At 38.6% G+C, this 144,179-nt stretch overlaps 3 protein-coding genes and 1 long non-coding RNA gene across 7 annotated transcripts; 2 read left to right on the forward strand and 2 right to left on the reverse strand.

The window, feature by feature from the left end:
- Positions 1-1,479: 1,479 nt before the first annotated feature.
- On the reverse strand, positions 1,480-26,436 carry LOC104003354 (putative olfactory receptor 10J6). Of its 2 annotated transcripts, none has more exons than XM_063796219.1 (2): positions 21,605-26,436; positions 1,480-15,078 (listed from the first exon to the last, which is right to left on the reverse strand). In XM_063796219.1, exon 2 carries the CDS (start codon positions 9,283-9,285, stop codon positions 7,930-7,932), a length of 1,356 nt encoding a protein of 451 aa, XP_063652289.1. In that variant the 5' UTR covers positions 9,286-15,078; positions 21,605-26,436; the 3' UTR covers positions 1,480-7,929. The 2 variants fall into 2 exon arrangements, with proteins under 2 accessions (XP_063652289.1, XP_009433625.1); XM_009435350.5 differs by having other exon boundaries at positions 13,005-17,150.
- A 108-nt stretch (positions 26,437-26,544) lies between these two features.
- APCS (amyloid P component, serum) lies at positions 26,545-27,601 on the reverse strand. Its single transcript, XM_513916.9, has 2 exons — positions 27,425-27,601; positions 26,545-27,309 (listed from the first exon to the last, which is right to left on the reverse strand). The coding sequence occupies exons 1-2, from the start codon at positions 27,486-27,488 to the stop codon at positions 26,702-26,704; spliced, it is 672 nt and encodes a 223-aa protein (XP_513916.2). The 5' UTR covers positions 27,489-27,601; the 3' UTR covers positions 26,545-26,701.
- A 6,267-nt stretch (positions 27,602-33,868) lies between these two features.
- On the forward strand, positions 33,869-115,179 carry LOC104003352 (uncharacterized). 3 transcript variants are annotated; one of them, XR_675913.3, is made up of 3 exons: positions 33,869-34,564; positions 38,774-38,875; positions 113,568-115,179. It is a non-coding gene; the product is annotated as an uncharacterized LOC104003352 (long non-coding RNA). The 3 variants fall into 3 exon arrangements; XR_001710415.2 differs by having other exon boundaries at positions 113,571-115,179; XR_001710414.2 differs by having other exon boundaries at positions 113,656-115,179.
- Positions 81,115-86,468, forward strand: OR10J5 (olfactory receptor family 10 subfamily J member 5). The gene has a single exon (XM_016930105.3). The coding sequence runs from the start codon at positions 81,399-81,401 to the stop codon at positions 82,326-82,328; it is 930 nt and encodes a 309-aa protein (XP_016785594.1). The 5' UTR covers positions 81,115-81,398; the 3' UTR covers positions 82,329-86,468.
- Positions 115,180-144,179: the final 29,000 nt, after the last annotated feature.

Consider the following 144,179-nt stretch of genomic DNA (forward strand, 5'->3'; position numbering starts at 1 on the left):
TAGGTTCTCAAAGGTTTTTCAGAGGTATGAGGGTTGTGGTTGTTACTAGATGTCTGAAGGTACCTGAGAGGGCTTGGGGATGGATGAAGGGCACAATTAAGATAATGGGAAGGGTATGCCAGATAAGAAACATGGGTAAGTGATTTATTTTTCTCCTAGGCACGTAGGTATCTGAAAAGGAACACGACTAAATAATCAGAGGAATCTAATGTTTTCTTCTTGCACCCTTTTCCTACAAACCTGGTTGAGGAAGTCTTTTCCGCCTAAATTAGAGCAAAGTCTTCTTGCATACATAGCAAAGCTTTGTTTTAGGCCAGTTGAAACCCAGGCCTCATTCATAGCATGCCCCTATGCTTTGTAGCCAAGGCCTAACCTCATCATTACAGTTCTGCTAATTCCACAAACGTTTATCGAATGCCTGTTAAATGGCAAGTATACTCCCCTGCATACACACCTAATACAATTTCTAATTGTGTACAGAGGTCTTACTTCTGAAGGTTGAATAAAATTCTTACATGTTACCAGATGGGCTCCGTTGAGATCTAAACAATTTTACAAAATCCTATTTATATGTAAGCAGTTTATTGATCACTTACACAGTTGGATGAATATAAACAATTTGTTTTTTTGGTTCAGCTTCTGTTTCCAACCATGCTCTGTAAAATTTCTATTTTCTGCCTCTTACTGCCATTTTGGGCAGATCCCATAATGTTTCCTTCTCTTTCAATTATTACAAGTTGAGATTTCCCTCTCCTAACTCTCTCTGCTGGCCTTGTAAATGGCTAGATTTGTAGCTTGCAGGAGAGGAAAACCAGTGGGAATAATGGCTTGTTCTTTTGATTTTCTTCCTATGCCAGCTATTTGTACTGAGGGCAGGGATGAGAAAGGTGGGGTCTACTATTTATCTGTCTTCCTTTCCTACTTAAGCAGCTTTTGAAAGTGGGATTGAGGGAAGTGCTAGACTGGCTTTGAAATTTCTCCACTGCATCGTGACATACTTCCTGGGGGTGTTGAGGTGAGTAAGGAGATGGACAGAGAAAACTGTCTGTTGATTCAATTAACAACCTTGTTTGCAGTCTCCTAGAAGTGGTTACCATGGCTTCTCTGGCTGTCATTGACAGGTTTCTGTGTGGGGCAGACCTAAATGTCAGCTCTGGCACATGCATGGGTTTTGTGGAGGGCCCCACAAAGGCCTCCCAGAGAGCCCCTTGACATGGGCATGTAGAGTTGCCTGCCCGTGTCCCCTTCTACTACCCCACCTCCAGGAGACACATGCAATCTCTTGCTGCTAGACCCCCTTGCAGGCTGCCCTTGGGTGGACAACCTGCAAGTTATCTCAAGCCAACACACTTAGCAGAGTCCATTCGATCCCAAGAAACTCATATGTTCTGATCACCACCTCTTCACCTTGTTGGTGAAAGAAATATCCTAACCCTTGATAGTACAAGATGGCCAAACATAACATTTGGCACTGGGCAGATGAGACTTCCAGTTTATTAGTCATACAGATTCACAACCTGGGGAAGAAGAACATCACATGTCCTGCAGGACCACATGGAATTGTACCCAGGAACAGAGTGAACCAGAAGGGGCTATGGGAGGAAGGCTTTGTATTTGCAAGGGGGTGAGGTGACTGTTGGTTCCCATAGGAAGATAGATTGCCCTGTCTGAATAATTTTAAACCTGGCAGAAGATTTAAGTTGAGGGCTGTGGAGGGGTGCAGCCAGCCCAGCTAATAGACGAACAAGCTGGATGGAGAACCTTTCCTGCTGGGTGGGAGATGTATCTGGCAAGAGCCAGGGGACTCAGGGTTGAGCCTTTGAAGCTTGTGAGGCTCAAAGACATCAAGACATCACGTGGAATTTCAGGCCCTAAAGTACACCCGGATGTCTTTCCCTGACTCCCTCTCTACTTGCCTTTTGGGTCCAGGATAAGATCATTGAGTTTGCTGCCCAGGAAGACATCTAACAAGGAAGTGAGATGCCAGTAAGCTTTTTGCAGCATTGCCCCCTTTTTGTAAATGATGTTTCTTTTTAGGGAAATGAAAGGATGGGGTGGGTGGAAATCTCCTATGACCACAAAATTGTACTCCAAGGCTGCTTCCAGCATCCTCTAATTTCACCTCTTATTTCACTGGGGGGAGGGACTAGAAGGAAGATGATATGGTTTGGCAGTGTCACCACCCAAATCTCACCTTGAATTATAGCTCCCATAATTCCCATGTATTGTGGGAGGGACTGGTGGGAGGTAATTGAATCAAAGGGGCAGTTTCCCTCATACTGTTCTCATGGTAGTGAATAAGTCTCACGAGATCTGATGGTTTTATAAGGGATTTCCCCTTTTGCTTGGCTCTCATTCTCTCTTACCTGCTGCCATGTGTACGATGTGCCTTTTGCCTTCCACCATGATTGTGAGGCCTCCCCAGCCACGTGGAACTGTGAGTCCATTAAATCTCTTTTTCTTTATAAATTACTCGGTCTCAGGTATGTCTTTATCAGCAGTGTGAAAATGGACTAATACAGAAAACAAGGCTGTGGTTTTGATTGAGAGTAGTAATAAGGCTGGCTCTGGTGTCCTTTAACAAAGTCTGAAGGTGGTGTCAGGCCCTAAATGTTAGTGACCATCTTTAAAGTGTGTCTTCTTTTCAGATAGGGCTTTAATTCTAAGATAACAAGAAGAACCCAACTGAGCATTCTGTCACACGTGTTCCTTGAAGGTCTGGCCTCCTTCTGGCAAGACACCTCCAAAGGCAACTGGGCCCAGGATGGGAGGGGCCTCTGGTCCTGGGCAGCCTCCAAGCTTCCTTTGTCATCTTAAGGATTAAGAAATCACTGCTTTTTCATACCCTCTTAACCACATTCCAGCCTATTCACAGGGATGGGAATAGGAGTTTAGAAAAATTCATGTTTAAATTTCTGTGCTGAAACATCCAAGATACTGTGACAGGACTGTGAGGATAGTATTTTAATTTCCTGGCCACAGCATAATGGGATGAATAGGGTCTGCCATCTGCTCCCGCCCCATGAATGTTGACATGAGGCTTTCTGCCTGGCAGCTTACCTAGAGCATCCTGCTGTTCTTCTGTTCCCTTTCATTTGTGTCTTCCACTTTGGAGGGAACAAGCACCGTGAAGATAGTGGTGGTGGTTGTGGTGGTGGTGGTGTGAGACGAGGCTGGACTCCCACTTATGCACTTGGACAGTACATGTCTGATGGACAGAGACCTCTAGCTACATTGACCTGACTTCTGTGTGGCCCCATGGTATGAAAAAGATGGAGGAAGAGGGTTGGAAGAAGAGTGGACTATTTTTGTCTTCTGCACAATAGTTGCTGGATCCCAGATCCAACTCAAGGTAAATCTGAGAGTCTTAATTGTCCCCTGCCCCCACTCCTATATTCCAATGGACATTAGAGATTATCAGTCATTGAAGACCTTGGAACCTGTTGCAGAGAATTCTCCTCCTCCCCACACCTTGCTTTCCTGACAGTTTTTTTCATTGTCAGGGCTACCCTCACATTCCTGTGCAGTATTCCATCTCATCAGCCACTCCTCAGCATTAACCCTAGGTGGACTTCTCTCCTTCTCCACATCCTCCCTGGGTGAACCCATTCATTCTCATTTCAAAAGTGACCATCTGTATTCTTCTGATTCCTACAGCTACGTCTCTAGCTCAGACCACTCTCCTGAATTCTAGGTCCATGTATCTAGCTGCTTCCTGGATATCTCCACTTGAATTCCTCACAGATATCTTAACCTCAAAAGTCCAAAAATTAAATTCATTGTCTTTTTTTTACACTCTGACTTGCTTCTCTTCCAGTGTTCCTTGTATTAGTTGAGGACACTGCCGTTCACCCCATTGCCTAAGCCAGAAATAATCAGGATCATCTTTGGCTCCATTACCTCTCACACTGAATCCATCACCAGGAAATGTCATCTTGCCGCCCACAGATTTCTTAAATCTGTCAATTTCTCTTCATCAGCACAGCTTCCACCTGGCCCAGCCTACCAACACCTATCTTTGTATTCCTACTGTAGATTCCCAATCAGTCTTCCAGCCAGTCTTGCCCCTTTATAATCCATTTCTCCCCTCTGTGAGCAGGGTGAGATTTCTGAACTACACATTAAATCCTACCATTGCTTTACTTAAAGTCACATAAATGTTCTTCATTATCTTTAGGGTACACTCTCTGTAGTATGGGTTTGAAGTTCTTTATCATGTGACTACTACTGTCTTTCTTCTTTGCTGTTCTATCAATACCCCATGAATGTTATACCCCAGCTCTATTAAACTTTTTGTAATTAATTTGTTTACATGCCTTTGCATTGCTAATTCTTCTGACTGGAATATACTTTTGATCTTTCTTTCCCAGACCCTTCTGCCAAGATTTCATCCAGCTGAAGATACCTACTGAATCTTCAGATTTTAAGCTTAAACTCTTACTTCCTCTGGTAGCTCTTCCTTGACCCCTTTATTTGGTTAGAACCCACCAATGTGTGTTCCCATAGCATTTCATATTTCTTCTATCATAGGATTTATCACACTTTATCATAACTAGTTGCTTAATTTTTGGCCTCCCCTTTTTCTTTATTAGCACATGAAGGCATAGCTTGTGATAGCTTAAGCATTACTCTAGCCCCAGTGTCTAGCACGGTGCCTGCATGCAATATAACTTTGATAAATGGGTTTATGATAGTATGTAGATTTTTGTATAGACCCAAATATTCATGTGGAGATTTATTATCTATCTGTTTTTGATGAGTCCTGTCAAATAGTGGGAGAGTGGAGTACAGAATTTGACATCAGGCAGACAGTTTTGCTACTTCAAACTACCTGGCAGTTTACTTAACTCTGCCAAACTCCATGTATAAGAATGGGAATAATGATACCTACCTTTTTAGGTGCTATCACTACCCCATTAAAAAATCTGGAAATAGATGCATAAAGAGGTTAGAACATCTAGTGAGTGGCAGAGGCAAAATTAGAAAATCTGATTGGAAATCCTTCATCTCTAGGCAGTGCTATACCCAAGGGTGCTACTTTACAGGCAATTGTATATACTGTTCATCTGCTTTTTCTCCTCTCTCACAATTTGGAAATAGCAGATAAGAAAGGATACCATGAGCTCTTCAAAGCAAGGGAAAACCCCATCATCCTGAGAACCTGGATGCCTCACAGCACTGGAGAACAATGGATGGTCATTGTCGGTATACTCAACCATCAAGAAGAAGCTACAGATGTGTACATTTCAATTTTGTACTTAAGTAACTTATGGAGGTGTATCTTATGCCAAGAACTGTCCTAGCATTGAGGATACAGAAAGCAGTTCTGTTGAGGGGTTGACTGTGTGGTGAGGGAGGAAGACTAGGAAATGAGCAATTTTGATACATGGCCAGGGAGGAGACAATCTTAGAATGGTATGGGTGCTTATGAAAGGAACATCTAATAAATTATTTAGGGAAGACTTTTTGGTGGAAATGATGTCCATGATGAGACCAGAGTGACTAAAAGTTGGGAAGCATATTCTTTTTTATTTTATTTTATTTTATTATTATTATACTTTAAGTTTTAGGGTACATGTGCACAATGTGCAGATTAGTTACATATGTATACTTGTGCCATGCTGGTGTGCTGCACCCATTAACTCGTCATTTAGCATTAGGTATATCTCCTAATGCTATCCCTCCACCCTCCCCCCACTCCATAACATTCCCCAGAGTGGGATGTTCCCCTTCCTGTGTCCGTGTGTTCTCATTGTTCAGTTCCCACCTATGAGTGAAAACATGCGGTGTTTGGTTTTTTGTCCTTGTGATAGTTTACTGAGAATGATGATTTCCAATTTCATCCATGTCCCTACAAAGGACATGAACTCATCATTTTTTATGGCTGCATAGTATTCCATGGTGTATATGTGCCACATTTTCTTAATCCAGTCTATCATTCTTGGACATTTAGGTTGGTTCCAAGTCTTTGCTATTGTGAGTAGTGCCCCAATAAACATACGTGTGCATGTGTCTTTATAGCAGCATGATTTATAGTCCTTTGGGTATATACCCAGTAATGGGATGGCTGGGTCAAATGGTATTTCTAGTTCTAGATCCCTGAGGAATCGCCACACTGACTTCCACAATGGTTGAACTAGTTTACAGTCCCACCAACAGTGTAAAAGTGTTCCTATTTCTCCACATCCTCTCCAGCACCTGTTGTTTCCTGACTTTTTAATGATCACCATTCTAACTGGTGTGAGATGGTATCTCATTGTGGTTTTAATTGCATTTCTCTGATGGTCAGTGATGGTGAGCATTTTTTCATGTGGTTTTTGGCTGCATAAATGTCTTCTTCTGAGAATTGTCTGTTCATGTCCTTCGCCCACTTTTTGATGGGGTTGTTTGTTTTTTTCTTGTAAATTTGTTTGAGTTCATTGTAGATTCTGGATATTAGCCCTTTGTCAGATGAGTAGGTTGCAAAAATTTTCTCCCATTTTGTAGGTTGCCTGTTCACTCTGATGGTAGTTTCTTTTGCTGTGCAGAAGCTCTTTAGTTTAATTAGATCCCATTTGTCAATTTTGTCTTTTGTTGCCATTGCTTTTAGTGTTTTAGACATGAAGTCCTTGCCCATGCCTGTGTCCTGAATGGTAATGCCTGGGTTTTCTTCTAGGGTTTTTATGGTTTTAGGTCTAACATCTAAGTCTTTAATCCATCTTGAATTAATTTTTGTATAAGGTATAAGGAAGGGATCCAGTTTCAGCTTTCCACATATGGCTAGCCAGTCTTCCCAGCACCATTTATTAAATAGGGAATCCTTTCCCCATTGCTTGTTTTTCTCAGGTTTGTCAAAGATCAGATAGTTGTAGATAAGTGGAGTTATTTCTGAGGGCTCTGTTCTGTTCCATTGATCTGTATCTCTGTTTTGGTACCAGTACCATGCTGTTTTGGTTACTGTGGCCTTGTAGTATAGTTTGAAGTCAGGTAGCGTGATGCCTCCAGCTTTGTTCTTTTGGCTTATGATTGACTTGGCGATGCGGGCTCTTTTTTGGTTCCATATGAACTTTAAAGTAGTTTTTTCCAATTCTGTGAAGAAAATCATTCGTAGCTTGATGGGGATGGCATTGAATACATAAATTACTTTGGGCAGTATGGCCATTTTTACGATATTAATTCTTCCTACCCATGAGCATGGAATGTTCTTCCATTTGTTTGTATCCTCTTTTATTTCCTTGAGCAGTGGTTTGTAGTTCTCCTTGAAGAGGTCCTTCACATCCCTTGTAAGCTGGATTCCTAAGTATTTTATTCTGTTTGAAGCAATTGTGAATGGGAGTTCACTCATGATTTGGCTCTCTGTTTGTCTGTTGTTGGTGTATAAGAATGCTTGTGATTTTTGTACATTGATTTTGTATCCTGAGACTTTGCTGAAGTTGCTTATCAGCTTAAGGGGATTTTGGGCTGAGACAATGGGGTTTTCTAGATATACAATCATGTCGTCTGCAAACAGGGACAATTTGACTTCCTCTTTTCCTAATTGAATACCCTTTATTTCCTTCTCCTGCCTAATTGCCCTGGCCAGAACTTCCAACACTATGTTGAATAGGAGTGGTGAGAGAGGGCATCCCTGTCTTGTGCCAGTTTTCAAAGGGAATGCTTCCAGTTTTTGCCCATTCAGTATGATATTGGCTGTGTGTTTGTCATAGATAGCTCTTATTATTTTGAGATACATCCCATCAATACCTAACTTATTGAGAGTTTTTAGCATGAAGCGTTGTTGAAATTTGTCAAACGCCTTTTCTGCATCTATTGAGACAATCATGTGGTTTTTGTCTTTGGTTCTGTTTATATGCTGGATTACATTTATTGATTTGCGTGTATTGAACCATCCCTTGCAGGGATGAAGCCCACTTGATCATGGTGGATAAGGTTTTTGATGTGCTGCTGGATTCAGTTTGCCAGTATTTTATTGAGGATTTTTGCATCAATGTTCATCAAGGATATTGGTCTAAAATTCTCTTTTTTGGTTGTGTCTCTGCCCGGTTTTGGTATCAGGATGATGCTGGCCTCATAAAATGAGTTAGGGAGGATTCTCTCTTTTTCTATTGATTGGAATATTTTCAGAAGGAATGGTACCAGTTCCTCCTTGTACCTCTGGTAGAATTTGGCTGTGAATCCATCTGGTCCTGGACTCTTTTTGGTTGGTAAGATATTGATTATTGCCACAATTTCAGAGCCTGCTATTGGTCTATTCAGAGATTCAACTTCTTCTTGGTTCAGTCTTGGGAGGGTGTATATGTCGAGGAATTTATCCATTTCTTCTAGATTTTCTAGTTTATTTTCGTAGAGATGTTTGCAGTATTCTCTGATGGTAGTTTGTATTTCTGTGGGATCGGTGGTGGTATCCCCTTTATCATTTTTTATTGTGTCTATTTGATTCTTCTCTCTTTTCTTCTTTATTAGTCTTGCTAGTAGTCTATCAATTTTGTTGATCCATTCAAAAAACCAGCTCCTGGATTCATTAATTTTTTGAAGGGTTTTTTGTGTCTCTATTTCCTTCAGTTCTGCTCTGATTTTAGTTATTTCTTGCCTTCTGCTAGCTTTCGAATGTGTTTGCTCTTGCTTTTCTAGTTCTTCTAATTGTGATGTTAGGGTGTCAATTGTCGATCTTTCCTGCTTTCTCTTGTGGGCATTTAGTGCTATAAATTTCCCTCTACACACCGCTTTGAATGTGTCCCAGAGATTCTGGTATGTTGTGTCTTTGTTCTCGCTGGTTTCAAAGAACATCTTTATTTCTGCCTTCATTTCGTTATGTACACAGTAGTCATTCAGGAGCAGGTTGTTCAGTTTCCATGTAGTTGAGCGGTTTCGAGGGAGATTCTTAATCCTGAGTTGTAGTTTGTTTGCACTGTGATCTGAGAGACAGTTTGTTATAGTTTCTGTTCTTTTACATTTGCTGAGGAGAGCTTTACTTCCAACTATGTGGTCAATTTTGTAATAGGTCTGGTGTGGTGCTGAAAAAAATGTATATTCTGTTGATTTGGGGTGGAGAGTTCTGTAGATGTCTATTAGGTCCGCTTGGTGTAGAGTTGAGTTCAATTCCTGGGTATCCTTGTTAACTTTCTGTCTCGTTGATCTGTCTAATGTTGACAGTGGGGTGTTAAAGTCCCCCATTATTATTGTGTGGGAGTCTAAGTCTCTTTGTAGGTCACTCAGGACTTGCTTTATGAATCTGGGTGCTCCCGTATTGGGTGCATATATATTTAGGATAGTTAGCTCTTCTTGTTGAATTGATCCCTTTACCATTATGTAATGGCCTTCTTTGTCTCTTTTGATCTTTGTTAGTTTAAAGTCTGTTTTATCAGAGACTAGGATTTCAATCCCTGACTTTTTTTGTTTTCCATTTGCTTGGTAGATCTTCCTCCATCCTTTTATTTTGAGCCTATGTGTGTCTCTGCACGTGAGATCCGTTTCCTGAATACAGCACACTGATGGGTCTTGACTCCATCCAATTTGCCAGTCTGCGTCTTTTACTTGGAGCACTTAGTCCATTTACATTTAAAGTTAATATAGTTATGTGTGAATTTGATCCTGTCATTATGATATTAGCTCGTTATTTTGCTCATTAGTTGATGCAGTTTCTTCCTAGCCTCGATGGTCTTTACAATTTGGCATGATTTTGCAGTGGCTGGTACCAGTTGTGCCTTTCCATGTTTAGTGCTTCCTTCGGGAGCTCTTTTAGGGCAGGCCTGGTGGTGACAAAATTTCTCAGCATTTGCTTGTCTGCAAAGTATTCTATTTCTTCTTCACTTATGAAGCTTAGTTTGGCTGGATATGAAATTCTGGGTTGAAAATTCTTTTCTTTAAGAATGTTGAATATTGACCCCCACTCTCTTCTGGCTTGTAGAGTTTCTGCCGAGAGATCCGCTGTTAGTCTGATGGGCTTCCCTTTGTGGGTAACTCATCCTTTCTCTCTGGCTGCCATTAACATTTTTTCCTTCATTTCAACTTTGGTGAATCTGACAATTATGTGTCTTGGAGTTGCTCTTCTCGAGGAGTATCTTTGTGGCGTTCTCTGTATTTCCTGAATCTGAATGTTGGCCTACCTTGTTAGATTGGGGAAGTTCTCCTGGATAATATCCTGCAGAGTGTTTTCCAACTTGGTTCCATTCTCCCCGTCACTTTCAGGTACACCAATCAGACATAGATTTGGTCTTTTCACATAGTCCCATATTTCTTGGAGGCTTTGTTTGTTTCTTTTAATTCTTTTTTCTCTAAACTTCCCTTCTTGCTTCATTTCATTCATTTCATCTTCCATTGCTGATACCCTTTCTTCCAGTTGATCGCATCGGCTCCTGAGGCTTCTGCATTCTTCATGTGGTTCTCAAGCGTTGGCTTTCAGCTCCATCAGCTCCTTTAAGCACTTCTCTGTATTGGTTATTCTAGTTATACATTCATCGAAATTTTTTTCAAAGTTTTCAACTTCTTTGCCTTTGGTTTGAATTTCCTCCTGTAGCTCAGAGTTGTCTGATTGTCTGAAGCCTTCTTCTCTCAACTCGTCAAAGTCATTCTCCATCCAGCTTTGTTCCGTTGCTGGTGAGGAACTGCGTTCCTTTGGAGGAGAGGCACTCTGCTTTTTGAGTTTCCAGTTTTTCTGCTCTGTTTTTTCCCCATCTTTGTGGTTTTTTCTATTTTTGGTCTTTGATGATGGTGATGTACAGATGGGTTTTTGGTGTGGATGTCCTTTCTGTTTGTTAGTTTTCCTTCTAACAGACAGGACCCTCAGCTGCAGGTCTGTTGGAGTTTGCTATAGGTCCACCCCAGACCCTGTTTGCCTGGGTATCAGCAGCGGTGGCTGCAGAACAGTCAATTTTCATGAACCACGAATGCTGCTGTCTGATCGTTCCTCTGGAACTTTTGTCTCAGAGGAGTACCCGGCTGTGTGAAGTGTAAGTCTGCCCCTACTGGGGGGTGCCTCCCAGTTAAGCTGCTCGGGGTTAAGGGTCAGGGACCCACTTAAGGGGGCAGTCTGCCTGTTCTCCGATCTCCAGCTGCGTGCTGGGAGAACCACTGATCTCTTCAAAGCTGTCAGACAGGGAGATTGAAGTCTGCAGAGGTTACTGCTATCTTTTTGTTTGTCTGTGCCCTGCCCCCAGAGGTGGAGCCCATAGAGGCAGGCAGGCCTCTTTGTGCTGTGGTGGGCTCCACCCAGTTCGAGCTTCCTGGCTGCTTTGTTTACCTAGGCAAGCCTGGGCAATGGTGGGCGCCCCTCCCTCAGTCTCGCTGCCACCTTGCAGTTTGATCTCAGACTGCTATGCTAGCAATCAGTGAGACTCTATGGGTGTAGGACCCTCCAAGCTATGTGTGGGATATAATCTCCTGGTGCACCATTTTTTAAGCCCATCTGAAAAGCGCAATATTAGGGTGGGAGTGACCCGATTTTTGAGGTGTCTGTCACCCCTTTCTTTGAGTAGAAAAGGGAACTCCCTGACCCCTTGCACTCCCCGAGTGAGGCAATGCCTCACCCTGCTTCAGTTCATGCATGGTGCACTGCACCCACTGTCCTGCGCCCACTGTCTGGCACTCCCTAGTGAGATGAACCCAGTACCTCAGATGGAAATGCAGAAATCACCCATCTTCTGCATCACTCACACTGGGAGCTGTAGACCGGGGCTGTTCCTATTCGGCCATCTTTGGGAAGCATATTCTATCTTTCAAAAAGATTAAAGATGAGAGATGGTGGTGACGTAGTGGAAAACACATACCTTTTGAAATTGGTTGGTGAATGTTGGTATCAGTTCTAGTTCTGTCAGTTAGCAATTGTGTGACTTGAAGCAAGTCAGGTAATGTTTCCACCATGAACCTAAAAAGTTAATGGTAGAAACAATGAACATTTTATAACAATGAAACAATAAAACAATAAAAATACATATTTCATAAGGTTACTATAAGGATCAAATAGGACATTATATTTGAAGACTCTTGTGAAGTGCCAAGTACTATAAAATTGAAGTTGTAAGTGAAATAACGTACACAACTACCATTTCACATGATATCTGCTCTGCAGTAAACCCTTAATAAGTGGTAATTGTCTTCTGCTTTATGTCACATTGCTTTACTGCTTTGGAATTCCTGTTTCCTTCAGAAATGAGTTTCTGAAAAGTGATATTCATCTGGTATCTACCCTCAGAGTCATCTCCTTGTTTCCTTCTCTCCTCTGTCATTTCCCAGAGCTAGTTGCTTCCCTCAGTAAGGCTTTTTATTGCAGGTGGTTGGTATTTTCGTGTCTGTTATCTCATCTAGTCACTGTCTTCATTGCAGAATAAATAGGAGTTGGGAAATTAGGAGGTCAGAAACTTGAGGATTTGGTCTCCAGCAACAAAGGAAGCTAAGCTTTTGTTCCATTATAATTCAAAATGTAAAACTGTGGGATGATTTTCTAGCCTCATAATAAATTTGTTTGTCATGTGCCAAAAGTATAATTAGAAGATGTCCTGATTCTTAATTGTATATGGCACATCACTCTCTGTTTAGAAACTTGTTTCTCTTTAAATACATTTCAAAGGTTACATCCTCGTATGAGTAAGAATGATTTTCTTGGTAACTCTACGCCCTTTTGTGAAAATCTTGACTGTTTCTGCTTCTGTGTTGCTAAGCGATTAATCAATGCAAATAACTAAGTTAACATTGGGGCTGAGAGAGGTCTTAAAGCAACTGACAATTGGCTCATAGAAAGGCCAGGGAAAGAGGAAGAACAGGCAGACCCAAGTGACTCTGCCACAGTGGACGAGCTTATGACTCTATGTTTGTATTTAGGGGAGGGCCCCCTGCAAAGGACACAGAAAAAGGATAGCAGGTGCTTTGGTTTGAATGTTTGTGTCCCCTCAAAAATTCATGTTGAAACTTAAACCCCAACGTGATATCATTAAGAAGTGGGACATTTAGGAGGTGATTAAGTCATGAAGGCAGAGCCCTTATGTATTAGTCTGTTCTTGCATTGCTATAAAGAAACACTGGAGACTGAGTAATTTATAAAGAAAAGATGTTTAATTAGCTCATGGTTCTGCACACTGTACAGGAAGCATAACACGGGCATCTATTTCTGGGTAGGCCTCAGGAAGCTTACAGTCATGGTGGGAGTTCACGGGGGAGCAGGCGTCTCACATGGTGGGAGCAGGAGCAAGACAGTGAGGCGGGAGGTGCCATACGCTTTTAAAGGACCAGATCTCGTGAGAACTCACTATCTCAAGGACAGTACCAAGAGGATGGTACTAAACCATTCATGAGAAACCCATCCCCATAATCCAGTCACCACCCACCAGGCCCCACCCCCAACACTGGGGATTACATTTCAATATGAGATTTGGGTGGGACTTCCAAACCATATAACTTTATAAATGGGTTAGTGACCTTATAAAAGGGCTGGGAGTAACTAGATAGGTCCATTTTTGCCCTTCCATCTCCCCATATGAGAAGCAGTGTTCATCCCCTCTGGAAAATGCAGCAACAAGGTGCCATCTTGGAAGTAGAGACTAGGCCCTCACCAAACACTGAACCTGTTAGTGCCTTGGTCATTAACCTCCCAGACCCCAGGACTGTAAGCTCGAAATTTCTGTTCTTTATAAATTACCCACTCTTTGGTCTTTTGTTAAAGCAGCTTGAACAAACAAAGACAGCAGATGTGTCTAGTTCAGCAAGACACGCCGAGAAGTCCAAGCATGGTGCTTGTACATAGTAGGTACTCAACCTCTAAGTGAGGATTTATTGAACACCTACTCTCCAGGTGCTGTTCCATGCAGGGGTATCATAATGAGGAAAGCAGTTCCTGATCCCAATATGCCTGTGATCCAGTGATAGAAACAAGCAAGAAAAGCACAATGAAAAAAATGTTAAACTCATGTAATTTCCCAAAAATAACTTTAGGAACACTTAAGAGAGAACAACTAACTGCTGGGTGGGAGTGAGGTAAATGATACTGCAGAAAACAATGTGAAGTAGGGTTTGTCACTGGATACCAGCCTGTGCAAAACAAATGGGTAAGGAGATTAAAAAATGCTTTTGATGACAAGCGAGGCAGAATTAAAAACATTATATTCATAAAAACGTTCTGATGGGTGCTGAGTGAGGAAGTGAACTCAGCACCCATCTGACTCTGGGACCTCTATTCTATCCACCATGTAAGACAACATCTTATTATCAAGAAGAAATTAGAAGCACACATGTTTATTTAAAAAAGCTGGACATATGATTGAACCACTGTGGGTAACAGAGTTAGAGACAAAGATATTTCACCTTCAAGGTTTATGACTCATATTTTCTGCCAGCTCTTTGTGGGCCCCGCTGTGACATTTAACTTTTGATTGTACGAGTGGCGTGTGGTATGTCTGCTGTTGCAGCATTTAGATGTAGAGAGAATACTGGAGAAAACTTTGTCTTTGATTCCTGAACTAATGAAGGAGAGTGGCTGTGTGCAGAAGTAGAAAGGAGAGTAATGGGCAGTGGGAGGTGGCCACTGCCACTGGAGCAGGATAGAACAGGTTTGATCACCACCCAACTTCCATCATTGTACTTTCCTGCTCAGAACATCCCTCTCTGTCTCATCTCTTCCCTTCTACACACAAAAAGACAGGTATGAGGATGTACAAGTAGTTGCTAGCCAGAGGGAATTGAGAAGGGCAGGTTATAATTAAGAGTTGGCAGTATAGGTGGCCTTGATGGCAGTGGGAGGGGTTCTTTCATATGGTCAGGAGAGACACTCTCATTCTGGAGGGAATCTGCCTCACTCTTGTTGGGCATAGAGGTTTAGATCTGTAGTGGGATGACCCTGAGAGTGCTGTCAAGAAAGACCTCATAGCATGTCCAAGACTCTTGGACCCAACCTTTGAGCCCCCAACAGCTTCTGTAGGAAGCCTTGTTTCTATGATGTAGAAATTGCAAAGACACAAGACAGGAATTAGAAAGAACTGGTCAGACCTTGAAAGAACAATGGTCTCCCCAATCTAGAATTCAGAAATCTGTAAAGATATTCTTTACCTGAGATGAGCTCCTTAGGATGTTATCAATTCTTTCTCAGTGGAGGGAAAAGAAAAAAATGACTGTCTTGAAAAAAAGAAAAATGGCATTAGGGGATGAGCAGAGAAGTATTCTTGACAAAAAATATTTTAGTAGAAGGAAGCACTCAACAAAAGTCTTAAACCCTCCCTACCATCACCCGTCACCCAAGATAACCACATAGAAGGTATGTATAGGCATGAAACCAAAAAAGTTCCCAGAAAGCCCTGGGAAAAAGGATATTTTTCTCAAAGGAGTCTACTAAGGAAAAATATTTTTTTTCTTGTTAGCCTTTTTTGGTGAATTGAGTGATTTAACAATTATACTTCTGAACTACTCCTGACTGCTGGGACTGTTTGTTTTGTTCTACTTTTGTTTCTTTATGCTACCAGGAGGTGCCATGGTATGTGCAAATGAGGAATGCTTTTATGGTTCTCATTCTAACAAGGCACAGATCTTCTTGACCAACTCAATTTTTCTTCATAATGATTAGAGAGAAGTTGATCCCATGGAGAGAACCAGCAGCCAGAAAGAATTCAATTAGGGAATTTAGATTAGAAAGGTGAGAGTTAAGTATGATCTGTGGCCATGGCCAGCATCTGAGGACTACACTGGATAAAAGCAAAGGCTTTAGCATAAATTGAATAATAAAGACTAAATTTTCAAGGACTAAGCCAGTGTTTTCCAACTTTCCTATTTTTTTTTAAATTTAATACGCTCATCTCACTTTTCCCTGACAATTCTGATACTACTTTCTTTCAAGGGAATCCATCATTATTGACTATCCTTACCTTGCTGCGATGATTTTGTAGTTTTATTTTCTGTAGATTGCATTACAAAAATGATACACATTGCTTTTTATTTTTTAAACACAATATAATCATATTTAATATACTTTTAAAAGTCCCTTTCTTCATCCTAGAAATTTGGATGTTCTTTCCTAAAAATCATGCCCATTCTCCTTGACTTCTCACATCCCTAGTTGAAAATGCCTGGACAAAACTTTGAAATATATGGAAACAAAGACTAAGATTTTGTAGTAAATATACCAAAGCAAGACATGCACATCCCATTGCAGCATAGACTGCATGGGACAGAGTCGTAAGGTTGTTTAATGTAAGTAAGGACACACATTTCTATGACTAAATGTATATTTATATAGAGGAATAATGCATTAAGAAAGGTTTCTGCCCATGGCCCTGCATAGGGCATCCTTGACCTCCTTGTTCCTTAGGCTGTAAACAACAGGGTTCAGCAGGGGAGTGATGATGGTTTAGGTCACTGAGAGAAGGAGGTCTTGTTCTATAGAGTTTTCTGACTTGGGCATGAGGTAGGCAATGGAAGCACAGCCATAATGGACAATGACCACAGTGAGGTGGAAGGCACAGGTGGCAAAGGTCTTCTTCCAACCCTCAGCTGAGGCAATCTTGAGGACAGTGGAGATGATGAGGACATAGGAGATGAAGACCAGAACCATGGGGACCAGGATGACAAATAACCTGACAACAAAATTGATTATCTCATTGACAGTGGTATTAATACAGGAGAGTTTCATGACAGGGAGGATGTCATAGAAGAAATGACCAACCACCATGTGACAAAAAGGTAAGGTAAATATGGATGTTACCTGGACAGCTGCCATGGCCAGGCCAATGCTAAAGGCTCCACACACCAGCTGGACACACACCCTTTTGCTTGTAATGACCCTGTATCTCAAGGGATTGCAGATCGCCATATAGTGGTCATAGCCCATCACTGTGAGCAAGAAGCAATTGTTGATGGCCAAGGTAACAAAGAAGAACGTTTGGGTGGTACAACCTGCTAGGGAGATTGGCTGGGTCTGGGTTACGAAGCTGGAGAGCATCTGTGGAATGATGACCAGTGTGTACACTGTCTTTGAGCTAGCCAGCATGCTCAGGAAGAAGTACATGGGGGTGTGGAGGTGACGGTCAATGCAGATGATGGTCATGATGATGGCATTGCCAGCCACAGTTAATGTGTACAGGATGAGAAAAACCACAAAGAGAGTGATCTGATGTTTGTGGAATCTGGAGAATCCCAGGAAAACAAACTCTGTTACCTCTGTGAGGTTCTTTCTTCGCATTCTTTAATTGCAATGTCTGAAAGCAATGCAGGAAGTCAACGTGAAGAAATTCTTATCATGACATGAATTCTAGAACAGGGATAGAGCAATGACTATAGAAAACACTAAGAAAAAAAGTCAATTTCTCTGCTTTGTAATCAGGAGCATTCTTGCTCATGTTATATAGCTACTTCTCCATCTTCTCCCTTTTCTGTTTTTGCTGTCTTCTTAATCTTCTGGCACTGCTGGCACTGTTAAGCCTCTGGCCAAGGAATTGTCAATATGTGACACCACAGCCAATATCTTTTCAAAGTGCCATCATAAATGTGCTGTTTTGTAGCGCATGGAGGGAGGCATTTTCCTTTACAATATGCATGGCACAGTGGTCCCATCCCATGCCATCCTGGGAAAGCCCACACAGCTGAGACAACAAAAGGGGGTGAGAGAGTTGGACTTACTGAATTAGAACCATAGGTGGATAGCTTCTGGTGACAGTGTAGGGGAGCAGAATCAAGGTCAGTGAGAGCTGACCTTCAGCAACACTTCAGTGGGAGTGAAGATGAGGTGTTCTGGGCCCAGCCTAGATGGTCTAGGGGAGGCAAACCGTTGGCAAAATTGATTTATTGTGAAAGTATTAACAGAGGCTTAAGGTTTGGAGACATGTAAACTAGAGAGAGAAGTGGAAGTCGCTGGAAAAAGAGAGAAGAGAATCAGCAACACAACAGAAAGTTGGGCCTTGAATTAAAAAAAAAGTAGCTGATTTCTTTTTTGGCAGAGGGAATTCTAAGAATAAAGAGGTGTACTATTTCATTTAAAATTGTTTGCTGAACTATACTGTAATGTAAACTCCCTTGAGAGCCTCAAGAGACTTTGTTTAAAGCTTTTATATGTATTATTTTCAGTTGGTGGTAGTTAGGAAGTAAAGAGAAGTGGATGATGGCACAGTGCAGAAAAAGGTATGTGCAAGGAGTAAACTCCAGACTGAGGAAGAAAAACCACTAGCTTGTAATGACTAGAAGAAATACAAGGCCTTCTCCTGCCCTCCCATCCCCCTTACAAGAACACACAATATTTGCTAGAAATTTGGTGAGTGAGTCTGGGATTTCCATCATCTATCAAATGATGATTTGAACCATTTTGCTTAAATAACAAGTAACACTAACAGGCTGGGGGATTTTGGCACACTTAGGGAACTGCCACTAGGAATCTAGGAAATATTGTGGGTGTTTTAGAAAATAGTCCATCATGGAAAATGAGGCAAATGTTTCGAGTAGAAATGAGTGTGTCACTAAAATTAAAGGAATTTGCCACTGAGATACCAGTTGGATAGGCAAAGATTAAAGAGAGTGACAGTGGAACTCCAAGCAGCTTTTTAGAAAGGATAGGATGGAGTTATGGCTGTATAAATTTAAATTAACTAAAATAAAAGAGAATTAAAAATTCACTTAGTCAATCATACTAGCCACATTTCAAGTGATAAAAAGCTACATGTGACTAGTGGCTACCATATTGGATAGCTCAGCTATCAAACATTTTCTTTTGTTGGTAAAAGTTATGCTGGACTGCACTGTTATGGTGTCCTACCATGAACAGATGTGTGGAATACATTAAATAACAACCACAAAATGAGCTATTTAGAGAACAATACTATGATATGCTGCCATATGGTTAGGAATATTTGCATGTATGTGTGTATGTGTGTGTGTGTGTGTGTTTGTGGATGTTCATAAATATTTGCATATGTGGGGGAAAAAAGCCTGAAAGAATATGAACTTGATATTATCATGAATTAACAGTTATATTGTGCTGGGGGTGCTATAGGGAACTTTAACTTTTATCATTTTGACAGTGATGATAATGGCTCATTTTAAAATATTTTAAGCATAAAATTATAACTCATAAATAACTTGGAGAAGTCAAGGAGGATGACAACTGAAAACATATATTCAATTGATTAAGAAGGAGGCTACCAATGACCTTATTGCCACAAATCTAGTAGAGTCTTGGGCTGGAAAGCCTGATTATGTGGAGAAAATAAAGAAGAATTTTGTTAATATGTTAGACGAGAAAAACAGATCTCATGTGCCTTTTCCCTTTCCTGATGAGCCTATTGCAATGAGTGACAAAATATGGTTAAGGCTATGTTGAGCCGGGAAAACTATAAACATATTTGGATTAGGGAAGGGAGGAAAGTACAAAACTGAATTAAATCAGGAGGAGGAAAAATCTTCTGGTATCTTTAATTTAGGAGCTGAAAAGTGCTGCTTTCACCCCAAATCAGCCACCAATTTGTTGTAAATATGTTTCATGTAAATATAAATTTACTTTCTTGGAATAAATTGTGAAGCTATAGACAAGATGGCTAAGGACCCACTAGATGCAGGGAAATTGGGTCAGGTACATAAGCCCAGGAAAAGAAGTTTATTACCTATGGTATACATTTGAATTGGATTGAATGGGCAACAAAATAATATCTTAATACAAGATATTAATAAAATTTGGGGCAACAGATGCAAAAATGAAAGGTCAGTGTAAGATGTGGGAGCAAGACTAGCCCCTTCAAAACCAATGTTCTTTCCGTATTGTTTAGTACTTATTTGGAGGAAAAGTGTGTGGTGTGTGAGGGAAAGGTAAAGCCCTGCCACAGGGGAAGCTATCATTTCTCCTGCATGTGGAGCTCAGCTACAAGGGATCTCCCAACACTAGGCTTAGCCCAAACAAACAAACAAGCCCTACAGTGATTGGGCTTTGTCCTGCACAGAGTGCACTTAGTGGCCATCCATACCTCCTAGAGCAGGTGCCATTGCTCGCCCTGATTTTTCTAAGTGTTCTTCCCAACCACATCACTCTCCATGGAAGAAGTTCTCTTATGTGTTTCACTTCATTTTGCTACCTATCCAGCGATGTTTTAGAGTCCCTTTGAGATTAAGGGCAATTGCCTTGTTGTCTCATTTTTTAACCTGTCACTTTCTGAGGTGCAGAAGCAATCTAAAATTATTACTGTTAGAAATTATGGTTCAAATGTCAAATACATAGCTGTTACTGTCCCTGGAAGTGAGGAAGGCCCTGGTGAGAGAGATAAGGAAGTCTGGGACACAGGAGGAAATCATATTGTTAGTTCTCCTCAGTCTTCTTAGAGCCTTACACACACAAAATCAGGGAGCAATGAGCACCAACGTTTAGCTTGGGAAGGGAGAAGAGGTCCCAGAGGGTACCATGGAGCCAAAGAAATGTATGGAATGGGTGGGTTGGTCTCACCTGCGGAGGTTTGCCAGGGTGAGTTCTCAGTGGTTAGAATGTGTCTCAGTGAACTTAAGGGCTATGTTAGCACCAGATGGCTACCTCTCTCTCTCTGTCTGTCTCTCTCTCTTTCTCTCTCTTTTTTTTCTACTGGTTGCTTTTTTTGAGTCTCCACCCAGCCAGAAGCAAGTGCAGCTGAGCACAGTAGCAGCAGCCCTTCTACCACCCAAATCTGGACCTTCTCTGGCAGAACCCTAAGGGTGTTTCTGTAGAGGAAACACGCCAGTGGATAATCTCAAAAGCACAGTATAGAACAGAAAGAAGCTTTCAAAATGATTTATACATTCCAGAAGGATAAAAACCCTGTGGGAGAGTAAAAATACTGAAATGTGCTCATGCATCAAAATGTTAGTCATGAAGTCAATATTCCTACCAGAGGAAAAAGAAAAATAAAGTGGAGGGGAAAACACAATTTGAAAGTGTAAAGGAAATGCCATTTGCAAGGGGAAGAAATTGTTACAACAGCCATGGATGCCCCCAAATATTTTGATCTTTATAAGCAAAATTTGTTGCTGGAAACAGAATCTGTGTTAAAAAAAATTAAAATATGCAGGTAGGCAAAACTTCTATAAATATATTTTGTGTGTAAAGGAATTGCACACTTAAAAAAAATAGTGACCTGCCTTTTTGGTAGAGTTTCCATCCCCTCCCTTCCTTTCCCTTATTTTCCTTCCCTTTCCTTTCTTTTTTAAACAAAATAGATCTAAGGAGCCAGGGAAGGAGTACTCAATGACTTAAGAAACTGATGATTATGAGAGCTATTTGAATAAATAAGAGAATAATAACGTTTCTTTTGCATGGAAGCCTTCTCAGACCCAAAAGTGTCCATCCACCTTCTGCAGTCTGTGGAATCTGTGTTCAGTTTTAGAATAATTGTGACTAATTTACAAAAGATCATTACAATTCTAGGAAATCTGATTATCGTTTGTCTGGAAAAATAATTGACAGACTCTTGATGTCTTTAAAAGTTTAGCCTTATTTGATTCTCAGCCTTATTAGATTATTGGGTCACTTACATTTCACTGGACTCTGGCTAAAGCACAGGGTGACATTCACAGAGTCCGTTTGGCCCTTTTTGCTTTGGCTCTAGAAGAGCTGCCCCCTTAAACTCTGTGATTAGGAAGAGACTCTCAGAGGAGAAGTTCTTCTGTCTAGCTCTAGTCACCTGCATCAATTTGTCAAGAGACTTACCATGTCTCCCTTGGGTCTGCACAGTCAGAATCCAGAAATGAGCCAGGGGATCTCATTACAAGCAGATCACACTAGGAATATTGAACAAGCTTCGGTCTCACATGGCCTGCTACTTATGTTTCTTCAGGGAAAAAAGTAGCTCAACTCAGTTGAAGACATGTTGTCACATGGCACCATCTTTTCTTCTTTTGAATCCCTGTTAGTGTTTGGTCCTTGGTTAGTTACTGTCAGTGAGAATACATTCGTGTAAAAGTCAGATATGGTGTCTCTCTTTGTATATAGAAAGAGCTTACATCATTTCTCCTGCTAGCAGAGGCCATGCATTGGTTTTGTTAGGTAAAAATTAGTTTTGGGGGTAGGAACTGAAAATGGAGCATGAGTGCTCATTTTGATTTGTCAGAATATAAAAAGAAGTTAGGGCAGGTGATTACATTTTAGATCATCATCCTCCTCATAATTACAGCTAACAATCACTGAGCACTTGCACTGTGCCAGAACAGGGACTGAGTAGGTGTTTTGTATGCATTGTCATACTGAATCCTCATAGGATCCCCATAAGGATACTGAGAGAAGCTGTTGCAACAGCTGGAGCTCTAGATGAAGTATTTGTCTTTGACATCTCACCCCAGGCACAGCTGTGTGAACCCCTCATAGATTATGGGCTTCAGTGAAATATGTCAATAACATTAGATTAGCTTTGCTTCTGGATCCTGTGGTTGAATGTGACATGATGCAGATGCCTTTACCAGTGCCCGAACTCGACTGTGGTCTCTTGAGGTATCTCCCATGTTAAACTCAGAAAAGTGGCCACAGCCAGCCAGATGAAAACGAGATAGAAAATTCTGGAATACAAATGGAGTTTAGTTTATATGATAATCAGCTATTTAGTCTTGACAAGATAAGGATTAAAGACAATTCAGGTCATGTTTCATTTTTTCTTCTGTCATTTGAATGGTCTTGGACACCTATTATTTCTAAACAATGCAAAGTCTCATGAATACCTAAAAAGTCTCCACATTGCATTCCAAATGTGACTATACATTGATCCTATCCAGTGCAGATAAAATTTTTTTTTAAATTTCCACTTCAACTCAAGTTTTAGCTAAGGCATATCCCAAGCTAAGGGGCCTCATTGCTTTAATCTCAGAGCTCCACCCAGAGTCTCCCACACAAAACTCACAGAAAACTACCTGCAAGCCTTCTCATCCAGGAAAATTATTTATGGACTTCTGTTAAAACCAGTCCTGAAGCTATGTGGCTAAATGCTCTTACCTGTTTTTCTGTAGTCAAAAATAAGAATCAGATCGTTACTTGTATAAGATAGAGACTCAAAAATTGCTTTTCTTATTAGAGATGACTCCTGGTTTTAGCAACTTATTGTACATCTTGTGTACTACTTGTCCCCTATTATCTAACAGCCTTAGTGGCAAGTATGGGAAAGGGGGTGATTATCTCTGTAATTATTAAATCACTACACAACTATGTTCCTGGGTTATTGCGCCTCCAAATCCTTCCATTTTCTTTATAGATTCTGAATTATTCAAGTAGTTTCCTCTGTGACTTTTGCTGATTTCTTTGTTGTGACAACAACTGTATCTGAGAAAAATGCCGAGATGACGTTACCAGAAATTCCATCTTTATTAGTCTGTTTTCATGCTGCTATAAAGACCTGCCCAAGAAAGGGTAATGTATGAAAGAAAGAGATTTAATTGACTCACAGTTCCACAGTGCTGGGGAGCCTTCAGGAAACTTACAACTATGGAGAAATGGAAGCAAACATGTCCTTCTTCACATGGTGGCAGGAAGGAGGATCGTGGAGCAAGGGGGGAAAGTCCCATATAAAGCCATCAGATCTTGTGAGAACTCACTCACTATCATGAGAACAGCACGAGGGTAACCGCCCCCATGATTCAATCACCTCCCACTGGGTCCCTCCCACGACACATGGGGAGTATGGGAACTACAATTTAAGATGAGATTTGGATCAGGACACAGCCAAACCATATCACCATCTCTATTATAAATGACGTTAAAATGGACTGTCTTCAGTTTTGAATGAGCCATCAATGATAGATATTAATGATAAAAATAATATACACAGATTCACTCAAATAAAGAATTCATGAAGGAAATGATTAAGAACCATCTCTACAACTCTTCTACCTTTTGGCTAGAACAAGGTGCCCAGAGAAGACAGAATGTGGAGATAGGAAGGAACTTCTCCAAAGAACTTCTTTGCAGAGAGCTGCTGTTTTGCTGTTGTTGCTGCTTTGAGGGAGTATTAGGTTATGCTATTCGTATCTTGAGAAGATTATTATTTTTTACTTCTTTACCCAACCTGAAGCCTAATGTGGGGGCTTCTGTGGAATCACTGCGGAAGCTTGAAATATCCCTCTTGCTATTGGGAGACTCAAAGGACTTGAGAAAGCTGCAATCACTGTGTAAATAGGAAAGAGTTGTCTATATTAAGACCATCTGAGACTTCTAGAATTTATAGGGACAAGAGATGTATAAGTGCTTCTTTTGGCTGAAATACAGACAACATAGAAGAAAGAGCTTACATGCAGTCATTTTGGATTCTGTTCAAAAGAGCCATTTTAAGAGGCAGAGGGTTCACAAGAACAAGAAACCTGTCACAAACACTGTATCCTGAGATCTATGCAAGTAGTTGCAAATGATCACCAAGAATAAATAATACCTTTAACTTAGGGGAAAGTGAGAGGTGGACTATGATATCAACCTGAGATAGAAGAAAGCTTAAACATGTGAGAGATGGATTACAGTACAGCCTGATTATTGTTAGGAGAAACCCACATGTAGTTAACACAGATTTATTAGAATGTAAATTCTAAAATAGCAAGCACCATGATTGTTTTATTCAATATTATATTTTCAGTACCTGGCATTGCCTGGCGTATTTTTGAGAAGTTGCTCAATAAATAGTTGAATGAATGGATTATATCACTTGGAAGTACACTGGTTTCATTTCTAAAATTGTTTTGGGTTCCTAGGCAAAGGGGTTGTTAAACCAAAACACTGTGTTAGTGAACATGATAGAAATATCTGTTATGCAAGAATAGATAGACATTTCTAGTACTCACAGTACAAGTTTATGGAAAGGTGGTTAATATTAAGAAAGCGTAAAGCAAGCCTTAACTCATGAGCTGTCAATCAGAAATTAATAATTTCTCATATTGCTAAAATTCCTGTTTACCTAACCAACTCAATGTTCTAAGTAAGTTCTACTTGTCTTAGTCCATTTTGTGGTGCTATAAAAGAATACCTGAGACTCAGTGATATATAAAGAAAAGAGGTTTATCTGGCTCATCATTCTGCAGGCTGAGAAGTTAAAGATCATGCCTCTGGCTTCTGGTGAGGGCTTTTGTGTTGTGTCAAAACATGGTGGAGAAATTCAAAGGGGAAGCGAACATGTGCGAAGAGAACAAAATCTAAGGGACATCCTGGCTTTATAACAGCTACATCTGGCAAGAACAAATCTGATCCCACAAGAGTTAATGCACTCTCATAAGAGTGAGAACTCACTCATTACCGTAAGAACAGCACCAAAACATTCACGAGGGACCCACCCCCATAGCCCAAATGCCTTTCACTAGGACTCACCTTCCAACAACACCATATTGGGAATAAAATTTCAAGGTGACGTGTGGTGGCGGCAACCAAACCATATCCAAACCATCATACCACCTCACCAGAAATGAGGTTGAAATGTTCTTATGAAGCCCCTGCTGCTCCATTTAAGTACTTCAGCAAATCTTCCCAGGTTCTGTCTGCTCTCCTCTGCTTCCACCCCATTGTCCCATTATGGAGTTTCCAGATTCTATCCTACTTCTTCATATCTGGTGACTGCCTCTGTTCATTCTGGCCAAATGGCCTCATGAGTTTGAAATCATGACATTGGTTACCATCCTGAAGCTTCTGGATGCTATCTTTCTGATTCCACTGACTACATGCTCTACTTATTATCAATGAGAAAAGCCTGTCTTATTTCCCATATATGTAGCTCAAACTCCCTCTGGGATCCTTGCTTCTCTGGGAATGCAACTCATATCTGTTGACGATGGGCCAGGCACTGTGTTCCATGCTTTTCATAACCATAAAAATAACTACTAGTAATAGCATCTGACAATTATTTTGCAGTGTGATAGTTAGGATGTCGCTTGCTCTGCTAAGAGATGTATCTGAAATGTACATGGAAAGTCCATTTCAGAGAGTATTCTGTGTATACTCTCTGTGTACATTTCAGAGAGAGTAACTGGGACCAGGTTATAGAGGGCAATGTCATATTTAGAGGTTTAAATCATGTCCTGTAAGAAGTGTGAATCCATGGAAGAATTTTAGACAGCATATTCATGTGAGCAATATTCAGAGTATAATATTTTTTGATGACATCAAGAGAACATTATGAAAATCAAGCATTGTACAGTCCTACTGAGGTTTTTGAGACATAAAGTTATGTTTGTCTTCATACAAAATGATCCCAGTCTCATACTTTTTTGGTTTTCATTCTGACTTCTTCTAGTTTTATTCTTCCTGTCTTATTACTTGCTGTCAGGTTCTCAACTATTGCTTACTTATATCATTATAGTTGTCTCCCTGATGCAACCTCAGACCCCTTTTTGATCGATTTGTAGCTGGAAAAACAAATAGGAGAATTGTGATTGCAATTCCACACATATTTTGAATCATCATTAAAATGATTGTTAGTAGCTTTTAAGTATTGCCACTGTTGTGCTCATTGAGTGCTCTGGCTTTGCGATATATCTTTCTAGTTACTTACAGGTTTTCCTCCCCGTACTTGGCAATTGGAGTTTTCAGGATAATGAAACACCAATTACCAATGAAACACCAATTAGTAGATAGATAAGTAGTAGACATAAGATAAAGATATGGGACTATGACAAGCACTAAACAAATGCAGGTAGCATAATACAATATATATTTTTTTAATTAGGCAGACATACAGATAGGAAATTCAAAGAAGAAAGAGCTGCAGATGTAAGATCTAGTATCCAGTTGCTTTGACCAGATCTCTTAGACAGTCATTTCATTTTCAAGTGCTCTCGTTGAGTCAAGACCTCAGACCCACACCAAGGGTTTGATGATGACATATCCTCTGATTTCATAGTTCAGAGCCCGCCAGTCCAGGATATTGGCAGGGAGAGGGGTACCCTGATAGGCAGACAGGATATTTTCTGGGGGCAGCACAGAGTCCCACATGTACAAATCCCCAATCTCTCCCACAAAGGACTGGCTCCTATCAAACTTGCCCCCATAGGAATCCTGTTCCTGCCCCAGGACAATCTTGGGCTGAGCTTCCACAAAGTAACCCTGTCGCAGACCCTTTTTCACCAAAGGTGTCCCATTGATCCAAAATTCAGCAATACCTGATGAGGACTCCCAGCTCACACAGATGTGCACTGGAGCCGGGAACTTTTCCATAACTTTGGATGTAGCTTTGTGTCTTCCAATGTATAGACTATACTCTCCAACTCTTTCTTTATAAACTAGTAGCTCATTATCCCTGCCTTGGGTATTGTAGGAGAAGAGGCTGTAGGCACGAGAGAGATCACTATAGGCTCGAAAACACAAGGTAAAGTTCTGTAGAGGCTTCTCCAGCGGTGTGATCAAGTTTACATGATCAGTAACAGATTCTCTAGGAAATACAAACACCTTCCCACTGAGGTCTGCGGGATAAAGAAAGAAAGATAATGACCTTCAGTATAAATGCAGGGAAAAGATATCTCAGCTTCAACCTATTTTCTCACTTTATGATTCTTGACCATTCCTTCACCTCCTTACCTGTGTGAGCAAAGGCTTCCAGGAGGCTTGTGAGGACAGAGATCCAAAGCAGCAGCTTGTTCATATTCCTGGCCTAGGGCTGTTGTAGCAGAAGCAGTGACCAGGATGAGGGTAGCAGACAACACAGTGGCTGTCCCCCTAGCGTCTGATATTCATGCCCTTAGACTTCAGGTTATTCAGGGTTTATATGCACCTTGGGTGAGGATGGGGGAGGAAGAGCACCAATAATATGTGAGTGATTTTCCAGGTCTGCCCCCTGGCGCTTACGGTGAAGGAGTGGTGAGCCCTGAGCTGGAAAATCAATGGGAGTTATTTATTAGAGACAAGTGATGGCTAGAGCTCCAACTCCTGTGACCCAGATTTTATTGCTGGGAAGAGAGTCATTGCAGGGCAGCAGGGTTATGGATGGGATGAGGCGCTGGGCTGGCCATGTCAGCAGAGCCTCTCTCTGCTCTCTGGGCCCCCTCTCTGATGGCTCTGTGCTCTGCCAGAAGCTCCTGAGCCACGCGGAGTGTATCGCCGAGCTCAGCCCTCTTGTGGGCTATGGGAACAAGGCCTTTTCTTTCTTTTATAGTTCTCAAGTTGTCTTGTATTTGTAGGATATTCTAGGATTCTGCTTTCTGCTGAAGACCCTAAAAAGTGCCTTCAACTTTGACTAATTCAACATCGAGTAATACATCCAGGCAAAGCTAAGGGGAAAGAGGGACTTGGAGAATAAACTTTCTGTCCCCATGAAGCTTAGTATTTTTCTGCTACTTCTACTCAGTGCTTTTTTTTTCGTTTGCATACCATGGTGCTTCCTTATCCTAGATCTTTCCATTTCTCATTACGACTTGTTTTCTGGTTACTTCATGCTACCTGCAGAGATGTCAGCATCTCCCCAAGTTTTTCTCTCCTCTTCTTTGAGTCCTTGGTCATTGAGTGTATATCTAATCCATCTTTGGTGATGACCCCACTAATACATTTATTCACTAGCTCTCAGTTACTACACTAGGTGCTGGGGATTCAGTGGTCTCTGACTCTCTCACAGCCCCAGAGATCTCCACCTTCATTCTTTCTATGTCTCCTTCATTCTCTCTCTGTACAGTTTATTAACCACCACTCAAACCTTCTCTGCCTCTGAGATATCAAACTGAAGTTCTTCTTTCTAGCCACATTATTTCTTTCTCTCTCATCCCTGAATTATATGGTGTCTTGTTTCTCATCCTACTGTTTAGCCTCTTGTTCACTCTCTCTTCTGTTAGCTCACCCCAGACCTAATCAGCCTTTTCAATGACACAATCACTGCCACCAAGAATACACTTTCTCTATCATTGTTCAAAGTATCCTTCCTATTCTCATCCCTGGGGAGTTTCCATTCTCTACTTTTTTTCTCTAAATGGAATCCCAGGTTGTGAAGCCTTATCTGGCTTGTTGCACAGTATAGGTTAGTGATAAAGTTGGGATTATGCATCCATTGACTCCTGAATTAAATACAGACCATTTGCTTGGAAGCCAATGCCATTTGCAATCTGGCTCTAACCTGGCTATTATCTCAGAATCTAATCCTATTCTCCAGTCAAACACCTCTAATTGTTGTTCTTTATACCTTCCTGGCTTTCTTGATTTCATTACTTCTATTCATTGCCTTCATACTGTCTTGAATTTCTCTCTTATTTTCTTTTCCTGTTTCTAGGAATTCCAGCCATTCTTCCACATTAATCTCAAGCTTATTTAGGTGATGGTTATACTAAAAGCCCAGACTTCACTATTATGTTATTGCTGTCTATGTAATAAAACTAAACTTGTATGCCTTGAATTTATACAAAAATATAAAAAATAAAAAACAATCTGCTTCATGAAGACTTTTCTAATATCCCAGCTATACATTATTTCCCCTCTTTCGTACTTCCCATAAGGTTAAGATCAAAGACTTTGGGATAGAATTCCAATGTTGCCATTTACTAGCGGCTGACTATTCTGCAAGTCACTAAACCCCTCTGAACCTTAGTTTCCTTCTCTGTGAAACAAAGATAAAACTATCTACCTCACAGTGTTTCTCTAAGGATAAATGAGATACTATGATATACATAAAGTACATGGAACAGTATCTGGATGGTTATTATTACCATCATTTTAGAGCCTTTATGGCTGTTACCACTATCTGTCTCATATTATAGATATTATTGTATTTATCTTGAATCCCTTCTAGACTGAATCTGGGTATTAGGACTTATTTATATTTAGATCATTGATTTCATCTAACAATTTTTCTTACACATGAAAAGAAACTGTTACATATTGTGGAATCAAAGGACTCAACTTTGTGTGAGGTTTTTTTTTTTACAAGAAACAGTTTATTAGCAACAAAAAGTAGAATACAATTGAATAATATGATAAGGTCATACTGGAAGTAGGAGCAGGAAGGTAACCTTTCTTGAGAACCCAGGGACTATGCAATTCCCTAACATTTCCAGATGTTAATTAATAAGTGCCATAAAATTCAGAGAACACAGGGCTCACCAGATGCTTCTAGTTTTCTTCATAAATAAATAAATAATCATTATCTTAACAAAAAATGGTTTGCAAATTAATGTCAAAGAGAGTCTTCTCTAATAGGAGATAAGCCTAGGGAACAGGTCTTGGGGATAAGTGACACAGCCTTAGACTCATGGTGGGAGAGCTTGGAGATAACGGCTTTAGATAGCTGTTGGGGCCAAGTGCAAGGGTTTGCAGCTGAATATGAAAATGTTGTGTTATACACTGTGAAAAGGAAACCTTGGTTGGAAGGTAGGGTCTACAGTATAATTGGAAAAGGGAGAAAAAGTGGAGACTGATTCTGTTGTCTAGTTTCCTTCCCCAGAATATGCTTCTCAGGCCTTGGAAGAGAACAGCCTGCACTTCAAGAGTTGTCAAAGAGGAAACTGAGAATTATTTTTATTGCAGAAAGGAAAAGTTCTGATGTCAGGATGTAGGAAAATGAATCCTGGGTCTTCAGAACTGGGTGCAATCCTCACAGTGAGCCAATCCTCACTGTTGCTGGATCCTCCTGGGTGCCTTCCTGCCAGTGAAAGTTCAGGTCAAGGTGGCGGCTCCTGTCTCGATGGCTATGGAAGAGTTGAGGGTGGGGGAAGAAAAGATACAGTATGCTGAAGAGAAACAGGTCCACCTGTGTGCCACAAACAGAGTTGTCTTGGCTACATTAATTGGCATGCAACAAAGTTTACCCTCAGAGAGCATAGTGGAAGAAGGCATCAGCAGTGGCAGAAAGAGGATCTGACTCGGAGCTTCAAAAAAGCAGAAGTATGAGATATAACTGGAGATCACCTGAGGGATTAAAGAATACCCTAAAGATGCTTTCTGAGACGTCGGGTGTTTGTAGAAGACATTAAGTCACAGTAACCAACGGGAAAGACTGGATAGGAAGAGACTGAGTAGGACAAGATTTGTGTTCAGTAAAGAATTACTTGCTATGTGTTCTGTCAGTTGTAAGGGAATTTGAGAGCATTTAGATGGAAAGAGTCAATGGAGGCATGCATCAAGAGTAATTGATTATCACTCTGATATGTGGTTGGATAAAACCAAAGATACACAACTTAGACTGATGGCAGGGTCTTCTTGTAAATGCAAAAAAGGACAAATATGAGAATTAAAAATATATATATAGAATATGGAACCATATTTCTTACTGCAAATCATGTGGAAAAAAAATACGGTGCTGCCAGTACAGATAGGACAATTGAGAGGATGTTCACTTGGAGGAGGTGGAGGGTAGGTGGTAACCTTCGTTCCTCAAATCCTAATTTTGAAATGATAGTATGACTTACGTGTAAGAAAGGTCTTGGAGAATTTGTAATATGTGATGGTCACTTGGAATTAGAAACACAGGTTTCAGAGGAATCAACATATAAATGATAATGAAACAAAAATGAATTTTGTCTTTCAGTGGAAGAGAGAAGAGAGGAAAGGTCAGGGAGACAACCACTGACTTGAGGAAACATTCACATTCATGGTGTTAGAGGCAAGATAAGAATGGCAGGTGGGGAGGGAGGTGGGAGACAAAAAATTATGTTTGGCAGAGAGGATAGTGTGTGGTGTCATGGAAACCAAGTCAGTGTAAGTGTCCAGGAAGCAGTATCCAGTGGTATTAAATGCATCAGAGAGATCTAAGTTGAATGCATGCTGGATTTAGCAATAAAAACTTCAGTCTTAACCTTTGAAAGAGCAATTTTCATAAAGTGAGCATGTCAGAAGCCAAGTTTCAGGGAATGATGGAGGGAGAAAGAGCAAGGGAGTTTGTTTCCTAAGGTTCAGTAATTCTGACAAAGAACAAAAGGAGAGAAACAAGATTCTCCACAGGAGACTTGGGATTCAATGCATATTTCCCACACAGTTTATAGATTGTCTCTTCTTGACAGAGTGGCTATCATGTCTTTGTTGCCCACCTAATAACATTTCAGCCAACAACAGAGAAAAATCAGTGTCCACCTGAGATTATGACTGACCTTTCTACCAAAGTAGCTCTTTCAGACTCTAAATGCCAGGCTCAGGCTGCTGTGAACTCCTAACTCCCCTTCACAATTCTGGCAGCTTCACAAATTTGTCAGTCACTTTCCAGGTCATGCTGATACACCAGAGTCTTTTCTTGATCTCATTTCTCTGTTCCTAATTTCAGGGTTCATTTATAAAAGAAAATCTCTGCTAAGTTTTTTTTTAATCTTCTACTTTTAGGTTTAGTGAGACACCTCAACCATATTACCTCACTGAAATCTCACTTTTAAGTTCAGAATTCACCTGAAACTGCTCTCTGGAATGTCACCATATCTGTATCTTAGTCTTTATCTTTCTTGACATCCCTTCACTCTTACACTTCTTTTTGAACAACCCATCTTTATAGTTTTATAAAATATAGATTTCATTGCTGAGATTAGTGTTTATTCATTTTTTAAATATAAATTTTTAAATAAAATTTACCATTCACTGACTCCCACTGGACACAACCATCTTCATGCTGTTCACAATCCCTTCATAATACCTGGGTCTTAAGGGAGGAGATGTGCAAAGAAGAAAAATATAACAGCAGGGACTCATTGTAACTCTGTATCTTGAGTATGTTTAAAAGTTCCCTTCTCTGTGTCTAGGAATATATTTTCCAGTCCACAGTGATAGAGAATACATGCATTGAAGATGCAGAAGCAGATTCCTTGCTTGTGCAGCTACAAGAGGTCTTGGCTAGAGCTGTCTTGCGCTACTCTTGTCATCTTGTCAACTATGCCATGTTTCTGCTCATGACAGAAACATGGCAGCACAAGAGTTTTCTTATGCCGATCTATTTTATTGTTATCCCTAAAACTTCAAAATACAAAGAAAGAACCTCACAGAAGCTGACAAAGTTCACCTTGCTGGTTGTCTCCAGCTTCTGTGAGTGATGTCATCCACATCTTAACTTCAGCAGGGAATGCCATCATCTTGAGTCTCACCCACATTGGTCATGTATGTTTTCCTGAGAGTGTTGGTTAGTTCAGTGACTTTATACACTCATCCTTATTCTACAATACTTTCTAGTCTCATAGCTCAGAACCAGGAGATTTTCTTGGTCTTTGTCATCTTTTTTTTAATTTCTGGATTCTTTCTTTCTTTTTTAAAAAAATTTATTTAAGATTTAAAACAATTTTTATGAGTATGTAGTAGGTGTATATATTTATGGGCATGCACTGTGAAATAAGCATATCATAGAGAATGGAGTATTCATCCCCTCAAGCATTTATCTTTTGAATTACAAATAATGATCTTTGCCATCTTGACCACCATTGACTGCTGTGTATTTGTCTGGGGATTCCTGGAGTGCACAGTCTTTGTGAATAAGAGGGCATGTGCCCAGCTGGTGTGTGGTGCCTTTTGCATTGGCCTGATCATGACAGTGGTCTAAATAACCACAGTGTCACAGAGGTACAAAAGGAGCACATATGCTATTTAGACTGCTTCTTGTTTGACACCCTTCTTGTCATGAAACTCTCCTGCATTGACAATACTACCTATGAAATAAACAGTATTTTATTCGCCACACATGTGTGCAGGTATCCATGGGTTTGTTTTGCATTTCCTATATTGACATCCGTGTTACCTCCATCATGCTTAGAATTTCCTAATCTGAGGTCTTTGCCACCTGTGTCCCCCAACCCCCACCTCATCATGGTCATTCTCTATATGTCTGTGCTTGTACTGCTTACCTCAAGCACAAGCCAATGAATTCAATAGAAAACAGGTCTTCTATAAGAGACCTACATTATCATCATTCATTCTGCCTCTGAACACTGTTGTTTACACTCTGAGGTACATGGAGGCCAAGGATACCATGTACAGAGCTGTGGACAGAAATATTTCTTAACAGATTGACTCATTTCATCAGGAGACCTTTAGTCCAGGGCAATGTTTTTCCTGCTCATAAACATTTTACATCTCATAAGAAGACCAAATAGAAAGTTCTGTTGTGAATTGGTTCAAACACTTAGACTGCTTTTCTACTTCTAGAAAGAAGGCAGAATCTAGGATTTCTGCTCAGGGTGCACATTACTGCAGAGGCGAGTGGCACTCCAGGAGCATTTTGATGACTTATTTTTATGTGTGAGCGAGTTGATTGAAAATCCTCCTAGCTCCCACTTTACCTGGCCATTTGGTGCTTGACTTTTGTCTTTGAGTGGAGCAGAACTACTGATGATAATGGCAGCAGTGACTTCAGTTAAAGAATCACAGGGACCACCTGAGACTTTCTGCAGCTCCGTGATTTCAGCTTTATGACCCTTAATTGACATTTCAAAAAGGCTTTCCTTACCATGTGCTGATTGAAAAATAAATAGTTTAGCAAAGAGAGGTCCTTCTTTCCACGAATTTGGCCCCACTGGCCACTTAAATAGTGTGTGTTTAGGTGAAGTACCTTTACTTCTGTGGGAGGAAACAAAGACTTTTTAAAACCACATTATTGCTTCAGCCCCAGAAGCTGAGAAGAAAGAGAACAGATGGGTGGCTCTTCTCAAAGAATGGTGCCTTCATCTGGATTTCCTCTTCTTAAACATTTATCTTCTTGTTCCTTGAAGGCTTTCAGGAATTGTTAATTCCACAGTGGCTGCATGGTAACTGTTGATTGGTGGTGGTTTATTTTGGGTAAGTGGATTTGGTTGTTCTTCTCTAAGCGTGGACCACAATTTTCAATCATTTAAAATTCCAAGTACTGATTTTCCCTTCTTCTGGGTGGGTGAGAGGTAGTGGGATAAGCGGCTTAAAGTTTATTTTTGTGTTTCCTAGTAGAATTTTTCTTCTGAATTGCTCTTCTCTGCTCATATCTTACACTTTTTCCTGGTGAGTAGTTACGTGTGTAATTAAGAAAATTGTCATGTATATCCACTGTGAGACAGAGCTACAAGGTACGTTCCCAAAGCCCAGGTATAGTGGTATCTATTTCATACACTACTATATTTCGGGAATAAGTGACTCATTATTAGTTCAGCCCAAGGTAAACTCTTTCCATTTTCTGTCTTATACTTTTGCTATATATATTTTTGTAACCACAGAAGCAGGCCTGAGGCACATTTTTGGTCACTTGTGATCTTCTCTCCCTCCAACAGACTGCTGGAGGTCGGCGGCCCCAGGTATAGTGGGTGCCCTTTTCTCTCATTTGGTGGAACTGTGTATGTTAATAGGTGAAATCAATGCCTCAGTGATAATCAGCACATTTTGTGCCTTCAGGGGTGATTCTGAAGCTGAAGTTCCTAGGTCCCTAGGGGGTTCTTGAATGAGTTTCAGTAGGTTTGTAAACTCTCTGAAATTGTGTGCAAAATATTGCAAATGTATTTTTTCACCAGATTTTCAAAGAAGTCTCTGATCTACCAAAGGTAAGAATCTATTGTTCTGGAATAGAGTTTTGCAAAACTGTTTTGACAAAAAATTACAGTAAGAGGTTTTGTATTGCAACAGTATATGTCTACATGAATACACATATAACTATATCTTAATCAAAATTATCATAAAACAACACAAAAGCTTATGTCAAATCCTGAACTGTTTGAGAAATGATAAGGAGTGCTGTGAGATAGAGGTGGGACTAGAGGAGAGAATGATAGAAAATGTATTTGAAGAGGCTAGGCTCCATCAGTGGTGATAATGGTAGGGGCCACCACCATCATCATAATCATCATCATTGGCTACTCTACTCTCTTCTCTTCTACTCCATCCAAACAAGATTGATTGCTTTTTCATCTCTTCTTTCATAGAACTTTGCAAATACCTTCAATATTTTAGTTTGTATTATGGTGTTATTTCCTGTTTTAAAAACACATCTTTTTTTCAATAGAAAATGTTGTCATATTTTCACTCAAAATATAAATGCCGAGTATTGATAAGGCATTTATATTTTGTCTAAGCCAGATAAAGCCTTTACCTTTAAGAAGCTCAGGGTCTCAAGAGAGCAACTAACATGTAAAAAAAAATGCAGATATTGGGGTAGGTGCACAACTAGGTAGGTGATGGTGGTAGAGTGGTAGGTGTTACAAGCCTTTCAGTCAATTTCCAGAGACTTTAAATGATTGCTTCGATAATTCTGATGAGTTGAAAAGATGTCTGTTCAAAAGAAGGTTTTTGCTGAGCTCCTCATGTTACTGTTCCCTGAGTTTTTGTGTTTTCATTTTGTGATTTCGCTAATATCCTTTTTATCATTATAATTTCTTTCAATAAATACATCTAGCCACTCTTGAAGTATCAAGTACTGGATCCAGCACTAAGGATGCAGAGATAAATCCTACTTAGTCGGTTTTGGGACGGTAACAATGTAATTACTCTCCCTCACATGGCAGCAAAATAGGAGCGGTAAAGGTTACATTACAGGGAGCTCCTTACAGTTAATGAAGGATCCTAACTATCACTATGGAGGTGGAGAGCTGCCTACAGGTGGGCTTTGTGCAGGAGGCAACATTTGATTGGGAGCTGAAAAGATAAGTGAAAGTCTGCTTTGTGACAAGGAAAAAAGGAGCACTGCAGAGAGTTGGAGAGTTCAGGAAGCCAATGTGCAAGCCAGTTGTGTTCAGGGCTGTTTAGAAAATGCAGAAATTATAGAATATTTTAAAGTATATGAACGCTTTGGATTTTATTCTTGTTGTTGTGAGCATATTTTTGAAGGGTTTTAGACAGAGGAGAGAAGTGATGAGAAGTACACATAAAATAAACGACTGTGACAGGAATAAGACAAGTCAAATGCACTAAATAAGAGGCTGTATTACAACTTACAAGATTTCAATCCACCCCAAATTATCTCATACATTCTTTGCTCAAGTGCCTGTTTCTAGGACATACCATGACCACTCACACCTTTGTACCCTTCACATTCCACTTTCTTTGTCAAAACCTGTAAGTGAAGGACAGAGATGGTAAATCTCAGGTTTCTGTTTTGGGCAACCATGTGATCAATAGGTGGTAAGAAACAGCCTCTCTGAAAAAGTGAAACTTAAGTTGAAATGTTTGTTAATAAAAATAGCAAGACATTTTAGATGATTTAAGAAGCAGAAGTTTCCTTAGGAGATAACCACCATGACTCTCTCAAAGGTGGAGTCTCATGGCAGAAGCTTAAGGAGATCTGGTAGTATGGGAAGAGGAAGAAAGGAAGAAGAGCAGTGCTTTCAAAGTACATGGCTTTTTTTTTTTTTTTTTTTTTTTTGTAATGAGCAGTTTTCATAGGTTTGTCCTACATTTCCATATGTTTCAGTTGAATATATCTTTAAATTAAAACAAAGATTTTAAAGAAGCAATAGGATTCAGAACTCCAAAAAAATCAATGTTATCTTAACACATTTATTGACCACCCACTTTGTGCAAAAAGTATCTGTTTTAGGCTTTTTTTTTTTTTTTTTTTTTGAGATGGAGTCTTGCTCTGTCACCCAGGCTGGAGTGCAGTGGTGCGATCTCGGCTCACTGCAAGCTCCGCCTCCCAGGTTCACGCCATTCTCCTGTCTCAGCCTCCCGAGTATCTGGGACTACAGGCGCCCACCACCACGCCCGGCTAATTTTTTGTATTTTTAGTAGAGACGGGGTTTCACTGTGTTAGCCAGGATGGTCTCAATCTCCTGACCTCGTGATCCACCCGCCTCAGCCTCCCAAAGTGCTGGGATTACAGGCGTGAGCCACCGCACCCGGCCTGTTTAAGGCATCTTTGAGTTTTGCTTTGCAAGAAGTAAAGAAAGAAGCAAGATTTAAAAAGTTGAGAACAGACAACACCCATATTAGGTAAGGGTAATACTTGCTGTGGTAACAGATTTACTACAAAATCTTATGGCTTAATATTAATTCTTAATATTAAGAATTAAGAAATAATATTTAATAATTAAGAAATAATACTTAAATAATTAAATATTAATTCTGGTTCATGTAAAATATAACTACATGCTCCTGATTGGCAAGAAGTTCTCCTCTAATTCTTAACTCAAGGACACTATATCATATGGCTCTGCTTTTCTTAGGGCTTCTAAGGAAAGAAGTCCTGTGATGGATGTTCTACCTCCAGGTGACAACGGGAGAAGTACAATGAAAAAACCTCACCTGCTTCTTTACCATGATGGTCTGGAAGTGGTACATGCCACTTTCGCATGCATTCCTTGGCAAGAACTTCTGCCATAGAATCCTATCTTTTTTAGAGTACAACTAAGTTTTCTGTACTGAGTTTTAAGTAGGTCCATAATGATTTTATTCTTAAAATTAATGTTTAGAGAAATTTTATTAAACACATCTACCATATGAAGTAAACTTTTCTTCCTTAGTTTTATTTTTTAAAACTTCTGTGGTTGTTACTGTCTCATTTGGAGGCACTTCTGGAAGCTAAAAATCATCTTGTTCCTAAATGTTTCTGCTGGTCATATGGGCAGATTAGTGTTTTTGTCAGGAGGAGGAACAGTTGTTCTTAGAAATGAGTGCGGTAGAGAGGGAGAGACAGAGCTTTTTCAGTAGAAGGAGAGAAGAGACATTGGAAACCCAACTTAGACAAATTGACCTTCTGGAAACTCAAAAGCAGATTGTCTGCCAAGATTGCTGAGTGATATGGAAGCTTGAAGATAAAGAAAATAGAAAGATTGAAGCAGATCTCTGGGTAACGTGATGGAGGGCTGGAGATGGGATAAATAGATAAAGGGATTGCTGCACAACCACACTTAAAATTAAACTGGCGTTTGGCACTGCTGTGGTCCACCCAGCTTGTGCCTCCCTCCTTTGGACATCCATCTGCATGGGCCCAGAGTTGTAGGAGTAAACATCCTAAGAATGTTGTTCTATGTTTACAGTTTGAGGATCCCATGTACTCTGTGTCCTCAGGACTGTGTCTTACGTGTGTTTCAGTGAGTGTGTCCAACAGAAGTACACAAAAGGAAGATTCTAACCCCAAGATGATGTAGCTCTTGAAGAAAGCAGGAGAGACTTCTGGGACTTATGATGATAAAGGTGGGTGTTGGTGGGGGGGAAATGGCATGGAACAAGTTTCAAGAGAGAAGAGTTTGTTTAGTAATGAGGCAAAAAATTGTTTCTGGACACAAGAGATTAAGTTTCATATTTGCAATCTAGGAAGTATAGTGTAGAGAGAAAGATCATGGACTCCTACCCCAGACGCTGGCTCCCTCCCAATCCTGTGTCTGCCTCTTTCTGAGAGAACTCTACGAGTTACCTCCCAGTGTCTTAGGTGCCCATCTGCGATAATGGGAATAATGACAATACCTACCTCACTGGGTTTCTGTGGTGTTTAAATATATTAATTTTGCATGAAGGATCTAGTACAGTGGCTAGCACATAGTAAATACTTTTATAATGTTAGTTATCTTTATTATTTATATTCCTGTCCTTTACCTATCAGTTTTGTTTAAAAAAAAGGCTGCTAAAAAAAGTATAAATAGAGAACAAATTTAAAAATTAATGGAAGGAAGAACTCTTAGTCTATGAGTTTTAAAACATGAATGAATGCTATTATTAAATGCCTTTAAAATCAGTTATATGATCATACATATTTTTTAAATGAATAGAATTTATTTCTTGGAACAGTTTTAGGTTTACAGATAAATTGAGTAGATAGTACAGAGTTCCCCTGTACAGTTTCCATTTCTTTTTTTTTTTTTTCTTTTTTTTCTTTTTTTTGAGATGGAGTCTCGCTGTGTCACTAGGTTAGAGTGCAGTGGCCAGATCTCAACTCACTGCAACCTCTGCCTCCCAGGTTCAAGTGATTCTCCTGCATCAGCCTCCCGAGTAGCTGGGACTACAGGTGCTCACCACCACGCCCAGCTAATTTTTGTATTTTTAGTAGAGACAGGGTTTCACCATGTTGGCCAGGTTGGTCTCAGTCTCTTGACTTTGTGACCTGCCCACCGAGGCCTCTAAAAATGCTGGGATTACAGGCGTGAGCCACTGCACCCAGCCACAGTTTCCCTTATTAATACCTTGCATTCATGTGGTGAATTCATTACAATTGATAAACCAATACCGATACATCATTATTCACAAAAGTGCATAACATTAGAGTTCACCCTTTGTGTTGTACATTTCTTTGGGTTTTGACAAATGAGTTTTATGTGTCTACCATTACAATGTCATACAAAACAGCTTCCCTACTTAAAAATCCCCTCTGCTTTACCTATTTATACTGCCTCCCCCTAGCAACCACTGATCTTTCTGTCTCTATAGTTTTGCCTTATCTACAATGTCATGTAGCTGAAATCATACAGTATGCAGTCTTTTAAGACTGGTTTCTTTTACATAGAAATATGCATTTGAGGTTTCTTCATGTCTCTTTATGGCTTGATAACTTATTTTCTTTTTATTACTGAGTAATATTCCATTGTATAGATGTACCACAGTTTGTTTATCCATTTACCTATTGAGAGATATCGCTCTGGCAGCCAAGATGGCCGAATAGGAACAGCTCCGGTCTACAGCTCCCAGCGTGAGCGACGCAGAAGACGGGTGATTTCTGCATTTCCATCTGAGGTACCAGGTTCATCTCACTAGGGAGTGCCAGATAGTGGGCGCAGGTCAGTGGGTGCCATGCACCGTGCATAAGCCGAAGCAGGGCGAGGCATTGCCTCACTTGGGAAGCACAAGGGGTCAGGGAGTTCCCTTTCCTAGTCAAAGAAAGGGGTGACAGATGGCACCTGGAAAATCGGGTCACTCCCACCCTAATACTGTGCTTTTCCGAAGGGCTTAAAAAACGGCGCACCAGGAGATTATATCCCACACCTGGCTCAGAGGGTCCTATGCACACAGAGTCTCACTGATTGCTAGCACAGCAGTATGAGATCAAACTGCAAGGAGGCCTGCCTGCCTCTGTAGGCTCCACCTCTGGGGGCAGGGCACAGACAAACAAAAAGACAGCAGTAACCTCTGCAGACTTAAATGTCCCTGTCTGACAGCTTTGAAGAGAGCAGTGGTTCTCCCAGCATGCAGCTGGAGATCTGAGAACGGGCAGACTGCCTTCTCAAGTGGGTCTCTGACCCCGGGCCCTGAGCAGCCTAACTGGGAGGCACCACCCAGTAGGGGCAGACTGAGACCTCACACAGCCGGGTACTCCTCTGAGACAAAACTTCCAGAGGAACAATCAGACAGCAGCATTTGTGGTTCACGAAAATCTGCTGTTCTGCAGCCACTGCTGCTGATACTCAGGCAAACAGGGTCTGGAGTGGACCTCTAGCAAACTCCAACAGACCTGCAGCTGAGGGTCCTGTCTGTTAGAAGGAAAACTAACAAACAGAAAGGACGTCCACACCAAAAGCCCATCTGTACATCACCATCATCAAAGACCAAAAGTAGAAAAAACCACAAAGATGGGGAAAAAACAGAGCAGAAAAACTGGAAACTCTAAAAAGCAGAGCGCCTCTCCTCCTCCAAAGGAACGCAGTTCCTCACCAGCAATGGAACAAAGCTGGACAGAGAATGACTTTGATGAGTTGAGAGAAGAAGGCTTAAGACGATCAAACTACTCCGAGCTACAGGAGGAAATTCAAACCGAAGGCAAAGAAGTTGAAAACTTTGAAAAAAATTTAGACGAATGTATAACTAGAATAACCAATACAGAGAAGTGCTTAAAGGAGCTGAGTTGCTGAAAGCCAAGGCTCGAGAACTACATGAAGAATGCAGAAGCCTCAGGAGCTGATGTGATCAACAGGAAGAAAGGGTATCAGTGATGGAAGATGAAATGAATGAAATGAAGCGAGAAGGGAAGTTTAGAGAAAAAAGAATAAAAAGAAATGAACAAAGCCTCCAAGAAATATGGGACTATGTGAAAAGACCAAATCTATGTCTGATCGGTGTACCTGAAAGTGACGGGGAGAATGGAACCAAGTTGGAAAACACTCTGCAGGATATTATCCAGGAGAACTTCCCCAATCTAGCAAGGCAGGCCAACATTCAGATTCAGGAAATACAGAGAATGCCACAAAGATACTCCTTGAGAAGAGCAACTCCAAGACACATAATTGTCAGATTCATCAAAGTTGAAATAAAGGAAAAAATGTTAAGGGCAGCCAGAGACAAAGGTCGGGTTACCCACAAAGGGAAGCCCATCAGACTAACAGTGGATCTCTCAGCAGAAACGCTACAAGCCAGAAGAGAGTGGGGGCCAATATTCAACATTCTTAAAGAAAAGAACTTTCAACCCAGAATTTCATATCCAGCCAAACTAAGCTTCATAAGTGAAGGAGAAATAAAATCCTTTACAGGCAAGCAAATGCTGAGAGATTTTGTCACCACCAGGCCTGCTGTAAAAGAGCTCCTAAAGGAAGCACTAAACATGAAAAGGAACAACCGGTACCAGCCACTGCAAAATCATGCCAAATTGTAAAGACCATCGAGGCTAGGAAGAAACTGCATCAACTAATGAGCAAAATAACCAGCCAACATCATAATGACAGGATCAAATTCACACATAACAATATTAACTTTAAATGTAAATGGGCTAAATGCTCCAATTAAAAGACACAGACTGGCAAATTGGATGGAGTCAAGACCCATCAGTGTGCTGTATTCAGGAAACGCATCTCACATGCAGAGACACACATAGGCTCAAAATAAAAGGATGGAGGAAGATCTACCAAGCAAATGGAAAACAAAAAAAAGGCAGGGGTTGCAATCCTAGTCTCTGATAAAACAGACTTTAAACTAACAAAGATCAAAAGAGACAAAGAAGGCCATTACATACTGGTAAAGGGATCAATTCAACAAGGAGAGCTAACTATCCTAAATATATATGCACCCAATACAGGAGCACCCAGATTCATAAAGCAAGTCCTGAGTGACCTACAAAGAGACTTAGACTCCCACACATTAATAATGGGAGACTTTAACACCCCACTGTCAACATTAGACAGATCAACGAGACAGAAAGTTAACAAAGATACCCAGGAATTGAACTCAACTCTACACCAAGTGGACCTAATAGACATCTACAGAACTCTCCACCCCAAATCAACAGATGATACATTTTTTTCAGCACCACACCAGACCTATTACAAAATTGACCACATACTTGGAAGTAAAGCTCTCCTCAGCAAATGTAAAAGAACAGAAATTATAACAAACTATCTCTCAGACCACAGTGCAATCAAACTAGAACTCAGGATTAAGAATCTCACTCAAAACCACTCAACTACATGGAAACTGAACAACCTGCTCCTGAATGACTACTGTGTACATAACGAAATGAAGGCAGAAATAAAGATGTTCTTTGAAACCAACGAGAACAAAGACACAACATACCAGAATCTCTGGGACACATTCAAAGCAGTGTGTAGAGGGAAATTTATAGCACTAAATGCCCACAAGAGAAAGCAGGAAAGATCCAAAATTGACACCCTAACATCACAATTAGAAGAACTAGAAAAGCAAGAGCAAACACATTCAAAAGCTAGCAGAAGGCAAGAAATAACTAAAATCAGAGCAGAACTGAAGGAAATAGAGACACAAAAAACCCTTCAAAATATTAATGAATCCAGGAGTTGGTTTTTTGAAAGGATCAACAAAATTGATAGACCACTAGCAAGACTAATAAGAAAAGAGAGAAGAATCAAATAGACGCAATAAAAAATGATAAAGGGGATATCACCACCAATCCCACAGAAATACAAACTACCATCAGAGAATACTACAAATACCTCTATGCAAATAAACTAGAAAATCTAGAAGAAATGGATAAATTCCTCAACACATACACCATCCCAAGACTAAACCAGGAATAAGTTGAACCTCTGAATAGACCAATAACAGGCTCTGAAATTGTGGCAATAATCAATAGCTTACCAACCAAAAGGAGTCCAGGACCAGATGGATTCACAGCCGAATTCTACCAGAGGTACAAGGAGGAACTGGTACCATTCCTTCTGAAAATATTCCAATCAATAGAAAAAGAGGGAATCCTGCCTAATTCATTTTATGAGGCCAGCATCATCCTGATACCAAAGCCGGGCAGAGACACAACCAAAAAAGAGAATTTTAGACCAATATCCTTGATAAACATTGATGCAAAAATCCTCAATAAAATACTGGCAAACCGAATCCAGCAGCACATCAAAAAGCTTATCCACCATGATCAAGTGGGCTTCATCCCTGGGATGCAAGGCTGGTTCAATATACGCAAATCAATAAATGTAATCCAGCACATAAACAGAACCAAAGACGAAAACCACATGATTATCTCAATAGATGCAGAAAAGGCCTTTGACAAAATTCAACAACCTTCATGCTAAAAACTCTCAATAAATTAGGTATTGATGGGACGTATTTCAAAATAATAAGAGCTATCTATGACAAACCCACAGCCAATATCATAGTGAATGGGCAAAAACTGGAAGCATTCCCTTTGAAAATTGGCACAAGACAGGGATGCCCTCTCTCACCACTCCTATTCAACATAGTGTTGGAAGTTCTGGCCAGGGCAATTAGGCAGGAGAAGGAAATAAAGGGTATTCAATTAGGAAAAGAGGAAGTCAAATTGTCTGTTTGCAGACGACATGATTGTATATCTAGAAAACCCCATTGTCTCAGCCCAAAATCTCCTTAAGCTGATAAGCAACTTCAGCAAAGTCTCAGGATACAAAATCAATGTGCAAAAATCACAAGCATTCTTATACACCAATAACAGACAAACAGAGAGCCAAATCATGAGTGAACTCCCATTCACAATTGCTTCAAAGAGAATAAAATACTTAGGAATCCAACTTACAAGAGATGTGAAGGACCTCTTCAAGGAGAACTACAAACCACTGCTCAATGAAACAAAAGAGGATACAAACAAATGGAAGAACATTCCATGCTCAAGGGTAGGAAGAATCGATATCATGAAAATGGCCATACTGCCCAAGGTAATTTATAGATTCAATGCCATCCCCATCAAGCTACCAATGACTTTCTTCACAGAATTGGAAAAAACTACTTTAAAGTTCATATGGAACTGAAAAAGAGCCTGCATCACCAAGTCAATCCTAAGCCAAAAGAACAAAGCTGGAGGCATCATGCTACCTGACTTCAAACTATACTACAAGGCTACAGTAACCAAAACAGCATGGTACTGGTACCAAAACACAGATATAGATCAGTGGAACAGAACAGAGCCCTCAGAAATAACACCACATATCTGCAACTATCTGATATTTGAGAAACCTGAGAAAAACAAGCAATGGGGAAAGGATTCCCTATTTAATAAATGGTGCTGGGAAAACTGGCTAGCCATAGGTAGAAAGCTGAAACTGGATCCCTTCCTTACACCTTAAACAAAAATTCATTCAAGATGGATTAAAGACTTAAATATCAGACCTAAAACCATAAAAACCCTAGAAGAAAACCTAGGCATTACCATTCAAGACATAGGCATGGGAAAGGACTTCATGTCTAAAACATCAAAAGCAATGGCAACAAAAGCCAAAATTGACAAATGGGATCTAATTAAACTAAAGAGCTTCTGCACAGCAAAAGAAACTACCATCAGAGTGAACAGGCAACCTACAAAATGGGAGAAAATTTTTGCAACCTACTCATCTGACAAAGGGCTAATATCCAGAATCGGCAATGAACTCAAACAAATTTACAAGAAAAAACAAACAACCCCGTGAAAAAGTGGGCGAAGGACATGAACAGACACTTCTCAAAAGAAGACATTTATGCAGCCAAAAAACACATGAAAAAATGCTCACCATCACTGGCCATCAGAGAAATGCAAATCAAAACCACAATGAGATACCATCTCACACTAGTTAGAATGGCAATCATTAAAAAGTCAGGAAACAACAGGTGCTGGAGAGGATGTGAAGAAATAGGAACACTATTACACTGTTGGTGGGACTGTAAACTAGTTCAACCATTGTGGAAGTCAGTGTGGCGATTCCTCAGGGATCTAGAACTAGAAATACCATTTGACCCAGCCATCCCATTACTGGGTATATACCCAAAGGACTATAAATCATGCTGCTATAAAGACACATGCACATGTATGTTTATTGCAGCACTGTTCACAATAGCAAAGACTTGGAACCAACCCAAATGTCCAAGAATGATAGACTGGAGTAAGAAAATGTGGCACATATACACCATGGAATACTATGCAGCCATAAAAAATGATGAGTTCATGTCCTTCGTAGGGACATGGATGAAATTGGAAATCATCATTCTCAGTAAACCATCACAAGGAGAAAAAAACCAAACACCGCATGTTCTCACTCATAGGTGGGAATTGAACAATGAGAACACATGGACACAGGAAGCGGAACATCACACTCTGGGGACTGTTGTGGGGTGGGGGGAGGTGGGAGGGATAGCATTAGGAGATATACCTAATGCTAAATGACGAGTTAATGGGTGCAGCACACCAGCATGGCACATGTATACATATGTAACTAACCAGCACATTGTGCACATGTACCCTAAAACTTAAAGTATAATAATAATAAAATAAAAAAAGAGAAATATCTTGGTTGCTTCTAGTTTTTCGAATTATAGATAGAGCTGCTGTACACATTTGTGTGCAGATATTTGTATAGATATAAATTTTCAATTCATTTGGGTAAACACCTGGTGTGATTGCTGGGTCCTATGGTAAGACTATGTTGTATTTTTTAATAAGCTATAAAAATGTATGCTAAAGTGGCTATACCACTTTGCGTTTCCACTTGCAATGACTGATCATTCCCGTTGCTTCTTCAACCCTTTCAGCATTTGGTATTGTCAGGTTTTTTATTTTAGCAATTTTAATAGGTGTGTAGTAGTATCTTATTGTTTTAATGTTCAATTCTCTAAGGAGACACATTGTTGAGTATCTTTTTTATATGCTTATTTGCCATGTGAATACTTCTTTGGTGAAGTGTTTATTCAGATCTTTTGCCCATTTTTAATTGGGTTTTTATTTTCTTATTGTTGAATTTTAAGAGTTCTTTGTATATTTTTAATAGAAGTCCTTTATGAGATATGTGTTTTGTAAATATTCTCTACCAGTCTGTGGCTTGTCTTTTCACTTACTCAACAAAGTATTTTACAGAGCAAATGTTTATAATTTTAATAGAGTCTAACATCAATTTTTTCTTGGATTATACTTTTGGTGTTTTATCTAAAAAGTCATTCTCAAACCCAAAGTCACCTAAACTTCTCCTTTATTATCGTCTATAAATTGTATGGTTTTGTGTTTTACATTTAGGTTTATAACTCATTTTAGTTAATTTTTTTGTGAAAGGTATGGGTTTTGTGTCTAGATCCATGTAGTCTTATGTAGTTAGCAAGTTGTTTTAGCTCCATATTTTGATGATCCTTTCTCCATTGACTTACCTGTGCCCCTTTGTTAAAGATCGGTTTATTTGTGTAGGTCTATTTCTGGACTCTTATTCCATTCCATTGATCCACTTGTCTGTTCTTTTTCTAGTACCACATCATTTTTTGTTAAAGTCTTGAATAGTGTTGACTCTACGATTTTCTTGTTCCCCTTCAGGATTGGGTTGGCTATTCAGGGTCTTCTTCTTTCTACATAAACTTCAAAATCAGTTTGTTAATATACACAAATAATTTGCTAAAATTTTGATTGTGATTGCCTTAAATCTATAGATCAAGTTGGGAAAACCAATACATCTCTGTTTATTAAGATCTTTGATTTTTAAAGTCAATTTTATAGTTTTCCTCATATAAATCTTGCATGTATTTTGTTAATTTATATCTAAGTATTTCATTTTTTTGATGCTAATTTAGATGATGTGTTTCTAATTTCAAATTCCAATTGTTCATTGCTGGTTTGCAGGAAAGCAACTGACTTTTGTAGATTAACCAACAGCACACTTTTGTTTATTATCTTGCAGACTTGCTATAATCGCTTATTAGTTCCAGGAAGGCTTTTTATTTTTTCTCAGTCAACAATAGATAATCATGTCATCTGCTAACAAATACAGTTTTGGTTCTTCTTTTACAATGTATATACCTTTTACTTCTTTGTTTTATTGCATTAAGACTTTTTCAATACAATGTTAAATAGGAATGATGAGAGGGGACATCTTCCCAGTCTTAGGAGAAAAGCATCTAGTTCCCTATCAAGTATGGTCATATCTGTGGACTTGGCAAAAGATGCTCTTTTTCAAGTTGGGTGTTCCCACTCCTATTTTCTGAAAGAGATTATGGATAATTAATATACTTTCTTCTTAAATATTTGTTTCTTAAATTCACCAGTGAAACCATCTGGCCCTGGTGTTTTTATTTTTGGAGGATTATTAATTATCAATTTAATTTCTTCAATAGATATTGAGCTATTCAGATGGTATATTTCTCTGTGTGTGAGTTTTGGTAAATTATGTCTTTCAAATAATTTTTCCATTTCTTCTAAGTAAGTAAGCAAATTTGAGAGCATGGAGACATTTATATTATATTCATTTATTATCCTTTTAATATCCATAGGATTGGTAGTAATTTCTGATATTAGCAGTTTGTGACTTCTTTCTTTTTTTTTTCTTGGTTAGCCTGGCTAGAGGCTTATCAATCTTATTAATTTTTTTCAAAGAACTGGCTTTTAATTTCAATAATTTTCTCTTTCAATTTTTTCCTGCTTTTAATTTCATTGATATGTTTTAATTTTTATTAGTTCTTTTCTTCTGTTTGCTTTAGGTTTGTACAGCTGTTTTTTCTCTAGCTTACAAAGGTGAAATTTTAGGTTATTGATTTTAAATGTTTCTTCTTTGCTAATATATGCATTCAATACTACAAATTTCCCTCTGAGCACTGCTTTTTCTGCATTTCACGAAGTTTGATAAGTTGCATTTCATTTAGTTCAAACATTTTAAAATGTCTTTTGAAATGTCTTCTGTGACCTACATTTTATTTAGAAATGTGTTGTTTAATCTGCATATTTTGGAACATTCCAGCTATCTTCTGTTTTTTTTTTCCAGTTTAATAGTATTTATTGGGGTCTGAGAGCATGCTTTGGGTGATGTTTATTATTTTGTTAAGTTGTGTTTCATGGCTCGGAATGTGATCTATCTTGGTAAAAGTTCCATGTGAGCTTGAGAAGAATGTGTATTCCACTGTTGTTGAACAGTGGATTCCATAAATGTCAATTAAATTAGGTTGCTATTCAGTTCAACTATATCTTCTCTAATTTTCTGCTGGCTGGATCTGTCAATTACTGATAGTGTGGCGTGTTGTTGAAGACTGTGATTATAATAGCGAGTTTGTCAATTTCTCCTATTTCTATCAGTTTTTGCCTTATATATTTTGGCCCTCTCTTGTTAGGCAATTCCCTCAAAACCAGCTACAAAATATGCTAGATGTTGTCATGGGAAAAATGGACAATATGCAGGAACAGACGAATAATGTAAGCAGAGCAAAGGAAACTAGAAAAGAACCAAAAGAAAATGTTAGAAATAAAAAAATTTGTAACAGAAATTAAGAATACCTTTGATGGATTTGTCAGTAGACTGGATATGGTCAAGGAAAGAATCCAGAAGCTTTTTTCATTAGAACTCTTAGCATATTAATCATAGTTATTTTAAATTCCCAGGATTCTAATCATTCCAAGATCTATGCTCTATCTGTATGTGGTTCTGATGCTTACTTGTCTCTTCCGACTTTTCCTCCTGCTTTTTGGGATGTCTTGTAATTTTTAATAATTTATACATGATGTATTAGGCAATAAGAACTGAGGTAAACAGGCTTTAGTGTGAGGTTTTAGATACATTTATCTGGCTAAGAAGAGTGAGGCTGTGTTTACTGTTTACTGTAGCTGTAGTTGTCAGGTTCCTCTAGTGTTCTCATTTTTGTCTGCCTATTTTCCTTGGGTGTTTCCAGAGACTCCTTCTTAAGTAGAATCCGTGTCTTGCTACTCTATCACTTGTAATCCACTGTTATGCTGGAGCTCTGTAGATGGGGTAGTAAGGTATTGGAGAGGATAAATGTCCAATCATCTTATGATTAAATCTCTGTTTTGCTTTTTTTTCTTCTTTGAGATGAAGTCTTGCTCTGCTGCCCAGGCTGGAGTGCAGTGGTGCATTCTCAGCTTACTGCAACCTCTGCCTCCTGGGTTCAAGCAATTATCCTGCTTTAGCCTCCTGAGCAGCTGGGATTACAGGTACACACCAACATGCCCAGCTAATTTTTGTATTTTTAGTGGAGACAGGGTTTTGCCATATTAGCCAAGCTGGAGCTTTTATTTTTTATTTTTGGTCTTTTCAAGTGGGCCAGAGTCCTTGGGCTGTGACCTTCAGAAGAGTTTTTTAGTTTTTTTTTTTCTCCTCCCCTTATACAAGGCAGGAAGGCCAGAGGGGGCTTAAATTGTCCAATTACCTTATCCTTCATTCTTTATATGCTTTCTTTCACAATCTGCGAAGTATTCTTTAAATAGGTGTCAAATATTTATTTAGAAGAAAACTTAGGTACTGTTGGGGAGGACAGAAGAGGGAACACCTTTCAATACTCTGAGTATTTCATCCTAAAATTGCATACTGAATTTAGCAAACACCATGTACTTAACCAGATCCACCTTCCTTCGGAGACCACAGTGGCTTTAAATGTCCACAAATTCTTTGATACTCTTCCCTTCAGGACATGGAGCTTCCCCTTCTATTTGAGTGTGAACTGGACTTAGTGAGTCACTTCTGATGAGTAGAAAGAAAAATGAAAATGTGATTTCAGAAATGGGGTCATAAAAAGCACTGCGGCTTCTTGCTTGCAATCTCACCTGCTCTTGGATCACTCAGATGAAGACACCCAGGTACTAGTGAGAAACTGAAGCTTTCTGCCAAGACCCAGTAGGAAATGTAGCTGTCTGTCATTAGCTGTCAGTGGGCTATCTTCAAGTGGATCCACTAGTGCTGGCCTTGAGATGACTGCATGCTGGCTGACATGTTTGCAACCTCACGAGATACCCTGGGCAGAACCACATAGCTAAGCTGCTCCTGGATTCTTGACTCTCAGACTCTCAGACACTGTGTGAGATAATAAATGTTTGTGTTTTAAACTACTATTTAATTCAGCTATTTAAAATATATCTATGATGACTTAAGTATAGTCCTTGGCAGTCTTACTCTACTACACATCACACCATCACATTACACAGACACACACACACACACACACACATATCCCTCTGTTGATTTCCAAAATATTTACTCAAATTTAATTTCTTAAATATTATAATTTTGCCCATCTCATTACATTTTAGTGCTACTTACCTGGTAGAGTTGGCAATCAGATCTATTTGACTGGGTAATCCATCCCTTAATGTGCCTCTCTTTGGGGTAGAAGAGTGATACAACACTATTTTAGCAGTGGGATTTAAGGCTTTTTCACCAAGGCTAGAGACTAGCCTTGGGAGTAGTGAACCCTAGAGTCAGCAAACGAGTCCCTAAGAGCCCTGGGGTAGGTCTCATGTTTTTTTCTTCAGTCCTTGTATTATTATTCAGAAGGAAGCCAGGGAATCTAGTACTTGATATACATTAAGTAAGAGGATGAAGAAAGGCAGCATAGAGACAGGGAAGTGAGGATAGCATCCTTTCCGATGACTTTGCCTTGGTGACTAAATGATGTTGGAGGCATAGTGAAGTGTGGACTCTGAGGTACCACTATATATCCTTTCATTCAACAGATATTTATTGAGCTCTCACTATGTGTCAGGCACTGTTCTAGGTGCTGAGCACATAGTGGTAAGTACACACATCCCCTCACTCTGGACAAGTTATATTCTGGTGGTTTTGAGGTTCATTCAGGTCAGGTCCTTGTCATGGCCCAGCTACAACTGACCCCAGTCAACTCACAGTTGCAGCAAAAATCTTTGTACAACTTTCCATCTCCACAAACTGTATTCGCTGAAGGTGACTCTGTGAGAGAAGAAATTCATTAATAAATTTCAAACAAGTTGTTCTTTAGAGAAAGAGCTTCCAAAAATGATTATACATTCTGGAGGGTGAATATCCCGTGATGTATTCATGTATCAGTATGTTAGTCCTAAGGTCATTTTATACAATAGAAAAAAAAAGAAAAATAAAGAGAACCGGAAACCAAAATCTGAGGATGCAAACGAAGTGTCATTTGTTCAAGAAAGAAATAATGTCAGAACCATGGACATTTACAAAGATTCAGGTCTTTGTGATTAAGACTGTGCCTGAAAGGTAAATATGTGTTCTCTTAGGGAGACTCTGGGAGGCTGAGGAAATTAGTTCTTGTTAGTTTCTTCTTGACAGGCCTGGGCAGAGGCTGAGGCCCTGCAGAGCCTGCTTTTCACTTCACTACCTGTGGCAAAACAGTAAGTAGGCTGGTGCATCAGAGTCCTGTTGCAGGAAGCAGAAACCATGCAAACTGTTTTAAACAGAAAGATGTTGAAACGATGTAATTAAGTGTTTACAAAGTCACGAAGGACTGTAGAATCAGGCTGTAAGCTGTGTCTTTAGGAATGACTCTCAGAACAAGATTATTGAGCTAGCCCACCAGGGGTGCTTCAGTCTGTGCAAAAGTCAGGAAGGTGAGGGATCAGGAGGTCACTCCCAGGCCTGCAGCATTCACAAACTCCCCACTGCAATAGTGACCCAGGGTTCAGAAAGCCACTGATGCTGAGGCCAATGCCTGTCTGCAGCAAGGTAGCTAGTGGCCAGACACTGGATCACAGATTTGTTTTGTTTTGTTTTGTTTTCCCGCCACTACTACCACAACTGCCTCTTGAAACCCATGAAGCTAGTCTCTAGATGCTGGAATGCTGCTTCAGAAAAACAACATTGCTACAACCTTGCTGGCAGTAAATACCCAGTAATTCAGCATCTTGCATGTAACATAGTTTCAGCCAATGAGACACAGCAGATTTCTGCATGGAGTGGGATGGGGCAGAGGGCTTCCAGAAAACTTTGGCTTTTCTAAAAAACGGGATGGATATTTCTGGTTCTTGCCTCTTTCTCTTTCTTCTTACCTTGAACGTGAATGTGATATCTGGAACTGCTGAAGCCATTTTGTGACCTACATTGCTAGAATCAACATGATCTGGAAGGAGACATTAAAAATGCACCACTCTGGACCACTTGCTTTGAGCCTCTTGGTATGAGACACAGAAAAAGTATGTATCTTTGTTAGTTTAAGCCACTGTTAGTCCAAAAGGAGTTGGAGTATTGGCAGTTGAAGGCATTCCAAATGGCTACAACATCTTTTCTCTATCTATCTACTCCTTCCTTTTCTTTCTTCTCTTTCCTCTGTTCCTTCTCCTTTTCTTTCTCTAACAACTCTTTCATCTGTCTGTCCATGCTTGTGAGGTGGGGGGATGGTACCCAAGAGGTTGCACTGAAGGAATACATCACTGCAGCACATTTTTGTTTCCATTGGAGGTCATTTATCTCCTAGAGACATAGCTGAGTGGGCCCTTTGGAGCCACCAGGCCTCATGCAATGTATCAGCTGCAATACTCCAGTCAACCCTGACTCCTACAGTTGTATTATTCCAGATGTAAACACCATACTATCCCAACTCTGAGGTTGTTTCTCTGGGTATCTATTAGGTTGAAATACATAAATGAAATTGCTGATATTTGACCATTTTGACTGCTAAAATAGTATTAAATTTATGTGGTGCCACTTAAGATGATGCTTAGTCATGGAGGATAATGGAAAACTCTGAAGCCCAAATGAAGTTAATTTATAACCCAAAGAGCTATTATCTATATCAGGTCAAAGTGATCCATGTCTGGTTCCTCTTTTCATGTCAGCATTGGGACATCTCTTTGGGTCATCTGAAAAGTTCAGTCTCACATTTCAAAAGGAACTAGCAATGAACACTTCTAGGTCAAATCTTTCACTTTTTGTCATCTCAACTCAATCTGAAGCTAAATTTTATTGTAGTCTTAAGTAGACTATTATTTACTGTAATCTCAAGGATCTACACTGAACTGCCCTAAGTAAATTGTGGGGTATAATGGTATGGAGCAGAGTATTACCACATGTGCTGTATTAGCCAAACCATATCATGTGCTTTTTTCCTGGAAAATTCCTTAGTAAATTGCACGGGAAGAGCTTACTGTAGACTCCCTGCTTCATCCCCACCATAGGTAATAGACTTACCCATGAATATGGTAGAGGATCAAAAAAGGGACATTGATGTTAATGACTGCTCTGCCCACTGGGCATTTATCCTAGGACACCAATATATCCATTGTTCTCCAGGGCTTCATTGGCTCTATGACAACTGGAAGGGTCAGAAATGATCATGATCTCTGACTCTGGTTTCTTTCTTCAGTTATGTTTCTGGGCCTCTGTGCTGTGCAGATAATTTTTTTTCCCTGTTGGGTTATGAATGGCACAAGTGTTTCCCAAGTTGGGATTTTTTTTCTCCTTTGCTATCACTGCCAATGTATCTGACAGTTACAAAAGGTACCAAGGGAAGGTTACCAGAGTTCCAATTCAATTAACACAACTAACTGACTATTGTAACTTGTAGACATTACCAATGGGAATTAACACTTCTGAAAAAGGTTTATTTCTTCTCTTGAAGAAGAGATTGGGAGGAAAGGTATAGCATTAACTAGAGTTTGGAGAAATGTCAATATTCAGGAGCCAAAGTTTACAACATTAGTTAATTGTTGAGTTGGAGAAATTTGTTCCAGTGACGAAACTCCTTGGGAAGAGATTTCGTCTGTTTTGCTCTGTCCTGTATCTCCTGTGCTTAGCACAGGGCCTGGCACATAGTAGACATGAAATAAATATTAGCTTATTAGACAAGTGAATGAAGGAATAAAGTGGTTATGTGATATCAAAGTGCTATAAGCCAGTCCTCAGAACTTCTCCATGTTTCACAGAAGAGCAGTCTCATTTCCACAAGTTCCCAATGGGTCTATCTGTGTAGTGGGGCTGAGTATTTTACTCACATGGTAACTCTCTGGTCTTCCTCATGAATCACTACTCAGTAGGCAATGTGGTGGTGGTAGGGTGCCTGGACTGATTATTTAAGTCATCCCTTTAGATGGTAGTCTTCTGGAATAATTGATCAATGTCCCCCATTTCCATGCTCTTCCCTGCACTTCCCAAAGATGGTGACTGGGTATAGAAAAGGGAATGTTCTTTCTCCCATGTGGGTCTCATATAAACCCTATTGACTTTCATACCGCCTGCTTTCTGAACTTCTCTCAGGGTCTGAGGAAACATATTCCCCATTTGGAAACAGAGATCACAAGTTAAGCTAGATTTCTAGGCCCCTCTCCCAAACTGAGTTGAACCACCACATTCGCTTTGATAGGATGATTCCTGGATTAGCATAGGCAGCCCAGAGAGGAGGGATGAGGACACACAAATCTAATTGATTCCCTTTCTCTTCAGTCTGCCTTTTCCTTCACACAACCCTTAAGGGACAGAAGGAACACATTTTCCTGTGATTTATTTCCTTCTTTTTCCCTTATCTATCATTCAGTAGGTATCTTAGATTGGACAGGGCTATGTTTCAGCAGCAAATAGAAGCTGGACTCTCAGTAGCTTGATATAATGTAGTACATATCCACTGTACACTGTGCACTGTGAGATGCTCTGCTATATACCATCACTCAAGGATCCTGGCTGACAGAGGCACCACCAGCTTGCAGCTGCACCAGAATGGGTTTTGTGGACTTTCCCACACGTGGACTTTTCCACACTTCCTCACATGTGGATATCTCACACTCACACTTAAATACTTTTTTGTCTTACTAAATTATGCCTACCTGGGAACAATATATCACATATCTTAGTCCTACGGATGAAAGGCCGCATGGGAGAGATATTTTAAAGGAAAAACTAAAATGCATTAAATTAATGCTGGCAAAAGATTATTGCCATTATATTCATCAAATAGAAAAGGTAGGATTTTGTTTGTTCTTTCCAGTATGAAAAATACAAAATTATGAAAAAATGTATTGATATGATTTGGCTCTGTATCCCCACCCAAATCTCATCCAAATTGTAATTCCCACATATGGAGGGAGGGTCCTGGTGGGAAGTGATTGGATCAGGGGGGCCATTTCCCCCATGCTGTTTTGTGACAGTGAGTGAGTTCTTATGAGAGCTGATGGTTTTACAGTGTAGCTCTTCCCCTTTGCTTGCTTACTCTTTCTCACCACCATGTAAGACGTGCCTTGCTTCCCCTTCACCTTCTGCCATGATTGTAAGTTTCCTGAGGCCTCCCTAGCCATGTGGAGCTGTGAACCAATTAAACCTCTTTTCTTTATAAATTACCCAGTCTCAGGTAGTATCTTTATAGCAGTGTGAAAACAGATTAATACATGTATTATAAACAGAAAATATGTGGTTAAGTCAAGAGATGGCAGAGGAAAGTAAAACATTTCTCATATCAACAAAACACCTGCCTATCCTGGTCTACTTACCATTCTCTTACCAGTTGATGGGACTTGTAAGAAATACATGTAGCAGCTCTTCCTTAGCATTTAGGAAACCTTTGCAGGCTCAAATGACAACTCTATTATGCAAGTGTCTGGGAATTTTTTAGTGGATTTTAAGCAAAGGTGACATGAGTACTGTTCAGAACATATTTTCTTGATGACTGTGGGACATTGTATGATCTTTAATTATATACAGCACTTCTGGGGCTACTGGCTATGAGGAAGATTCACCTTGGCCCATATGGTCCCAATAGTCCTGCTGCCCTGGTTTACATGCATGTGTTTTACTGGAACGGGTCTAGGGATGTGCCATAAAGAAAGGAGCAAGAGCTCTTCATGGGTAGAGCAACCCCAGAACTGTTCTAACTTTCTATTTCTATTAACTGTGACCTGGAAATCCAATCTGGCATCCTTCAATTGAATTCCACATAAACAATTGTGATTAATTAATTGTCAGTTGTGAGTAAAATAAGAATAAACTTCATTAAATGAAAAGCCTAAAAGTTTCTAATACTAATCAAGTGTTAAACCTTTTACTTTTTCCTTCTTATTCCAAGTTTTTTTTTCATTGTATCCTGGTTGTGCCCCAGTTTTTGAATAATGGCAACACTTAAAAACGTGACTTCCAAATGAGAGATGTTTTCGGCCATGAAAAAATACTGAACAAATGCTAGAAGGCATTGTACTTTTATTGTAAATCAAGCAGTTCAATAGATAGGAAATTCAGAGAAAACAGAGAAATAGACATAAGGCATGAAGTAGAATTTTCTTCAGAGCTGGTCTTTCATGTTGGGGATTTCCTTGCCAGTAACTTTGTCCTGTTGAAGCAGAACTTCAACTCTATTTATGGGGCTGGGTGACCACATAACCTTGCATTGTATAGTTCAATGCCCGCCAGTCCAGAATATTGGGTTTGATGTAGATACCTTGATACACAAACCAGATTTCTTCTGGGGACAGCACAGAGTCCCACATGTACACATCTCCAATCTCTCCCACAATGGACTGGCTCTTATCAAACTTGCCTCCATAGGAACCCTGCTGCTACCCAGGGCAATCTTGGGGTAAGCTCCCACAGAGAAACCCTGCCTTAGCCCCATCCTCACCTAAGGCTTCTCACTGACCCAGAACTCAGCAATGCCTGAGGAGGACTCCCAGCTGGCATAGATGTGCACCAGGGTGGGGAAATTCTCACAGACCTTGAAGAAAACCTTGTCACCCCCAATGATAAGATTGTTTTCTCCAATTTGAGACTTAAAAATGACCATCTCATTGCTCTTGGTCTGGATGCTGTAGGAGAAGAGGCGATAGCCATGGGAGAGGTCGGTATAAGCATGAAGACACGCAATGAAGTTCTGTAGAGGTTTCTCCAGCTGTGTGATCAAGCTCACGTGAGCACTATTAGATTCTTTAGGAAAAATAAACACCTTCCCAATCATGTCTGTGAGAGAAAAAAAAAGATATAATCTTCATCTGAAATGTGAACAGGAAAAAAATCACAAATTCAATTTTACATTCGGTAACCTCTTGTCTTTTCTTCCTACCATCTATCCCTGACACCCCCACCTACCCTACTCCACATAGTCATATACCTTTGACCTCCCTACTTGTCTGAGCAATGGCTTCCACGAGGCTAGTGAGGACAGAAACCCAAACAGTAGCTTGTCCATGTTCTTAGCTTGGGCTCTTACAGCAGCAGCAGTGACCGGGATGAGGGTATCAGATAGCACAATGGTTGTGCCCACCCAGCTTCTAACTTAGTTATTATGTAGAGATTCACATTCTTAGGCCGCAGGCTATTCAGGGTTTATATGCACCTTGGGTGAGGATGGGGGAGGAAGAGCACCAATAATGTGTGAGTAATTTTCCAGCCCTGCCCCCTGGGTATCAGCAATCAGAGCTGCTGCTGGGGAAGGAAGGGTGAGACCCTGGGCTGGAAAATCAACGGGAGTTATTTATTAGACACAAGTGACTGCTAGAGCTCCGAGTCCTGTGACCCAGATTTTGCTGCTAGAAAGACAGTGATTACAGAGCTGCAGTGTTATGGATGAGATGAGGGACTGGGCTGGCCATGTCAAGAGGGCATCATGCTACTCTTCACTCTGTCTGAGGACCCTGTGTTCTTCCATGAGATCCTGAGCCACGTGGAGGGTCTCCCTGAGCTTGGGCCTCTAACGGGCTGTGGAAACAAGGCCTCTTCTTTCTTTTTTTTGTTCTGTGAAGTAGTCGTCTGTTTGTAGAACATTCTGGGATTCTGCTTTCTGATATAAACATTGAAAATCTACCCCCTCCCCCCATTAATTTAGTATAATATGCCAGCATTTTGTTAAGGATATTCAAAAAATTGGAGGATATCCCTTCCAGTTTCTGAGGAATTGTTCTGACCATCTCTCACCTGCCTCTCTCCCTTTCCCTTTTCATATTATGACTTGCCTTCCCAGATACTTAGTAACCGTTCTCTGAGAGGTCAGCGGTTGACTGACAGTTTTGTTATCTTCTGACCCCAGCCATTTAAGGGGAAGTTTAAAAACCATATATGGTGATACTCTCTCTTTTTTTTCAGTGAAATAACATTTTATTAAATTCAATATGTTGCTCCCGGTGCTTAAGATTTTTTTTTGAGATTGATTTTTGCCACCCACCATACTTATTATTACTTCTAGCTTCATTGCATTAGGTAATATGAAAACCTGTCCTCTATATCTTCTTATCTATTTATTTATTTATTTTTATTATACTTTAAGTTCTGGGGTACATATGCAGAACGTGAAGTTTTGTTACATAGTTATATATGTGTCATGGTGGTTTGCTGCACCCATCAACCCGTCATCTACATTAGGTATGTCTCCTAATGCTGTCCCTCCCCCAGCCCCCCATCCCCTGACAAGCCCCAGCGTGTGATGTTCCCCTCCCTGTGTCCATGTGTTCTCATTGTTCAACTCCCATTTATGAGTGAGAACATGTGGTGTTTGATTTTCTGTTCTTGTGTTAGTTTGCTAATAATGATGGTTTCCAGCTTCATCTGTGTCCCTGCAAAGGACATGAACTCATCATTTTCTATGGCAGCATAGCATTCCATGGCTTATATGTGCTACACTTTCTTCTATAATTGATGGGCATTTGGGTTGGTTCCAAGTCTTTGCTATTGTGAATAGTGCTGTAATAAACATAACGTGTGTATGTCTCTTTGTAGTAGAATGATTTATAATCCTTGATACTCTCTTAACATGCACACATGCATGCATGCATTCATTAAACACACTTTCTGTGAATGTCTATTGTGTGCCATGCATTATGTAGATTTTATTTTCTTGACTTTCTTGCTGGGCTTTAACAGTGACCCCCATGTCTCTTGCGGTTAAATGGTCATGAATGGAGTCATAATAACTCAACCTTGCTTTTTTTCCCCAAACATCAAACTGAAATTTCTTAACCCCAGATATTTATTATTCCATTTATTCTACATTTTAAATTATATTAATCAGCTCTACACCTTATTGTGATTACTCTACTCCTGAACACTCCTCTTTTTCTTTTCCTTTTTTTTTTTTTTTTGCCAGCACTTCATCCACTCTGCTTCATCTTTCCTCCCAACATTCTTGGATGGATTTTCCTGATTTAGTAACTCCCATCCATAACCTTTTTCTCTCCTGTTCTAATCTTCAGAGTGGGTCACACCTTGTCACTTTCTCAAAGCAGTTCCCCATTTTGTCATTTCCCTGAAAGTCTGAGTGAGGTTTACAGTTGGAGTTTGCTTAAGCTACCACTTGTGTCTTGAATGAAATGCAGAATCATTATCCTGGGATCTGAAGTGATTCACAATTCTTTCCCAATCTATTGGTCTGACCTTGCTTCCTCCACAAGTCCTGTTCTGTGGTCAAACTCATCTACTTATAATCCTATTATATGCCCTGGGTCTCTCCTTTTAAATACTTTGATCCATTCTCTTCTTTATAACTGAAGTAGCTTTCAGACATATCTCTCTGCTTCTGAAACTCCAATGCTTCTTAAAATTCTATTTCATATGCCATCCCCATGAAGTCTCTCCTGATCGAATAAATTAGGATGTTTTCATCTTCTGAATATCATAGTGCTGAAGTGCAAAGGTTTTGGAATTAGACAAACCTGGATTTCAAATCTAGCTTTCTCATTTTATAAATGTGGACACTTAGGGAAGCATTCAAACATTTTGAACCTATAGTTCCTCATGTGTGAAACAGGAATACCCCCACATTCATGGGGTTTGAGTGGCTAGTAATGCACACTAAGTACTTAGCGCAGTGCTTTGAAGCATAGGAAGTGCTTCAACATCATTGTTGTTATTATGAAATTTCTCTGGTAATTACAATATTCTGCTTCATATTATAGGTGTTTATATATGTAACAGGGTGCCATCTAAACACCCTTAGAGATGGGAAGATACTTAAAGTAGTTTGTCCTTCTCTTCATTCCATCCACCAGCTAGCCCTTTGTTTTATACTTAGTAGGGACTTAGTAAATATTTTGTTGAATTAAATAAGCAGCAATACAAATCTGTATAGATTTTTTTAAGTGACAAGATAATTAAGGGAAAAGAAAGGAAAATACTCCCTCTGAGTCAAGACCTTTACAACACGCATTCCCATGGATTAAAGATTTTTTTTATAATTTTGATGAGAACACTTAACATAATATCTACTCTTCTGACAAATTTTTAAGTGCACAGTATGGTATTGTTAGCTATAGGCACAACGATATACAGCAGATCTCTAGAATTTGCTCATATCGTATAAATGGAACCACGTACCTGTGAAACAGCATCTCTCCATTTCTCTCTCTCCCCAGTCACTGGCAACAACCATTTTCCTCTGTTTCTATGACTTTAACTATTTTAGATTCCTCATGTAGGTGAGATCATGACAGCCTTACTTTATTTAGCATAATGTCCTGCATGTTTTAAATTGTTTCCATGTCTTGATTATTGTGAATAATGCTGCAATGAACATTGAGTGCAGATATCTCTTCGAGATGCTGATCTAGATTCTTTGGATATATACCCAGAAGTGGGATTGCTGGATCATGTGGTAGTTCCATTTTAATTTTCTGAAAATCTTCCATTTAACAAACCTATATTTTTCAGAACAACTTCACCATTTTACATTTCCACCAACAGCATACAAGGGTTTTAACTTTCTCACATCCTTGGTAATACCTGTTATCTTTTTTATTTAAATAGTCATTCTAACAGATGTGAGGTGACAGCTGATTTTGGTTTTGATTTGCACCTTCTTTATGATTAATGATAATGGAGACCAGTCGAACGGACAGCAAAGCTAGCTTAAAGGAGATCCCACTGACCACACTGGCAATAATTGAACACTAATATAAGTAATTAATGTAATTATAAATCATTAAATAAAATAGCCATGAATCCAAAATGATTTAGATAAAAAATTATTTAAAAGTTAAAGAACAAGATGTTTAGTTTCAAACTACCTCCCTGAAAAATATTTACTAATTTAAAAGAGAAAAAGAGTGACTTCAGAAGAGAGAATCTTGATTTATATAACCTTAATCAAGTTATTAAGCAAACATCATTAGAAATAGGATAATTCAGAATCACATGCCTCTTGATAGCATGCAATGAAAAAAACACAGCATTCCTTCTGTCATGCCAACAACTCATAACATAAATCTAGCCATAAGAAAATATCTGAACAATAAAAATTTAGGAATATTCAACACAATAACCAGCCTATAATCTTTGGAAGTGTCCACGTAATGGAAGGTAGAGAAACACTGAGGAACTTTTCCAGTTTTAAGGAAGTTAATAACAATAAATGAAAACTTTGATTTTTGAGCTTGACATTTTTGTTATAAAGAAAGTGTTTGACACACCTGGAAAAACATTGACTGGGAATCTGAGGATTACATAGTAATAATTAATAAATGTTAATTTTCTGATTGGATGATTGCTTTGTGGTTACAAAGGAGAATGTCCTTGTTTGTTGGAAATACTAAAATATTTGAGAGTGATGACCTTTGTGTCAGCGACTTACTCTCTAATGTTTAAAAATGGAGTTACTGTACTTTCAAGTTGTCTTTAAGTTTGAGAAAAATAAAAAAGGAAAATTTGAAGAGAAAAAATAGCACTCGATCTTGCCTGGGAAGATACATGAGCCATGGTCAAGGAGAAAGTAAGAGAAACTATTTAGGTCATGGAAAAAAATGAGGATGAGCGTTTTCACAGTTTCTAAATGAACACTCCTGTTGGGTGATCCGTCACTCTGAGGAGACTACCCTTCTCAGAAACAATGTTCTTGATCAGGTGGGAGAAGGAGAGGTAATAAGAGGTAAGAAAAGGTGAGGTGAAGGGGCTCTAACTGTTCTACTCTTTCTTTTCTGGAATAAGTCATTGTTTCCCTCAAGGCCTTGGGGGAAAGCAATAAAGGGTACGCAGAAATCAGAAGGGGATGTATTGGAATTGTGATGTGGAAAACTGAACTTTATGTCTTAATTTATGTTTTATGACACTAAGTGTTTAGGAATGACAGTGGTTCTTGATTTAGTGTCTTTGTAATTTGATCACCTTATATAAGAGAATTTCCTTTTTCCTAGGAAACACTGACTAACGTATTTAAGAGTAAAGGGGCATGATGACTCCAATTTACTCTCATATAATTTAGAGATAGAAATAATGAAGCAAATGAGGCAAAAAGTAAACAATTGTTGTATCTAGGAACAGGGTATGTAGGAGTTACTTGTATTATACTTGCAACTTTTTCATAAGTTTGAAATTAAAAAAATACACATGTAAAAACAATGTTGGGGGAGGAAGAATTAGTGATGACATTGCTTCTGTCAGAAGAGCTGAAACAAACATAGGACAGGTGAAAGGCAGAGATCATGGAGATAACTGAAGATTAAGGGATTTATGAATATGCTTCAGATAACTTCTAAGGTCCTAAGGGTTATGCAAGATATCAAGGTCACTATAAACTTGAGGAAAGACTGAGTTAAGGGGTTATGGGATTGAAAACATGAAGTAGAACAGGATTTGGGGACAACTCAAGAATTCATTATTCTGATTTTTATTGAAATGCTGTGGAGGTTTAAGGACATTTAACTGTACTGGATGGAAGCAGGTGCCACAGTTGATATGACTACTTGATTACGACCCTGGTGTGTACGTGCACTAAATCAAAAATGCACAATTCTAAGCTGATGGAATGGTTTTATGGAATAAAAAGCAATTACAAGTCTTCACACCATTCCATAACTTCCATGTAGTAAAGAGAAAAATAAACAGAAGTCAAATGAAAAAATCAAAACATCACTTGCAACTGTCTCAGAAGAACTTTGAGTGACATGCAGGAGACAGGAATTTGCATCAGGCAAGAGGAGTTGGCATTGTGCAAATATAGGGAACCCTGGATGCCAGGAACTTGACATGCCCAATGAAAAGTCTCCCAGAAAGAGTCTAACTGCCGATACTCAGGCTATGATTTTCTCAGAAAATCTATACTGCTGAAATGGAATTAGTTAACAAATTGATGTCTTTGGAAAATACCAAACGTTACCTACTCACATAGTGCCCTCTGCCTTGGAAACACTACAGAGGCTAATCCACAGTCTTTTAAAAATTTTAATTTAATTAAATTTTAATTTCCAGGATATATGTGCAGGATGTCCAGGTTTGTTATATAGGTAAATGTGTGCCATGGTGGTTTGCAGCACCTATCAACCCATCACCTAGGTATTAAACCCACATGCATTAGCTATTTATCCTGATGCTCTTCCTCCCCCCATCCCCCAACAGGCCCTAGTGTGTGATGTTCCCCTCCCTGTGTGCATGTGTTCCCATGGTTCAGCTCCCACTTATAAGTGAGAACATGGAGTGTTTGGTTTTCTGTTCCTGTGTTACTTTGCTGAACATAATGGCTTCCAGCTCCATCCATGTCCCTGCAAAGGACATGATCTTATTCCTTTTTATAGCTGCCTAGTATTCCATGGTGTGTATGTACCACATTTTCTTTATCCAGTCTATCATTAATGGGCATTTGGGCTGATTTCATATCTTTACTATTGTGAATAGTGCTGCAATGAACATACCTGCAATGAACATCCCTTTCATTTGACTTATATTCCTTCAGTATGAAGTATATTCCTTTGTGTATATACCCAGTAATGGGATTGCTGGGTCAAATGGTATTTCTGGTTCTAGGTCTTTGAGGAATCACCACACTGTTTTCCATAATGGTTGAACTAATTCACATTCCCACCATCAGTGTAAAAGTGTTTCTAATTCTCCACAACCTCACCAGCTTCTGTTGTTTCTTGACTTTTTAATAATCACCATTCTGACTGGCATGAGACGGTAGGTCATTGTGGTTTTGATTTTCATTTCTCTAGTGATCAGTGATGTTGAGCTTTTTTTCGTATGTTTGCTGGCTGCATAAATGTCTTCTTTTGAGAAGTGTCTGTTCATATCCTTTGTCCCCTTTTTAACGGGGTTGTTTGTTTTTCTTTTTTTTCTTGTAAATTTGTTTAAGTTCCCTGTAGATTCTGGATATTAGACCTTGGTCATATGGATAGATTTCAAAATTTCTCTCCCATTCTGTAGGTTGTCTGTTCACTCTGATGACAGTTTCTTTTGCTGTGCAGAAGCTCTTTAATTAGTCTCATTTGTCAATTTTTGCTTTTGTTGCAATTGCTTTTGGCGTTTTTGTCATAAAATCTTTGCCTGTGCCTATGTCTTGAATGGTATCACCTAACTTTTCTTCTAGGGTTTTTATAGTTTTGGGTTTTACATTTAAGTCTTTAATCCACCTTGAGTTAATTTTTGTGTAAGGTGTAAGGAAGACGTCTAGTTTCAATTTTCTGCATATGGCTAGCCAGTTTTCCCAGCATCATTTATTAAATAGGGAACCCTTTCCCCATTGCTGGTTTTTGTCAGGTTTGTCAAAGATCAGATGGTTGTAGATGTTCAGTCTTATTTATGAAATCTCTATTGTGTTCCATTGGTCTATGTGTCTGTTTTTGTACCAGTACTATGCTGTTTTTGTTACTGTAGCCTTGCAGTATAGTTTGAAGCCAGGTAGTGTGATGCCTCCAGCTTTGTTCTTTTGCTTAGGATTGTCTTGGCTATACAAGCTCTTTTTTTGGTTCCATATGAATTTTTGTTTGTTTGTTTGAGATGGAGTCTCACTCTGTTTCCCAGGCTGGAGTGAAGTGGTGTGATCTCAGCTCACTGCAAGCTCTGCATCCCAGGTTCATGCCATTCTTCTGCCTCAGCCTCCCAAGTAGCTGAGACTACAGGTGCCCACCACCATGCCTGGCTAATTTTTTTTTTTTTTTTTTGTATTTTTAGTAGAGACAGGGTTTCACCATGTTAGCTAGGATAGTCTCGATCTCCTGACCTCGTGATGCACCCGCCTTGGCCTCCCAAAGTGCTGGGATTACAGGTGTGAGCCACTGCTCCCAGCCTCCATATGAATTTTAAAGTAGTTTTTTTCTAGTTCTGTGAAGAACGTCAATGGTAGTTTAATGGGGATAGTATTGAATCTATAAATTACTTTAGGCAGTATGGCCATTTTTACGATATTTATTCTTCCTATTCAGGAGCATGGAATGTTTTTCCATTTGTTTGTGTCCTCTCTGATTTCACTGAACAGTGGTTTGTAGTTCTCCTTGAAGAGGTCCTTCACTTCCCTTGTTAGCTGTATTCCTAGGTATTTTATTCTCTTTCTAGTAATTGTGAATGGGAATTCATTCATTATTTGGCTTTATGCTTGTCTATTTTTGGTGTATAGGAATGCTTGTGATTTTTGCACATTGATTTTGTATCCTGAGACTTTGTTGAAGTTGCTTATCAGCTTAAGTAGCTTTTGGGCTGAGATAAAGGGTTTTCTAGATATAGGATCATGTCATCTGCAAACAGAGGCAGTTTGACTTCCTCTTTTCCTGTTTGAATACCTTTATTTCTTGCTTTTGCCTGATCGCCCTGGCCAGAACTTCCAATGCTCTGTCGAGCAGGAGTCCATCATTTTTTAAAGACAAAAATTCTTGCACCATATATATATAAAATCTCCCTCGATGTAGTCAAAAATAGGGGAAGATAAACCATCTAAGAGAATTGCTTCAGAAATCTCAAAGTACCAACTACTGGGAAAATTAAAAATTCCCATTTTTAATAAGTCTCCTTGGTATCTGTCTGGAGTCTAATTCTATTGCTTCCCTTGAGATACTCAGAAAGTATTGAGAAAAAGAGACCCAGGAGAGGAGGTGTAGACAACATGGCTTTTCCTCTGAGATTTTCCTCCTGATCTCTGAGCTTATAGGAACTTCTTTTTCTCCTCCTATAGACATAGCTTTCAGAGCCTGGGAGATCCATGAAATGTCACATGCCATTCTTTCTCTAAGCTACAATCTATTTGGAGAAGTAAGTAATTGTAAGAGTCTAGATCTCTGAAGAGGAACTAGGTTTTTTGCTTTATTGTTTGTTTATTTTTTATAGACACTGTCAGACCAGATTTGAGAGGTGATGGGGATACCTTCGTGTCCTTCTTAGCTCGAGCAGGTTCCAGTCCTACTTGTTCCTGTACCCATCCTAGGCTAGGATCTAGAATTCTGGGTGGAAAACATCACATATATGCCAACTGGACTCAAGTTCTAAAAGCACAGCCTTACAGAGTCTTTCTCACATTCATCTTATGAACAAGGATTTTTATTCCTTTGGATTCTTCAAATAGCTATTATAATCACAGATGTTTAAAGAGGTCACTTTATCCATGCCTGGCATCTTATAATTTGCTTGTGTTTCAAGGTGTCTGGGGAAGAAGCCATAGGGTTTTGTTTATTTGTTTGTTTTCTTTAGTAGTTATTTACATGAAACATCAATTTTCAGGAAATAAATTGAATATTTTAAATTCTTTTCTCTCATAGGTTCATTCAGATTTAAATAAAAGACACACACCTTTTTATAAGTACCAGTAAATTCTGTAACACCTTCTTTGTATCTTATCACATCTTTAGAATTTTCTAGTCCCTCTTTTCTTTTTTATTTGGCATATAATCTTCATAACTAAAACATTTGCCGTGCTATTTTATCAGTCTATTGCAGTGCTCTTATTTTCCCAAGAGGATCATCTACACATCAATCTCTCTCTCTCTTTCTCGTGCTCTCATCTTTTATTGTCTCATACTGTTTTGTTCTCTTTGTTTTTGTTGATTTTAAAAAAATTCTTGAATACCTTCTTCCTATTACAGAGCAATATCAAGGATAATTTTAAGAAATATCAACTGTTGAACATCTACCTTGTGCTAAGGGCTTTGAATGAATTACATAATTTAATCCTCACAATATTACTTTGAGGTTAGTACTTTTGTTACCCTATTTACAGATGAGAATGAGGGTTGGTGAGGCTAACAAGTTGCTCAAGTCTTCATAGTTAGGTGGTAGAGCTGGGGATTGATTCAAGAATTAATGAACTTTAAATTTACACAATAATAAGAAAAAGAAAGGATCCAGGAATGGTGGTAATGTTGGTGCATAGGGATACTTTGTTAACACTATTCCTTACTCTAAACTCTCAACGTGGATGGTGGACACATTCACCAACTAGCAGAGATAAGGAGATGGCAAGGTCAACTAATAAAGACCTGACACCTATTGACAACTCAGAAACTCATCCCTCCTAAGCTCTAACATCACTGGCCACTAAGTCAAAGCTGACCCTTCTCTTTCCCATGCAACATTTTTTGTCTTTTCCCATGATTGCTCTAGTTTGTCATTATCATCTGATTCCATGTGGGAAAATGTGAAGAAGGATTAGGAGAAAAACACTGAGATTTACGCCAGGATGCTACACAAAAGCATCCCTTATTGTTTGAGTCCCACAGTTTTCATGGGTAGCTAATGCTCTCTCCTTGGCAAATTGAGCTCCAATTATAATGCAATAATAATTCTAGGTTCTTCATACTCTTCAGTCACCTAGTACATATTGAAGGATTCTCTGAGTGAATTGTGTGAAGGACTGAGAAGATTTAACAGCCCTGGCACATTCTTTCAAACTGTTTACAATCTAATTTGGGAAATAAGACTGACACATGGGAGAAAACAGACAACAATGCAAGATAACATGGACTGGGCCACAGCATATGGTACAAGGATGAAGGCAGTGGTGTGTTGGTAGATGTTTAACAATCAGCTCTCCAGGAAAAAAAATAGTCCTGATACTGATTGTCCATTTCTCAGTTAACACTATTTCTCTACAGCAGATCTTAATCTACCCAGATGATACTACAGAATATGGAGCTGAGAAAGAATGTTAGCAATCTTCTCTGGTGAGCTGGTGCAAGCTGCATCCAGCTTGGGTATAGGCTTTATGAAAGAAAGAGAAGTGAGAAGCAGGGTTGTTGTGAGATGATTTCATGAAGATGCTAGGCAATGAGCTGAGTCTTGAAATACTCCTAAGAAACAATTTTTAAACATTAAAAATAGATCTAATTTGGTGGTTTAAAAATTCTGTATTTAAGCGAAGAATAAGAATATAATTTCATTTGGGGGTTTTATGTTAAGAAAGTACTGAGAGTGATGAGGATGTGCTTCCAAGCACAGAGGACTTGGAATCTGGGTGGGCAACAGGGAGTGGAGGTCAGCCCAGGCAAGAAGAAAAATATGAACACAGGCACAGCTTTGACAAGGGGTATTGGAATGTTCCTAGACCCTGGGAAGGTTGGCTTTTTTTTTTTTTTTTTTGCAGTGGAGGAGATAGTGAAGATGGCAGATTGGCTGTGTAAGAATAGTCTGATAGTGCAGGGCCTTATCAGCCCAGCAGAGGTGTGCTTACCAGACCAGATAAGTGATATATGATTAGTATATTAGAACTTAGAGACAATCTTGTTTAAGCTTCTTATTTTGCATTTGAGGCCATGGAGACATATTTGCCCCAGACCACATGTTTTGACATTGACAGACTCCAGATCAGGTTCCAGATTTCCCAAGTCCCAGTCAATTCCAATGTTTCTTCCATCATAATAAGCCCACCTAAAGGATGGTAAGTCTAGTAGCAACAGATTCCTAGGGATAAAATCTTATTCATGCTCAAATGAATTAACTTTGATGAAGTATAATGCAGTATGATACAATATAATATTACATGACATAATATAATACAATGCAATACAATTAAAATATAATGTAACAAAGTTTACCATTTTTTTGGTATACATTTTTGTGAGTTTTGACAAATTTATGCACCTGTATTATCACCTTCACAATCAATAACATTTTTTTTACCCCAGTAAGTTCCCTTGTGTTCTTTTTTGGCAATTCCCCAGCAATTCTGGCAACCACTTTTTTTGTCAGTATAAATTAGATTTGTATTTCTAGTGTATCATATAAATAGAATCATACAGTATTAACTCTTTTGTTTCTGACTTGATTCAACATACTGTTTTAAAGATTCAGCCATATTGCTGTTAGTATTAGAAATTTGTTCCTCTTATTGCTGAGCAGTGTTTCATTATATGGATGCATTATTTCTTGGACAATTGGGTTATTTGCAGTTTTTTGACATTCAGGAAGAAAGCTGAGAGGGCCATTTACACATACCTGTCTCTATGTGGACACACGTTTTCATTCCTATTGTGTCAACATGTAGAAAAAATTACTGAGTCATGGAGTAAGTACATATTTAACTTTATAAAAAACTGCCAAATTGTTCTCCAACTTGATGATTCTATTTTACATTTCCACCAGCAATGTTTAAGCTTCAACTTCTTTACTTACTTGCCAAAATTCTTTGTTGTTAGGCTTTTAAATGTCAGCCATTCAAATGGGCATGCAGTGGTATCTCATTGTGGTTTTATTTTACAAGTTTTTAATGGCTAATGATGTTGAGCATTCTTTCCTGTGCTTACTGACCATTTCTATATCTTATTTTTGTGAAATGTCTCTTCAAATATTTTGTCCATGAAAAATGTGTCTTATTATTGAATTATAAGAATTCTTTATATATGCTAGTTAAAATTTTAGACATATGTATTGTAAATATTTACTCCTACTTGCGGTTTTCCTTTTCATTTATCTTTTCTTTCTTTTTTTTCTTTTTTTCTTTTTGATATGGTCTCACTTTGTCACCCAGGCTGGAGTGCAGTGGCACAATCTTGGCTCACTGCAACCTCCACCTCCCAGGTTCAAGTGATTCTCATGCCTCAGCCTCCTGAGTAGCTGGGATTACAGGTGTGTGCCACCAGACGAGCTAATTTTTGTATTTTTAATAGAGATGAGGTTTTGCCATGTTGCCCAGGCTGGTGTCAAACTCATGGCCTCAAGTAGTTAGATTGTCTCAGCCTCCCAAAGAGCTGGGATTACAGGTATGAGCCACTGCACCTGCCCAAGCCTTTTAATTTTTCTAACGATGTTGTTTGAAGGTTAGAAGCTTTTGATTTGTGATTTTGTTCTTTTATGGGTTATGCTTTTTTTTATTATACTTTAAGTTTTAGGGTACATGTGCACAGCGTGAAGGTTTGTTACATATGTATACATGTGCCATATTGGTGTGCTGCACCCATTAACTCATTGTTTAACATTAGGTATATCTCCAAATGCTATCCCTCACCCCTACCTGCACCCCACAACAGGCTCTGGTGTGTGATGTTCCCCTTTCTGTGTCCATGCGTTCTCATTGTTCAATTCCCACCTATGAGTGAGAACATGCGGTGTTTGGTTTTTTGTCCTTGCGGTAGTTTGCTGAGAATGATGGTTTCCAACTTCATCCATGTCCCTACAAAGGACATGAACTCATCATTTTTTATGGCTGCATAGTACTCCATGGTGTATATGTGCCACATTTTCTTAATCCAGTCTATCATTGTTGGACATTTGGGTTGGTGCCAGGTGTTTGCTATTGTGAATAGTGCCGCAATAAACATACGTGTGCATGTGTCTTTATAGCAGCATGATTTATAATTCTTTGGGTATATACTCAGTAATGGGATGGCTGAGTCAAATGATATTTCTAGTTCTGGATCCCTGAGGAATCGCCACACTGACTTCCACAATGGTTGAACTAGTTTACAGTCCCACCAACAGTGTAAAAGTGTTCCTATTTCTCCACATCCTCTCCAGCACCTGTTGTTTCCTGACTTTTTAATGATCGCCATTCTAATTGGCGTGAGATGGTATCTCATTTTGGTTTTGATTTGCATTTCTCTGATGACCAATGATGATGAGCATTTTTTCATGTGTCTGTTGGCTGCATAAATGTCTTCTTTTGAGAAGTGTCTGTTCATATCCTTTGCCCACTTATTGATGGGGTTGTTTGTTTTTTTCTTGTAAATTTGTTTGAGTTCATTGTAGATTCTGGATATTAGCCCTTTGTCAGATGAGTAGATTGCAAAAATTTTCTCCCATTTTGTAGGTTGCCTGTTCACTCTGATGGTAGTTTCTTTTGCTGTGCAGAAGCTCTTTAGTTTAATTAGACCCCATTTGTCAATTTTGGCTTTTGTTGCCATTGCTTTTGGTGTTTTAGTCATGAAGTCCTTGCCCATGCCTATGTCCTGAATGGTAAAGCCTAGGTTTTCTTCTAGGGTTTTTATGGTTTTAGGTCTAACATTTAAGTCTTTAATCTATCTTGAATAAATTTTGGAATAAGGTGTAAGGAAGGGACCCAGTTTCAGTTTTCTACATATGGCTAGCCAGTTTTCCCGGCACCATTTATTAAATAGGGAATCCTTTCCCCATTGCTTGTTTTTCTCAGGTTTGTCAAAGATCAGATAGTTGTAGACATGCGGCATTATTTCTGAGGGCTCTGTTCTGTTCCATTGATCTATATCTCTGTTTTGGTACCAGTACCATGCTGTTTTGGTTATTGTAGCCTTGTAGTATAGTTGAAGTCAGGTAGCGTGATGCCTCCAGCTTTGTTCTTTAGGCTTAGGATTGACTTGGCGAGCTCTTTTTTTGGTTCCATATGAACTTTAAAGTAGTTTTTTCCAATTCTGTGAAGAAAGTCATTGGTAGCTTGATGGGTATGGCATTGAATCTATAAATTACCTTGGGCAGTATGGCCATTTTCATGATATTGATTCTTCCTACCCATGAGCATGGAATATTCTTCCATTTGTTTGTATCCTCTTTTATTTCGTTGAGCAGTGGTTTGTAGTTCTCCTTGAAGAGGTCCTTCACGTCCCTTGTAAGTTGGATTCCTATGTATTTTATTCTCTTTGAAGCAATTGTGAATGGGAGTCACTCATGATTTGGCTCTCTGTTTGTCTGTTATTGGTGTATAAGAATGCTTGTGATTTTTGCACATGGGTTTTGTATCCTGAGACTTTGCTGAAGTTGCCTATCAGCTTAAGCATATTTTGGGCAGAGACAATGGGGTTTTCTAGATATATGATAATGTCATCTGCAAACAGGGACAATTTGACTTCCTCTTTTCCTAATTGAATACTCTTAATTTCCTTCTCCTGCTTGATTGCCTTGGCCAGAACTCCCAACACTATGTTGAATAGGAGGGGTGAGAGAGGGCATCCCTGTCTTGTGCCAGTTTTCAAAGGGAATGCTTCCAGTTTTTGCCCATTTGGTATGATATTGGCTGTGGGTTTGTCATAGATAGCTCTTATTATTTTGAGATTTGTCCCATCAATACCTTATTGAGAGTTTTTAGCATGAAGGTTGTTGAATTTTGTCAAAGGCCTTTCCTGCATCTATTGAGGTAATCATGTGGTTTTTGTCATTGGTTCTGTTTATATGCTGGATTACATTTATTGATTTTCGTATGTTGAACCAGCCTTGCATCCCAGGGATGAAGCCCACTTGATCATAGTGGATAAGCTTTTTGATGTGCTGCTGGATTCAGTTTGCCAGTATTTTTTTGAGGATTTTTGCATTGATGTTCATCAGGGATATTGGTCTAAAATTCTCTTTTTTGTGTGTGTCTCTGCCAGGCTTTGGTATCAGGATGATGCTGGCCTCATGAAATGAGTTAGGGAGGATTCCCTCTTTTTCTATTGATTGGAATAGTTTCAGAAGGAATGGTACCAGCTCCTCCTTGTGCCTCTGGTAGAATTTGGCTGTGAATCCATCTGGTCCTGGACTTTTTTTGGTTGGTAAGCTACTAATTATTGCCTCAATTTCAGAGCCTGTTATTGGTCTATTCAGAGATTCAACTTATTCCTGGTTTAGTCTTGGGAGGGTGTATGTGTCAAGGAATGTATCCATTTATTCCAGATTTTCTAGTTCATTTGCATAGATGTTTTTATAGTATTCTCTGATGGTAGTTTGTATTTCTGTGGGATTGGTGGTGATATCCCCTTGATCATTTTTTATGGCGTCTATTTGATTCTGCTCTCTTTTCTTCTTTATTAGTCTTTCTAGCAGTCAATCAATTTTGTTGATCTTTTCAAAAAACCAGCTCCTGGATTCGTTGATTTTTTGAAGGCTTTTTTGTGTCTCTATTTCCTTCAATTCTGGTCTGATCCTAGTTATTTCTTGCCTTCTGCTAGCTTTTGAATGTGTTTGCTCTTGCTTTTCTAGTTCTTTTAATTGTGATGTTAGGGTGTCAATTTTAAATCTTTCCTGCTTTCTCTTGTGGGCATTTAGTGCTATAAATTTCCCTCTACACACCGCTTTGAATGTGTCCCAGAGATTCTGGTATGTGTGTCTTTGTTCTCGTTGATTTCAAAGAACATCTTTATTTCCAGCTTCATTTCATTGTGTACCCAGTAGTCATTCAGGAGCAGGGTATTCAGTTTCCATGTAGTTGAGTGGTTTTGAGTGAGTTTCTTAATCCTGAGTTGTAGTTTGATTGCACTGTGGTCTGAGAGACAGTTTGTTATAATTTCTGTTCTTTTACATTTGCTGAGGGGTGCTTTACTTCCAACTATGTGGTCAATTTTGGAATAGGTGTGGTGTGGTGCTGAAAAGAATGTATATTCTGTTGATTTGGGATGGAGAGTTCTGTAGATGTCTATTAGGTTCGCTTGGTGCAGAGCTGAGTTCAATTCCTGGGTATCCTTGTTAACTTTCTGTCTCGTTGATCTGTCTAATGTTGACAGTGGGGTGTTAAAGTCTCCCATTATTATTGTGTGGGAGTCTGAGTCTCTGTAGGTCACTCAGGACTTGCTTTATGAATCTGGGTGCTCCTGTATAGGGTGCATATATATTTAGGATAATTAGCTCTTCTTGTTGAATTGATCCCTTTACCATTATGCAATGGCCTTCTTTGTCTCTTTTGATCTTTGTTAGTTTAAAGTCTGTTTTATCAGAGACTAGGATTGCAACCCCTGCCTTGTTTTGTTTTCCATTTGCTTGGTAGATCTTCCTCCATCCCTTTATTATGAGCCTATGTGTGTCTCTGCATGTGAGATGGGTTTCCTGAATACAGCACACTGATGGGTCTTGACTCTTTATCCAATTTGCCAGTCTGTGTCTTTTAATTGGAGCATTTAGCCCATTTACATTTAAAGTTAATATCACTATGTGTGAATTTGATCCTGTCATTATGATGTTAGCTGGCTATTTTGCTCTTTAGTTGATGCAGTTTCTTTTTTTTTTTTTTTTGGATTTCACCATTTTTTTTTTTTATTATACTTTAAGTTTTAGGGTACATGTGCACAATGTGCAGGTTAGTTACATATGTATACATGTGCCATGCTGGTGCGCTGCACCCACTAACTCGTCATCTAGCATTAGGTATATCTCCCAATGCTATCCCTCCCCCCTCCCCCCTCCCCACCACAGTCCCCAGAGTATGATATTCCCCTTCCTGTGTCCATGTGATCTCATTGTTCAATTCCCACCTGTGAGTGAGAATATGCGGTGTTTGGTTTTTTGTTCTTGCGATAGTTTACTGAGAATGATGGTTTCCAATTTCATCCATGTCCCTACAAAGGATATGAACTCATCATTTTTTATGGCTGCATAGTATTCCATGGTGTATATGTGCCACATTTTCTTAATCCAGTCTATCATTGTTGGACATTTGGGTTGGTTCCAAGTCTTTGCTATTGTGAATAATGCCGCAATAAACATACGTGTGCATGTGTCTTTATAGCAGCATGATTTATAGTCATTTGGGTATATACCCAGTAATGGGATGGCTGGGTCAAATGGTATTTCTAGTTCTAGATCCCTGAGGAATCGCCACACTGACTTCCACAATGGTTGAACTAGTTTACAGTCCCACCAACAGTGTAAAAGTGTTCCTATTTCTCCACATCCTCTCCAGCACCTGTCGTTTCCTGACTTTTTAATGATTGCCATTCTAACTGGTGTGAGATGATATCTCATAGTGGTTTTGATTTGCATTTCTCTGATGGCCAGTGATGATGAGCATTTTTTCATGTGTTTTTTGGCTGCATAAATGTCTTCTTTTGAGAAGTGCCTGTTCATGTCCTTCGCCCACTTTTTGATGGGGTTGTTTGTTTTTTTCTGGTAAATTTGTTTGAGTTCACTGTAGATTCTGGATATTAGCCCTTTGTCAGATGAGTAGGTTGCGAAAATTTTCTCCCATATTTTAGGTTGCCTATTCACTCTGATGGTAGTTTCTTTTGCTGTGCAGAAGCTCTTTAGTTTAATTAGATCCCATTTGTCAATCTTGGCTTTTGTTGCCATTGCTTTTGGTGTTTTGGACATGAAGTCCTTGCCCATGCCTATGTCCTGAATGGTAATGCCTAGGTTTTCTTCTAGGGTTTTTATGGTTTTAGGTCTAACGTTTAAATCTTTAATCCATCTTGAATTGATTTTTGTATAAGGTGTAAGGAAGGGATCCAGTTTCAGCTTTCTACATATGGCTAGCCAGTTTTCCCAGCACCATTTATTAAATAGGGAATCCTTTCCCCATTGCTTGTTTTTCTCAGGTTTGTCAAAGATCAGATAGTTGTAGGTAAGCGGCGTTATTTCTGAGGGCTCTGTTCTGTTCCATTGATCTATATTTCTGTTTTGGTACCAGTACCATGCTGTTTTGGTTACTGTAGCCTTGTAGTATAGTTTGAAGTCAGGTAGTGTGATGCCTCCAGCTTTGTTCTTTTGGCTTAGGATTGACTTGGCGATGCGGGCTCTCTTTTGGTTCCATATGAACTTTAAAGTAGTTTTTTCCAATTCTGTGGAGAAAGTCATTGGTAGCTTGATGGGGATGGCATTGAATCTGTAAATTACCTTGGGCAGTATGGCCATTTTCACGATATTGATTCTTCCTACCCATGAGCAAGGCAGAGCCAAAGACAAAAACCACATGATTATCTCAATAGATGCAGAAAAAGCCTTTGACAAAATTCAACAACCCTTCATGCTAAAAACTCTCAATAAATTAGGTATTGATGGGACATATTTCAAAATAATAAGAGCTATCTATGACAAACCCACAGCCAATATCATACTGAATGGGCAAAAACTGGAAGCATTCCCTTTGAAAATTGGCACAAGACAGGGATGTCCTCTCTCACCGCTCCTATTCAACATAGTGTTGGAAGTTCTGGCCAGGGCAATCAGGCAGGAGAAGGAAATAAAGGGTATTCAATTAGGAAAAGAGGAAGTCAAATTGTCCCTGTTTGCAGACAACATGATCGTTTATCTAGAAAACCCCATCGTCTCAGCCCAAAATCTCCTTAAGCTGATAAGCAACTTCAGCAAAGTCTCAGGATACAAAATCAATGTACAAAAATCACAAGCATTCTTATACACCAACAACAGACAAACAGAGAGCCAAATCATGAGTGAACTCCCATTCACAATTGCTTCAAAGAGAATAAAATACCTAGGAATCCAACTTACAAGGGATGTGAAGCACCTCTTCAAGGAGAACTACAAACCACTGCTCAAGGAAATAAAAGAGGATACAAACAAATGGAAGAACATTCCTTGCTCACGGGTAGTTGATGCAGTTTCTTCCTAGCCTCGATCGTCTTTACAATTTGGCATGTTTTTGCAGTGGCTGGTACTGGTTGTTCCTTTCCATGTTTAGTGCTTCCTTCAGGAGCTCTTTTTGGGCAGGCCTGGTGGTGACAAAATCTCTCAGCATTTGCTTGTCTGTAAAGTATTCTTTTTCTCCTTCACTTATGAAGCTTAGTTTGGCTGGATATGAAATTCTGGGTTGAAAATTCTTTTCTTTAAGAATGTTGAATATTGGCTCCCACTCCCTTCTGGCTTGTAGAGTTTCTGCTGAGAGATCAGCTGTTAGTCTGATGGACTTCCCTTTATGGGTAACCTGACCTTTGTCTCTGGCTGCCCTTAACATTTTTTCCTTCATTTCAACTTTGGTGTATCTGACTATTATTTGTCTTGGAGTTGCTCTTCTCGAGGAGTATCTTTATGGTGTTCTCTGTATTTCCTGAATTTGAATGTTGGCCTGCCTTGCTAGATTGGGGAAGTTCTCCTGGATAATATCCTGCAGAGTGTTTTCGAACTTGATTCCATTCTCCCCGTCACTTTCAGGTACACCAATCATACGTAGATTTGGTCTTTTCACATAGTCCCACGTTTCTTGGAGGGTTTGTTCATTTCTTTTTATTCTTTTTTCTCTAAACTTCTCTTCTCGCTTCGTTTCATTCATTTGATCTTCCATCACTGATACCCTTTCTTCCAGTTGATCGAATCGGCTACTGAGGCTTGTGCATTCATCACGTAGTTCTAATGCCATGGTTTTCAGGTCCATCAGGTCCTTTAAGGACTTCTCTGCATTTGTTATTCTAGTTAGCCATTCGTCTAATCTTTTTTCAAGGTTTTTAACTTCTTTGCCATTGGTTTGAACTTCCTCCTTTAGCTCGGAGAAGTTTGATCATCTGAAGCCTTCTTCTCTCAACTCGTCAAAGTCATTCTCTGTCCAGCTTTGTTCCGTTGCTGGTGAGGAGCTGCGTTCCTTTGGAGGAGAAGAGGTGCTCTGATTTTTAGAATTTTCAGTTTTTCTACTCTGTTTTTTCCCCATCTTTGTGGTTTTATCTACCTTTGGTCTTTTATGATGGTGATGTACAGATGGGGTTTTGGTGTGGGTGTCTTTTCTGTTTGTTAGTTTTTCTTCTAACAGTCAGGACCCTCAGCTGCAGGTCTGTTGGAGTTTTCCAGAGGTCCACTCCAGACCCTGTTTGCCTGGGTATCAGCAGTGGAGGCTGCAGAACAGCAAATATTGGTGAACAGCAAAAGTTGCTGCCTGATCGTTCCTCTGGAAGTTTTATCTCAGAGGAGTACCCGGCCCTGTGAGGTGACAGTTTGCCCCTACTGGGGGGTGCCTCCCAGTTAGGCTACTCAGGGGTCAGGGACCCACTTGAGGAGGCAGTCTGTCCATTCTCAGATCTCCAGCTGCATGCTGGGAGAACCACTACTCTCTTCAAAGCTGTCAGACAGGGACATTTAAGCCTGCAGAGGTTTCTGCTGCCTTTTGTTTGGCTATGCCCTGCCCCCAGAGGCAGAGTCTACAGAGGCAGGCAGGCCTCCTTGAGATGCGGTGGGCTCCACCCAGTTCGAGCTTCCAGGCCGCTTTGTTTATCTACTCAAGCCTCGGTAATGGTGGGTGACCCTCCCCCAGCCTCGTTGCCACCTTGCAGTTTGATCTCAGATTGCTGTGCTAGCAATGAGCAAGGCTCCGTGGGTGTAGGACCCTCTGAGCCATGTGCAGGATATAATCTCCTGGTGTGCCATTTGCTAAGACCATCGGAAAAGCGCAGTGTTAGGGTGGGAGTCACCCGATTTTCCTGGTGCCATCTCTCACCCCTTTCCTTGGCTAGGAAAGGAAATTCCCTGACCTCTTGTACCTCCTGGGTGAGGCGATGCCTCACCCTGCTTTGGCTCATGCTCAATGCACTGCACCCACTGTCTGACAATCCCCAATGAGATGAACCTGGTACCTCAGTTGGAAATGCAGAAATCATTCATCTTCTGCATCACTCATGCTGGGAGCTGTAGACTGGAGCTGTTCCTATTCGGCCATCTTGGCTCCGACCACCACTTTTTGTTTTATATCTAGGAAATCTTTGCTCATTTCAAGGTATTGAAGATTTTATTTCTTATTTTTGTCTGGAATTTGTATAGCTTTATCTTTTATATACATATCTATGATTCATTCTGAATTTGTGTGTGTGTGTGTGTGTGTGTGTGTGTGTGTGTGACATGAGATAAGGTTTGAGGTTTATTTTTCCCATATGGACATTCATTTTTTCTATCAACATTTGTTGAAAATACTGTCACTGAGATACATTAGCACTTTATCAAAAATCAGTGGCTATATATGTGGGTCTACTTTTGGACTCTCCATTTTTTTCTATTGCCTGCACTTGCATCACTACCATACAATGTTGATTACCATAGTCTTCAAATGAAGTAGTGTAAGTTCTTTAACTTTGTACTTCTTTCCTAAAATTGTTTTAGCATTCTTGGTCTTCCACATATTCATATAAATTTTAGAATGGGAATATGTTTCATTATTCTGGCTAGAAGATTTGGTACCCTAGTCTTAAGTAGGTCATTGTGAATTCAGAAATTGTACAGAGAGGAGACATAACTTTAAAGAAAAAGCCCACTGAATGTGATGTCAAAATAGATATGGCTCCAAAATGTTGACCCATTAATGTACAGGTATAATGGCAAGGTCATTAAAGAAGACAGAAAAATTGAAATAGAGAGCTTTTTATCAGTATAAGAAAGGTTAATGTTTAGTTTGCTTTCAAAAATATGAAATTTATTATGATTGCAAGAAACATTAATAGAGAAGCCAAGAGGGAGGTAAGCTGGAGACTTGGGAAAAAGATATGGTGATGAAAATAGAGATTTGAGAACAATCATCATAAAAATCGCACACACAAGGGCTAAGGATGTACCAGAGAAGAGCATACGTAATTATGGTAGAGTGAGAATGAGCAGATTCATGGAAGGTAACGAAATGAGTGCTGGGAAGAGAGAAAAACAGTGTGGTTTCATGGAAACCAAGGTCAGAGAATGTTTCCATGAGGTAGGAGTTCGAAGTGTTTAAACAGAGAAAGATGAGAAAAAGGAGATAAAACAAAGTCCAGTGGCCTTAGCAATGGAGAATTCTTTGGTGACATTTGAGCAAACAATCTCATGGGCATGAACATGCCAAAGCCAACTTGCAGGGAATTATGGAGAGTGGGAAAGAAAGCCTGTTTTAATACTTCTGAAAATAAAGGGAGAACAATAAGATGGTCACTAAAGAGAACCATAGGATCAGATATATGCTCTCCATACAGTTTATACGTGCTTGCTTTTTGACAAAAGGGATTAGTATCTCTGCTTCTCAAAATTGTATGTTCACCATATTTTTAAAAATAGTTAAGCCAGTTGGGCTACAGATAGCTGCAGATTTCTCTCTCAACTCCGGAGTCTCTTCTACACCTCAAGTTGTCCCAGTCCTTTATAATGACAGTGGCAACTACACAACGTTTTCTGTCACAGCTCTCTCTTCCTGACTTCACTCAAAAGGCCTACTGGAATCAGTAAAAAAAAAAAAAAAAAAAAGATTTCTTTGATGGGACTTGAGTGATCAATTTTAGTAGAGAGATAATGGCAGAATTTGTGTTGTAGTTGTTCCGTTTTGAGAGTACAATAACATATTTGGACCACATTACCTCTCCAAAATCAAGTTTCTATATTCATAATTCAACTGAAACACTGTGTAAAAGCTCCTTGGTGACCCTGTTATGAAATCCAGTGACCACGTCTCAAAGTTTTCCGTCTTCAAATATTTCAAACTGCTATATCTTTTTTTTTTTTTTTTTTTGCAAAACTTTCATCTTTATGGTTTTCTTGACATGGGCTTCACTGGAGTCCTCCTTGTTAAGAGGGTTTAAAGAGTGGATGTTATTATTGGTTGAAATATAGAGCATGGCTTTCTCCTTGCTGTCTTTTTCCCTTCCTAACATCACTATAATGTCTGTGAGGTGAGCAGGCATGCAGAAGCCCTCTCCATGCGCAGAAAGTAATTTGCTCCACAGTGACAATGTTCATATGTATAAAGCCCCAAAGAGGCACAAGTAGGCTTCTCTCTTCATGTGCAAGGACCCTGCATGAGCATCATGATCAAAAAGAAGGAAATTGGATTCAGTCTCAGTACAGTTATCATTTTTCTTTGTTTTAAAGTCCAATTAGTGTTGAGAATTTACTCCTTGTTGACTCCATTTGTTGCTTTCAGACACTGATATAGCAGAATGCAGAGAAAGAACTTCACAGAAGTGTCAGAATTCATCTTCTTGGGATTTTCTAGCTTTGGAAAGCATCAGATAACCCTCTTTGTGGTTTTCCTAACTGTCTACATTTTAACTCTGGTTGCTAACATCATCATTGTGACTATCATCTGCATTGACCATCATCTCCACACTCCCATGTATTTCTTCCTAAGCATGCTGGCTAGTTCAGAGACGGTGTACACACTGGTCATTGTGCCACGAATGCTTTTGAGCCTCATTTTTCATAACCAACCTATCTCCTTGGCAGGCTGTGCTACACAAATGTTCTTTTTTGTTATCTTGGCCACTAATAATTGCTTCCTGCTTACTGCAATGGGGTATGACCGCTATGTGGCCATCTGCAGACCCCTGAGATACACTGTCATCATGAGCAAGGGACTATGTGCCCAGCTGGTGTGTGGGTCCTTTGGCATTGGTCCGACTATGGCAGTTCTCCATGTGACAGCCATGTTCAATTTGCCATTCTGTGGCACAGTGGTAGACCACTTCTTTTGTGACATTTACCCAGTCATGAAACTTTCTTGCACTGATACCACTATCAATGAGATAATAAATTATGGTGTAAGTTCATTTGTGATTTTTGTGCCCATAGGCCTGATATTTATCTCCTATGTCCTTGTCATCTCTTCCATCCTTCAAATTGCCTCAGCTGAGGGCCGGAAGAAGACCTTTGCCACCTGTGCCTCCCACCTCACTGTGGTTATTGTCCACTGTGGCTGTGCCTCCATTGCCTACCTCAAGCTGAAGTCAGAAAGTTCAATAGAAAAAGACCTTGTTCTCTCAGTGACGTACACCATCATCACTCCCTTGCTGAACCCTGTTGTTTACAGTCTGAGAAACAAGGAGGTAAAGGATGCCCTATGCAGAGTTGTGGGCAGAAATATTTCTTAATGGATTGGATTATTTTATTAAGAGACCATTAGCCCAGTGTAGTGTGTCTACTCACAAACACGCCACAATACACAAGTTCATCAAATATAATATTTGTTGAGAATACTGTCAAAGAATAGAAATGCCTGTCTGTTTAGTGTTCTAGGCATGGCAGAAAGCAGGATTTCTGCTCTGGTGAATTTTGTTACCAGATACAAGAATCACTCCAAGCTGGATTAAGACTACTTGTTTCTGTGCTTGAAGATTTCAGTTTTGAAAGCTTTTTGGCTCCCATTTTACCTGAACTCTCTGACAGTCAAATCTTTGAGCTTGTCTGGTTAGGGGATGTGGAGTAGAGACAGTGGGAACATAGGTGGCAGCGGTGTTAGGGAAATAAGCCGCAGAGACACCAACCTTTATTTCTCTCTGCTTACATAAAAAAGAAAGCTTTCATTCTCAGGAGTCAAATAATATTCCATGTGACAGTCATTTTGTAATTATATCTTAATTCTTGCGGATTGAAAAATGAACAGCTTTGAAAAAAAAGTCTCTTCTTTTATTATCCAGCTGTATTCGCTCCTCAAGTGTTCATTTCTATGTGTATTCCTTCCTTCTGTGCAACCAAGGCAGAAATCTCTGCTGTTCCCTAGGGGATAAGCAGAAAGAACACATACTGGTGGCTTTTCTCTGAAACTACATTTTTATCCAGATGCACTTTTCATGAAGACTCGTCTCTTTTCAACTTATGGTAGCTTTTTAGATTTTTAATTTATATGTAGTAGCTTCAGTGACATTGAAGTTGTTGTCTTAGATATTGGTTGTACTAATTCTAGGGTCCAAGATAAATGCCATTAACTTCCATTCTCTCAGCAAACTGTGCAAGCTTCATATTTCTCCAGATATTTATTTGTAAAATAAGCATAACTATGCTACATTATTGTATACCCTCAATGGGAAACATTGTGGGAATATTTTGTTTTATGAATCTTCCCACCAGAGTTTATCTCTACTCTGAGACAGAGCTGGAAGGTACTTTCTAAGAGACACAGATATGGAAACATCTGTTTTCACACACTCATGACATCTACTGTTGTTCCATCCTCAAGTCAGTTCCTATCTCTTACTCTCGAGTTTTATTTTTCTGTTCCTAACCACAGAAATATGGTTAAGTGTCTTTTAGGTGACCTGTGATCTTCTCTGTCTTCTACAGATCCCTTTGTGAGGAGGTCACAAACTGGAGGTGAAGGGTCTCTGCACAGAGTCCCCTTGATCCCCAACTGGCTGTCCCAGTTGGATAACATCACAGCTGATAGCAGGGTCTCCCTACTGACCAGCCTGATGTCCTTCCCAAAAGATGTCTTAACCTGAGGTTCATAGTTTTCTAGGGGGTGCCTGGGCGGGTGTCAGAGGATTTTTGAACTTTTTTGAAATTATTCACTACATTTCTAATATAGGTGTTAATGTGACCTTTTCATCGTATTCTTAGAGAGTTAATTCTGGCATAAGTATTTCTTCCCTCAAATCCAAACAGAAATATGAGACCAGATCCAACTTTCTTCCTTCAGAGACTATTGATATCTACAATATCCTTACACCCTCTTAAATAAGGATCCTTTGACCTGGTCCAGTTTTGCCTATATAGGCATTGCTGTTCTTACACTAGTTAGAGAATATGGAAGGTATGGGTGGTTCTCAGCTTGGAGGTTGAGGAATAATGGGTTATGGGGGAATATCAGAGGCCAAGTGTGGTCTTATTGAAAGTTTTTCTGTCTTCTTCCATCCCTTCCTGTATTCCCTCCTGTATTCCTTAAGTATTTCAATACAATTCCTGCTCCTCCAACACTTTGTAGATGAGTGAATACCCCACTAGTGTTCGTTGTTTTACATACTTCGCATGGATTTAGACTCACTAGAGAAAGCAGCATCTACAGGCAAAGTGCAATAGCATAAGAGTGGGTAGGTTTATGTGGTCACAGGTCCCTCCTGGAGGATGAATTAGGAAGAGTGAGTCATTTTGTTGCTGCTTCCTATTGTCTATGCAAAATGCTTATATTGATAGTAAATGTGGCATTATTTTCACTATCTCAATTGTTTTGTTGTCTTTATTTGTTGCACTCATCCTGAGTGCATGATTATTCCCCAATGTCTCACTCTATCCATACTCCTTTATTTTTCTTCCTTTGTACATTTCAAATACTTTTATTATTTTAATATGTTTTTTGTTAAGCTCTTTTATTCACCAGAAACATAGTCATAATATCACATATTTATTAAATCTATTTACCTATTTCAAGCACTATGTGTCAAGCAATTAACTATCTCTGGGGTTACATTAACGACTAATGCGGAGATTCTGTTTCATGTAATTCACAGTCCAGTGGGAAAGCAGACAAAATAACAAGAAGTACAAAAACTTGCTAAAGGCACATGCACAGGATTGTTGTTTGGGGTCAGAGGCGTTGTTCAGAAAAGGAATCTATTTAGAAGGTCAGAAAACATTCATAGAGAGGTGATATTTAATTAACTTTTTGTGGCATTGGGTCAACTGGTGTCTGCAAAGGATGAGGGAAGATGATAAGGGAAAGAGAAGAGTCTGACAGAGACACACTAACCTTAAAAATGCAGAAGTGTTAGTTGGGCAGGTGTTTTATTCACCTGTATGCCCATTGCCCTGTTGAATACTAGTCTGGCAAAAAGTAAGTGCTTAATATACCTTTGCATAAATGAATGTGTGAACATCTATTGAGTATAAAGTCTTGTCCAAGGGTTTCCTCAGGTGTATTTTTTGATAGATACATCTTGTTATATTCTTTCTGTTTGTCTGATAGACTCCTTTTACCTAAAATCAAGTAACAGAGAAAATAACAGAGTACAGGTGACAATCCTGAGTGCATACTTGAAGTTATTTGCCTTCATTGCAGGATTGCCTAATAAACTCAGCTGACTATTTATCATATATTTACATTAGTTAGTCACTTAAAATTGCACACTGGATTAATATGTTTTAGCTATAAGCAGGACCATTATTTTGACAATCTTTAAAATAATTGCTTGATAGCTTGACATATAAAATCAAGAGTTAAGACATTTAAACATTTATCTTTAGGAAAATTATGAAAAGACTATTATGGATCTTATAACTTCTGTAAATGATTTTTACAGTGTTGATTTTGTAACTTCTTTAGAGAAAAACTAGTTTTACCTGATATCCTTTTACATTCATCACTTGTAACCTATAATGGATTAGAGGAGACGATGGCTCCATCCCTCCCAACAATGAGTGGAATAAAACATTTTATTGATGGGTGCAAATGTTTCTGGGAGAAGAGAAAGCATGGAAGTGGGCAGGAGAGATAAACTTAAGCCAAGGATAAGCAGGTAGTATGTGTCACAGAGAGCTTAACTTTGAAAATGACATGTTTAAAGGGTACAAGAACCTAAGTTAGTTTTGTTGTGCCGCTAAGGTGTGAACACAAGTGTGAGTGTGTGCGGTGTGTGTGTATATGTATACATGCATGCACATGTATATTTTTGTGGGAGGGTGCTAACATTTAAAAGCTTTAGGTATAATGGGCATTGCGATAAAATGCTTTATTTGCATTATTTCATTTAATAACGATCTTTAATGTTTATATAGCTCTTTAGAGTTTACAAAGGTCTTTTGTGTTCATCATCCCATTTGATTCTTATAACACTCCTGTAAGGTACTAGTCCCACAGTTTTCGGATATATCCATTGCAAATGGTAGTTTAAATTACTTTTCCAAGGTCATATTCATTGTTAGAACTAGCAGTAGGACTAAAATAGAAGTGAGCCTTAACTATAAATCTAGTAATTCTGAATTCCATGCTTTTTATTCTTTGTCCATTTTTATTACTTCATCCATTCATTCAAACACACGTGTGCATGTGCCTGCGTGTGCATGCACGCACGCACACACACACACTGTATTAATTCTTATCAGAGAATAAAGTCCAAAGAATAAACTTTATTTTTGAGATCCTAAAACTTCATTTCACTCAGAATTGATGAACTTCTTCTAAAATGTTCTAATTCCTTCCCTGACCCTGTAAATAAAATATATTGATGATCATGAATGTATTTTTTAAAAACGTTTACCATGGGCACTTAACTGTATCTTGTGTTGTGGTTCAGTGATATTGTCAGTCGGAACTGAGCTTATATAATCTTTGCTTCTGAATTAAAAGATTCACATATTCCAGTATTTTATGAACTTTGTGTAGAATTGTATAGTTTCTGATTCTTTAATTATTTAGTTTGTTACTTCAACAAATATGAAATGCCTGTTCACTCTGAGTGTCAGACACTGGGTTAGGCACTAGGAATGTAGAGATAAATAAGGCCCTAGTCTTGCATTGAGTAGCTAACAATCTGCTTGCAACCCATTTCAGTGCAGTGTGATTAATGCAATACACAGAGTACTGTGAAGACCCAGAGAAAAAAATTCCTAACTCAATTGGTGAATTTCATCCTTGCATGTATTTGTAGCAGGTCAAGGTGAATGAGTTTGACAAGTTCAAGAACTTTATTCTAGTAAAACTTCATGAGATTAAGCCTACTCAGAGATAGCAAGTGCCCCCAGGTTAATGAATCCAGAATCTCTATAATTTATCATCCACAATGTTCAGTATGTAATTACAAAATGCTCAACATTGGGGAAAAAAACAACATTGTGGCCCCTATCAAGAGAAAATGAGTCAACACGTCAACCCTAAGATGACTCCATTCAGTAGTCAGGGACTTTAAAGTAGCTAGTGTATATAGGCTCAAGAACTTATAGAAAATTTTCTTATAATAAGTAAACATATGTAGAATCTCAGTCAAGAAATCTAGAACTGAAAATTAAAATACGTGAAATAAAAATTTACTGTTTAACAGTAGACTGGTGTTGGTAGAAAAAAGGGTCAATGAACTTGAGAGTGATTAATAAAAATTATTGAATCTGAAAAACAGAGAAAAAATGAATAACAATGAACAGAGTCTCAATGACCTGTGCTACAATTCAAGACATCTAATGTACATGTACTTGAAGTCTCAGAAAGAGAGAATAGTATGTGTCACAAAAATATTTGAAAAAACATTGGTTAAAATGTTCATATTATTAAAAAATATAAGATACAGATCTAAGAATCTGAGTGAATTCCAGGTAGGGTAAATAGAAAAATGTCAAATATATGTAAGCAGAGTCAAATATTTAAAACCAGAAATGAAAAAAAAATCTTGAAAGTAACCAGGTTAAAATAATAATTTTTTCCAAGATGACAGATTAGAAGCTTGTCAGCACACCTCACCCACTTGGAAATAGCAAAATACTGTGTATAAATTTACACTGCTAAATTTTATCAAAAAAAAAAAACAAAACAAAAAACACCAGGAGTGCCTAAGAAACTGCCAGCCACCACAGGAGGCAGTTATTGGTTTGGAGAATTTTGGTAGGGAAATTTGTGATCTGGCCTTGAGTAGGGGAGGAGTCCCCATGGCTAGAACAGAGGTGAATGTGATGTGGGCTTTAGCCACAGGCATGGGAGTTGATCACCCTGTCTTTGTAAGACGACTTGAAGAGATTTGGCCTGGAAGCCATGGTTTTGACACAGGCAGTGAGTTTATGGCCTGCAGCAGTTTTGCCATCTGAAGACAAACTATTTGTGACTTGGCTGGTTGTCTCAGCTTGCTGCCAGCCGCAAGCTGTGGCAAGGATGCTTGTCAGGTTGAAAGCATTAAAGCAAGGTGGGTTCCACTACTGCCTGCTTGGCTGTGGTGCATGAGTTGCCTCTCCAACTATGCCGGCTCTATGGCATGGTAACAGGTGCTTTGCTCCTCCTTGAAGTATTGCTCCATGGGCCTAAGAACTGCCTTCTGACTCCTGTCAGGGCCAGCACATATGCCCACTATTGAGGGCCCAAGTGCAGGCTTCACCATCCCAGCCCTCCCCAGCTTGCCTGCTCACCCCTGCCTCAGAGGCAGAGCATGAGATTAGAACCACTGAGAGCTCCACAGCCCAACCCATCACCTGGGACACCTGAGCATTTCTCCTGGTTAACAAAGGTCAAGCATAAACTTACTGCTACCACCGTAGCTGGCTCTCACCTGCAAGCACCACTTAATGGCCAGGAGGTGAACCCACACAGTGCAATATAAAATTTGCTAACATAATTGCAGCCTAGAAGCAAATAGCAATGTCTAACCTAACTGAACATCCTGAATGCCCAGACAGAGATGTGAAGGAGAAACTGATCCCATTTTTACCTGTTGAGTTTGTGGTACTGGGATTACCATAAAGAGACCTCAGCAACTTCCTCCAGGGACCTGAGGACTTCCCCACCACCCTGTCAGGGCTGGTGCTTGCACTTGCTATTGGAGGGCCTGAGTGTAGGCTTCCCCTCCCTGGCTCCACCATCCCCTCCTAGAGGGAGGGTGGGACTGAAGCTCTTGAGTGCTCCAGAGCCCAACCCACCACCTGAAACACTGGAGCACTTCTCCAGCTGTTAACACAGTTCAAGCATAAACCCTACAGGTACCACCTCAGCTGGCTTTTACCTGAAAATGTCACCTACTGGCTAGGAAGTTGACTGGCACAACACAATACAAAATCTGATACAAGAGTGCAGCACTTGGGAAGGAGACAAACTTTTCCCAACTTCTACTAACACCATTGCCCATGCCACCTTAGCTTGTCAGGGGGCAGTGAGCCTGCTCACCCACCAGGTACACCACTACAACAACCAGCATTTTAGAAAGCTGGCACACTACAGCTATTTATAACCAAGAAAATAATAGAGTCTTGACTACTGAATGCACCCAGAGGCACAGTCAAATGACCCTGTCCAACATAAATCATAGTGACACCCCCAAGAAAAAAAGTTCCTGCCTGCATTAATGAAAGTAAATTCAAAATTAAGAAGTGACTGTTTGCCCAGATGCAAAGAAATCAGCATAATTATTCTGGAAGTATTAAAAAAACAAGGGTTTATGATGCCCCAAAGGAACACAGTAATTTTCTAGCAATGGATCCTATCCAAAAGAAAATATTTCAAAAGCCAGAAAAATTCAAAATATTGATTTTAAAGAAGCTCAATGAAATACAAGATAAATCTAAAAATGAATACAAAGAAATCCGAAAATCAACTCAGGATATAAAATAGAAATTTACTGAGGAGATATCTTAATTTTTTTTCTGGAAATGAAAAAATCTTTGAAGGAGTTACAAAATACAGTTGAAACCTTCAACAATAGATTATACCATGCAGAATAGAGACTCTCTGAATCTGAAGACAGGTCTTTTGAATTAATCCAATCAGACAAAAATAAAGTAAAAAGAATAAAAAGAAGGAACAAAGCTTTCAAGAAGTATGAGACTACAGAAAATGACCAAGCTTATGAATCATTGTTATTCTTGAGGGAAAAGAAAAACCAAGAAGTTTAGGAGATCTGTTTAAAAAAATAATTGATGAAACCATCTCTTATCTTACAACACATTTAGACATCCAGATACAAAAGGCCTGGCAAACACCTGGAAAATACATAGCGAGATGGACTTCACCACAGTATATAGTTAACAGACTGTCTAAAGTCAATGTGAAAGTAAAAGATTCTGTAAATTACCTTGGGCAGTATGGCCATTTTCACGCTATTGATTCTTCCTAGCCATGAGCATGGAATGTTCTTCCATTTGTTTGTATCCTCTTTTATTTCCTTGAGCAATGGTTTGTAGTTCTCCTTGAAGAGGTCCTTCACATCCCTTGTAAGTTGGATTCCTAGGTATTTTATTCTCTTTGAAGCAATTGTGAATGGGAGTTCACTCATGATTTGGCTCTCTGTTTGTCTGTTGTTGGTGTATAAGAATGCTTGTGATTTCTGTACATTGATTTTGTATCCTGAGACTTTGCTGAAGTTGCTTATCAGCTTAAGGAGATTTGAGGCTGAGACAATGGGGTTTTCTAGATATACAATCATGTCGTCTGCAAATAGGGACAATTTGACTTCCTCTTTTCCTAATTGAATACCCTTTATTTCCTTCTCCTGCCTAATTGCCCTGGCCAGAACTTCCAACACTATGTTGAATAGGAGTGGTGAGAGAGGGCATCCCTGTCTTGTGCCAGTTTTCAAAGGGAATGCTTCCAGTTTTTGCCCATTCAGTATGATATTGGCTGTGGGTTTGTCATAGATAGCTCTTATTATTTTGAAATACGTCCCATCAATACCTAATTTATTGAGAGTTTTTAGCATGAAGGTAATTTACAGATTCAATGCCATCCCCATGAAGCTACCAATAACTTTCTTCACAGAATTGGAAAAAACTACTTTAAAGTTCATATGGAACCAAAAAAGAGCCCGCATCGCCAAGTCAATCCTAAGCCAAAAGAACAAAGCTGAAGACATCACACTACCTGACTTCAAACTATACTACAAGGCTACAGTAACCAAAACAGCATGGTACTGGTACCAAAACAGAGATATAGATCAATGGAACAGAACAGAGCCCTCAGGAATAACACCGCATATCTACAACTATCTGATCTTTGACAAACCTGAGAAAAACAAGCAATGGGGAAAGGATTCCCTATTTAATAAATGGTGCTGGGAAAACTGGCTAGCCATAGGTAGAAAGCTGAAACTGGATGCCTTCCTTACACCTTATACAAAAATCAATTCAAGATGGATTAAAGACTTAAACGTTAGACCTAAAACCATAAAAACCCTAGAAGAAAACCTAGGCTTTACCATTCAGGACATAGGCATGGGCAAGGACTTCATGTCTAAAACACCAAAAGCAATGGCAACAAAAGACAAAATTGACAAATGGGATCTAATTAAACTAAAGAGCTTCTGCACAGCAAAAGAAATTACCATCAGAGTGAACAGGCAACCTACAAAATGGGAGAAAATTTTCGCAACCTACTCATCTGACAAAGGGCTAATATCCAGAATCTATAATGAACTCAAACAAATTTACAAGAAAAAAACAAACAACCCCATCAAAAAGTGGGCGAAGGACATGAACAGACACTTCTCAAAAGAAGACATTTATGCAGCCAAAAAACACATGAGAAAATGCTCACCATCACTGGCCATCTGAGAAATGCAAATCAAAACCACAATGAGATACCATCTCACACCAGTTAGAATGGCAATCATTAAAAAGTCAGGAAACGACAGGTGCTGGAGAGGATGTGGAGAAATAGGAACACTTTTACACTGTTGGTGGGACTGTAAACTAGTTCAACCATTGTGGAAGTCAGTGTGGTGATTCCTCAGGGGTCTAGAACTAGAAATACCGTTTGACCCAGCAATCCCATTACTGGGTATATACCCAAAGGACTATAAATCATGCTGCTATAAAGACACATGCACACGTATGTTTATTGTGGCATTATTCACAATAGCAAAGACTTGGAACCAACTCAAATGTCCAACAATGATAGACTGGATTAAGAAAATGTGGCACATATACACCATGGAATACTATGCAGCCATAAAAATGATGAGTTCATGTCCTTTGTAGGGACAAGGATGAAATTGGAAATCATCATTCTCAGTAAACTATCGCAAGAACAAAAAACCAAACACCGCATATTCTCACTCATAAGTGGGAACTGAACAATGAGAACACATGGACACAGGAAGGGGAACATCACACTCTGGGGCCTGTTGTGGGGGAGGGGGAGGGGGGAGGGACAGCACTGGGAGATATACCTAATGCTAGATGACGAGTTAGTGGGTGCAGCGCACCAGCATGTCACATGTATACATATGTAAGTAACCTGCACATTGTGCACATGTACCCTAAAACTTAAAGTATAATAATAATAATAATAAATAAATAAATAAATAAAAATAAAAGCAAAAAAAAAGAAAGTAAAAGATTCTAAAATTATCAAGATAAAATTGTCTAGCCACCCATAAAGGAAACCTCATCATATTAGCAGTGGATTTCTCAGCAGAAACCTTGCAAGCCAGAAGGGATTAGGATCCTATTTTTAGAGTTGTTAAAGAAAAAACTGTCAACCACGAGTTTTACATGCTGCAAGAATAAGCTTTTTATGTGAAAGAGAAAAAAATATATTTCCCAGACAAACAAATGCTGAGAGAATTCATTACTACCAGACCAGTTCTACTAGAAATGCTCAAAGGAGTTCTAAACATGGAAATGGAAGGTTGATATTTGCCATCATAAAACACACAAAAATATACACCTCACAGACCTTGTAGAAACAATTATACAAGGAAGAAGAGAAAGAAATCAAATGGCAACATGACACAACTCCACCAAACCATGAAGACAAGCAGAGATAAAAAAGAAAAAAATAATGTTCAAAATAACTAGAAAACTAACATTATGACAAGAACTAAACTTTACATATCAATCTTAAGCTTGCATGTAAATAGATTAAACACTTTAAAGATATAGAATGTCTGAATTAAAACACATGAACCAACTGTATGCTGCTTCTACAAAACTTATCTTACTGCTAGAAACAGACTGAATGCAAAGGGATGGAAAAAGGTATTCCCCACAAATGGAAACCAAAAGCAAGCAGGAATAGCTATATTTATATCAGATAAAATATACTTTAAATCAACAACATTAAAAAGAGGCAAAGAACGTTATTATATAATGATAAATGTATAAATTCAACAATAATATAAAGCAATCATAAATATGTATGTACTAAACACCGGAGCACTCAGATTCTTGAAGCAAATATTACTAGACACAAAGAGAGAGCAATGCAATAATGGTGGGGGGGCTTCAACACCCCACTAACAGCACTAGAAAGATCATCAACAGAAAATCAACAAAGAAACATTGGACATAAATTAGGCTTTAGATCAAAGGAAACTGACAGACGTTGACTTAACATTCTATCTAACAAATGCAGAACATACATTCTTCCCATAGCACATAGGACATTTTCCAATACAGTTTATATGTTAGGCCATGAAACTAGCTTCAGTAAATTGAAAGAAATTAAATCATAGCAAGTATCTTCTCAGAACATAGCAAAATAAAACTAGAAAACAATACCAAGAGGAATTCCCAAAACTAGACAAATATATGGAAATTAAACAGCATACTCTTGAACAATCTTGCATCAATGACAAAATTAAATTGGAAGTTTGAAAAACTTTTGAATTTAATAAAAACAGAGACAAAAGCAAAACTTTTAGAATATAGCAAAAGCAATGCTGCAAGGGAAGTTTATAGTGTCAAAGGCCTACACCAAAAACCTCCCACCAAAAATAAAAAGATAAAAAATAAACAATCTGAAATTGCACCTCAAGGAAATAGAAAACAAGAACAAACCAAACCCAAAGCTAGAAGAAGAAAAGAAATAACAAAGATCAGGGAAAAACTAAACAAAATTGAGACCAAGGGAACAATAGAAAGGAGCAATGAAAGAAAAGTTGGTTTTTCAAAAGACAAACAAAATTGATAAACTGTAGCTACACTAACCAAGAAAAGAACAGAGAGGATTTAAATACACACAATTATAAATAAAAATGTAGACATTAACAACTTATACTACAGAAATGCAAAAGAACATCAGAGACTACTATGAACAACTCTACATTGGCAAATTAGAAAACCTAGAGGAAATTTATTAATTCATGGAAATATACAATCTCCCAAGATTAAACCAGGAAGAGGTAGAAATCCTGAACAGACCAATAATGAAGAGTGAGGTTGAGTCAGTAATAAAATTCTGCCAACAACAACAAAATCCCAGGACCAGGTGAGTTCACATCCAATTCTATGAAACATACAAAGAATTTGTACTAATCCTACTGAAACTATTCCAAGAAAATAGAGAGGAAGTAAATCCTCCGTAACTCATTCTATGAAGTTAGTATCATCCTAAAACCAAAGCCTTACAAGAGGACAACAATAAAACAGAACTACAGACCAGTATCTCTGATGCACATAGAGGCAAAAATTCTCAACAAAATACTAGCTAATGGAATCCAGTATCATATAAAAAAATACCACCATAATCAAGTGGATTTTATTCTGTGGCTGCAAGGATGGTTCAACATATACAAATCTATCAATGTGACTCATGACATAATCAGAATTAAAAACGAAAACCATATGATCATCTCAATAGATGCAGAAAAAGCATTTGATAAAATTCAGCATAATAATGTCCCCAACAAACTATGCATAGAAGGAACATACCTCAAAATAATAAAAGCCATATATGACAAAACTGCAGCCAACATAATACTGAATTGGGAAAAGTTGAAGGCAATCTCCCTAAGAACTGCAATAAGACAAGAATGCACCCATTTACCACTCTTATTCAACGTAGTACTGGAAGTCCTAGTCAGAGCAATTAGGCAAGAGAAAGAAATTTAAGGCATTCACATTGGAAAAGAGGAAGTCAAACTATCTCTGCTCACTGATGATATGATCTTAGAAAACCCTGACTCCTCTAAAAACACTCTTAGATTTGATGAACAAATTCAGTAAAGTTTTAGATACAAAATCAATGTACAAAAATCAGTAGCATTTCTATACACCAGTAACAATCAAGCTGACAACCAAATCAAGAAGTCAATTCCATTAGCAATAGTTACAAAAATAACATATCTAGAAATATATTTAGCCAAGGAAGTGAAAGATCTCCACAAAGAAAACTACAAAACACTGATGAAAGAAATTGTAGATGATAGAAATAAATGGAAAAAGTCCCATGCTCATGAATCAGGGAATTAACATTGTTAGAATGACCATACTGCCCAAAGCAATGTACAGACTCAATGCAATCCCTATGAAACTACCAACATCATTTTTTTTTCACAGAATTAGGAAAAATAATCTTAAAATTCATCTGAAATGAAAAAAGAGCCTGAGTAACCAAAGCAATCTTAAGCAAAAAGAACAATGCTGCAGGAATCACATTACCTGACCTCAAATTATGCTATAAAGCTGGCCAGTAAGCAAAACAGCACGGTATTGGTATAAAAATAGACACATAGATCAATGAAACAGAATGAAAAAAAAACCATAAATAAAGCCACATATCTTTAGGTAACTGACCTTTGCAAAGTTGAGAAAAACATACACTGGGGAAAGGACACTCTTTTCAATAAATGGTGCTAGAAAAATTATATTACTGTATGCAGAATAATAAAACTGGATCTGTCTTTCTCCATATACAAAATCAACTCAAGATGGATGAAAAAGTTAAATTTAAGACCTAAAGTTATAGAGCTACTAGAAGAAAACCTATGGAAATTCTTTTAGACATAGGTCTAGGCAAAGAATTTATGACTGTGACAAAAGCACAAGGAAGAAAAATAAAAATAAACAAATAAAAATTAAGCTAAAAAGTTTCTGCACAGCAACAGAACAGAGTGAACAGATAATCAGGAGAAAATATTTATAAACTATGCACCCAACAGGGGACTGATATCCAGAATTAAACAATAAAAACAACAAAAACCAAATTACCACATTAAAAAGTGGGCAAAAGACATGAATAGACTTCTTTTTCGAAAGAAGACATACAAATGGCCAACAAGATTATAAAAAAACATGCGAAATGACTAATAATCAGAGAAATAAAAATTAAAACCACAGTGAGATATAATCTTAAAACAGTCAGAATGGCTATTATAAAAGAGTGGAAAAATAACAGATGTTGGGGAGAATACAGAGTAAAGAGTAAAGAGCATGCTTACACACTGTTGGTGGGAATGTAAATTACTACAATGTTTATGGAAAACAATAGAGATTTTTCAATTAATTAAAAATAGAGATACCATTCGATACAGCAATCCAACTACTGGATATATATCCAAAGAAAATAAATCATTATATCAAAAACATAACCTGCACTCACATGTTTATCATTGTCCTATTCACAATAGCAAAGATAGAATCAACATAAATGTCTATGATTGGGTAATTGAATAAAGAAAATCACACACACACACACACCATAAAATACTAAGCCACAAAAATGAAAGAAATCATGTATTTTTCAGCAACATGGATAGAACTGGAGACCATTATTTTAAGTGAAACAACTCAGAGGCAGAAAGTCAAATACTGCATGTTCTCATTTATAAGTGGTAGCTAAATAATGTGTACACATGTACACAGGCTTTGTGAAATAATCATCACAGGAGTCTTGGAATGGTAGGAGGGTGGGAGGAGGGTAAGGGATGAAAAACTACTTAATGGGTACAATGTACACTACTCAGATGATGCTTACCTTAAAAGCCTGGACTTTGCCACTATGTAATATATTCATATAATAAATCTGCGCCTGTATCCCTGAAATTTATACAAAAAAAAGACATACTACATAGCAGGGAACAAGAATAATTTTACTTGACTTCTAATCAGAAACAATGGAGGCCAGAATAAATTCAATGACATTTTTAGTGTTATGCCAGAATTCTATATCCAGCAAAAATTTTATTCAAGATAAAGGTAAAGATAATTTCAGGTAAGTAAAAATTGAGATAATTTATGCACTACCAGAAATGCTAAAGGGAGTTCTTCAGACTGAAGTTAAGTGACATCAGGTGCAAGCTTTATATTTGCAGAATAAGGACAATTGAAAATGGCAAATATGTGGGTAAATATAAAGGAATATCTTTTTTTCTCAATTGTTTTAAATAATGTATTATTTAAAGAAAAATATGAAATATTATTGTAAGATTTATAATGTTTATAACGTGTGTTGACATCATACTTATGACAACTATAGCACAAAGGCAAAGACAAATGTAAATATACTTTTATGAAATGCTTTTGTTTAATAAAAGTGGTGCAATTTAACTCTAAGAAAAATTGTTATGAATTATGAATGCATGTTAATCCACAGAGCAGCAATTAGAATAATGCAAAGAGGTATAGCTAAGAAGACAATAGATAAATAAAACAGAATACTAAAAAATTTGTTTGATCCAAAAGAGGAAAGCAGTGAGAAATAGAGGAACAAGTAAAGGATAGGACAAATAGAAAAAAATAGCAAAAGCTGGGTGTGGGGACTCGTGCCTGTAATCCCAACTACTCAGGAGGCTGAGACAGGAGGATCACTTGAGGCCAGGAATTTATGATCAGCCTAGAAAAATGGTAGACTTAAATCCAACAATGTATGTAATTATGTTTAACCTAAGTATATTGAACATGTCTGTGAAAAGGCAGTCATCGTATTTTACCAGAATAGATGAAAACAAGCAAAACCCAAGTATACTCTATTTTAGAAGACAAACATAAAAATATGTAGATATATTGAAAAAAGTATGGAGAAAGATATAGTATGCAAACTCTAATTCTACTAGAGTGGTTATACATTCCAGAACTTTCTATAGCATTTTTGGTAGTGTAGAAATTATTTGAATTTCCACCTACCTAAAAACGTTTTTCACGTTTATTTCTAAATCATTAGCAGACAAAGTAGACATAAAAACAATAAATATAACCATAGATGAGAAAATGATTTCATTATGATAAAGGTCTAATTCATCAGTAAGACATACCAATCTTAAATGCTCCTGCTCCTAATAACAGAACTTCAAAATAAATAAAGCAAAAACTAGGAGAAATCAAAAGAGAAACAGACAAACTCACAATTCTAATTGGGATTTTAGTCCTCTTCTTTTATCAATTGATTTAACAAGTAGACATAAAATAAGAATATATGACATCGATATCTAAGGACATTCTAACCAAAAACAGAACATACTGTCGTTTCAAGTGCTTATGGAATCGAGAGAGAACATGTGATGAATCATACAATGACTCAATAAACTTATAAAAATTAAAATAATGCCGACTTTCTCTGACCATAATGAAATTCAGTTAGTAATAAGACAAAAAAAAATAAAAAATTCTTAAACATTTAGAAATTAAACAACACACAGCTAAATAACTGACGGATTAAAGAAGAAACCATAAGGAACATCAGACAATATTGTAAGTTGAATAGAAATGAAGACAAAAAGTATTAAATCTTGTGAAATTCAGCTAAACCAGTACATAGAAATTATAGTTTGAATGCTTATAGTTAAGAAAACCAGTATATCAGCCATGGCCCATTCTTGAGACAGAAATCACATAGTAATTTCAACAATGAAAATTTAATATAATGAATTAATTGTAACAGGAGATTGCCTGTAGGTTCAGTGACATATGGAGCCACTAATGGCCAGATGGCAGTCTCATCTTCCAATTAAATGGACTATTGTTATGTTTTCTGGTAGAAGTATTTTCCCCAGGGGTGCTAAAACCAGCAGAGTTCAAGGTTGCTGAGACAGGCTAAAAAACTCTGTAAGTGAATTATTAGGTGTAGTAATAGGAATAAAAGAAATCCTTCCCACTTCCACCCTTTAACTCCTGACTCCTTGAATTTTAGCTATGATGGGGTGACAGTACTATATAACAGTATGATTCAAAACATACACTACATTCTATAAAACAGAACTCTATAATTTCAAGATATTTCCCAACTAGTGTTGTAACTAAGTCTTTAGTATGCCATTCATTTTTCAAGTACATAAGCTATTTTTGGACAATAAAGCATGTGGTAAGACAAGTTTATTCCATGGACATGAACCCATTGCTGTATCTCCTTTATTGTTAAATTAGTTCCTTGAGCAGATGCAATGCTATGGGAAATGCCATAAAGGTGTTTAAGGCATTCTGTGCACCCACAGATAGTGGTGCTGCCAGAAGGATTACAGGCAGGGAAAGCAAATCCATGTCTAGTATACAAGCCTATTCCAGCAAAGGCAAATTTCTTCCCCTTCCATTACAAAAGATGTTCAAATAATCAACCTGCTAGGAGGCCATTTTTCACAAGGCATGGTGTTATAGTTAGGGTTTACTATTTGTCTCCATTCTCAACAAATTATGTGCTCAACAGCAGTGTTAGCTGCATCAGCCTTGGTAAGGGGAAGCCCATATTGTTAAATCCATGTGTAGTCTCTGTCCCTGCTAACGTGGCCATTTTGTTTATCAGACCTTTGTATAAGCAAAGTGTCTGGGGAAAGAAGCTAACTGGCATCTATAGAACATGCCATTTTGCTCATGTGACCATTGTAAGCCTTCATTTTGCTTGGTGGGCCACAGTCACATTTTGGGTTTTGAGATATTAGCATCAATTCAGGGACAAGGTCAAGTTATTCTGAAATGTCTGAGTATTTTCTACTTCTCAATGGAGTATATGTATATACCTCTAGTATACAGCCACAGATCCTTTTGGGGGAAGTTTTGGTGGAAGATTTACAGTGTGTGCTTGCATCAGTGATACTTCCCCAAGAAGTCTTGAACTCCCTTTCAATTGAGGGCCATGGTTCTGTGAATTATGATAGGTCTAGAAACTGGTTGAAAGACCATGATGCTCTGCTGTATTAACTTAAGTCACATGATAGAATTAGTGTTAGCTCTGGTCTGACATACTCTCTGGTAAGTTGGTTCAAGGACCTACCCTGTGTCTACTTCTTCAGTTCCTGAATGTATAATTAGAATAGACATACATAGCAACTGGCAGAATACTCAAAGTGGTTCCCTGACCCATAGCATGAGGGCCATTATAATAGGAAGTATTAAGTAGAAGCCCCTAGAACTTCCTTTTCCTACCAACATAGTACATATGAAGCAATTCTGCATTACTATGGGAATTGCAGCGATTAATGGCATCTTAAAAGACCTAAAAGAAGCAAGGGTGGTTATACCCATCATGTCCCTCTTTAATCCTCACAGTTTGGTCTGTGAAAAAGTTAGATGTAAATTAGAGGAAGACTCTGGACTACTGTACACTTAATCAGCTTGTCACACTAATTGCAGTTGCTCCTCCAGATGTAGTATCTCTATTGGAGCAAATGAACACAGCACCTGGCAGTTGGTATGTAGCTATTGAAATAGTGACTATTTCTCCACGTTAACTTTAAGGAGAACCAGAAGCAGTTGCTTTTACCTGGCAGGACCAATAGTATACTTTCACAGTTTTGCCTTAGGGCTATGATAATTCTGCTGCCCTCCATCATAATATAGATCACAAAAATGTTGTTTGTCATAAAATTTCATAGAACATCACAATTAACTTATATTGATAAAGTTAAGCAAATTGGATCAGTCAAAGGGAAGGTAACACATACATTAGAGGCCTTAGTAATAAAGATGCATGAATAAGAGGGTAAGTTCTCATACTGTATAAGTTAGGGTCCAATTAGGAGAAAAAACACACAGTGATTTGAATAGGGAGTTTAATGTAATGAATTATTAAGTACAAGAGGGAACTTGAGTAATGAGGTATTTGATAATAATTAGCAAAAATAATTCTAAAGAATATAGGAATAGCAGATATAAGTAACAGTCACTACCCCTAGGGTCAAGATAGAGTAGTGTGAGAAAACAACTTTTCCATGGATTTTTTTAGCATTCTTACAAAAACCTCAGTCTTCAGAGACATGGAAATGTATACATTATAAGAATAGAGAATGTTTGCTTTCATTTCCTCTAGAAACATTTTGTTTTTTAGATACACTGAGTATTAAATCTGTAAACATTTGTTTCCCTAATGGTGGAGCTAATTGCTTCCATACTGTAAACCTTATCATCTCAAGAGCCAAATAGTAATTTTGGGTTAGGCACAAAAATTAAAGCATTATCTGCCTAGTTGTTTACATCCCAAACGGGGAGAACCCCAGGGCCATGAAGAAACATTTAGGTTGTAAAAGCCATAGACACTGGGTTTATCTTCCTCTTGGAGAAATTGATATACAAACCAAAGAGTTAGAGTAAAGACTTTTCCTATTCAGTTCCAAGGAGATTCAGAAGCGGAGGGATAAAAATGATTTTTCCCCTTTATAAATGGAGGACATTTATGTTTCTTCATCTCTTGCATAGAGAGTAATTCTGTCACTTGTGTATCAATTTTTTTTTTCTATTTGGGTCTTATAATGCAGGATTTTGGGTGTGGAGAGACTAATACTGCAATGTCATTTTGGCTATTGATTGTACATTGAACATGGTAAGAAATCAACTTTTATCAAGAAATCATCTTTTATCCAGAAACTTCATGTTTGCATTAAGGAAAATTTAATAAAGATAAACATTAAAAGCTGACATGCACCCAGAGGCAACCCTTCCTGCATCAGGGCTTATACCCAGACTTAATTAGACAGGGCACAGTCTGGCATAGTGGCTCATGTCTGTAATCTCAGCACTTTGGGAAGCACAAGTGGGTGGCTCTCTTGAGCCCAGGAGTTTGAGACGAGCCTGGGCAACATGGTGAAACCCTATCTTTACAAAGAATACAAAAACTAGCTAGGCATGGTGGCATGTGCCTGTCAGCTACTCAGGAGGCTGAGGTGGGAGGATCACTTAAAACCCAGGATGTCGAGGCTGCACTGAGTCTGTAATTGTGCCACTGCACTCCAGCCTGGATGACAGAGTGAGACCCTGTCTCAGCATTGATCCACTGTATGGCTGCGATGTTGCAATTAAGATGCTGCAATGTGCCATTCAGAGAGAACTTGATGGGATCTATACTTTTGAAATTTTGCCAAAAAAAAAATGCTCTCTAATGTACTGGGGACAGTTATTCAGAAGAATATGTCTTACTAGAGGCACTCCACCATGCAAAGAGGGATGTTGAGGGAAACTTGGTGCTATTAATTACTGTGTACTGCAAGAGATGGATGTTGGTGAAGCTGACCATGTTGCAGGAATTTGGTATTGGTGAAGTCAGCCTATACTAAAGAAACCTGCCAGGTGGATCACACTGGCAATATAACTGGAAATTATGAGGCAAAGCATGAGAAAATAGGAAGCTGCACAAAATAAGAGTTACAGAAATTTGCATAAGCATCCCTCGTGTCTGTAACAGAATAATACTAAACTATGTGTACACTGGGCCAGATACCATAAGGCTGGCAGAGAAGAATTATGGGAAGACATGGGCTAAACAGAGATTATTAAGTTTATACTTGGCTGGGGGATGTTGTAACCAGCTAGAGTAGAGATGCTTAACTGAATACTGTGGGCCCTCAACTGAGATCTCAATAAGGCCACACCTTAGTGGTAGGGCTACTCTAACACTGAAGTAATGGGTAATGCGAAATGCCATATCAAACTTAGGAAGAAAGTTCAATAAGGTCAAGCTTATTTACAAGTAACTCAAATACGTAACAGAACACAGTTCAATACTCTTTTAAAATACACAAGAAAAAAATGCAGCTCTCCACACATAAAATAAAAATCTCCAATATTCACTAAAAAACTGCTAGATATATGAAGAAGCAGAAGTACGTCACCTATAATCAGAAGAAAAGTCAGTTGGAAAAAAAAGAGACAGAAATGAAAAAGATGATGGGGTTAGCAGACAGGGATGCTAAAACAATTACAAATAGTACAAATTTGTTTAAGGTTAAGAGGAAATATGGATGTAATAAGGAGAGGAATGAGTGAGGTAAAAGAACCAAATGTAACTTCTAGAAATCAAAGAAAATATCTGCAATAAAAATTTCACTGGATAAGATTAGTAGCAGACTAGAACCTGCAGAAGAAAAGGACATTTAAATTGAAGACAAAGCAATAGAAATTATCAAAATAAGGAGCACACAGAGAGAAAATATTGGAAAACAATCAACTGTGCTTTAGTGATTTGTAGAAAAAACATCAAGCAGTTCTTAGACAGAAATCTGTAGTTTCTAAGGCTTATATTGGTAAACAAGAAATGTCCAAATTCAATGATTAAGCATTTTAAGAGGCTAAAAGAAAAATTGAAGCCAAATTGGATAGAATAAGATAACAGAGAGGAGAACTGAAATCAATGAAATGAAAAGCAAACAAAAATAAAGTCAAAAAGCCCAAAAGGTTTTTAAAAAGTACCCTAAAACTTAAAGTACAATAAATAAATAAATAAATAAACAAACAAACAAACAAACAAATAAATAAATGTGATAAACTTCTAGGTAGATGAGCCAAGAAAGAGAGGAAGACATAATTAATGAGGGACTCCAACTATAAATTCTGTAAATATAAGAAGATTAAAACAGGAATATCATGAAGAACTTGTGCCAATAAATTCCACCACTTTTAAGAAGTGAATGATTCTTCAAAAGTCACAGGTGATAAAATTTTACTCAAGAAAATATAAGAAATGGAAAATCTGAATGGCCATATATCTATTAAATTAATTAAATTAAATTAAATTTTCCCACAAAGAATGTGCCAGGCTCAATGACATCACTAGTAAATTCTATAAAAGATTTAAGGAAGAACATGTACTAATTCATCACAAACTTTCTGATTAAAAAGGAAGTGAAAATACTTTCCATTTAGTTTTATAAGGCCAGCTTTATTCTGATAGCAAAATCAGACAAAGTCTTCATGCGCAACATAAAAAAAGAAAAACTAAAGAAAAACCTCCCTCATAAATACAGATGCAAAGCTCTTTAACAAAATGCTAGTAAATAAAACCCAACAATAATTAAAATGGGTCATATAAACAAGTAAAATTTACCCCAGGAATAAAAGGTTGGTTTAACATTTAAAAATCAGTTAATACAATTTGCTGTATATAGGAAAAGTCATGTGATTAACTGAAAATTGATTCAGGAAAAAAAATTGGCAAAATTTAGCCTTCATTCACGAAAAAACTTCTGGCAACCTAGAAATAGGAAAGAATCTTCTCAGCTGCCAGCTATTATCATAAGCATAATGATTGATTTGTTTTAGATTTGTACAATTTGTTGTCCTTTAAAATAAGCCATAATTATACTTAATGGTGAACTCCAGGGTTTTGACATAGGTAGAAATAAAATGAATTACAAACAGCACAAAGAAGAGGAATGAGTAAACGGCATCAAACTGTTTAATTTTCTTGTATTATGTTTAAATGATATAATGTGAATTAAGGATAGACTTTGGAAACTTAAATGTCAATAATATAAATCACAGATCAATGATGAAGAAAAATAGGGAGGAGGAAGAGGGGATGGAGGGGCTGAAAAAGCCAATCTAACAGGTACAATATAACACTAAAAATACATGATTAATGCAAAACAAAGCAGGAAAGGAGGACTACAGGAAAAACAAATAAATAAAATAGAAAATAAATAGCCATACGGGAGACTTAAACCCAACCATATTAGCAACATATTAGCAATTCAACCTAGTAGACTCAACATCTCAATTAGAAGTCAAAGTTTACTGAGAATGATGGTTTCCAATTTCATCCATGTCCCTACAAAGGACATGAACTCATCATTTTTTATGGCTGCAGCACACCAGCATGGCACATGTATACATATGTAACTAACCTGCACAATGTGCACATGAACCCTAAAACTTAAAGTATAATAAATAAAAAAAAAGAAGTCAAAGTTTGCCAAACTGAATTTAAAAAGCAGTACCTCTTACATGATGTTTGTATGAAGTGCACTTTAATTATAAATACCAAATAGATAAAAGTAAATGGATGGAAAATGTATGCCATGCAAAACAGTAAGCATCATAGGTTTCATATGATATGTCAGACAAAGTAGACTCCAGAATAAAGAACATTATCATGGATAAATAGGAGTAGTATGACAAGAATATTATCATAAATATTATCATTCCAAAATGATAAAAGACATCAAGAATGAAGAAGACATAACAATATAACATATCTATGCACTTAATACCAGAGTTTCAAAATAAATAAAACAGAAAAAAAAAAAAAAAACAGAAACTGATAAAACTGAAAGGAAAAATTGACAATCTCACAATTATATTGTGCTATATTGATAGTTTAATACTTCTCCCTCAATAATTGTAACAAGTAGACATAAAATCAATAAAATTAAAGAAAAAAATAAAAAGAATTGAAGAAAAAGGAAGAAAATGTTGACGAATAAAAAAAGGATACCTACAGTTTTAGCTAACTTGAGCTCTTTGTTGTTTATAAAGCACTTCATTTTAAAGTGGCAGAATACACTTTCCTTTCAAGTGTTCATGGGACAATCATGAAGAGAAACCATTTGCTGGAATTTAAAATAAGTCTAAATCCTTTAAAATACATTAAAAAGGAGTATAATAATACAGAGTATCTTCTACTATAACATAAATATATGTACAAAATACCTGAGTGTTTAAAAATTAAACACCACACTTTAAAATAACCCATGAGTAAGAGAAGAAATCAAAAGAAAGTTTAGAGAGTATTTTAAATTAAATGAAAATTTAAAAAATTGTCATGATGCTGTTAAAGTAGAGCTTAGGGAGAAATCATAGCACTGCATTTTTATATAAGATTAGAGGAATGGGATAAAATCAGTGATCTATCTTTCTATCTTAAAAAGCTAGATGGAGAAAAACAAACTCAATGTAAGAGCCATCCAAGTTTTGCATATATCAATAGTTCATTCATTTATATTGCTGATCAATATTCCATAGTATTAACGTGTTTTTTGCCTATTTTCAATTAGATTGTTTGCTTTCTTACTGTTGAATTTTGAGAGTTATAAAATATTTTTCTAGGAATCTACTGCGATTGACCTCCAAACTTTTACTACAATTCCAAATTCTCATGACAATAGTGGAAGGAATTCTGATGTATTGAGAAGAGGAGGAAACAATAATCTCTAAGAACCACTGTGACTTTAGTCACAGGATTACAATAATAATGATAGATACATATTTTTTATTTTTAAATGTAAAAAATTTTTATTGGAAAATAAACAAAATGTGGTTGCACTGAGGAGATATCTTTTTCCCTAAGAAATATGCTGCGTACCTATCAAATGTAAATTGTGCTAGGTAGACACTGATAAATCTTTATTGGTTTAGGTAGACACTGATAAACCTTTATTGTTTTATAATAGCAAGGTTTTAAACTTGAGAATAGAAAGGAACCGGGTTAAACTTAAATGATTAAAGTTAAGATTATAGAGAATAATATTTCCAGAATCAGCAGTTGAGTGATTTTTTTTCCCTAAATGACACTGACTCCATAGCATTATCTATCAGCATTTTCCACATCCTCTTCAGACTGCATCACGTGAAACAGGAATTATTTGTGAAGGTGTTTGTCCTTAGCTCCAGAATTTGTGCAGCAATAGGGACACTTTTTTTTCCAGAGGATACTAGGCCAGAGAGAGAGGGTTACACTGTGGGGTTTTGGGTTCTGAGTGGAAAGGCTCCTTAGATCTCTATAAAAGAGAAGGTGATGCAATCTGCTGAAAGTGAGGGTGATGAATAAGGTTGGGCCTGTGCAATGCTTATACTGAATATTCAAAAAGCACAAGGAACGAAGGAAGGAAGGGAGGGAGGGAGGGAGGAAGATGGAGCACATTGTCATTGTTCTGGGAACTACTGATCTAATCAATGTGAGAGAAGTCAACATACATACTCTAAGGATTTGTCCTTCAGACCACAAGGCCAGAGTTAATGGAGACCTTACCATGGCTAAAGAGAACTTGGCAGTGATCATTGGAAGGATAAGTAGAGCTGTCCTTTGAGAATGAAACAAAGATCTCCAAACTTGGGCTCCTGGGGCATGAAGATTTTGGCTATATACATCTTTTCTCTACTTTGGCTGTTCATTGACATGAATACTTTCAAATGCTTCTGGATCTTCTCATTACTGGAATCTGGGCCACAAAGGTTGGGAGGCAAACAGTAGCTGGTAGTTTTAATAATTAACTATCACTGATTTCTCAGCCAAAGGTCATTCTCTTTCTACCTTTCTGAAGCTCAGACTCAAGACACATAGATATGTGAAGAAGTGAAAAATCCAAATTATTGATTCTCTTCAACACCCTCCACCTCCTACCCTATGTAGGTAAACTGTAAATGGTCTGAGCTCTGTGGCAGAAGCTCCCCTAACTAGTGAGACACTTAGCACTTTGTGAGGGTGTTGTGTAGCCTGCTCACACTTGCTGCTGGCATTGGACTTTGCTCAGACAAATAGGAGAGGTAGTGGGGTGGGCTGGAGGGCATGTGGGAAAAGTGGGAAAAAAAACTGCTAATAAAAGGGTTCAATCTGCTTTTTTCTTACCTAACATTTTGTTGGGTAAATATTTTTCTTCTTTTCTTTTTCTTGGGCATACATAAGAATAAGTTCTTGTTTCTTAGAGAATCTACTACTTACTATGTGAGCTTGGTTCTACAGCTAGAGAAACTTCTGCAGACATTTACTTTGTTCTTGAGGCTTCTTTAGCTTCACCCTTACCTGCAGGCTCCATTTCTTTAAAACCTAGTACAAAGACAGTGAATTAGTTCTAGTTAAGTTGAGAATTAAAGAATACAGTTTGTACAGTGGGGTTAAAATGTTGCTCTCCAAATCATTGAATATTTAACAACCCTAGCGCTCACTGCTACTAGCTTTAGGAGTCCTCCTGAGGCATTGCTGGACCCTGGGTCAATAGAAAGGCATGGTGAGGCAAGGTCTATAGCAGGGATATTTTGTGGGCTCATTCCAAGACAGTCCTGGGACACGAGTAGGATTTCTATGGAAATGGGTTCCACAAGGACCAGTTCTTTGTGGAAGTAATCTGGCTATCAGAGATTCTTTTGCGTGTGTGTGTATAAGTGAGGTACATCTGCCATCCTGATATTCTAGAGCAATGGAAAAGAGTTCACTTCTGAACTCTAGAGTAAAATGTTTTTTATCACCAAGCGCCATCTAAGAACTCAGAAATAAATATGATTGGCATTTGAATTGGATCATTATTAGCTTACTTTCCTTATGTTTCTGCTACTACTTTTGCATTGCTTATGCTTCAAGTTGCCTGCAAAATTTAATTTTTAAATGCTTTGTTAAGCTTGTAAAATGATTTTTTTTCCTAAACAGAGGGCTTTGTGTATAGTTATTAAGATCTTCATTAATCAGTTCTTTATTACCCTGAGCAGCAGAGAATTAAAGTGTAACTGAAAATATATTTTGAACAGCCAGAATGATGTGACTAAATAAATCTATGCTCTAAAATGTATTGGCAGCATTTTTTTCTGGGATTAGTTTGCTAAGAGTTTCATTATGAATGGATGCCGAGTTTCATGAAAGTCTTTTTCCACATAGATTGAGATGATGACGTGCTTTTCTTGTTTTGTAGTTGTGGTGAAATAAATGTATTGATTTAAAAATGTTAACCCCAGCTTTAATCCTTGGAGTAAATCCAACACAATTGTGATGAATAACCAGGTTTAAATACTACTACTGTCCTTGTCAGATTTTGCTATCAGGCTATGCTTTTACTAAATAAATTGGGAAAAGTTCCCTCATTTTTATTCTCTGGAGCAATTTTTGTAAGATTGGTGCTTAACAGCGATCATCTGATCTGATCCAGGTGTTGTCTTTATACAAAGATTTAAAAGTATAAATTCAATTTCTTTAATGTTTATTTAGATTCTCAGTTTTTTTGTGTTTGATTTTATGAGTTATATTTTTAGGTTTATTTTATCTAAAACTTTTCAAATATTTGATATAAAATTATCTGTAATATCTTCTTATGATTTCACATGCCCATAGGTTCATGATATTTGTTTTTTGTGCTTGCTTTATTTCTTGATCTGTCTAGGTAGGGGAATATTAACTTCATTGGTTTCTCCAAATTACAAACTTTTTGCTTTATTGATCTTCTCTAGTTTATTCTTTTCTATTTGACAAATTCTTGCCTTAATTTATTGAATTATAGATCCTTAGTTTGATTTAAGTTACAAATGCTTAATTGATTGATTTTTATCTTCTTTTCTAAGCTGTGCATTTAAAGCTGTATACTGCTCTATAATCACTGCTGTAGCAATATTTGACAAGTTTTTACATGGCTTATCTTTATTATCATCCAGATAAATTATTTTTTAATGTCCACTGAGATTTATTTCTCACCTGCTGTTTGTTAAAAATATATTTAAAATTTTAAAAATAATTTTTTAACAGATTTGGGTTTCTGGCTTAATTATAAGTCAGGAAATATACACTACATGATTTTAATTCTTTGAAATTTTTTGAGAATTGCTTTATGACCTAGCATATAGTCAAGTTTAAAAAATGTTTTGTATGCACTTGAAAAGAGTGTGTATTCAACAGTTGGTGAGTAGTGACATCTGTATCTATATACATGTATATATAAATTCAATCAAGTTTGTTAATGAGTTGTTTAAACTTTTTGTCTCCATACAATTTTTCATTTAACTATTCTATCAGCTTCTGATAATTGTGTCAAATACTTCCACTATAATTTCATGTCCCAGGTGTGGCATGAAAGCAGCAGAGAGAACTACTGGATCTGAAAATGAAGCTGATAAAGATAATGGACATCTTTCAGTTGATTACCTGTGTGGACAGATGACCCAATTCCTATAGGGCCACTCCTATAGGAGTGTTGTGCTGTTGAATATTCACAAGACTCTGAAAAACTGGTACAACTTAGGGAACAGAAGGGGAATCCCTAGTAAAGTGAGGCTATATTTTTTCAAAGCTCAATGGGATAGAGGCTCAAAAAAAAAAAGAATAGATCAGGTTTGGAGAAGGGGGGTGAAGAAGATGGTTGAGTAGAATCTTTGAGCAATTGTCCTCCTTTAGTAAAATCATCTGAACAACTATTCACACAAGAAAGCACCTTTGTAAGAACTAGAACATCAGGCGCTGATGCATGTTCACCTGCATCAAGAACATTCAGGGAAATATAACCTCAACAAATGTTCTAAAGAAGTCACCAGTGACATCCTAAAGTGAAGACAATGTGACAATGTGTGATCTCTCAGAAAGTGAATTCAAAATCGTTGTTTTGAGGAAGCTCAATAAACTTTAAGAAAACAGGAAAACAATTTAGAAATTTATTAGATAAATTTAAAAATCTCTTGATTGAAGCAATAATTTAAAAAAACACCCAGATATCCTGGAGCTGAAAAATACAGTTGGCAAACTAAAAAATGCATCAGAGTATCCCAACAACAGAATTTATCAAGCAGAAAAAAGAGTTCAAAGACGGGCTATTTGAAAGCACACAATCAGAGGAGAAGAAAGGAAAAAATGAAAAATGCTTGTGAGATCTAAAAAATAGCCTCAAAAATAATCTAAGCGTCATTGGCCTTAAAAAGGGAGTGGAGAAAGAGATAGTGGTAGAATGTTCAATCAAAGAGATAATAATGGAGAAACTCCAAGCCTAGAGAAACATATGGAGATCCAAGCACAAGAATGTCAAAGATCACCAGGCAGCTTAAACTCAAAAACGATACTCCAAGGCATATAACATTCGAACTCTCAAAAGGTCAAGGACAAAGAGAGGGTCCTAAAAGCAGCAAGAGAAAAGAAACAAGAGACTCAAGCACCTCAATTGCAAAAATAATCCCAAATAATCTGATTTAAAAGGGGGAGGAAGACCTGAATATACATTTATCAAAAGAAAACATGCAAGTGACCAAAATATATATTTTAAAATGCTCAATATCACTAATCATCAGGAAAATGCAATCAAAACTGCAATGAAATGACCAGTTAAAATGATATAGCCAGTTAAAATGGCTATTATCAAAAAGACTGAAAATAATGATACCAGTGAGGATGTGCAGAAAATGGAATGTTCATACACTGTTGGTAGAAAAGTAAATTAGTACTGCAAGTATGAAAAGCAATATAGAAGTTCCTCATAAAACTAAAAATAGAAACTACCATATGATCTAGCAATTTTGCTGCTGAGTATATACTTAAAAAAAGGAAATCAGTATATTGAAAAAATATCTGCACTTCCATGTTTATTGCAGCACTATTCACAATACTCAAGATATGGAATTAACCTACATGTTCATCTATGGATGAATGGATAAAGAAAATGTAGGATATATACATAATGGACTACAGTTTAGCCATAAAAATGAAATCCTGTCATTTGTGACAACATGGATGAATCTGGAAGATATTATGTTAGAGGAAGTAAGCCAGGCACAGAAAGACAAATATCACATGTTCTCACTCATACGTGGGAACTAAAAATATATATCATGGAGATAGTAAGTAGAATGGTGATTATCAGCGGCTGGAAAGGCCTGGAGAGAGGGGAGAATGAAGAGAGATTGGTGAATGGATACAAAAATACCATTAGAAGGAATAAATTTTAGTGTTTGTTAACCCATCAGGGTGACAAGAATTTATTGTATATTTTTAAATAGCTAGCAAAGAAACTTCAAATGTTCCCAACACAAAGAAATGATAAAGGTTTGTGGTAATAAATATCCCAATTACCCTAATTTGACCATTACACATAGTAGTTATCAAAATATCACATGTACCCCCATAAATATGTATTACTATGTGTATCAATAAAAAAGGAAAAATATAGGCCAAAATACAGAAAAAGTAAATTTTAGGCCAGGCGCGGTGGCTCACACCTGTAATCCCAGCACTTTGGGAGTCCAGGATGGGTGGATCACAAGGTCAGGGGTTCGAGACCAGCCTGACCAACATGGTAAAACCCCATCTCTACTAAAGATACAAAAATTAGCTGGGTGTGGTGGTGGGTACCTGTAATCCCAGCTACTCAGGAGGCTGAGGCAGGAGAATTGCTTGAACCCGGGAGGCGGAGGTTGCAGTGAGCTGAGATCGAGCCACTGCACTCCAGCCTGGGCGACAGAGTGAGACTCTGTCTCAAAAAAGAGAAGAAAAAGTAAATTTTATTGTATCCGTATATTCATAGACTGAGGTTTATATCTGCTACCCAACTATATAAAAAATAAAGTTATCCATTTTTAGGGGCTTAATTTTTAGTTAAAGTACACAAGATTGCACAACAGAAGAAAAATAAGTGTGCAAATAAATGTATGTTAAGTATTGAATAAGTGAGACAAATTGTAAAAATCAATTAAAGCAAGCAATACCTAATAAAATAAAAATATTATTATGTTTGTACTGCCCACACGTTCTTTGTTTGACATCATGGGAATCTGAAGAATTGCAAGACATAGTTTCATCTTCAAAATGGCACATGTATACCTGTGTATCAAACCTGCACGTTGTGCACATGTACCCTAGAACTAAAGTATAATAAAAAAAGTTTACATCCTATGGGTTAAAAGCCTGTAAAAATGTGTCCTTCGAGCCCAGAATGATCATGTCAGCTTCTTTTCCCTGTCTTTCACCTTTAACACGTAACAGAATAAACTTCTCCTGGAAGCTGCTTGCTCTCTGCTACTCTCCTCTAGCCCAATGGATAGCACAAAGACTTGTATTTGTCAAATTTCCACTATTTTTCCCTAGCTTGAGGGGGAAAAAAAAGAAATAAAGGGCTATATGGTAAATTTGAAAAATAATGATAAACCTATTTAAATAAAACACTAAATTAAAGAAATGTCCCTACAATGATGCCTTGGTAGTTTGGTGATATAAAATATTGTTAATTTAATAAAGCAGTAATAATGACAGATTTTTTAAAAGTTACTTGGCAAAATTTTAAAAATGGGAAATTTTACTGATCAATGAAATTTTAAAGTTACTTTTCACTGCTCGAGAATCTCTTTTAGGGGTAGAGCATTTGGCCCTTATAGGCTTAATTCTGTATGTGGATGTGGTTGATCTGCTTGAATGCTTGTTCTGAGGGTCTCCAACAAGGAAGAATTAACTTTCTATCCCAGAAAGGGAGGTCTTCCCTGGGAGTTGAAGTAGTACTGTCCTTGGAGAGGTGTGGGCAGGAGATAGAAATAGAGAATTTCTATAAAAAGACATTCCTCTTAACTGCACGAAGTTGGCTGCATTATTGGAGAAATAATTCTATCCATTAGTGATATTTTGGAAAGAATAATGTCAGCCTGGACATTCCAGCTCCTATTTCATTTTTTAATACTAGGTTTTATTTGATAAAAGCCCCTTCAGAGCCTAAAATGACTGAACAGAGGAGTCAGATAGCTCGAATTTGTAAAATGTAAGAAAGAACTAAAGGGTGAAACTGCCTGTGGTGAGCAATGGGATTTTTAAGATACGGGATGAAATTGTCTTTGAATACGTGGCTGCATGCAAGGGAGGGGGAAGAAGCCAGAGAATAGGATAGTGGTCTTAGATTTCATTCTTTTTTTTCTAATTCACTGCAATTCTTTTCTAACGTTTGTCTGATTTGGAGAGAAGGAACATTATGCCTCATATGTCAGTGCATGGTGTTTGTCTTGCTGAAGGCTGAGAATATGGAGTGGACTGAGAAGAAACTGTTCTTATTGACATAATTTTATCCTAGAAATGATGTAAGAGCAGCATTGATCTCTTTAGATGAACTAGGACCTGACTTTGCATTGTCTTTGTTTTTCAGCAGCACAGAGAGTTCAGAAACTAGGAAGTATGGAGAAGGCCCCAGCTACTAACATCATTAGGAATAAAGTTTTTGCTTTCTTTCATAGCTGGAAATCTCGCTCCTCTGGCTCAGAAAAATAAAGGGCTCTACCTCTCTTGAGAACCCTCAGCACCTAGGACAAGGAGAAACTTAGTGCTTCCAGTGGAGGGGGCTGGTGACATGAAGTCTACAAAGTTCCCAAGAGAGGACAAAACCTGAGAGCATCAGCATGTCTCATGCAAACTTCCTCTGCCCCTGGAAAAAACTCTGGGGGATCCAGGCAGGAGAAGAGATAAGCTGTGGCCCACATGGCTCCCTGGAGAGAAAGACAGCTCTGCTCTGGTTTACTGGGCTAACTGGAAGACAGCATTCCCAGAAAGGCTATTATGGAGCAGAATTGTAGCAACGGTGTTCTTTCCCCCAGCTAGTGGAGCTGAGCTTATAATGCAGCTCAGCCTTCAGCACATGCAGAGATCCACCAACAGAAAAAGAAGGGCCCTTCTAATGTTTGTACAGTCCATAAATCAGTTCTCTGGTGGAGACAGCCTCACCCTTGTTCTTTTGGTGGTCTTTTCTTTTTTACCCGGTACCTTAACCAGGAACTGACTTGTCTTTGCTCACTTACCTTAACTTCAAATATTATCTTATATGTTCTTCCTGTGGTGGAAGATTGATTTTTTTCCATCATTCTCTTCTCTAATACCTCTTCTTCATTATTTTCTATTGAATGCCAGCTCCTTTCCCTCTTCTCAAGAAGAGGGAAAAGACACATGTCATAACCATTTTCCCTATTGAAGGAAGCTGGCAGTTTTATAACATAACTCTCATTACATTCCTAAGACAGAGACTGGGATGGGTGTAGTGCAGTGGTCTTCAAACTTATTTTTTAAACATTCACAATTTTCTTTACAATTTTTTGAATTCATCTCTTAGTTACAAATTCATTTATTTGTAAGTTATACATAGTTGATTATACTAATCTGTGCATGTAAAAACACAAAAATAAAACATTTAAATAGTTGAGTTAAATTTGAAATATATAATATTAATTTTTTATCAATTTTAGCTAGTCTCTTACATCACTATATATCATCAAGGCAAAGTTCATCATTAATAATAATGGAAGTAAATGTGTAATTGTTTCAGCTCACAGTGTAGCCAATAAAGAGATTGTTCTAGCAGGAAAAGTAATAGGACTTCCACTTTTTGGTTGTTTGCTTGTGCTTGCTTTATGAAGAGTCTCTTTAATTTGCAATTTCTCACAGGAATCTTTTTAAGCCCCTCATTCCTTTTATGATGCTTAATGTAATAAAAACTAGATAAGATCATCTGTAAACTTATGTAGACAGATACATGTACATTATTTTTGTCTTAATATTCAATATGCTGAAAGTGCATAATGTGTGAGGTTCCCTACTGTTAATGGCCCTGGGCCATAGATTCACACTCAGGAAAGCATGTGTACTGTATGTGAAATGAATCCATCTCAAATAGGCTCTGAGTGTATCATTGCCAATATGCACATTACATATCTGTAAACCTTATTTTTATTATGTTATAGATACAAATAAATAAAATGTTAAGTATTTTCTTCCCAGTCCAATGAATCATTTTGCACATTCATCAATGTGTGGACAGCCTATATTAAGAACCATCACTGGTTTAGTGAATGTGTAAGAGACTCTTCGTGATCCACCAATATCTCACTTGGAAACCCTAAAAACAACAGATGCCATATGATCACATTATATCCAATAGGTCAATGTAAATGGAAGAGATGTGGATCTACTAGGTTGTACACTTCAAGGGAAGAGGCTTGTTTTTTGTTTTAGCCCTTTGTGTTTACTGAGAAATTCTTAGGATGGATAGAGGTAAAGCCTTCACAAAAGGCCTTGTGATGAAATCCTCACATTGAGAATTTCTAGGGAAGGAAATAGAAGGGAGTGACATCAGCAGGATGGCTGGTTAGTGCTGCCTAATGCTTGTCTCTGCACAAAAAAGGACCAAAACAATAAACAATCACATTTCAACGACAGTATCTGAAGGGGAGTGCTTGAGTAAAACAGGGGAATGACAGAGACCCTGTGAGGCATGGAGATTTGAGATGGCTGCACTAAAAAGGCAACAAAATACCCTGTCTTTGTCACCCCATCTCCCCAATTAGGATCAGCTTAGAATCAGGATGGACTCTTCCTACTGGGAAAAAGTGAATGGGAGACCCCCAAGTGCTCCAATTAAAGCCATGGACACTTGCTGCAGTCTTTGCTGCTGGAGAACTCTGCAGTCTGCAAAGACCCCCAGATCAGTCAAGGAAACTGCCTGGAGTTCACATGGCCATATTACCTCAAAGAAGCAGCCCACATTATGCTCCCTCCTCCATGATCTAAGCTGCTACCCTAAAGTGCCATCTTAAGACTGAAGTCACTTCTCCAGTACATCATGTTCCAGGGCCAGTAGCAACTGCATCTCCCCATCCCCAAGGTTCCACCACCACTACACCATGCCCATACATGGTAGTGCACTATTCCTAGTCAAGTAGCCATAGCCCCATACCCCTTAAGAATAAAGTGCCTAGGAGGCACTTCATCTTTTCCATCCCAGTGACTGTAGCATGCCAACCTCATTTACTTGCAGTGTAGGCCCAGCAGTACAGCTGTAACTGTGGAACCCAGGCCCAGTTGATGCCCCACTGTCCAAAGAACAGATAGTCATGCCTAGGAAAGAGGCATTGCCTGACTCTGGTGAAGCAGCCTCATGTCCCTTTCCCCAGTAAATAGGATATGCCCAACCCTGGTCCAGCTGACCTCAAGCACTGATAAAACAGACTGCTGTTTTTGCCTCCAGTAGGGAGGCTGGGAGTGACCCCAGCAGAGCAGCCTCTATGCACCCATGCAGAATGGCCTGGTACCCCCCAACCCACTAGTGGGGTGGCTACACCCAATCTAGTGGAACAGCTGCACAAACTCCTGCAGCCTAGGCTTCTAAGGTATTTGAAGGCATGCTGACATTGACTACAGTTAAAGGAACTGCATGGAGACTATACTTCTGAGCCCACATGGAGCCAAAGCCAATGCACCCTATTCAAACAATACCCTAGGACACATCTGCAGGCAAAAATCTTTCCCTGTGTTAGCCATTGTATAAAATTGAAAGAAGTGACCATTCCACAAGATGCACAGATATCAACATAGGGACACAAAAAATACAAAAAAGCAAAGAAACATGACATCACCAAGGGAATAGAAATCTGCAGTAACTGACCTCAAGCAATGGAAATTTACAAATTACCTGAAAAAAATGCAAAATAATGATCTTAAGAAAACTCAGGAAGATGTAAGAGAATACAGATAGAAAATATAATAAAATCAAGAAAATAAATCATGATTTGATGGAGAAGCTCAACAAAGAGATAGATATCATTAAAAAATACTTAGAAATCTTGGAGTTGAGGTCTTCAGTAAATGAAATAAAAATACCCTTAAAAGCTTCAACAGCAGTCTAAGATCAAGCAGAATAAAGAATTTTTGAACTTGAAGACCAGTCTCTTGAATAACCCAGTCAGGGAAAAAAAAGAAAAAAGAATGAAAAATAGCAAAAAAAATCCGATGAGGCCTTTTGGACACCAACCGTTAAATGAACAAATGTTTGCATTATGTGATTTTCATAGGAAGAAGAGATGGAGAAAGGCATAGAAAACTTATCAAATGAAATAATAGCTGAAAATGTCTCATGTTTTGGGAGAGATATGAATATGCAGATCCATGTAGCTTAAAGGATCCTAATTAGATTCAACTCAAAGAGATCCTCTCCAAGGTACATTATAATTAAACTATCAAAAGTCAAAGACAAAAAGAATTCTAAACACATCAAGTCAATATGTAAGGGAACCACCATTAGACTATAAGCAGATTTTTCAGAAGAAACCTTGCAGGCCAGGAGAGAATAGGATCATGAATAGGATGACCTACTCAAAGTGCTAAAAGAAAAAAATCATCATCTAAAAATACTATACTCAGCAAAGCTATCTTTCAAAAATGAAGACAAAAAATTCCAGACAAGTAAAAGCTATGGAAATGTTTCACTGCTTGTATTAGTCTGTTCTCATGCTGCTGATAAAGACGTTACCTGAGACTGGGAAATTTCCAAAAGAAAGATGTTCAATGGACTTACAGTTCCACGTGTCTGGAGAGGCCTCACAATCACGGTGGAAGGCAAGGAGGAGCAACTCACATCTTACATGGATGGCAGCAGGCAAAGAGAGTGAGCTTGTGCAGGGAAACTCCCCCTTATAGTACCATCAGATCTTGTGAGACATATTCACTATCATGAATAAGTGATACTGCTGAAAAACCTGTCCCCATGATTCAATTACATCCCACTGGGTCCCTCCCATGACACATGGGAATTTAAGATGATATTTGGGTGGGGACACAGGCAAACCATATTACTGCTATACTGACCTTACAACAAATGATTAAGGGAATGCTTTAAATGGAAGTGAAAGGACTTTAATTATTACCATTAAATCACAGAATATAAAACTCACTGAGAGAAAAGCTCATAATCAAATTCAGAATACTGCATTACTGTGATAGTGGTATGTAAATCTTTCAAATGTCTAGTATGAAGGTTAAAAATCATCTACAATTACCAAAACTAAATACACTGTTAAGAAATACACAACATAGAAAGATTTTAATTAAGGCAACAAAATGAAAAATTGTGGGGAAGAGGGTAAAAGTCTAGAATATTTGTATGTGACCAAAGCTAAGTTGTTATCAACTTATAATGGTATTTTATAGCTGTAATGTTTTATGTAAACCCAGAGTAATTTAAAAAATTACAGCAGATACACATATGAAAAACAGAAAGGAAACAAAACTTATCACTAAAGATATCACTAAACCACAAAGGTAAACAACAAGAGAGGGAGAAGAACAAAAGATCTATAAAATAACCAGAAAATAACTAGCAGAATGACAGTAGTAAGTTCTTACCTATCAGTAATAATCTTGAATGTAAATTGATTAAGTTATCCAATTAAATGATATAGAGTGAGTAAATTGATAAAAAAGAAAAAAAGACCCATTTAGATGCTGCCTGCAAATGAGTCATTTTACCTGTGGGACACACATACACTGAAAGTAAAGGGATGAAAAAGGATATTCTATGGAAATGGGATAAGTGATATTTCATGCAAATGAAAGCCAAAAGAGACCAAAAATAGCTATACTTAGATAAACTAGACATTAAGTGAAAAAAGTAAAAAGATGCAAAGATGGTAATAAAGGTGTCAATTCAACTAGGGGACATAACAACTATAAATTTATATGCATCTGACACTTGGATACTCAAATATATAATGCACATGTTATAAATCTAATTAGAGAGATAAACTGTAACATTTAATAATAGAAGGGGACTTAAGCACCCCATGCTTAGCAATGGACAGATCATTTAGAAAGAAAATCAGTAAAGAAACATTGGATTTCAAATGGACTCTATATAAAATGAATCTAAGAAACTTTTACAGAATATTCCACCCAACAGCTATAAAATCTAGTCTTCATCAGCACATGGAATGTCCTCCAGGACAGATCACATGTTAGGCCATAAAACAAGTCTCAAAAAAATGTAAAAATATCTTAATCATATCAAGTATCTTTTCTGACCACAGTGGGATAAAATCTGAAATTAATAACAGGAGGAATCCTGAAAACAATCAATTAATACAAAAATTAAACAATATAGTCCTGAATAACAAATGGGTCAATTAAGAAATTAAAAAGGAAATTAAAACTTTCTTCAAACAATGAAAATGAAAATACAACATACCAAAATCTATTAGATACAGCAAAGGCAGTTATTTGAGGAAAACTTATAGCAATAAATGCATACACCAAAAATTTGAAAGATATAAAATAAACCATGTAATGTTGCACCTGAGGAATTAGAAAAACAAGAACAAACTAAACCCAAAAATATTAAAAGAAAAGAAATAATAAATTACACTATAAAATTACAAAAGATCAATAAAACAAAGAGTTTTTAAATGATAAACAAAACAGACATACCTTTAGCTAGACCAATCAAGAAAAAGAGAGAAGATTAAAATAAATAAAGTTAAAGATGAAAAAGTAGACATCACAACTGACATCAAATAAATACAAAGGATTGTTAGAGATTATTATAAACAACTATATGCCTATAAATTGGAAAACCATTAACAGAAATTGATAAATTCCTAGACACATACAACCTACTAAAATTGAATCATGAAGAAATAAAAATTCTGAACAGATCAATAACGAGTAAGAAGATTGATTCAGAAATAAAAGGTTTCCCACCAAAGAAAAGTCCAGGACCTGATGATTTCAGTGCTAAATTCTACCAAACAGTTAAAGAAGAACCAATACAAATACTTTTCAAACTATTCTAAAATATTAAAGAAAATACAAAATTTATTGTATAAGACCAGCATCCCTTGGTACCAAAACCATACAAAGACACAACAGCAACAAAAAAGGAAAACTACAGGCAAATTTCTCTGATGAACATACATACAAAAATTCTCCACAAAATACTAGCAGATTGAATTCAACAACACATTAAAAAGATCATTCACTATACTCAAGTGGAATTCATTTCAGGCATGCAAGGATGATTCAACACACACAAATCAATAAACATGATGCATGATATTAACAGAATCAAGGAGAAAAACTGTCACTTTAGTGGATATAGAAAAAGCATTTGATAAAATTCAACATCCTTTCATGATAAAAACTCTCAGTAACTTAGATAAAAAAGGAACATATCTCAACACAATAAAGGCTATATATGACAAATCCACATTAACACCATACTAAATTAGGAAAAGTTGAAAGCTTTCCCCCTAAAATATAGAATAGGAAATAATACTACCTTTTGCTACTCCTATTCACCTTAGTACTGGAAGTCTTAGCCAGAGCAATTAGGGAAAAGAAAGGAAAAAAAAAAAAAGGCATACAAATTGGAAAGGAGGAAGTCAAATTATTCCTGTTTCCAGCGGACATGATTTTATATGTAGAAAACACTAGAGACTCTACCAAAAAACTGCTAGAACTAATACACAAATTCAATACAGTTTCAGAATAAAAAATCAGTATACAAAAGTCAGTAGCATTTCTGTACACCAATAATGAATAATCTAAAAAAGAAATCAAGAAAGCAATCCCATTTACAATAGCTACAAAAAATAAAATACCTTGGAATAAATTTAATCAAGATGGTGAAAGAATGCCACAATGAAAACTATAAAACAGAGATGAAAGAAATTGAAGAGATAACAACTAAGTGGAAAGATATTGTGTGTGTATGGATTGGAAAAATCAATATTGTTAAAATGTCCATAGTATTCCAAGTGATTTACAGAGTCAATGCAATTCTTATCAAGGGAATTGAACAATGAGAACACATGGACACAGGAAGGGGAACATCACACACCGGGGACTGTTGAAGAGATAGCATTAGGAGATATACCTAATGCTAAATGACGAGTTAATGGGTGCAGCACACCAACATGGCAAATGTATGCATATGTAACAAACCTCCACGTTGTGCACATGTACCCTAAAACTTAAAATATAATAATAATAAAATTTTTTTAGAAAAGAAAAAAGTAAAAAAAAAAATACCAATGACATTCTTTGCAGCCATAAAAAAGAAACCTATTTAAAATTTGTATGGGGGGACAGGCCAAGAGGGCTGAAGAGAAACAGCTCCTGTCTGCAGCTTCCAGCAAGACCAACCCAGAAGACAGGTGATTTCTGCATTTCCAACTGAGGTACCCAGTTCATCTCACTGGGACTGGTTAGGCAGTGGGTGCAGCCCACAGAGAGCAAGCAGAAACAGGATGGGGTGTTGCTTCACCTGGGAAGTGCAAGGAGCCAGGGGACCTCCCTCCCTCCAGCCAAGGGAAGCAGTAAGGGACTGTGCTACCCACCCCGAGAACTACTATGCTTTTCCCACAGATTTTTGCAATCTACAGAGTAGGAGAGTCTCTCCTGAGCCTACACTACCAGGGTCCTGGTGAGAGGTGACAGCGTGCTGGCAGTCCTCACAGCCCTCGCTCGCTCACTCTCGGCGCCTCCTCTGACTGGGCTCCCACTTTGGCAGCACTTGAGGAGCTCTTCAGCCCACCGCTGCACTGTGGGAGCCCCCTTCTGGGCCAGCCAAGGCCGGAGCTGGCTCCCTCAGCTTGCAGGGAGGTGTGGAGGGAGAGGCGCCAGGAACCAGGGCTGCACGTGGCGCTTGAGGGCCAGCTGGAGTTCCGAGTGGGCGTGGGCTTGGCGGGCCCTGCACTCGGAGCAGCTGGCCGGCCCTGCCGGCCCCGGGCAGTGAGGGGCTTAGCACCCGGGCCAGCGGCTGTGGAGGGTGTACTGGGTCCCCCAGCAGTGCCAGCCCACCTGTGCTGCGCTCCATTTCTCGCCGGGCCTTAGCTGCCTTCCCGTGGGGCAGGGCTCGGGACCTGCAGCCCGCCATACCTGAGCCTCCCACCCTCTCCGTGGGCTCCTGTGCCGACCGAGCCTCCCCAATGAGTGCTGCCCCCTGCTCCATGGCGCCCAGTCCCATCGACCACCCAAGGGCTGAGGAGTGCGTGTGCACGGCGGGGGACTGGCAGGCAGCTCCATCTGCAGCCCTGGTGCGGGATCCACTGGGTGAAGCCAGCTGAGCTCCTGAGTCTGGTGAGGATGTGGGGGACCTTTGTGTCTAGCTCAGGGATTGTAAATACACCAATCAGCACCCTGTGTCTAGCTCAGGGTTTGTGAATGCACCAATGGACACTCTATAGCTACTCTGGTGGGGCCTTGGAGAACCTTTATGTCTAGCTCAGGGATTGTAAATACACCAATCAGCACTCTGTATCTAGCTCAAGGTTTGTAAATACACCAATCAGCACCCTGTGTCTAGCTCAGCGTTTGTGAATGCACCAATGGACACTCCGTATCTAGCTATTCTGGTGGGGACTTGGAGACCCTTTGTGTCTAGCTCAGGGATTGTAAATGCACCAATCAGCGCCCTGTCAAAACAAACCACTGGGCTCTACCAATCAGCAGGACGTGGGTGGGGCCAGATAAGAGAATAAAAGCAGGCTGCCGGAGCCAGCAGTGGCAACCCGCTGAGGTCCCCTTTCACACTGTGGAAGCTTTGTTCTTTTGCTCTTTGCAGTAAATCTTGCTACTGCTCACTCTTTGGGTCCACACTGCTTTTATGAGATGTAACATTCACCACGAAGGTCTGCAGCCTCGCTCTTGAAGCCAGCGAGACCACGAGCCCACCGGGAGGAACGAAAAACTCCAGCCGCGCAATGAACAACTCCAGGTGTGCCGCCTTAAGAGCTGTAATACTCACGGTGAAGGTCTGCAGCTTCACGCCTGAAGCCAGCGAGACTACGAACCTACTAGAAGGAAGAAACTCCAAACACATCCGAATATCAGAAGGAACAAACTCCAGACACGCCACCTTAAGAGCTGTAACGCTCACCGCGAGGGTCCACGGCTTCATTCTTGAAGTCAGTGAGACCAAGAACCCACCAATTCCGGACACACTGGGTTTCAAGCACAAAACTTGGGCGGGTGTTTGTGCAGGCACCAAGCTAGCTGCTAGAGTGTCCATGCTAGCCATGCCCAGAGTCCAGAGCAGTTCATAGCATCAGAGGCCTTACTGTCCTCTCTCCTCAGCTATATTCTCCAGAAATTCCTAGTTCACTACCATATACCTTAAGCTTAGGTAGTCCTTGGCACTTGGGTGACAAAAGCCTAATCTATCAGGTCATTTTAGGGAAGTGGCTTAGATGTCTTTCATAGAGCGCATGGAAGATAAAAGTGATTTGTGACGTTGTGCTTGGGACTTGGCGTGGAGTTTCACCTGTTTGTGCTAATACCTTCCCTGACAGCCTCACCAGTGTGAAGCTGAGAGAAAAATCATTCCAGGGACTTGGACCCACAATGGCCACACAGAGATGAACTCGGGGCTTAGGATAGAATAGATCACTCTCAATTGGCGTTCCGATAGGATTGCTGTATGGCACAAAAATTCCAGGAGCATGATTCACAGTGAATATAGTAGCAGCTATAGGAGTGATTAATAGCAAAGATGTTGGAGCCAGACTGTCTGGGTTTGTGTCCTGGCTCAGCTTCTTATAACCGTGTGATTTTGGGCAAGCTTTTAAACTTTCTGTACCCCAGTTTCCTCAAGTGCAGGAATGGTATTAGTGTCTACTTTGTAGAGCCGTTATGAAGACTAAATAAATTAATATAAATAACTGTTTAGAAGAGTACACCGTGAGCATAATATAAGTGTTTCTCTTTTGACATGCTGAGGCTGTGTCCTTCACCTAGTTGGCCTGTGGCTCCATCTGGGATAGAGTGGGGGTGAGGAAAATGCTAATAAATGTTATAGAAGAGATGAAAGAAGGAAGACCCACACAATACTTGGCTTCTGACACAATGAGATGATGCAATAGGTAAATAACTTTACAAGCTAGATTACTGTGCTATGAAATAATTTGCTAAATTATTTTAGAAGCACTCCATTCCTCCCATACATAGCTTACCTATCAACAATTAGCCCTGAGGAAAAGTAAATTCTAAAGTTTTCCTATAGTGTAGAGAAGAAGGTATTTCTACCTTTAGTAGCTATTCCATGAGGATTGATTCTTTATATACAAAACAGATAAAAATAAGGGAAGTCTAAGAAGACCCTGCTCCCTTTCCACTGAGGGACAAGAAGATCAGTGTGAGGGAGGAGAGTCTTATATTCAAAATGTGGGTCTTCAGCTCGGACTGGGTGAAGGGAACATTTGAGAAGTAAAGGCAATGTTAAGAACAGAGAGCTCCTGACTCAGATCTGATTTTGAATTCCAGATATCTGATGTGCAGGAGCCTGCAGTCCAAAACAAGGCAGCTCAACCTAGATAAGAGAGAATGCATAAAGACATTTCCAAGACACTCTCAGCGGTTTTAGGTAAGGACAATAGATCAAGAGATATGGGACTTCTGGGAAACTTGTGGCAAGGAAAGTAAACAACACAACTGAGGCTGGAGAAGAGGAGAGAATTGCCAAGCTAAGGGTTCTGCAGGAAGATGTGGTAAACACCCAAAGCTGGGAGTCCACCTTGGCTCAGGAAGATATGGGTGATGTCATGGAAGAATAACCCAAGCCAGAAGAGTGGATCAACTGTTCACCAGCCACAGACTACAGTGTGTGTGTGTGTGTGTGTGTGTGCATGCACATATATACACACACATATGTATATACATATATGCATATGTTATGAGATGTAACATTCACCACGAAGGTCTGCAGCCTCGCTCTTGAAGCCAGCGAGACCACGACATATATGCATATGTATATACATATAAGTGTGTGTATATGTGTGTATCTTTTTGTCCAGATAAACCAGAAGACAGGTGGTCCAAGGAAGCAACTATCACCCTGTCTTTATCTATCTATGTATATATCTATCAAGAAAGAGAGATTTATTTTAGGAATTGGGCTCATATGATTGGGGAGGCTGGAAAGTTCAAAATCTGCAGGGTAAGGCAGCAGGCTGGAGACCCAGGGAGGAGTTGCAGTTTGAGTCTAAAGGTGGATTGCTGGCAGAATCCCTTCCTCTTCAGGGAGGTCAGTCTCTTTTTATTAAAGCTTTCAACTTATTGGATGAGGCCACGCACATTATAAAGGATAATCTGCTTTACTCAAAGTCTACTGATTTAAATGTTAGTCTGATCTTAAAAATACCTTAATGAAGGGCCGGGCATGGTGGCTCACGCCTGTAATCCCAGCACTTTGAGAGGCCGAGGTGGGCGGATCAGCTGAGGTCAGGAGTTCAAGACCAGTCTAGCCAACATGCTGAAACCCTGTCTCTACTAAATATATAAAAATTAGCTCGGCATGGTGGTGGGCACCCGTAGTCCCAGATACTCAGCAGGCTGAGGCAGAATCGCTTGAATCCGGGAGGTGGACATCGCAGTGAGCTGAGGTTGCGCCACTGCACTCCAGCCTGGGTGATAGAGTGAGACTCCATCTCAAAAAAAAAAAAAGAAAGAAAACCTTCACGAAAATATCTAGACTAGAATAATATTTGATGAAATATGAGAGTATCATGGCCTAGTTAAGTTGACATATCAAATTAATCATTACAGAATTACAACCAGCAGGAGGACAATAGTAGAGATCTGGAGACCGGTGGGTACACGCAGAGACAGGGAGACTTTTTCCTCTTTTCTCCACCTATGAAGCATCACCCACACACCCTTCTCACTACTACCCGATATTGATACAAAACCAAGCTCATTCTGCCCATCATGCAGACAGCAAATTACTGAAATGATGAGTTTTGCAGTAGAGAAAGATTTATTCATAGGGAAACCCAGAGAGGAGACAGGAGAACAGCTCTCAAATCGGCTTCCCTGAAGATAAGGCTGGCTCAGGGATATTCATGGGGTAAAGAAGGGAGGTGGTCTAAAGCATGAAGAAAAGTGATTGGCAGTAGGGATAAATGAGGTAACTGATGATGTGTACAAGTGTAGTTGGTGTTCATGGCTCCTTATAGGATGCATGTTCAGAAAATGGTGGTGTTATCACGATTTGAGAGAAGAATTTTTGGCTCTTTGACATCAAAAGCTCACCTCTTGAGCATTTGTGCATTCCCAGTTGAAAGGTCAGTGGTCTTAACTGGTTTAAGTTGGACAAAAGCTGACCCCCAAGTTCCTGAAAACAACTTAAGCAATTGTTACCATGGTGACATATACATCAGAAGCATTATCTCTAAAGGAGCTCATGAAGGTTAAGTTATAGTGTTTAGCAGTGTGGCTTTCAGCTACATGGGTTAAAAAAATCAATAAAAAGCAAGTGACTAAAAAGATTAGCCCTTGGTTTCAACAAGATCTTGGGAAGAGAGACAAGGGTGGGGAAGGTTACCTGAGAGACTGTGTTTTTCTCCAAATGAGAGGCTACTATCTAAATGAACTGTAGAAATTACTGCATAGGACTAAGACTAAACTATGTAATACACTTGTTTATTCCTGTTAACCAATGACTAGAGACCTGGCAGGAAGCAAATCAGCTATAGACAATAAAGAATTTGTATTTTCTCTGCGTATCTGAACTTGTAGTATGAGTGAATTTAGTGACCACTCAATAGGACTTGAATCAACAGTTCAAGCTTCTCTCTTCTTTTCTGTATCCCTAAAAATTATCAGGTTTTGATATCCAGTAGCATTCAACATTGCCTGCATCATTCATCTTGTCTTCAGCAGAAGTGTTACTGACAAAGCTGGTCCCCCAAAAGATAGAGTCTTTCCTTGTTTCCTGTCATGAAGCCAATACACAAAATGAAAAGTGAGCATCAAGCAGAGCAAACTTTATTCGATGGCCATAGAATTCAGATGTGGGGGCATGGCTCACAAATCAATTTCTCCACTAGTGAAGGGTGAGAGGGCTAAAATATAATATTTCTTTAATGAATGTTTCTTTAATGACATTACAAGTAAGGGGAGAAATATTCATGTGTTTTCCAAAAATGGGCCGTGAACTCCCTGGAACCAAAGTTCTCCCTTCCTTTTTGTCGTTTTATGGCTTCTGGTCATTGCCATGGCGATTGTCAACAGTCACAGCACTGATAGGAGTGTCATTTAGCATGGAAATGAGATTATAATGAAACCTGAGGATTTTTTGAAGTTGATCTCTCTTGGTTATAACCAGTTTCAGCTGGTCTGGCTATAAAGGAAAATTTTTATTGCAGGTATTCTTTTTCTTAAAGATCAGCAAAGTTAGGGCAGAGTAGAAATTCAGCTATGTCACACAGGCATTACGCTGGGTAACAGAAGGATATCAGTCCAGAGTTCCACTGTAGCCATTGGGAGCCATCTCTACCATATCTATCTACCCATTTCAGAAAGACTCTAACTTTCTCTTAACAGGTTGTGTTAGATGACTTAGTTATATAAACAACATCCCCAGGGGCTATCATCAGAAAGATGAATGGGTGGTGCAGAGGTGACTTTTTTCAGTGCTTTGAAACTATTTTGTATGATTATATAATGGTGGATATATGTCTCTGTAAACTTGTCAAAACCCATAGTCTGTACAACACACAAAGAGGATGCTAATGAGAATTTTAGACTTTGGTTGATAATGATGTATCAATGTTGGTTCATGGATTGTAACTGGTGCTGGATATTGATGGTTGGGGAGGCTGTATGTGGGAGTGGGGAGAGGGTATGTGAGAACTTTCTGTACTTTCTGCTCAACTTTGTTGTGAACCTACAACTGTTCTAAAAAATAAAGTCTATTCAACTCAATTTTAAAATTCAAAAAACAAAATAAAATATCCATCCTCTCTTGTCTTCTTCAGCAAATCTTGTGGATACTGAAAGAATAGCCAGTGTCCCAAAACACATTAGAAGATGCTCAGCATCTAATCAGGGAAGTGCAAGTCAAACAGTATTGGGATATCATTTTTGCCTCAAGTTACAGAAGTTTAGAACTCTTCAGCCCTTCCAAGAATATGGAGAAATGGGGATTCATATATTGGTGATATCACTGTGAAAGGCTACAAATATTGTAAAGTTACTTGGAACACTGTTATAAAATTAAAAAAAACACCCATTGACTCATAAATCACTAAGTCTAACAACCTAATAGGTCCCAGTATGTAAAAATATATTTAAAAGAATGATTGTCACACTATGTTTTAATTGTAAATATGTAAAACAACCATTAACAGGAGAACTGTTGAATAAATTATACTCCATATTTACTATGGAATATTATGCAGCTACATAAAATGAGTTAAACCTGTGTGTATTAATCTGAAGTGACAGTTATAGCATATTCTAAGTGAAAAATGCATATTACAGAGTAATGCATGTGGTTTAGTCTTGGTAAACATAAAGAAACAAAGGGAAATAGGTATCTTTATATTTGTTAATGCAGAAAGATAAGGGGTAAAAGGGTAGAGAATAAACCGTTAACACTGATTACTTTGGGAATGAGGAAAAGTGAAGAGACTGTTGACTTTCTTTATATGCTGACAGTTGTTTTATTGTTCAAACAAGTAGGTACTGCTTTTGTAGCTTGAAAGCAAAATTCAATAAATTGTAGAGAGAATAAATACAACAAAAGAGATGCTGTGGATGGTATGGCCTCAGGGTCAAACATCTATAGTCCATCAGACTTTTTACATTGCCAAGAGTGACTGCCTCTTAGTACAGCTCCTGTGCATTACTATACTAAGAAATTCGTCTCTTTTCTGTGCTTTGAGGGATGTTATAAAAATATAAACCTTCTGCACTCTGTGCAAGGTACATGACTTGCTGCAGGATGAGAAGTCTATTAGTCAAGGTTCAGTAAGTAGGTGAAGAGAAAGATCTCTTCTCCCACCGCATCCCATCCCCGTCCTGTTCCTAAATTGGTATGCATCCAGCTTAAGAAGAATGTAGGGGGTAATGGGTCATGCCCCCAAAAAGGAGTTAAAGGGATGAGAAAATTTTCCTACTTAAAAAGGTTCTAGCATTCTATAGCACTGTAGGATGACTGAAGTTAGCAATACTATATTATGTAGTTTCAAATAGCTAGAAGGATATTGAATGTACCCAACACAAGGAAATGATAAATGTTTGAGATGATGCATATGCTAATTACCCTCTATATATGTATCACAACATCACTATATACTCCACAATGTGTACAATTATTACATGCCAATTATAGTTATTTTAAAAAAATAAAAAAGTGTGTCCAGTCTAACATCAAAGCTCAAACATAATGTATTAACCATCTACTTATGCATAACAAATTACTTCAAAACTTACCAGCTCACCTTCCTGTGACCATGTGTTCTCATTGTTCAATTTCCACCTATGAGTGAGAACACGCGGTGTTTGGTTTTTTGTCCTTGTGATAGTTTGCTGAGAATGATGACCTGCACGTTGTGCACATGTACCCTAAAACTTAAAGTATAATTAAAAAAAAATTACCAGCTCATACAGTTTCTGTGGGTCAGGACACTGGGAGTGACTTTGCTGGTTGGTTCTGGATCAGAGCCTCTCATGAGTCAAGGTATTTTCTTGGGCTCATCAGAAGACTCAACTGGGGCTGGAAGACCAGCATTCAAGGGGATCACTCACATGGCTAGTGAGTTAGAGCTGGTTGTTGTCGAAAGACCTTAAGTTCTCCCATGTGTGCCCTCTTTCAGGGCTGCTTAGTGTCCTTAGAGATAGGACAGTTGGCGTCTCCCAGAGCTACTGATCCTAGGAAGAAAGCAAGGATAATGCCACAGTACCTTTTATGACCTAGCCTCAGAAGTCACATGCAGTCCCTATTGTACATTCTACTCCATTAGTGGCAAGTCACTAAGCAAAGGTCACACTCAAGGAGAGAGGAGTTAGGCTCCATTATTTGAAGCGAAGAGTATGTGAGAGTGTGTAAACATTAAGCTACAACCACCACACAATACTCATTGGCACCCTGCTGTTTTCTAGCTTTCAGGAATTCCTAAAAATTTCAGGTCCACTGAAGACATTCTTTTTCTCCAGAGGTTTGTGAAGTATTTTCTTAACAGCTTTTCTTTAACTTCATTGAGCTGTGGTGATCTAGGTTCTCCATTCCTTTTTTTAGGTCCTGTATTTACTTCCATTTATACAAGACCAGAACTCCACAAATTTTTGTAAAGACTTTTACTCATAGTTTTCCCCCCAAATCATGTATTTATCAATGCAACCATCCCAGGAGTCCATTGGAACTAATTCCATTATGACCTATATCCCTGTACTCATCAGCCACCATACAACCAATAGTGGCTGACTATAGAGCACTTACTCTATACCTGACACTGTCTGAATGGCTTGACACATATTCACATCAAATACACCAAGTCACCCCTCTCGATTGAGGTCTTCATTCACAGTCTAAATTGCTCTTTCTCCACTTCCAGTTGCCAAATCATTTCCCTAGAGGATCCATGGCCCATCACTGGCAAGGTCCCTAATATCTTTGTCTCTTCTCTTGAATGTTTCCTTCACCTTTGTGTTCACACTGAAACCTGGCACTCCCTTGAAGCTCTGTCTCTATTGTGGCCCCTCATAGAGTAGATATTTTCTGTCCTGGGGATAGGGTAGCTCTTTGCTCCTTACTGCTGCTTCCAGTCCATTTCTCTCCATCCTCCTTAAAAATTTTTCAGCTTTGAAACTCCTGCTATCAGACTCCACTACTGGAACTGTCTCTCCCTTTTTTTTTTTGAGGCGGAGTCTTACTCCGTCCCCCAGGCTGGAGTGCAGTGGCGCTATCTCAGCTCACTGCAAGCTCCGCCTCCTGGGTTTGTGCCATTCTCCTGCCTCAGCCTCCCGAGTAGCTGGGACTACAGGCGCCCCCCACCATGCTCAGCTAATTTTTTTTTTTTTTGTAGTTTTAGTAGAGACGGGGTTTCACCGTGTTAGCCAGGATGGTCTTGATCTCCTGACCTCGTGATCCACCCGTCTCAGTCTCCCAAAGTGCTGGGATTACAGGGGTGAGCCACTGCGCTTGGTCCTTTTTTTTTTTTTTTTTGGTCATTTAAAGACACTTCTGGTTACTCCCTTTACTTCCTTGAATATTTTAATTCCTACATTACTATCACTCTCTGTAATGCTATTATCATAATTCTTAGTGATTTTAATAACCATGTAGATTATCCTGTCAAAACCTTGGTGTTTTTGTTTTGTCTTATCCTCCGATAATTTTTGTTCTTACTCTAGCTCAGCCACATATTTCTATGTCTTATGCTAGATCTGTCCATTATCAAAAACTATATCCCCTCTGTTAATCACTATGTCCATCACTGCCTATATTTCCAGCTCTCTCCTTTTAGTATCTGAGGGAACAAATCTTTGACCTAAATAGCACTTTGTTGATCCTAACACTGTTTCTTACTCTTCTCCTGTCCTAGCTTCTCTTCTTACCCACCTTAGATTCCATGGTCCCTTTTTATAATCACTCTCTGGCAGAGTATCAGCTAATTTCTCTTTCCTTTGCATTTACCTAAAAAATCTCCAACCCTAGTTAAATCCAACTTTCAACCTACTTTGCCACGGAAACAAACAGTAGACAGTTGGAGAACAACACAAAGACCCTTTCATTCCACTCTGTGTTAAAGACACTGTGGGCTCAAGTATTGCTAGGCAACCTTATCATATTTTTCTAGTCCAAATTTGTTGCACATTAGAATATCCTGGGGAAGCTTTCAAAATAATCCTAATGTCCTGGTTATGCCCCTCCCCCTAGTAAAGTAAGTGAGAAGAGGTTGAAGAACTTTCACAATCTAGTGACATTGGGAGCACAAGGTACTAAGAGAACATGAAATTTAAATGCGTGAGGCTCTGTTTCTTGTTCCGTTTGTTAAGAAGAAGCAAGAAACTTTCCGAGATAGTCACAGGGTTTTCTGGAGCTATTTATCACAAGTTCCTCCTAGAAAAATTATTTCATTAAGTATACTCAAGTGTTATGTAATCACCCTGAGATGTAACCATCACTTGAAGAGTTACAAAACATATACTGTTCATTTTATGTATAAAATATACATTATAGGAAACTGAATTTTTCATTAAAATTGCAAACGAACTAATCAGCTGTACGTTAGTCTGATTCATTACTCTGTAAATCATATAAGCTTTTCTTTTTCGGTGAAAGAAAAAATGTGTGTGGGAGAACTCATATCTTATGGTCTACTTCTCCTTGATTCCACCACAAATAAAAGATGCCTTCACAGGTTCTAGTTTCATTATAATCTGCAAAATTATTCTTTTCACAGAGTTTAATCTCCATGGGCATTCATACGGCTGTTTTCCTCTGGGATCTTTCTGCTTGTGGGGTGCTGTGTTTGAAGAATGTGCAGATATTCATGAATCCATGACATGGAGCTCTTTCAAGTGACCCATCTCCTGTTTCTTCTCTAGGAGAATGAACTCCCTTGAAACTGTGCCACCCACTTCCCCCCTAAAGCTACAGTCTCCAGCCATACCCACTTGGTAGCCTTTCTCGTTTTGAAGTGTATGGAAAAAATACAGTTTACTACTCTCCTGCAGTCAAAGAGCTTCCAAAGTAAGAAGTGGTAGAGAAGCATATAACATATTTGTTGGTGTTAATGAGGAAGCAAAAAAAAAGACATGTATTCTCTAATGAGGCCATAACAGAAAAAAGAAAACAATTAATTTCTCAATAATTTTTTCCAAAGAAATAAAATTTAGCAGTAAACTTAAGAATAATAATTATTCTTTAGCAGCATGGGTGTCAACAACTCAGCCTCAACACAGGCTTACAAACTGGGAGCTCCTTGAAGTCAAATGTTTTCTTCTCCTCCATGTATCCTCAGCAGTGTGTCTCCCCAGCACTTACAAAGTGTTAAATAAAAGCTAGATGACCACACCTGAATCAAGTGAATACTGACCCTAGCCTTCTCGTACGGACTTTATAGCTTAAATATCCTAGGTTATAGTAATGTATTCTTTAGTTCTTATTCTCTACTTTCTTTTCATTCTCCACATTTATTTATATTGTTAAGCATTGCATTAGTTTCCTGTGTCTGCTATAAAAAATGACCACAAACTTGGTGACTTGAAACAACAGAAATTTATTCTCTCACAGTTCTGGAGGCTAGAAGTCTAAAATCAAGACCTCCACAGAGCTGGTCAAGTCCATGGCTCTCTCCCATCTTTCTGTGTTTTCAGCAATCCTTGGTGTTTGTTGGCTTGCAGATGCATCACCCCAATCTCTGCCTCTGTTTTCACATTGACTTCTTTTCTGTGAAAATTATTTCATTAAGTATACTCAATTGTTCTCTCATGTTCTCCTCTTAAGAGGACAACACTTGTCTTTGGGTTTAAGATCCACCCAATCCAGGATAATCTCATTTCAAGATCTTTAACTTAATTGTATTTGCAAAGACACTTTCAAAATAAGGCCACCTCCACAGGTTTCCGGTAGACATATCTTTTCAAGGCCAACATTCAACCTTACAATCATCTTTGCTTTTTAAAATTATGGGACCGTCTTCCTCCTTTTGACTTTGATGCACAAATCTTTCTATCTTTGCTCCATCTAGATCTACACAGATGTCTCTAAGATAAAATAACCCATCATAATTAATTCACTAGAAGTCAGGGGACCTGGGCTTTGCTTTTGAATTTTTCAGTTTTCATTATCAGACAATGTGATCTTTGGTACTATTAATCACTTTGAATCTTATTTTTCATGTTGGTTGCAAATGTAAAAATCAATTAGACCTAGCTTAAGAAAAAGAAAAATTCATTGTAAATTGTAGCAGCATCCCATAAAACTTAAGTGCAAGAATGTAGCCACACCTTAAGAAGACATTAGATGATGAAGTTGGGAAGTTTTAGCACTCTCTCTCACTTTTTTGTCTCCATTTCTGTCTGTAATCTATTTACTTCCTTTTTTTCTGTGCGGATGGCTATTTTCCTCACAAAAACTACCAATTTAATGTTATAGTTTAATCTACATGGACAGTTTCTTTTCATCTTTCCCCACCACTTCCTGACTCTCCTGTTTCATTTTCTTCTCTACATTTTTACTTCCCAATTTCTACTTCTTTCCTACTTCCAAATTCCTAAATGAGGGAATCAGAGTGATCCAACTGGGATTTGATAAACTTCTCTGATTCTACCAACTCTGATCAAAGATAGGGTCACATTACAAAGAGACAAATTTTGAGAATTAAACAATATGGATTCAGAGTAAAGGCAGTTACAGTGAAGAAAACATTTGGAGTTTGACAGGTTCACAAAAAATGTGTACCACATTTCTCTCCTATAAAATGGAGCTAACACTTTCTGCTATGCTCACTTTACAATTAAAAAAGTTTTTGAGGGTCATAGCAGACATCGTGTTTAAGAACACATTGAATATTATTACACACTTGGAAGAATTGTTTTGAAGTTTTATAGTGCTAGATTTGGGTTCTGAGCAAGTGGCAGACCTGATCTGGATGAAAGAAAGAAGATAATTCATCCAGTTGTGAAGTGGATAAAGGTTTTCTAAGAGCTCATCACCATGACTCCCAAAGTTTTGATTGTCTTCATAATGATGGGAAATCACAATTTCAGGAATAGGAACAAAGTTTCTGTGAGAGTTAGGAAGAATCCAGAGGTGCAAGGTGTAAGTGGTGATGTTTGTGTGTGGAGGTAATCCTTCCAAGTTTATCCAGACAACAATGGCAAGAGTAAGAACTGAACTTAAATACTGATGCACTTAGACATGGAAAATGCTGAACTTTATGTGTAATGATTTGTCAGTTATTTATTATATGATTATTTATTTTCTGACAGGTCATAAAAGCAGGATACATCATTGACAACAGAAGTAATTATCAGCTTTAGAATAAAAGCAAAAAGATTCTTAGTTTTCTTGGGGCACTATAATACAGTGTTGATGTTGGGAGGAGTAAAAGAAACAGGTATATCTTTTAACAGGTTGGTCAAAGAGGTTACATGTTTTTTTCAAGAAGGTTGTCAGTTGGAATTATTGTTGCTTCTGCCCTTATTCCAATGGGGCTGGTACAGCAATAGTGCCTACTTTCCCAGGCTTTGAAGCATGTCTGCATCAGGACAGGCCGACAGTCCTGGAAAGGGCACAGAGAGAAGCCTGGAGTGAGCTCCTGGACTGAGGGAAGCCTGGACTGTACTTAGGGAGATTTGAGTTCTTATTCTCAGGATCTTCTTTCTGTCCCTCCTTTTACTGTTTCATTAAAACAAACAAACAAATGAGCAAACAAACGAAAAACCCCAGCTAGCCAAATTCCTGTAGTAGACCTGGTGGGAAAAGCCAAAGAGGTTATCCTAAGACTTTACATCTGCACCAGCTGAAGAAAATCTCAGACGGCACATGTGAACCAGGCCTGGTCATCAGACACTGGACTTTATTTGGGGACAAATGTATGCAATTTCCTGGAGTGTAATCTGTGCCGAACATGCCCTATTAAGAATTTATAGCAGGAGACAGCTGGCCAAAGATTTGGGGTCCTGGCTTTCTATTATCACTGCTAATATGAGGCACATAAGCAGGTGCTCACTAAATAATAAATTAATGAACAGTCTACTGAACATGTCCTTTTGCAATATGGCACTGAGAATCATCTGTCTTATTTTATGAAGCATCAGCAGTTTCTGATTCATACTCTGTGAAAATGGCAGTGTTCCCCGGAGGCAGAAATGCACAATTTTTCCTTGGCAGTTGAGAACACCACTACATTGCTTGTCTTCAGTTACAAATGGAGAGATTAGTGTTGGCCATGAGAGCAGACTCTTCTTCCCCAAAGAGGGTCACAGGGCAACAGAGGTAGAATAAAGATACAGAGAGACATTTGGTTAAGAGGAGAGATTTGAAGGAACACATGTCAAAATGCCTTAATATTCCTGGTAAGGTAGGATACCAAGTCACTGACTAAGAATGGAATGAGTAGGGCTATAGTTGGTGATTTGGAAAAGCCACTGTGTTGAATGTGATATAAGGCAAAAACATACTCACTTTCTTCAGATATCTGTATATCTCATATTTCTGTGGTTTACTCAGGTCTCTACTCACATGTCGCTTTTTTACAGAAGTCTTACAAGCCCAGCCCATTAATAAAAATGCCTCTGGCCGGGCGCGGTGGCTCACGCCTGTAATCCCAACACTTTGGGAGGCCGAGGCGGGCGGATCACGAGGTCAGGAGATCGAGACCATCCTGGCTAACACAGTGAAACCCTGTCTCTACTAAAAATGCAAAAAAATTAGCCAGGCGCGGTGGCGGGCGCCTGTAGTCCCAGCTATTCGCGAGGCAGAGGCAGGAAAATGGCGTGAACCCGGGAGGCGGAGCTTGCAGTGAGCCGACATCGCGCCACTGCACTCCAGCCTAGGCGACAGAGCCAGACTCCGTCTCAAAAAAAAAAAAAAAAAAAAAAAAAAAAGCCTCTGTATTACCCTTGCTCTGTATTATTTTATTAAAAATAATGTGACATTATATTTGTATATTTATGTATTTGTTTATGATACTTCTCCCTACCAAGAAGAAACCTTCATGAAAAAAGGTAACACTTTGTTTCATCTGAGTCTTTCAGGAAACAGAATCTGAATTGGAGATAGGAGTGCGAAAGGTCTATTGTGGAGTGACCTATGAAAGCAAAAGGGAGGAAGCGAGAATAGGGAGTGTGTGTGATCAGGCTGTGCTGTAGATTTGACAAAGTCCCTCCCAACCCACTGGGGAACACTGGAGAGATGACGACTTAGTAAAGGAATCCCATATTGGTAGAAATGGCCTCCGTACCACAGTCTTGTTTAGTTATTGGCTGGGAGACCCCCAAAAGAATATGACCTTGAATCAAAAGCCCCCATGGACTTGGAGGTGTTAACATCTTGAGACTCTTATCTGTCCATACTCTTTGCGTATAGGTAACAAATTCTTTCTTGAAAAAGGAATCTGAACAGGTTATCTCCACACCTTTAATAGTCTACCTTTTATATGGCATGGATACATTTTCAATATACCTTCAGGCAGTACCTCTTTAAGGCTTCCACGAAGCCTTATCTTTCTGAAGAGAAACCTAGATGATGGAGATTAGTGGGAAAAACTGTAGCCTTCATCTTTGCAGTCTGTCTTGGGGCCACAGCTGATACTATTATTTTCTTCTTCATCTATTAATTCTAACTTCCCCCTCACTTTCAGCTCTCACTTCTAAAGTTCTCAGTGGCTTACTTGTGGTTTCACCGCAACCCTTGTTCCTGAGATGTCTGAGTCTAGTAATCCCATCCTTCACAGGTAGAGGTTATTGCACTTGAACATTCACAATCACAATTGTCAAGGAATTACCAAGAAGTATCTAATCTAAATGAATCACTGAGTTCCACAATTATTTCTTGGTGTCCCTACTGTGTAAAAACATCCCTACCTCTTCCTGCTGTCACAATGATGATTCCTTTTCTTACCTGCTAGTCCTTGAATATAAAAAGTCCAGAATGCCCAGGTGGCAGTCATAGGTTGTAATTCAATGGCACCCTTGATGTGTCCCTGTGTAGGGTGGGCCTTTTGGGGGCACCAGGACCTTTAACATTGCAAGGCTCAGAATAAACAGACAGAAGGCACAAATTCTCCCAAAGGGACACAGAAATGATGGTAAGTGGGGATACTTCTGTTTTTACTTCTTGGACTTGGACCTATGCATTATTCCCACTGGTGACACAGCATCGTATAGACAGATGTCTCTGATCCAGTGTACATACTGTGTTTTGGAAGAAAGCACCTTATCTTTGCAAATGGTTTATTCCAAGCTGGTACTTCAGCTATGTCTTTAGCAGGTCATTCCAATATCCTCTCAGGCAGGCTGCTTCTAAATTATTCAGCTTGTGGTACAGTTAGTGGATACCATGGTCATGGGCCCACTCCTGCACCTCCTTTGCTGCAAGGTGGGTCCAATGGTTGGATGATTTATAGAGCAGGATTTCATCCTTGAGGATCTAGTAGTCTGTAAACCCCCAATAGAGGTGCAGATAGAGGCTCTCCAGGTAGGAAAAGGAAACCATTACCTAGAGTAAGTTTCTGTCCTGTGAGAATAAACTGCTAACCCTTCCAGGAAGAAAGGAGCCCAATGTAGTCAACTTGCCAATAAATAGCTGGTTTGTCTCCTTGATAAATAGTGCCATACTTGGAGTACATTATTGGTCTCTGTTACTGGCAGTTGGATAATCAGAGGTGCTAGTAGTTATCAAAAGCTTAGTGAATGGCAATACATGCATAGCCTCTATCTCTGCCACTGTTGAAGATGTTCCTGTCAAATCAGGACTAAGTTGATCACTGATAAAAGCTGGCTAATATCAAGTGGCTGAGTCACTCCATCTACTTGATTGTTTGGTGATTCTTCTATGGTTGATGCTTCCTGGTAGTAACAAATGTGTGATACAAGATTCACACTTCATGTCCACTCTCACATATACATCCACATGCCTCTATTTCAGACTTTCTTGTCTGCAGTCTTCCAATGCTTTTCCTTTTAGGTTCCTGACAAACAAGTCAGGCTATTTGTTATGCTTATGAGTCTACACATATTCTAATGTAGGGGCACTTCTCATTTAGCAAAAAGTAAATAATCAAGTGTACCATCCAAAGCCCCACCAGTTAGGAAAACTTTCCTTCTGCACCATCTTTGAAGGCTATCCTTGAGTGAGGCTATAATGCATCTATTTTTGACTTGTACCCACATATTGAGTTGATGCATCGACAAACCAAGCTAGTACATTTTCTTTATGCAGAAACTTCATAGTGAACTAAGGAAGGGTGATGCAGATATCACCCTGGCTGGTGACATGGAGATTTAGTTTACATGTTTATGCAACTTGCTTTTATGTTTTTGCCTTCTGGTCCTGCTTGTGCTGTCTCTGATGTATACTGTGGATCTTTTGAATAATTGTTACTGGGCCTATCTGACTTTACAGTTTTGAAGGTCAAGCAAGATCTACTTCATGAAGAAAAATTCTAAATGCATGATCACTGGTGTCCATTGTTGCCAAACATTCTATCTCTACTAGGGCCTCGTAGCTTGCCAGGGGCTGATTTTCCAAAAGTTTGTGATTCTCTGCTCTACAAGGCATAACCCTGCTACAGAACCTCAAAGACTCATGTTGTGATTCTTCCTCTAGAGCTTGCCATATGTTCTACACTACTTATTTTTCTACCATTGACAGCTACAACAAAATAAGGTCTGCTAAATCATATAGCCCAAGTGACAGGTCTAATTGCACTACAACCTGTATCTGCTGCAGAACTCCTTCTATTCCAAGTCCTACTCAAAGTTGCAAGGCTATCATGTAATATAAAAGCTAGAGCATTACTCCTAGTTTGTGGACTTACTGCCTCCAGAATGAAAAGGGGCCTACCAAGTATTGTGCTTCCTTTTTTTGTGGTAGGGGATGTGAGATGCACCAACTTGTTTTATTTGGAGGGAGTGTCGTGGCATACCTCTGACCACGGGATTTCTGAAACCAAAATGACAAATTTCTGAGTGTTCAGAGTTTTTTTTTCTCTCTCTCTGTAGTACATGTATCTTACCAAACCCTCTAGTATGCTAGCCACATTGCACTCACCCTGTCTGATCAACATGATGTGATTGATATGGTGGATCAGTGTGATGTTCTGTGGCAATGGCTTTCAGAACCATTGGATGAAAGGAACAGAATCTAGCATGAGCATTGAGGAGAAGCCTCTGCATCCATACTGCAGAATTGAGTCAAAGGAACACCTGCTTCTTTTACAATTAGGATGCAGATTGCTCCACAATGTACACCGTTACAACCAGCATTAGAAATCCACAAAATTCAAAAGTTCACATATTTAGAGAGATGCTTCCTCTAGAGTCACACTGCATTTGCTCTAATCTACTCCAGCAACATTGCCCAGGGCCCTGCTTCTCAATACCCATAAGGAAAGGCTGGAAGATGGCACCTTGGTTCAATTCTGCTGCTGAAAAATCAGTCCCTGTGCTTGTCAGTAAAAATGGCAAAAAAAAAAAAAAAAAAAAGAGGAAGATATGTAGTCTCTGTCTTACTACCAGCCTCTAAATATCTGATGGGCTGAACCAAAATCACCTTGAGAACTGTAGTTTCAAGGGAGTCCAGGAAATAGACTTTTTAGCCTTTCACTCTCTGCCATTTGGAAAGGCAAACTAGAAGAGTGAAGTAGATGTTGAACATGAGTCCACCATTTTCATCTCAATAACGATCCCTCATCAGAGGCTTTTTGAAAGGATTAAATGTGATAATATATGGAATTGCTTATTACAGCAGCTAAATGTAGTAATATTCAATAACTGTTGGGTCTTCTTTCTTAAACCATTTATTCATAATCAAGAGTATTAATTTTCAACCCCAGATCATGTCAATAATATTCAAAAGATGGATTTACTGTCAATTTGTCCATCTGTGATGTAACTAGGTATAGGATTGACAATTTAAGTCAGTGCTGTCCGGTATAGAACAGTATGAACTGTTCTATAAGAATAAAATGCACACTGAATTTCAAAGACTTAGTGTAAAGTAAATGTAAAATGTCTCATTAATAATTTTTTACTAATTAAGTGGTGAAATGATATTTTAAAGAAATATTGACTTAATAAAATATATTATTCAAATTAATTTTATTTCTTTATTTCTGCATTTAAAAACTTTGACCACTAGAAACATTAAAATTACATATGTAATTTAATTATATTTCTTTTGGACATTAATGCCAGAACTAGTCCCTGAACTCTACCTTCTAAGTTTGCGTCTCCCTCTTGTGAGGGTCTTTCTGTTGCATTTAGAGTTCTCCTGCTTTTCTGGTTTTAATTATCCATATTATAGTTTACATGAGGTATTTTTTAAAAATTCATTAAAAACATTATGAGAAACCACAAAGAAATATGACTACATCTGACTCTGATATTGGCTCTCCCACCCTGTCCCCTAAGTTATGAAACTCTGGAACATTCTGTTTTCTCCTTGTACTAACCTGAACACAGAACTTGGCACCTCTTCAAGTCTGCAAAATAATCTCCAAAAGCCTGGGTAAGCAATGATAATGGCATTCTTGAAGAGCTGTAAAAGAAAATAGATGAAGGACTTTACATTGCACCCTTAAAGCAAATCTAACACCCCCTCCAATTAGTCATTTCTAATGTTTTCCTAAATCCCTTCTCTGTTACTCAATGAATAGGTCTTCTGGCTCCCTCCTACTATTTCCTCCCTCTCTCCACTATCTTCCTGCCTCACTGGCCTCTTCCTCCGCCTCTAAGATTCACTCCTGTTAAAATTCCTCATCCCTTTAGTAAGCGGAACAATTTAATTGCTGTATTGTGTTCCTTCGGCATTTCCTTAGGGTCTCATACTCCAAAAAAAAGTAATTTCTTTTGAATAAATACAAAGTCTCCCTAAGAGGAATTTTGGGAAATATGATTTTCTTCATTTCATTACACAGAATAAATTGGATAAGTTTAGAAAGTAAAGATTTCAATGCTAAGAAATTTGGTAAATATAATAAGGAGCTTTACCAAGTCTCAAGCCTCTTTAGTGTAAGACAATCATTCCTCATCACATTTGGGTTGATATAGTCTACCTGCAGCTTGCACATTCCGTTCTAATAACAAGGCAGGTTCCATCTTGTTTCACACTACAAGAGCAGTTCATCAGTCTGAAGACAAGGCCAACACATATTTTTCTCATTTATGTCCCTTCCTACCCCCATGTGTCCTTAATAATCTCCCTATGATAACAAGTTTCTTAATTTAAGGTAAAAAATAGGTCATAGTTCATTTGTGTAGCTGTGTTAATTAACCCTCCAAATTCCAAGACAAGAGCTCATCCTTGTTGGCTCACTTTATCAACTCTTCCATATTCTTCCAGTTCTTTGAAATTTATCTCTAGTATGTCTCATTTCCTAAGATGATGATTTTATCAGAACATAACCAATGTAATATTCAGTATCATACTACCAAAATATATTGAGAGTTGAGAACACTAGAATCCCAATAATAATAAAACTAGGTTTCATTTATCAGCTAGCTACAGCTCTAAGTTGCTTTATATGCAATTAGCGCATTGTAATTATCATAACTACAGAAGAGGCAGGCATTATTATGTCTATATTGTACCTAGGAAACTACGGCTTAACAAGATTAAGGTATTTCCCCCCAAAAAAACGACATTCTATTTCCCACCAATGTGATGTTTCATTCAGGATCCATACTCCATATAATTCCCCACTGCTCTGAAGTCCATAAAGTTCATTATAAAAGCATAGGGTTTTGGAATTGAAGGGACTTAGAGATTATCTAATCCTATATACTCACTTTACAATTACTACAGATGTCCCAACTAATTAGAGCCATTCTTACCCCAAGACTTGGTTGATAGAATATTATACATTTAGGGACATCCAGGAGGTAATGATAGTAACTTGGCTTGCAAAAAGGTTTAAAATATCTTTTTTTCTTAATGACCCTAAATGAAGGCAAATGGCTTTCCAAGAACAGCTCTTTCAAGTAGGGAGCAACATATCAGCTGACTTGTTACCCGCTTTTTATTTGCATGATCAGTGTATTACCATCAACTTTTAGTAGCAGATAAAGGTATTTAAGGAATCAGCCTCAAGATGAGTAAACTTTATCAGAAAAGGCTGTCACAAGCTTGGGTAGCTGTCTTATGGGCTTATTTCTTAGTCCTTTTGGGCTGTTGTAACAAAATACCTTAGACTGGGTAATTTATAAAACAGCAGAAATTTATTGCTTATAGCACTGGAGGCTGAGAAGTCTAAGATCAAAGTGCTAGCAGATTTGGTTCTGATGAGGGCCTGTTTCACATAGATGGCACTTGCTGTGTCCTCAGTTGGCAGAAGGGGCAAGGAAGCTTGCTTAAGCCTCCTTTATAAGGTACAAATTACATTTATGAGGGTGCAGCACTCATGACTTAATCACTTCTTGAAGGCCCCTTCGTATCATATTGGGTATTAGCTTCTGACATACGAATTTTTGGGACCACAACATTCAGACCATAGCAGCTTTGATACTGTTTGGGTATATCATGATTAATCAGCCAGAGGGTAGTGATTGCATCAGTGGAAAGAGGGAATGCTATGAAGATAAAAGTCAAGTTATTGAGCTCAAAAGATACACTGCTTACTTTGAAGTGTTTTCCAGGACTAACCCAGAACAAACTCCTCCCCATGTGGAAACCTTCCAAATGCTTTTGCCTGGTTGTTATAAATTGATCTCATATGGCACTGCCCATTAAGTTGGAGAGTACGCTACAAATATGTATTCTACAAATGTGTACTCTGTGTTTCATAGACCTTACAGTTTTCTAGAGGATGGTATGATGCCTATCTCTGCTGAATATCAAAAAGATCTTCAGAACTGAACAAAAATTGCTTAATTATACATTGTTCTTTCCTATGGCCAGACATTCTTTTGTTGTTAGAGAGAGTCATTATGTAATAAAAAATCTTGAATTTTGGAGTAATAAAAACAAAGTGTTCCATCGTATATTCATTTACTAAAAATATTTATCAAGAGATGACTCTATGTTAGTAACTGGCAAATGTTATAAATAAGACTTGTAAGGTTACTACTCTCATAGAACACAGATTCTAGAGAGAGGAGTTAGATAATTAATACATCAATAAATGAGTAAAATAAATCTTATAAGGACAATAGGATGATAAGATTTGTGGCAAGGAGGTATTTTAGACTGGGTAGTCAGAGAAGGCCTCTCTTTGGAAGAAGCAACTGAGAAGGAAACATCATATAAGTGAACAGATAGAGGCCAATAGGTCATAATTTAGGGCAGCTATAGGTAACACATAAAGGAATGGGTGTGGGTGTGTACTAATAAGTCTTGTTTTTTTTTGTTTTTGTTTTTGTTTTTGTTTTTGTTTTTGAGACAGAGTCTCGCTCTGTTGCCCAGGCTGGAGTGCAGTGGCACAATCTTGGCTCACTGCAACCTCCGCATTCCAGGTTCAAGTGATTCTCCTGCCTCAGCCTCCCAAGTAGCTCG

This window comes from Pan troglodytes, chromosome 1 (genome assembly GCF_028858775.2).
Source record: "Pan troglodytes isolate AG18354 chromosome 1, NHGRI_mPanTro3-v2.0_pri, whole genome shotgun sequence".
NCBI lineage: Eukaryota > Metazoa > Chordata > Mammalia > Primates > Hominidae > Pan > Pan troglodytes.

Excerpts from the sequence above, each read along its gene's own strand:
- LOC104003354 (XM_063796219.1), bottom strand. The coding sequence starts at position 9,285 with ATGGTAAAGGGATCAATTCAACAAGAAGAGCTAACTATCCTAAATATA.
- APCS (XM_513916.9), bottom strand. The coding sequence starts at position 27,488 with ATGAACAAGCTGCTGCTTTGGATCTCTGTCCTCACAAGCCTCCTGGAA. Across the intron at positions 27,310-27,424 it reads GGAAGCCTTTGCTCACACAG|ACCTCAGTGGGAAGGTGTTT; the intron begins GTAAGGAGGTGA and ends TTTATCCCGCAG.
- OR10J5 (XM_016930105.3), top strand. The coding sequence starts at position 81,399 with ATGCAGAGAAAGAACTTCACAGAAGTGTCAGAATTCATCTTCTTGGGA.